Source organism: Populus trichocarpa, chromosome 1 (assembly GCF_000002775.5).
Source record: "Populus trichocarpa isolate Nisqually-1 chromosome 1, P.trichocarpa_v4.1, whole genome shotgun sequence".
NCBI lineage: Eukaryota > Viridiplantae > Streptophyta > Magnoliopsida > Malpighiales > Salicaceae > Populus > Populus trichocarpa.
The window spans coordinates 35,528,635-35,634,176 of NC_037285.2; the positions used below are offsets into that span (position 1 = coordinate 35,528,635).

A 105,542-nucleotide genomic window follows, 5' to 3' on the forward strand; every position below is an offset into this window, starting at 1 on the left:
TGCAAGAAGTCAAAAAAGATGAAGACAAAATTATGGTAGCTAGGCAACCACGTAGCATCGTGTGAAAGAAGGTTTTTTTTTTTTGTTTTTTTACAATAATGGAGTTTCTGCAATATCTATAGTGAGAGTATAATTAAGGAGCCACTTCTCTTAATTATTTGATTTTTTAATGGCTTAAGATTCTTAAGAAAATGGAAATCAAAATTGGAATCACGAGTCTCTCTATTTTTTGATGAAAAAATGGAATGGGATTTCTTCTTTACGAAAGAAATGCTTGAATGTAAGAAATCTTAATAAAAGAGAAATATTAATACTAGTTGAACTACAATTCATTAGCAATTACTAGTTATTAGTAATATGTAGGGTTTAAGGTATGTTTGTTTTTGTATTTCAAAAGCATTTTTTTAAAAAAATTAATTTTATTTTTATTTTTTTTTGTTTAAATTAATTTTTTGTTTTTTTATATCATTTTAATATGATGATATTAAAAATAAATTTTTTAAAAATAAAAAAAAAGATATTAATTTAATATATTTTCTAACAAAAAAATACTTTAAAAATTAATCACTATTACATTTTTAAATACCCTTTAAATGTAGTTGTCTGAAATTATTGAATCTCTTTATTTGCTACTATGAACATGTAGTGTTTGTTTGTTTTTGTGTTTTAAAAAAAATTAAATTTTTTTATTTTTTTCTTTATTTAAATTTATTTTTTTGTATTTTCAGATCGTGCTGATGTTAAAAATAATTTTTAAAAATAAAAAAAAAATATTATTTTGATATATTTCCTAATAAAAAACACTTTAAAAATTAATTACTACTACATTCTTAATTACCCTTTTAATATATAGTGGTCTGAAATTCGTTGAATCTCTAATTTTTTTTATTATTATTATTATTGATAACTTAAAATAGGAAGTGATCAAAGAGGATTCTTCCTCTAAAGTTGACGCATAAAGATGCAATAAAAGACTCCAACATCCATTTCATTTTATCAGAAACACTTTTAAACGACGGTTGTCGTTTAATGAAGTCTTAAATATACTCGTCACTAAAAAATGAACCCAAGATGAAATGCTTCTGAGCCATCCAATCTATTCCTTCTTTTATAAAGCTTCGGTGCCTTCTAGGAACTTTTATTTTTTTTAAGAAATTATTCATATACTTAAAGAAAATAATGTTTTTTATGTACAAATGATAAAATTATAAATTTTCTAATTATTTTTACTGTAGCAATATTATAAATGTGGCAAAATTATAATTTTCAGGTTATTTTTTTTAAAAAACAAGTTTTTCTTATATTGTTTTTTCTCTTTATAATTGATATTTTTATCATTTTACATTTGACCAATTTATCATCATTTTTTTTTCTTATCTTTATTTTATGTAATATTGTTTTTAGTTTTTTCTTATTTTTTCTTCACACTTTTTTTTGAAAAACAAATATTTTTTTTTACTTTTTACACTTTGAATATTATTACTCTACACTTGACCTATTTATACTATTCTTTTTGTTCTTATCTTTATTCTTTTGTAATTTTTTAATTTTTTTTCTTTACATAAAAAAATTTCCAATAAAAAAGGATGAAAAACAAAAAAAATAGCAATAAAAGAATAAAGATTAAATCTGACATAAAAAAGTTCCAATAAAAAAGAATTAAAAACAAAACGAGCAATCAAAAGAATAAGGACCAAATCTGACATAAAATAAAATAAGCTAAAATATTAAGGGATGCAATTGAAAAAATAATTTAATTAAGAGAATGATATAAAATATTGAGGGATGGAATTGAAAAACTAATTTAATTAAAAGAATGATTACAAAAAACTTAACAATTAAGAAAATAAGTATTGAATTTGAAAGGCCAAAAAATCAAATGATGGTTAAATTGAAAGAAAATTCCAATTCTATGGATTATTTAAAGTAAAAAATATCAATAAAAATAATAGGGACCAAATTTAAAAGAACAAAAAATCAAAGGAATGCTTTGGAAATATGTTTGAGAAGGCTTTAAAACCGAAGATGAGAGAGGAAAGAAGAAGGAAAAAAAATAGTCACCGAAGCAAAACATAACATTTTTTTGGTACACACACCGCTTATTAATGATGGCAACTTTGTAAAAGCATTTTCAATGGAAAATGCTATACTAAAGAGCCAAATGAAGAAAATGACTTTTTGAATAGTGTGAATATAGCTTTTTTGATTATATGCATTCCAATGGTAAAAAGTTATTTAGAAAAGCCAATTATATTTTAATATATTTCATGTTAAATTAATTTTAATATAATTATATAACTAATTTAGATATTTTATATATAGTATAACTATTTAGAAAAGTCATCAATTAATTGATTAGAATCACTTGGTTGAGAGAGAATATCTTCTGACTCACTCATAAGAAAGTTGGTAAAAGAGCTTGGAAAATTTGAATTCATCTACATTAAAAAATAAAACTCGAGTTAAAACCTTATAAGAGAGTGTAAAAGAAGCTCACATTCAATGTCTAGCAATTTTGTAGTTTCCATACATGTGAATTAATAATAAGCATTGACTCCTATTTGTTCTAACATAACAATTTGACCATTTTTTGGAACTAAAAGAGAATTGATATACTGGTTTAATTGCATTTTCAACAAGACAAAATATAATTGACTTCAAATTAAAACAGACAATCAAAAATAAATTTTAAATATATCACTCTATATTTTTATCAATATCAACTACCATTATTAATTCCTCTCAATTTTATCAAAGATAATAACATAAATAAAAATTGTCTTCCTTAACCCATATTGAAAACATAAAATAACAAAGAAATAAAAATCATCACAAATATTGAATTAACAACAAAAGCTCTAAAAAATCAAGAGATATAAAAGAGAAAATAGAAAAAGCTTTTAAACAAGCATACCTTTTAATTTCAGCTAATTAACACAACCGATGTTATTAATTAACCGGAGAATAATTGATTCTTGTTTTTCTAAATTTGAGAGAAGGGTGAGGCACAATACAAAATTTTAAAATCTACAAGTTCTTTCCTCTTACATTTAAAGAAAAAAAAAGAGCTGTTGGCCAACGGCTATAAAAATAACCGTTGGCCAACAGTCATTTGTTTTTGCCATTTCTATAGTAAAATGTAGAAATGGCTCTTTACATAACAAATAGCTAAAATAGCTATTTGTTTGGCTCATGCGTTGGAGTGAAGAAATGAAGAAACAAAAGCTAAAAGGATAATTTTTAACATTTGGCTCTTCATTTGGCTCTTTATTTGGCTCTCCCGTTGGTTTTGCTCTAAGAAATAAAACATAGTCATGGAAGCCATATTATGGCCACTGTACGACGCCATACTCATCGGACAACGATCGAGGAAGCATTAACATGCTTTCGCATAAACATCACGTCCAACCCACTTTTACAATTAATTAATATTTTATATATGTCTAAATACTAAACTACACTCTATCAAACTTGATAATCACAAAAAAAATAACAAATGAAAAAGACATTAAAACCTCTTCATCCAAGGCAAAGACAAATTTAATTCAAGGGTATTCAAAATTGAAACCACCCCTGCCCGCTAGTTGACTATTTATTGCAATTATATTATATTTACAAGGGTAAAATTATTATTTTACTATTCTCATCCGAGATCAAGTCTAGGTTTACAATAATTTAATATGTAGAAGCTAATATGATTTTAGCCTCAACGTTTTTTTTTTAAAAAAAAGTTAAACATATTCATGTAATTAGATGGAGATTTCTTCGTTTAATTTTGTTCTCTATCTTTTCTTGTAAAATAAAGGAGAGCATGAACACACACTCATGACAAAAATAGAGAATAAAATCTATTGATATGGGTGTTTAAATGCATGTGTAATTGTTTTTTAAAAAAAATTAAAAAGTTTTTGCTTAAAAAAATATTAAATTAATATTTTTATTAGTGTTTTTTAATTGTTTTGATGTGCTTATATAAAAAATAAAAAAAAATATATGACAAAAAATATTTTTATACATTTTTAAATAAAAAAATTATATTAAAAAGTCTCATGTACTGTAATTCCAGATACAAGTGAGTTTATTTGTTTGGAATTAAAAGCTAAAAGCATGAATTTTTTTTTAAAGGCCATCAGTACTTTTATTAAAATCAATTATTTGTTCGTAACATGAAATTATTAATTTCTGGTACAGGATAATATAATATTTTAATTGCCTATTGATTTCTTCTTTTTAATAACTAAATAACAAGTACATATGTCAATTAGTATTACTAGGTACGAGGTTGAATGTTAAAAAGTTTTTATTGAAGAATAATTTTAAATAAAAATTTAATTTTAAAAGACAAAAAATTCTAATCTTAAATATTTTTATTAACCATTTTAAACAAATTTTCCAATACAATTTGAATGACAAGTCAATAGTCAACGTAACAATTTTCCAATACTAATTCTTCTTTTTTTAATGATTATTTTTTCCGAGTTACTTGTTGTTTTGATAATTTGGTTTTGGCTACAGGAAATTACCTTTATAAATTCGACATGATGCACGGGAAAACAAAAGACAAGGAAAATACTTGTTTTTAACGTGGTTTATTAATTATTATAAAATATCTTTGGGACAACCCAGTCTTTCACTGTTTTTCATAAAGTGCAATTATTAAATTATTTTTAAAAAGTAAAAATTAATAAATTATCATCCATGATTATTTTTGTCTTTTCCTTGTGGTTAGCACAGTCCAATTATAAAAATACACTTAAAAGCAAAACATAATGAACTGTCTTCCACCGACTATTTTCTATTTTAATTCTAGTTTTATTTTTGTTATAATTATGTTGATTTAGAGGCAATTCAATATTTTAATAAATTTAAATATTATTAAAAAAAATTTATTGACAAGTGCATTACAAGCATCAGCATATGAAATGCTTTGCCATCTTCAGAGGGAGCGTTTGGTAGCCAACAATGAACTTTCTTGATGTGGTTGGAATCGTCTCGGCATGCCCTCCCTTTCATGGCGGCGCGTGTTGCGTTTTGACCTCCAGTTTAGCACTGGTGGACTTTTTTTTCTCTTATTTTCTCTATCCACCTTGATTTTCATGTGTGTCACTCTAGATTTTCAAAGCAGCCCTTCAATTTTTTATTTTTTTTAAATTTTATCTATGATCTTTTGATTACTGTTTTTTTATTTGAAATGATTTGTAAAATTGAGCTTTTTTTTATTTTATCCTTCAGTTTTTTTATCTGTCAGATTAAGTCTTCATTCTTTTCATTAATATTTATTTTGTTTCAGATCATTTTTAGAATTGATTATTTTTTTACAATTTCATTCTCCAATTTTTTTTTTACAATTTCATTCTTCAATTTTTTTTCCTATATGATTTGATCCTCATTCTTTTTATTGCAATTATTTTTCTTTGCCAACTTTTAAAATTAAAATTATTTTTATAATTTCATCCTCCAAAATTAAATTGATTGAAAATTGAGCTTCTTAATAAACTCAGGTCTAGGATTCCATGAGTTGTGAGTTTGGAAGATTAATCTAGGTTTAGGGAATTTGCTTGGGTTAGTTTTTTTTTTTCTTCTCTTTTTCTACGCTAATGTTTATTTTGTTTAATCCTTTAGTATTTATTTATTTTTTGATTTTGTCCTCCTTCAATTTTTTATTTGTCGGATTTTGTCCTTATTCTTTTTATTGTTGTTTGTTTTGTTTTAGATAATTTTTAGAATTGATTTTTTTTTTTGCAATTTCATCCTCTTTCAATTTTTTTCCTATATGATTTGATCCGCAATCTTTTTTATTGCAATTCTTTCTGCTTTGGCAACTTTTTTCATTTAAATTATTTTTGCAATTTCATACTCCAACATTAAATTGGTTGTGAATAAAATTCTTGATTGAACTAGGATTTAAGATTCCACGAATTATGAGTTTAGAAGATTAACCTAGGTTTAGAGGATTTTCCCGAGTTCGCTTTTTTTTTTTCTCTCTTTTTATGCTATTTTTTTAGTTTCATCATTCATCATTTATTTTTTTATTAGATTTCGTCTCCTTTCTTTAATCGAACCCGAGGTCAATTGATACCCAATCAAGGCCCAACCAGTAGGAGGATAAAGGAAGGAAAAAGAAAGAGGCAAGCTGTCCAACTGGGCTAGGTCATTGTGATCGTATTCATTACCTAAATTGTCAATTCAGCGGGTTAGCACAGGTTAATATAATGTGTCTCCGTCTTTGCATTTCACGGGTTAACATGAGTCATCATAGTTTTATTTTCCTAGATTTTTTTTGCAATTTAATTCTTTGACATCTCATTGTTTCGCATTTGAGTTAGGTTAAAACAACAACGATGTTAAATTCTTTTTAGATAGATCGCCAATTGAGCAGAGAGATCAGTTGGCTTTTGGCCCATAAATCAAACAAGGCACACCCACTTCTTTTCATTTATTAACATATACAGTGATTGTTAACTTAATCTAATATATTAGTTAAGTTTTTAATTTTTATTTTAAATATCTTATAACATACATGAAAAAAAAAATTGTGACCCTTTTAATTTTTCTTGACGCAGATATTGGGTTTTGATTCGGGCCACAAATCTGGATAAGAAAATCGTGGTGAACTCGGCGGCTCAAGTTCCATGAATTGAAGTAGAACAGGACTGACTGACTGACTTGTTTTGATGTGAAGGTTTAGGGACCAGCCAGCTGTTGCTATCGAATCTTTCATGAACTCATGACTTCATCGTTAAAATCCACTTGCAATTGGCTTGCGGTAGCATTTTGCTTTTCATACGATTTGATCGATGGAAATGACAGGATAAATTATTGCTCAAAATATCCTTACATAATATATTTTTTTATTTTTTAATATATTTTTTTTATTCCAATTGATATAATTTTATTTTTTGCTCTAAATTGATATTATGTTATAAGAATAAAGTTTGGATTTTTCAAAAAATTTAATTTCTTTATTTTAAAATTTAAAATTTTGTTTTTAAAATTATTTTGATTAATTTTTATAATTTTTCCTATTATAACATTATATAACTTAAAGGCAATTTTAAATGAAAAATATAATTTTGTTAATTTAGATGAAAAAACTTGATAGAAAGACATAATTTTCCTATGCTTAAATTAGTAGTAAATTTTTTTTTTTGATAACCCGGAGTGTCTGGGTCAGCTTACGCGTATAACGACTAATTCTCGGACCCACTGAACACCCTGCAAGCCCAGTAGGCAAGTAAGGTACCGCGGGAGTGATAGGCGTGCACATAAAAAGTCGAACCTGAGTGTTGAGGAAGGGAACAAGTCCCTGCTATGATCGCTAGGCCATGACCTCAAGTGTAATAGTAGTATTTTGTTTCTATTAGAAGATGACCAATATCTCCTCCTCCTTGTTGTTGTTATTATTATTATATCTATTACAATTTAATTAAATATTATTGGGCTTGAACTTAAGTAAATATTGTTTACAAATATGCAAGATTGCAAAACTTTATAAATTTTTATTTCTCTTGTCCAACAATTCATTTTCAAACTAGGGGTTAAAGTTTCCTATATTTCTCTACTCTTTCTTTTGTGCTTAAAAAGTTCTTTTTATTATTTCCAAATAAGAAAATTTACTTTTATTTTTTTTAACCTAAACAAAATTGAGATAAAAAATAAAAATAAGAATAAGAATTTTTCTTTTATAATAGATATATAATATTACAGGAATAGCTCAGTCCTTGAATACTTGATAATTTTTTTATTGGATTGGTATTATGGATGTAATTATTTTTATTATTGCCAACATATTATTTTTATTTTATTTAATTTTTGTTTTCTATAATTATCATTTATTTGTCTTGAGATACAAAGTTTAATGATTTGACATGTAAAAACATAATTGACAAAACATTATCAGAGACTAAATTTTATTTAATTTAAAGTATGATGACCACAAAATTTCAATTAAATACTTTTTGTCATAAATAAAATATAGGGACCAAAGTAAATACATATTAATAAAAACTTCATGTCGTAGTAACATGACACATGTCAATTTATAACGGGTGTTAACGATGCTACACGTGACTCCCAAGTAGATAAGAAATGACATTTTGTGCTTTGTTGCTATGGATACTCCTGGCATGCACTTGGAGTTGGAGGTATTCTCAAAGCTTTTTTTAATAAATATAATTACTTACTCTACAAAAATAATCGGTGTTTTACCTGCTTGCGAGCATTTATTTTTTTATTGTATCTAATTTTATAATTATTTATTTTTATTATCATATCATTAAATAAAAAATAGTTTTAAAAATAAAGTTGTTAAACCCAATAAAGTTCATGATGTGAATTATAAGTTTAGCAGATTAAGCCGAAAAACCTGGGTCGATTCAATACGTCACAATCTCAATATTAAAAAAAATTCATCTTCAAGTTCTTTCAAAGTCAAACCATGTGTTTTACATGTTGTTCGGGTTCTCTTTAGACCTGCCAAGTAGGTTGGGTTAGGTTGGGGCAACTCCTACACAAGTTAATTTTCAACTCAAGCTAGGCAAAGAATTTGATCGAGAGATTTCAAGCTTGACCCACTCGGTTAGGCCCTCCCCCCCTTTTTTTCCTTTTTCTTATTTTTTTTTTAAGATTACATCTTCTGTTTTTTTTTCTTTTGATTGAGTCAGGTTGTGCCTTTTTTTTTTTCAATTCCATTCTTTAACATCTTATTGATTTGTAATTTATCTTTATAATTTATTTCAATTTGCTTCTTATGAGGTTATCACAGCCTCAAACAAATATCCTGGCATTTGATTAGTGCTTGATTTTACGAGTGTCTATTTTTGTTATAATATTATTAAGCAAAAAATATTTTTAAAAAATCAAAGTTGTTAAACTTGGTAGAATCTATGATCCAGGTTATATGTTTGGCAGGTTAAGCCGCGAAGCTTGGATCGATCTAATATGTTTCTGTCACAATATATATATATATATATATATATATATATATATATATATTATCTTTAATTTCTTTTAAAGTCATACCACACTTTTTACTGATCATTTGTGAGTGATCCTGACTTTGACATCAAAGGATCCATTAGAAATGTCCATTGGGTCTATTATAAAGCCTAAAATAAAGTGGATCCAAGATTAGTTCAATGGGTTAAGTCAAAAGGCTTGTGTTAAAAAGGTTCAAATCTGTCAATATGGATCTTAGTCTACTTTTCGGGTCATATATGAAGCTACAAGATAAGGTTGAATGTGATTCAAATTGGGTTGGAAACTAGACATATTTACCTTTCTAACTATATATGGTAGGCTTGCTAATTTATCTGAAAGAGAGAGAACAATGTGTTTGAAGTTGGACCTAGAATCTGCCAGCAAAGTGCGGAAAACAAAACATGGTTTCTTGAAGAGTTATGGATTCCATTCACTACAAGGAGTTCTTAATGCTATTCAGAAATTATATGGCAGCCTTTGACTTACTTATTTTACAAGAATTCCATATCAAACAAAAGAAATTAATTGGTCAAAAATTAATTTTTATTTTACAAGGCATTAGGCTTTTGTTCAGTAAGGATTCTTCAACAATTATTTATCTTGGGTGTTTTTCACTATCATATGCTACAGGGGGTGAAAAATAATATTAGACTATTTATTTATTTATTTTTATTATTTTAAACCTAATTTTAATTTGTTCGGGCTTTATTTAAATTGGGTGCAAGTCTGACCCATTAGTTTTAGAGTTTATATATAAATATTATGTAAGGATTTTATTGAGTTTTGACAATAATAAAAAAGTTATCGTATATCGTGTGTGCTCTGTATGTAGTGAGTGATTCTCATACTTTAGTTCTTGAGTGAACTACTCAAACTTATTGAAGGATTTATCACTATCATATCTCCTATTACATACTGCTTGAAATTGAGTGAGGTAGCCTACAAGGCATTTGAAGAGATTAAGAAAAGGATGTTGTCAAAGCTAATGCAGGACAAATAAAGATTTAAAAGAAGTCAAGTACAAGAAGAAGCCAAGTATAAAAAAAAAAGTTGAAGAAGAGAAGAGAAAAGCTAAAAGAAATAAGAGAAAACTAAAGGAAGAAAACCAAAAGTCTGTCTCAATTCATCAAAACACTTGTCATAATGTAAAAAACTATATATTAATAATAAATTATTAAATAACCACTTATTAGGCTTTTAACCCACTACATAAAAATTTCCAAATACATAGCATAAATAAAGCCTAATTAATATACCCAAATAAAAGTACAATAATATAGGCTTGAACATGCTTAGTCTCTTAACCAAAGAGAAATGGTTGGTAATGCGAAATAGTTTGTGCAATTGGGCTATTCTTTATTGTTTTTGTCAATACATACATGTGATTTATTGCCTAAACTTGATGTCCTCATTACCTTGCACCTAAAATATTTATTTAATAAGTTTAAAACTTAAATACATATCCATAACTAATATTTATATTCAAGCATGAGCAACATAGATAGATGATATTGATATACCAAGCTCTAAAATCTCGATAAATCCTTTAAATTTACATGAAGAATAACACAATGTAAGACTAGATTCAATTAAATCTTGTCTTGATTAATACATGGAACAACATCCTAAGTACAAATAGTATATGGATGATACCAAGATTGACGGTGAAGATTGTTGTTGGAAACCCTAGAAGTAATGGTAGGGATACTTTTGCATGCACAAGTACTACATGATGTGAATAATCCATTTTCCCTAAAGGGATATATATGGCTTAATCATAAATACCATATATAGTTAATTTGCTAAGATTATTTATTTAAAGAGTAAATTGCATTACATTATTTGTTTTAGGGCTTCACTACAAATAACAAAAATTAGACCTCATGACATGCAAGCATCGGAAATAATAAAAAGTTAAAAAATCAACATTTCTAGCCAATTAGAGCTTGGGTATCATAAAAACCTAAACCCAATAAAATAAGTCGGTACAAAACATCATATATGTGATACAAGTATATTACTAGTTTAGTTATTTTATTTTTATATATTTTTTAATATATAAAAGATACAATTGTTTGTGATTTTAACATGATGCTTGAGTGAGATAGGTATTTATGAATATGCCATCCCAGTTATTTGGTTATAATATGTTGATGGTTAGTCATCTTTAAAATAGGCATGAGAATAGGTATAGCAAACAAGTTTGGGTTCGAAATATGTTAAATAGGTTAAACGGTTATATATCTAAACATTTTCGTCCTTAACAAGTGATTAGAGCACTAAAAAAATGCATTAAAAAATAATTAACATATAAATCTTTAAAATAGGCATGAGAATAGGTTTAGCAAACAAGTTTAGATTCGAAATATGTTAAATGGATTAAATAGATACATATTTAAACATTTTTGTCCTTAACAAGTGATAAGAGCACTAAAAAAATACATTAAAAAATAATTAACATATAAATTCTTTTTACATTATTAATCTCTCCCATTATTATATTATATTAAATTATGACATAAATTGGTGAGGTGATTGAAGTTAAATTGGTAATTGCATGGTGTCCCACGTGTTTTAAGTAAGAATGAAATGTGTTAGCATATTCTATTTAAAATTACATACTTTTTTCTGAAGGTTTTTTTTTTTTATTGGAATTGAATTTGAAGTATTATTTGTAATGAAAGATTCTTTTCTTGGTAAAGGAAAAAGATCATGAATGTTGCTAGTGTTCTTAGAATGTATATATTGTGGCTAATTTATGTATTCTTCCAACATTGATGAGTTGTAGTGGCAGGGGTGAGTAAAAAAACCGAAAAATTGAAAAACAAATAATCGAAAAAATCGAATCGTAAAAAAAACCCGATTAAACTGATTAAAATTTTAAAAAAACTGGCTGGTTCGGTTCGGTTTCCGTTTTATAAGTAAAAAACTGAAAAAACCGAATCGAACCCAAACCGAAAAAACCGAGCAAAACCGGAAAAAAACGAGCCAAACCGAAAAAACCGAGCCAAACCGGTTTGAACCGGTTTTTGTCCTAAAAAAAACCGAACTGAAACCGGTCGGTTTGAACCGGTTTCTGTTCGGTTTCGGTTTTTTTTTTAAAATTTTTTTTCGATTTGGTTACTTTTTTTTAATAAAAACTAAATCGAATCGAAAATAATTACCCCTATATAACGGCATCTAAAAATTTTGTTGTGGAATTATTTGATGCTCGTCGTGGTAGGTTCAATGAAGAAGTTTGCCTTCTTATGTGGATTTTCACAATAGTTTGTGAGGCCTAATAGTTTTTTTGGGTGATAAGTTTTTTTTAATTAGTAATTGTAATACACAATGAGTTTTCTTACGTGGTTAGAAGGACAAGTATGTGTTTTCTCTTGCATGAGAGATATGGTGTAAAAAGGAGTTGAGCTCCACCCTCCTTGCTCCTCCTCCTCCTCCTCTTCATTTTTCCAACAAAACAAAGCCTATTTTTTCTTGGGTCTCATGAATTGATTTTGGGCTATTATTCATTGATAATATTCTTAGTAGAATCATCCCCAACATCAGAGCTCTTTTTGATCTAAAAACACCAGAAAGTGGGGATCAGAACTGCATTTAGAAATTTAGGAGCATCAACGTTCTTGGTTGAGTAGTGATCAAAGCATATGGAAAGGCAATGCCGTGGGGCATTTTGACAAGTATTTTCCGTAAAGACAATGCCGCCGTATAGCTCCTCAAGAAAAGCAGACAAATTCCTTAAAAAATTATTGTCTCGTGACTGTGATTACTTTCAGTTCCAGTCCTAAATATTCTTACCTTGCTCTCTCTGCCACTTCCCGTAATTTGGAGAGAGAATTCTATATTATCCCATGAGTCATCTTTGGATCACGAGAAACACTCTAAAGTCATGATGTTCATGACAAGAGGCCTGCCTGCTTTCATCCAAGTCATCAGGGCTACTTTCATGACAGAATCCCTCTCGACTTTCCAACTTGTGCTGTATGAAATTAAGCTCTCTTGCTTTATTGTTATTACCGTTGTTCATTAATTTCTTCTTAAGGTAGAGCAGGTCCCACGATCACTGAAGACACATCACATATGTCCGTCTGTACATGTAGTTTGTAACGTAGTGGTCAATTTACTAATACTTTAATCATTATGCCAATAAATATAATAATATCATGTCCAATAATAATAAAAAGAATCCTGGGAAAAGAATATAGAGACCCAAAATCAATCTAAACAAGTCCCAATAGGATCCGTACACATGATATTTGGAAATAATTCTCCAGGAAATGGAGATGGAAAAACATAAAAACCGCAAGAAAAAGGCACTTGCTTCTGTAAAAGGAAAGTAGACTCTTAGGAATCGTTGTTGTATTTCCCAATTAGAGATTCGAGAAAAAAGCTGAATAAAGAGCAAGAAGTTGCTTCAACATGAAACAATGGATACCCACAAAAGACTAACATCACATTCTCAAGCAACCACCAATATATACCAATATCAATATTAACTTCACTACGCAACATTAATAAAATACTAGCTAGCACCTTAATTGTTGTTACACGAGAGAAACAGAGATACCATGGAGGGATTTGTAGCTCAAAATCTTTGCAATGGTAGCAGAGAAGTGAGGATTCAGGCTGCCACTCAACTTGGAAAACTTAATGCTAAGCAAAGGCACAAGTTGGCTGAACGAGGAGTCATTGATCCTTTGATTTCAATGCTTCAGTCTCAAGATTATGAAGCCATTGAAGCTGCTCTCTTTGCTTTGCTCAGCCTTGCCTTTGGCAATGAAAGGTTAGTCTATCGTTCCCTTTCAATTCGTTACAAATTTATTTATCCAATGTATATTGAGTGTGGTGCACAAACAAAACAGATATATCGCATATAACCTTTATCTGCGTACCAAATAGAATGTCGCCTGCTTGCTATAAAAAGCTCAACGCTTTTGTAGGCAAATTCTCTTTATTTGCTTGTAGGGAACAACAGTGTGAGTATGTGCTCTTTGTTGAATGCATTTTGGCCCAACCAGAATGACGAAACTGCACTAGTAGCAGAAATTTTAGACACAGTAGTCTTCTTGATGGGAACAACAAAATGTAGCGGAATCAGGAGAAAAGATTTTGATAGATGATTAAACTTGATAATTTTCCAGAAACAAGATCCGAATCGTGAAATTGGGGGTGATACCTGTGCTGCTAGAGCTCCTCCAAAGTCAAAACGAGTCACTGACGGAACTCATACTAGCAGCTTTCCTAGTCATCTCTTCTTGTGGGGCGAACAAGCTCGCAATCGCGGCTTCTGGGGCTATCTCTGTCCTTGTTAAGATCCTCGGAGGAGAATATGATGACACAGACAGCATTAGCATGCAGGCCAAACTTGACGCTGTAGCAACTCTTCACAATCTCTCAAGTTGCCATCAGATTATTCCATCAATAGTTTCCTCTGGTATAGTTTTTACCTTGCTTCAACTTATTCACAGCTACGAAAAGTCCTCGGAGTTGGTTGACAAGGCAATGGCACTTCTTGAAGATATCATTGCTTCATCAGAGAATGCACTGGCTCAAACTTCTGGTGCAGGAGATGCAATTCGGGCATTCGTAGAAACAATTGAAGAGGGTACTCCCCAATGCAAAGAGCATGCAGTGGGAATTCTCCTCCTCATCTGCCAGAGCTGCAGAGATAAGTACAGAGGGCTGATTTTAAGGGAAGGTGTGATTCCAGGGCTGCTTCAGTTGAGTGTGGATGGAACATGGAGGGCTAAGGAGAAAGCCAAACAGCTATTGCTGCTTTTGAGGGACTGTACAAGTTATCGGTCAAGAGCTAAACAATCAAAGCATGAGCTTGTAGAGCAGATTATGCAAGAAATTGATGCAGAGGGAGAGAAAGTAATGGGAACAAAAGCACTTAGGCTAGTAGAGGATATGATTGCAAAGCTCAGTACATGATATGTAAATGATTCTTTATACATTGTCAGAGTTTTGATTTAGGTGTGCTTAATTGTAGGGAGATTGGGAATTCTGTGTATATATTTGGGGCATATTGATTGGCTCATGAACTGAGTGCTTTACTATTACTTTCTATGTGGCAAAATATTTTATTGCAGCCTTCTTCCAATATTTGAACTTGCTGTTTATTGCCTTATTTAACGTTGGGAGTGAAGAAATTAGGAAAGGGATTCATGCTTGTGGATCTTAAAAACCCAAAACTTGACATTTTAACCGAGGGAAATCCACAATGAGCTTGAAAATATCCCAAGAACTCAACTACAGCATTTTACCCAAACCAAAAATGAGAAGTATATATATTCCTGACAATCCAAAGGTGAGCATCGATGCCAAAGAGAGAAATTGAATAAATAAAAGTTATTGCAGGCAAAAACTGGAACTTCAAGGGCAGGGTCGGTCGGATCAAATTGCATGCCTCATGCTCTGGAGGCTGCATCTGAAGCGGAAAGCTGGATCTCAGATGGCTTCACATCTTGACTACCGCGTTTAGGAGTAGATTTGTAGTAGAAGGCGTAAAGGACGAGCTGGAGAAAACCAAAGAAAGCTCCAAGACCATTGCTGACCTGCAAAGACCAAGTTGATGCGTGTAGTTAATTAGGTCAATTTCGTTTATGATTCAGACCAGCCTAGCTATCCATATCAAGAACATTTGTAGATATTAAATTTACCAGTATGAAGATATCAAATCTGATGAGAGCATAAGCTGTCCAGACACAGCCATTAAGGAAGTTGGCCAATGAAAGGGACAATGGCATGTATTCCACACTCTTTGTGGTCACAACCTTTTTCTGTGGATATGTATTAAAGCACAGAGTGTTAGAGAGGAAGTCACGCCATGGCATTAAAGCACAGAGTGTTAGAGAGGAAATCAGGCCATGCATGCCATGGCTGGTGGAATTGGATGTGAAGAGAGACTTACGACTATAGTAAGAGGTGAAGCGTACATCAAAATGTTGAAGATGTCACAGAAAACTCCCACAAAAAGAGTTCTTTTCTCATGAGTGTGGAAAGCTAGAAAAGTGGTTACAACAATAGCGGCCATAAAGATTACTTCGCCAAAAAGCACAAGAAAAACCTTCTTCTGGCAAAAGAGAAAGAGGAAGAAAGAAAAACGTCACCACCCGAAGGTTGGAAGCTAAGACTTGAAAAGGGAAAAATCTGTAACTTACCCGCCCCTTATTCTGCGTGTCAAAAATGCAAAATATGCTCAAGTAGATCAGCTCCAATACAAGACCAACACTGTTAATGGTCACAACAAGAGTGCTGTCTGGTTTAACTATCGGCAGCCCATAGAGAATCCAGAACAAGCAGTTCAACACCGTCGCAGCATAAGGATAAGGTTGAAACTCTTCCACATCTTTCTTCTTACAAATGCGATAAAATGTTGGACTGCATCCAATGTTTTGTCGAACAAATGTTAACCCATCGAGCAGATAGAGAAAATCACATGACCAAAGTAAGCAAACTAACTCAATCAAAACGCAGCTGACGACTAATATTGTCTACCATATATATACATATCACTGCTTGCGTTTGTCGTGATAATAAAACAGCAAAAAAAAAAAAAAAAAATTTCTTGTGTGTGTCTGTGTGGAAGTTGGTACTCTCGATGGTGCTGGGCTCAGAATGGTTTCTGTATATTGCTTTGAAAAATGATTTGCAAATCTCTCAATTTCCGAAACTGAATATTGAAAATACTTTGCATACATGCATGCAATATAAATGGACTTGAATGTATGATCGTAAACACTAATACATGCACGCATAAATACATTGAAAATGCATATAATAAATGGACATGTATGGTCTGAGACGTTACACTGGAGATAAAAATAGGCCAAAGGAGATGACATTCCCTGCCAAAAAAAAAAAACAAAAAACAAAACGTTACAAAAAGGAGAATATATCTTCATGGGAAATCGTGTTTTCCTTGAAGAAAATAAAATTTGCAATATAAATTCCTAATCTTTCCCAAAAAAAAAATCATGAATGCGTAGGGTAATTAATCAAGTACACAGAGTAATTAAGGGCCGTCCCCTTCCCCTTCCCCTTCCCCTTCCCTTCCCCTTCCCCAGACAATCTTTGCCAGATTCTCCATTAATTAATATCTTTATTTGAATGAAGGAAAAGAAATACCAATCAAAGTTGAAATTGTGTTTATGATTTTTGTACCTATTTTATATCTTTTTTCAAAATTAATCTCCAAACTATGCAATGAGTTTTATTTTTTAGTAAGTTAATCTCCACCGGGACGTATAAACAATGCCTGTTGAAGACCTTAAAGTAGATTCATAAAACGTTATAAGGGAAAAAGAAAGGTAAAGACAAGAACATATATATATAATGTGTATCAGAAAAACGGACGTCGACATAAAAGCTTTTATTCCTAAGAACAAAACATCAAAACTGTATGAGAAGCGTGACAAACAGAAGAGAAACCGTAAAACCCTAGCTAGTTTTCGAGAAATCAATCTGAGAAGGTTGTATATTCAGGTGGAGTGGCAGAAAGGGTGCAGAAGGTTGAAGAAAGAAAATATACCGATAATCCCAACAACGTTACGAGCAGCTTCAGCAGACACCATCTTAGCAGATCAACAATCTCAGGGAGGCTTTAATTATCAGAGATAGAGAAGAGGATGCACACATACATATATATAGAGAGAGAAAGAGATCAGAGGCAGGCCTAGTTGATGAGTTTTACGTGTAGTGAATAACTGACAGGATAAGATGCTCTCATGATTTTTGTTTTAGTTCAAAAAATTAAATATCCATTAAGGAAATTGTTAGATTAAATTCTATTCTATATATATCCATGGATTTATTAGAGAGATATGTAGGAGTGTCTATATACACTCCTTCCTTGCCAAGAATATCTCTCTAATAAATCCATTTATATTTAGGAGTGTCTATGTATATGTATATGTGTATGTGTATGTATATGTATATGTGTATGTATATGTGTATGTATATGTATATGTATATATTCCTTCGTTCCCAAGAATTTCTCAAATGGATTTATATTTTCCACCCTTCACGATAAAAGCGTTGTGATTAGAAGATAGGAAAGTTGACGAATTCTCTGGCACGGAATGGTCATGACTCATGAGTAGACGATTAAAACATACTTCATATGTGTTAAGAGGATTATCATAATTAATTAACCTTTTAAACCAATTAAGAAATTAATTAATAAATTTACTCTTGCGATTTGTTCAACAATTGAATGCAGTTATTGGGAATTTGGGATATTAAAATCTAATGAAAATCACCATCCAATGTTTGGGTACGTAATTGATTCCTTGTAAGAAGGAGCTATCCTCTCGTTTTCCACGTCTAAATGTAAATCATTGATTTGAATGGATATATTGCATGATAAAAAAAAAACAAAAATAAAACACTCAAGTCCTTATATTTTATGGTTAGGGATAAATAACTAGTCATTTTTTTATTTTCAATACTCAAATTACTTTTTTTAATATGTAAATTTGATAATAACACGTGCTTCGGAGTAAATTAAACTTTTCATATTTTATTTTATATTGTTCATTATCAACTAAAATACAGGACATAGAAATAATTACTTTATCTTATTCAACATTACCAGATATAATTTTATCTTTATTTTTAATTTAATTTTGTTTTTTTATCTCTATTATCTTTATTTTTTTATTATGAGACGGTAACCAAACACTACTATGATGTTAATTAGATTTCAACTTAAACTAAATCCTTCATCGACCCATTACAACAGTTTAAGCAGTGCAAATAACAATAATTTAACATTATTATTCATATTTTTTTATTTCTCTAATCTAATTTGAATTATCGAGTTGCAAACTAATGGCGAGATTTAGAACATGATGGACATGTTATGATATAAATGACTAAGAGCCAGTGCCTACTCAAGTAAATTCAAACTTTAATCTGATAGTTTTTTATTTTATTTTTATTCTTGATTTATATAGTTTTTTTTATAATAAGATTTGTCTAAAATATGCATAATGAAATTATAGGTTAAGAAATTCTCTAATTCTCTTAGAGATCTCGTACCAAATTCAGCGGATGAGAAGATCTAGTCGCAGATTCACCTGGCGTGGACCGAAGAAGAGTCGTGGATATGGTAACTCTTAATTATCAAAGTAACTTAGATTTTAAAGAAGTTATAATAGTACATTATTGTTTTTCAATTAAGTCCTTTACTAATAAAATTACAAAATCAAGTGATATAATTTGTAATATTTTAAAAAATCAATAAAAAATTTAAATTTAAATTTAAATTGAATGTGTATAAGAATGTAGAATACATTACATATACGTACTTTAAAGTTATTGTGTTTTTTAATTTCCTTGTTTTTAATTCATTTCAATTAATAAAATGTAGTAATTGTGAAAGAATTACTTTTTAATACACACACAATGTAGTAATTGTGAAAGAAAGAAACTCCATTAGTCATAATAGTAATAGAAGGAGTCAACTAAATCCCAATAATATATAGAAATGAATGAAACCTACACGTACTGTGGGTAGGATATTTTAAAGTTAATTTCTAATATAAAAGAATAAAATGTTGGTATTATAGATGTATTTTTTAGTTTCATAAAATTTTGTATTGAAAAATGAAAAGACGATGTTTGTATTTTATAAAATAAAATGAAAAATAAATTAACTAATAAATTCTAAAAATAATTGTGAACTCTAATTAAAGACTAAAATGAAAAGTTGACCAGATTGACCTATCAAGAAGCAAAACATAAATATTCATGCAAATATTTTATCTTGATTGTCTTTTTTGCTTTAAAGGTTTTCTTTTATATATATTGGAGGTTAATTAGGATCGTTGAGTGCATATAATTTTCGTTCTTGTAAATGAATCATGCAAATATAAATGGTCTATCTAAAATTTAATAGGAAAAAAATTTTAAAATAAAGTGCAATAATCTCTTTAAAGAATTATAAAATTATAGAAACAATTTAAAAGATTAATTACTATTTAAAAAAAACTAAACTAAACAATTTAAAAGAATGTGAGAGACGATAATAACCAAAAACTAAGTTGAAAAAAATATGATCATATATATATATATAAAACAACGGTCATACCCGTTAATTTTTTTCAACAAAAAAAACAACTAATACATCATCCCCTCAAGGGTTTTGTTTAAATAAAATAGATGACAATTCATTTGCTTGGAAAAACGACATGTCATTCACATGGATATTTTCCAATCACTGTATCTGCTCAAGGGTTTTTTAAATAGAACAGATGGCACAATGTTCACTTGTGCAAATGATATGTCATTTGCATGAACATTTTTTAGTTATTTCTTGTAACCAAAAAATCAACGTCCGAGTTTATGGATCCAAAAACTCAAATTTCAATTTTTTTTCTCCAATAAACATTCACAAAAACATCTTAAAACCTTAATAAACTCATTTCTAACCCTAAAATACCATCTAATGAGGTTAGAAACCAATCTCTAACAAAAAAAAAAAAACAAACAAACAAAAACTTAACAAGTCTACATCTACTTTTTTCGGGCAAGTATGAAAAAGAAAACCACCCTCATTAAACTTGACTATCTAAGATGAACCAATTGACACCAAGATCGGTCTTTTTGTGTTTGAAATATAGTTTGCCAAATCATTTCTCTTTCCTTTCTCTTTTCCAATGACTATATATCTCATCTCTCATCACCTGATGACTAAAACATGAGAAAATAAAGTTTAGGATTGGAACATAAAATCATAAAAAGAGGACTAAATATATATAAATCAAAACTTCAAAGATCAAATTAAATATTTCCATGCTTTTTGAATAGTGGAAATGAAAAATTGCTATGTTTTTTGAGTTAGTTTTTGTTCTTGTTCTTTTGAATTTTTTTAGTTATAATCTAAAATTATATTCTATAATATTGATTTTTAATTTAACATCATAATATTCTCTAACACCTCATATATATGAGATCATGGAAAGAAAAAAAAATCCAAACACATAACATATGGAGTAAAGAGAACATACTTTTACTACTAAAACAATATACAAACCATGTTCTCTTTTAGTATATTTGCAAATATGACTTGCTATATGAAAGTGATTATAAGTTATAGCAAAGAAGGTGTAGTAACTAACAATGTTATTAGACTATTCCTAGCCTGAAGGGTCGATCAAAGACTTGGCTTGGGCTGGGTTTTAAAAAAATCAAGTGGGAGTTGACCCGATTAAACCCATGTGACCTAGGAGTCTAACTTATGACTTAGTTAACTTAGTCAAAACCTGATTTGACTTTAAAAAAAATATATATTTTTCAAATGACATTGTTTTAACTTTTTAAAAAATAAAACATCATTTTTACTAATTCAAGTTAACCCACCCAACCTAGAACTCGGGCCTTAGACTGAGTTTAATAACTTTATTAAAGAGAACAGACAAAGGCTCATTTGTGGATGTCGACAAAATGATTTGATAGTGGTTTTTAAAAGGATTTGATGGTTCGTGGATATAGGTAGACATGGGTGGATGAGGACAAGTTATGTGCATAGAGTAAGGTGGAGATGAGCAGTGGAGAAGGGTGGTTATAAATTGAGTGAGATAAAGATGGATGATAGTAGAGAGGGGTGGTGGTTGTATAGTGAGGAGGATATGGATTAGATGGTAAATTAATGTTTGTTTCTTGATTTGAAGATTGATGTTATTAGAGGGTAAATGTGCATAAGGTGTACAATAATAGCAGGCTATGCAAGCAAGGCAAAAGAAAGATGGCAGCCATGTCAATAATGACAAAAATATATAGGTAGTTTGTATGACAGTTTATACAACAACAAATTCATATTGGCCTCAACATTGGCATGGGCAATGGGCTATCAAAGCTAGACATAAACATTTTAGTTTTTACAATATAAGATATTACAATAGAATATTGGGTGGTTATGGTGGTTATGAGCATGACTAGTTATATGAGAACATGGCCAGATCATAGGAGTATGGTTGGACAAACATGAGGCATGACTGGAAATGCTTTTGATGCCACTAAGTTCATGGAGAATTCAAGGCAAATTGCCCAATTATTGTTGGAATAAAGGGAAGGTTTTCTTTGTAACTTCTACATAGTAACTCTATAAATAAGTTGCGATATTCTATTTTGTATCATGCAAGCTTAATGCAAGTTTTGTGCATAGCATACTCATATAAATTTGTGTATATTTTTTTTGTTAAAAGTTAATAAAAGGTTGGGAAAGAGTTTTTATAAATATATTTATGCATTTTGTTTCCTTTCTTCTTGTGTGTTTCTATTATTTTATGACTTATAAGAGTGGGATAAATCTATTGGGTGTGGTAGACATTTAGTTGTTGGCAAACATAAATGAAAAAGTTATGGAAAAGTTGAGTCTAATGAGACTAGACTGCTATACAAGGGATGATATTTAAGAGAGAAATATATCCATGTGACAAGTGGCATTGGAGCGTACAACATTTTGGGCAAACTAATGAGCTATTCTGTACAAATTATTTTAGGAAAACTTGCAAAGCTTGGTGGTTTAACTTCATATACCAACAATTGTGGAGATAATTTATGAGAGATTAACACACCTTGCAGATTTAATAGGATCAATTAAAGAGGATGAAGATTACTCTATCAACGACAGGTTAAAAGAAGCCATTAAGAGCGTTAAAAGAGCTGAAAGTTTGTATATCGATTTGGCAGTATAATGGAGTCAAAAGTTACAATTTATAGAGGAAGCTAATGTTATCTTAAGAAAAGCAATGACAAATACTTATGTTAGGGCAAGCATTTTTAATCTTAAAGTTCATGAAACAAAATCATTTCTTAGACTTAGGAGTTCCAAGGAGGTAGGGAACTTTTTATGGGATATAAAACAATTCTTCAGCATGGCCAAGGCCGGTTTAGATGAGCAAGTAAACATCTCGGTGATGTATCTTATAGGTGACACAAAGTTATGGTGGCGAACAACTGTTTATTTTTGCATTTCGAAAGTTAGGGCAAGCATTTTTAATCTTAAAGTTCCTGAAACAAAATCATTTCTTAGACTTAGGAGTTCCAAGGAGGTAGGGAACTTTTTATGGGATATAAAACAATTCTTCAGCATGGCCAAGGCCGGTTTAGATGAGCAAGTAAACATCTCGGTGATGTATCTTATAGGTGACACAAAGTTATGGTGGCGAACAACTGTTTATTTTTGCATTTCAAAAGTACTTTTAAAAAAATTTAAAATTTTATTTATTTTTTTCTTAGCTTCAAATTAATATATTTTTGATATTTTTAAATCATTTTGATGCGTTAATATCAAAAATAATTTTTAAAAATAAAAAAAAATTATTTTAATACATTTATAAATAAAAAACACTTTAAAAAACAACATCAGTGCTGGATTTGAGCAAGTAAACATCTCGGTGATGTATCGTAATTTGAAAAAAAAAAAATTGTTTAATTTTAGATTGTTTTATATGCTGATATTATAAATCTATCGCAAGCCTCCGAGGAACCAGATCCCCTCGACCAAAAAATAAATGAAAAAAAATAAAGCCCCCTTGAAATATTTCCAGCATTCAGCTGACCATTCACTGAATCTTGTAACATTACATAACGTGTAGAGATCAAGAAAATGAAAAAAGGTGGGATCATGCTTCGCTCTTATCCTGCTAAAATTTGTGGATACTTCCCCACCCTGCTAAACAAGAATTATATAAATATGCCATCAGTCTGCTAAAGAAGTGCGTGGTCTGGAGGATTATTTTGCCAGTGATACTGCTCCTGTTGCCAAGAGGAAGGAAATTCACCCACAAGCATAGAATAGTGCATGGATTACAAGGCATATTTTAGCCTGACCTTTTATAAAAGCTATAAGCCACTGCAATAGTCGCTACCGCTCCAACTACAGCACCTGCTGCAAGAACATCACCTTGCTCCAGTGATCCTATCCACCTTGATAGTTTATCCAGCCCCCCCTTTCCATGCCCTTCAATGTTCTCCTCCAGTTTCTTTTCTTTAATTATCTCCGAACTCCCATCTCTGCAGCATGAAAAGCCATTAGCACCCTGGCAACAGCTGGCCACATTGTCCTTAGCGGCCTCAGCGCTGTTTTCTTCAGGCTTCTTGCTCTTGGTCTTATCTTTTCCATTTCGAAGCTTTTGTTCCCCAACTTTCTCGCCTTCTTCAGTTGATAACCCCATTTGGCCCCTGCATTTCAATTTAAAATTTTATGTTCTATTCTTGTATTAATCATGCTCAAGATGTCAGTGAACCAATCAAATTTGGATATAAATAACAGAAAAGAAATATGAATTTCCAGTGAATTGCATGTGACAAATCAAGATTTCATGCATAAAGACAAGAGGAACTAAATTCACTAGCTCCAAGGAAGTTTAGCCAGCACATTGTGCAGCGGAAAGTTAAGGAAGCAGCTAACCAATCAATGCAATATACACCTTTTCAATGAAAGCCACGTGCAAGGAACCACATTACATTTATCACTTTTAATGCCTTAGTCTATTTTCACAACATGACAGGGATAAAAAGCTTTAGCATACAGCTTAAAATTATAGGGAATGATTTCCAGACAATTGATATCAGGAAGGAAAAAAAGAGATAAAAGAAAATGGATTTTGATTTGATTCGGAGAGGTAAGAAAATGCTCTTAAAACCACTTCATCAACTAATGTCTGATAAGAAAGCTAAGGTGTCAACTAATTGTATATTAATGAACAATTAAGGTCAGGAAACAATGGCCAACAATTTAGATTAAGAGCTGCAAGCACTCACATTGTAAAGTAATCATTGACTTTAGAAACAAAAGACCTCTACTTAAAAAGGTTTATAATATGGAACCAGATTAGTTTTAGTAAATAATGGGGTTAATGACAAGTGTGATCCTCGTACTATATTAGTTTTGATTAATTGGATCCCTCTACTACTAAATTGATGCATTGAGTCCATCCACTAACTATTCCATTTACATTTGACACTCTCCGTTTGAGATGCTGTTACTAATGAATGGCTGATACATTGGATGGTTGGCATGTGTCCCGGTTGATTCATTTTGACCTAATCTACATTTTCTAATAAAATGAATAAAATAATAATAATAATAATTTTCAAAAACAATTTTACAGTTAAAAAAGGAAAAAAGGAAGAGTAATAAAAAAAAGATTAAAATTTAATAGTAAATCTCATTCTAAATAGAAAAAACAAACTTGAAACTTTACAAATAAAAATACAAAACGGTTACACGAGAATTAAAACCTGATCACAATTTAAGAACTCGTTGTTTATTTTTTTATCGTAAAAAGAAAAGGAACAAATCACGTTGAGAAGCTAGTAAAATGAGGAAGAGAAACTAAAAATCTAAACAACAAATAAGTTAAATGCTTAATAAAAAACTGATTTATTAGATTAAAATAGTTGAATTTAACACCTGGATTAAATGGAAAAAAGAAAAACATGGAGCAATGCAAACCAAGTTAAATAAACATGTAGGTTATTCATTTTCCTTCCTAATCAAACACAAAAACAAGAAAACATCAACATTCTAAAGATTTACAGGGGACAACCTTTCTCTACAAAATCTTGTTAGCATGCCAAAGAAGGATAAGATCATTGAGTTCTACACCTACACCAACAATAACAACAGCAGCAGCTACGTTTTTCAACCAAGAACAAGCATATTGAGTTTGTTCCCTCAACAATGCCATTTTCACCATGATCTCTCCTTCCATATAAAACCAAGTCTCATTTCTTCCCCAGTCTAGTTTCCCATTCCTAGAGTACACATAGCACTCCTGTCATCTAAATTCTTAACCCAAAACCAAAAACAAAAGTCACCATAAGCATTTAAAGTCAGTGTTCAAACATTATCTACACCTGTATGTCTCTTAGATTTCTAAGTTCAGCTATACAAAATCTTAAATTAAAACAACAAATTAACAATCAGGTACCTATCAAATGTATAAACATAAAAATTCATTTCATGTATCTTCACTTTTCCAAAATCAACTCATACACCAGAGATAGAGTTCGCTGAGGTGCAAAGGGCGGTCGAAATCGAATGAGACGAAGTCTTCAAGCCCATCAATGGTACAACTAAGGAAATTGATTCAGTAGCTTTTTTGAAAAAAATATATATTTTCCTTGGTTAATTTTACTATTTCCTATTTTTATTTTCCTATTCAGTATCATTATACTTTCTAGTTTTTTCTTTATAATGGGTAGTAATAGCTTTTTAACCTTTTAACAAGTGAGACATAGATAATAAAAATTGAATATTTTAGATGTCTCCCAAAGTTATAGTGTCTCTTGGTCTTTGAGGGATTTGACTTGTAACAAAGTCTGTTATCCTTCACTCCCTTCTATGTCAAAAATGGAAGCCATGGCAAATGTTGGTGGATAGTGATTGGTGCAACGATTTGGGTCAACTGAAAAAGGTAAAAATGTTCAGCTTTAGGTTTAGTGGTAGAGAAGTTGAGCAGGAACTTTATCTGTGATGGGGATTCTAATCTCAAATGGGTTTGGTTAACTAATATGGTAGGGCATTTAATCTCAATTACCTTTACTGTTTCTTAATTTTAAAATTGTTTTGAAAACTGGATTTTTATGTTCATGTCAAAATTTCTTTTTTGAAAACGAATGTTGAATAAAAAGGGGGTATTATAACACCTCTGCCATTCCTAGGTAATGGCATCTTAAATGGAGGGCTCCAATAGTAAATGGAAAAGATAGTAGAGGGACTTAATGCATCAAATTAGTAGTGCAGGGACTTGCTTAATCAAACTAACATAGTATAGGGACCACGCGTGTAATTAACTCATAAATAATGAACACATTGACAGCACCTAGAAAGAAAATAGAGATCAACAATACAAGTATAATGCCAGAAGACAAACCTCCAAATCCGTTCTATAACTATTCCCTTCTCAATATGCTGATCCAATATTTCAGGCACATCTTCAGGAGTAACATAGCCATACCTGTAAGATTCGAGCATTTTAGATTTCCTTCAAACTGCACCATGACAAGTCAAGAAGAAACAACGCAAAAAATTACCAATGACCCATGGTTTTTCCCTCTGAATTCGGACTATAGATTATCAGGTTCCCAGCATATTTATGCCCCCCAACATGAGAACAGGCACTAACAAAAACTTTGTCGTTCAACCCTCGAGACTCAATTCCCTCTTTGAGCTTTTCAATAAGAACCGGTCCACAAACACCACATCTCTTATCACGACTGCCATGAGCGCACACAAATACATGCGAACCTGTCAACACCTCCTGCACCCCGGAGGCCCATGGTTTGCCACTCACGAGTACATCATCAACAAAACCATCGACATCAGAGTCCTTCAAATCCCTTTGATATAAGAAATACAAAATCTTGGAATCAACAAATTAACATCTAAAGATATAGTAACTTATAATCTTTTCTTATATGATGTTACTTTTTAAGCAAGCATCAGAATCACACCAGGCTAAAAACAAAAACAAAATAAGGAAACATCATATCAAATACCATTGGTTGTTTGCTAAATTGAGAATATCAATAATAACTCACTTAAAGCAATAATTTCAGCAAACCAAAACTAGAGCATAACTCAGTAAAGCCTAATCAAATTCCCAGAATTCAAAATAAAAAATTAAGCCATCAAATCTTGTTGGTAAGCCAGCATGCACACAACACAGCTGGAACTCAAGTCTCCAACAAATAGACCAGCGAATCTTTGAAATGCACTGGCGATTCATCATTTCAGCTCATTCTCAGACTAAACACTGAAACATCATTGGATTTTCAAGACAAGTTCTTTCCCCACAATGGGAATATCAAGACATACCCTACTTCCTTAATTACCTATCATTTCTTTTGATCATTTAACAAGAAAACTAGTACCAATCATAGCTGTGATGGTCATAACTATCACATATCACATAAATCTGTCATAATCAGAATTAATCCTAAAAAAAGTCAACTCCAGAAGAAGCAGACTGCAAAGTCTTCTACAATAATAAACTTTAAAAAATCTTTAATAACATATCAATCTCAATCTCCATAAAAATTAAATTCTCAAGAGAAATAAAAAGAAAATTGACTTACTTGTATTTAATCATGTCAGGAAATATCAAAACATCTCCGTTCTCAAACTCGCTTCCTTCTCCTCCTTCGCAGATCGTCACCTTCGTCTATCAACCAAAATTATTAATAAATAATTTAAAAAAAAAACTCTTTAAAAGAAGATGAACTGACCTTGACAGTGATGTCGTTTTTGCGAGTTTTCAAAGCGGTGGCGACGAGTTTCGGTAGATCATCTTCCTCAACATGAGGTAGCCACGCATCAGGGTTCTTGAAGCAAAGGAACACGTGTCTGTCATAAGGACCAACAGTTCCAGCGAGGTTGGACTTGTACATCTCCGATCGAGTGAACCCGTAATTGGCGGCGTCCTCGGTCGCCGTTGTGGAAACATTCTCCGTCTTCTCCATCGAAAATTGAAAGACACGTAGTCGTGGTCTCTCTGTTGTTTTTGAAGTCAGAGAGTGAAAAGAGAGAGGTTTGGTTGGTGGAGGGGAAGAGAAATTGAGGGTGAAGGATATGAGAGAGCGGGCAGGGTGCGCAATGCGCATATAGGATGGGAGAGGGGGGTTAGTTTTGTTTTTAATTTTAATTTTAATTTGTTGTTGATGACTGGGTAGTGAAGACGAGATTTAGCCATTTAGGGCGTGGGAGGAGCATGGTGAGCACGCTCGAAGAGAGATAGAGGAAAGATTCAATGTGGAAAAATGTATGGGGTTCATTGTTACTTGGCTAATGATAATTGGCCAGTTACAAAAGCATAAGTGCTTACGTGCTCAAATGAGCTTATTATATTATAATTATAATTATACAATCGAAAGAAAACGGTGAAACAGTGCCGTGCACATATTCTCTTCTGTTATTTTTTTGTTTTCAATTTTATTTTTTTATATTATATTTACGTAATTTTAGGTTTGACTAGCATATTGATTTGTGATTCACATCTGGTTAATAATAAATTTTTTTAAATATAAAAATACTTAAGTTAAGTTAAAAGCAAGAAATGTATTTCAACCATCATCATTTTCAAATAAAATATTTTTTATGATAACACTATGAATACGCATAATAAAGCAATGCTTAATATACCGACAACTAATTTCTTTTCCTATAATTTTTTTTTCCTTTTAAGATATTTCTAATTTTTTTTGCCTTGTTTCTTATTGATTTTTTTTTTCATATTGTACAGAAATTGGGTGATGATAGTTTTTATTCATATCAGGTTGGTTGAATTTTCTTATTAACGCCTTTTGTTTTTATGTTTCAAAAATTCTTTTAAAAAAATTTAAAATTTTTTATTTTTTTATTTACTTCAAATTAATATTTTTTAATGTTTTTATACTATTTTAAAAAAATATTGAGACTAGGTTCAGCTGCGATTGGGTGTGGCTGCGTAGCCAGACTGAAAGAGCTAGACCTAAGGATTAGATGTGGCTCCGCAGTCAGACCCAAGAAGATTGTATAGAGGTTATTATGTCAGCAAGAGTGTCCCTACCCATGATAAACTAAAATTTTTGTTGCCTCATAATTTTGATATAACCAACATACTTTGTTTTTCTTTTTATGAATTAATTGTTTTATTTTATTATTTAATTATTCATTTTATTAAAGGTTTATGCGTGAAACACGATCTACTAATTAATTTTCTCAATGAAAAATTCGAGGAAGAATATATATTCTCATGATTTGTATTCATCTAGACCTAATCCCCTTAGATCTGAATGTTAGGTCCTGTTGGCCAGCAGGACCCAAGAACGCTGGGTAGTAGGACCCAAAAATTTTGGGTCTGTCATTGGATATGGCTGATTATGCCCTAATGGTCCTTCTCCAATCTCTCCAAACTCTAAAAGGAAACTCATTAGCTTTTACGAATCCAAATTTGCTCCCACGTTACTCAAATAACTCTTTCTCTGCGTATACTCTAAAACTGGTTGCTATGTTTGTGCAGCAGCAGCAGCAATTGGCCTAGAGGGTCTAGCACCGGACTGTGAAACCGGACCAGTAGACCTCAATCTCACCATAAGGCTTAAACGCATTAATCAAAGCCTCAGCATTTGTATCCCAACCATGCCCATGAACAAAAACCTTACGGCGAACCGAATCTTGGTCAGCCACCTGCCGGATTTTATCTGCAAAATCTCGGTGAACATCCGTTGCTTCATAAAGTAAATTAATCAACTGATCTTTTCCAAACAATTCAAGAAGTTTCTCAGTCGGTTTCTCATCTTTGTCATTATCGTCGTTTAGATTCTCAACAGCTGAGATCTGAGCATTTTGATTGGTTTCTTCATCTGGATCATCTTTATTGTCTTCCTCCTCCTCTTCCACTTCTTCATATGTTTTGATGATAATTTTTTCTTCATTTCAAGCTGGCTTGAATTTTCTTATTAAAGCATGTTTCTTTTTGCATTTCAAAAAAGGTTTTAAAAAAAATTGAATTTTTTTTAATTTTTTTTCCTTACTTCAAATTAATATTTTTTTATGTTTTTATATTATTTTGATGTGATGACAGACCCAAGAAGTCATGCCCAACAAAATTTGAATTTCCTACTGCCCAATAGGACCCAACGCTGATGGTCCTGCCCCAAGTAGGACCCAATGTTGATGGGTCCTGCTGGGGGCATGACTCAACACTGAAGGGTCCTAGTCGCAGCAGGACCCAAAACGGATGGGTCTGCTTCCAACAGCACCTAACTCAAATGGGTCCTGCTCTCAGTCAGACCCAAAGCTATGTTGGGTCCTGCTGGGGGCAGGACCTAACTTTAAGGGTCTGAACCCAAAACAATTGGGTCCTACATGGGGAAGAATCTAGCACTAACAGGTCTTATTGGGGGGGGGAATTAAATAAGAGAAAAGGCAATAAATCTAAAGAGGACAACAAATAAAATTGGCAATATATGGACCCAATGCTATTAGAAAAGAAGAAAGATGTATAAAGATATATAGGTTGCTTGATATGTAGGGGAACTCGATGAACTTTTATAAGTGTAAGTCATAGGAGGTAGTCCATCTGAACTATATACCCCCCTGCACTTAAGTTGTTGAAAGGCATTCTTCACGTCTCTCGGTGGTTATATAGGCCGAACTCCCTCCTTTATGCCCTACACATTTTACTAATTGGCCTGAGAGCTACGCCAAAATTAAATAAGAGAAAAGGGAAAAAAAATATAAAGAGAAAAACAAATAAAAGTGGACATATATGGACCCAAAGCTATTGGAACCTTTTGGAAGTGATTTGGGTCTTGCTCCAAACTACACCCAGCAGCTATTGGCAGAGAACACAGAAAAGGCAACGCCTCCAAATGCAATTCTTGATCGAAAACACAGCAAAGACAATGCCCCCCAGGGTGTTACAGTGTCATCCACAGTGCAAACAATCTATGACTACAGTGTCGTCCATAATGCAATGAGTTTGCATCCACAGTAAATCTATAGTGTTTTTCTCAAGCGTTTTAATATATAGCAACTGTGCAAGTCCACAGTTAATTGTCTCTTGGTCCACAGTTTATACATGTACAATAAGTCCATAGTGAACTGTTTCTTGGTCCACAATGCATTCATATACAGTAGAAATCCCACATGTTTTAGAGTTTTGTTAATGTTTGGCTTTGATTTATGAGTTTTATTGTATTTGTTGGGTACAAAACTGTCAAGGCATTACATTCATTTTTTATTTTGTAAAATAAAATTTGATTTTATTAATAAAAAAATTAAAACAATAAAGACCAAACTCAACACAAACAAAAACAAAAAAAAAATCAATTTCATCCTTCTGTACACATAGTTTTAAACCTGATGATTAGTTTCAATTCACATGCTAGATTGTATTCGCAATGTCTATAAATATTAGGCATTAAATTGATGTTTGATTTTACAAAATAAAATTTAATTTTATCAATTAAAAATATTAAAATTATAAGGGCCTAATTTAACACTTAAATAACATAGCCTTATTATTATTATTATTGTTGTTCTTGGTTATGGAAAACTACAATTTAATTCCTAAAGTTTTTGCTTTTTTTTTTTTGTTTTTTGATGCATGTGTCTTTAGGGTCTCACATTTCAGTCCTAAACTTTATTTATTTTACGTTTCAGTTCTTAATATTTGAGAGAAGAGAAAAAGTCATTGAAAAAAAAAAACATTCAATCGATCATAATTTGACCACCAAAAAGGTAAGTCTTGTTGTTAATGAATTGGTCTTTGAGAGAAAAGTTCAATAAGATGGTGTATGCCCTTGAATATATTGTGAAAATTAAATCAAGAACGTAATTATTTTTTATATGGTTAGAGTAATTATTGGCTTTTTAGGGTTTAAAATGGGGTTTTTGAGGTTTTTATTATATTTTTAGGTAAAAATAAATTAAAATGTTGGGTTATTGGGATTTCAAAGCTCGGACCTCGACCAACCAGAAGATGACACATCATTCGCCCAGCTACTCAATATGTTGTCTGCTTGATATAAAACATAAATTAGGTCATCTATCTATTTTTTTTAAAAAAAAATGAGTATGCCCTTGAAGGCCCCTTAGACCTTTTTTTTTATAGGATAAGTGTGCGTGACCACTTAGATATTCCTTAAATGTTTTTCTTTTGTTTTCTTTTTTTATACAAGATCTCTTTAAATTAATTTATTAAAATAATATTTAAACATTTGTCCAATTATATCATTGTTTTTAAGATGATTATAACCTTTTTTATGATGATACTATCATTTGTTTTATAGATAACCATGTATTAGCCTCATACAAAAATTTTAAAATAATTTGTTTATTAATACTAAATGAGAATAAAATATATATTTTTTTAATTTTGGTATTGTAAATGTTTTATATATATTTTTTAAAAATTTATTGTTCTTGTATTTTTTATATATATATAGATGCCTATAAATGATCAATTCATGATTTTTAAAATTTTCTAACTAAAACTTGTTTTACGATTATAATAAGTTCTTACTTAAGAAACAATGCTTATTATAAAAAAAATATTTTTGTCAAAATAAAAAATAAATACATGAATATAAAAATTAATTTTTTTATTAAAAATTTAAGTTTTTTTTCCTTTTTATTTCAAATCATTATAGTTTCTGTAAAAATTTATTTTCTTATTGTTGTTAGTTTTTATTTAATAAACTACATTGCTAATAAAAAAATTATTTTCAAAATAAAAAAAAAGATAATTTTAACAAAAAAAAATACATTATTCTGTTTGAATGATTTATAATATTGTATAATTTAATAAAAATAGATTTCAATGGGCAGAGTTATAAAATCTGATGAAGCTTATAATCAGACTCATTTATTAATTGAGGGTGACCTAAGATAATTTAAAATATAATCACTTAAATATTTTAAAAAAAATTATAATGATTTTTTTTTAAAAAAAATAGATTTTAATTAAATCACATGTCAACCCACGAGGAATTATTCAGTGCACTGAAAAGTCATAATCGGTCGTCTTGCATGTAGAGATAGGGTTTGTAAATAATTGTTATGATGGATTATATTTTTATGTGAAAGAAAGGAGAATAGTTCGTGATATACATAATAATTTCTCATAAATGAGAACATTCATTGGGAGTATATGAACAATATATTCATTAACAAAGATAAAGGGGGTTTATAATAAGTTAAAAAAATATTATAAATATGAGAAGATTATCAAAATACTTAATTTTATTTTTTTTTATAGTCAAAAAGCTATTATAACTCTTTATATAAAAAAAAACTAGAAACCCTAATAATATTGAATAGAAAAAATATTATATTTAAATAGAAAAAAACTAGAAAAGTATCATAATAATAAAGAATCAAAAAATAAAATTAAAAATAAATTAAATTAGTTAAGGAAAATATCTATTTTTTTTAAATAGCTCTTGCATCATATGTAAATGTATTTTTTTTTGTATTTTTTTATCAAATGTATTTATTTGATAATTAATTTTTTGCAACAAGTTCTTTTGTTTAATTCATCTTTATATTGTTTTTACTTTAGAATATATATCAAAATTACCATAAAATTCACTATGTATTTATATTTTTTTGTTTGTTTATTTTTTAAAATAAACCATAAAATTGATTTTTTTAAAAAAAACACATATATTTATTGTTGAATGTATTTATCTTGTATTACTTATTTCTACAGTGCATCAAAATCATAATAAAACTCACCATATATATGGAGTTAATATTTATTTTTGCATAATTGTGTATTAAACTCCAAAAAATAATTATGTAATTAGAAAGAAAAAAACATATATGCTTATTAACGGTTGATTTGGTGGCTTGGCTAGCAAAAGGATTAGTTCATCGATTGAAATTCCTTTTTAATTTTATTCTCAGATATGATTTTTATTTTTATTTTTTATTTTTTGGATTTGATTTGAACTTGCCCCTCTCATACAATTTTCTTCCATGTTTCCTTCAGCTAATTATAACTTTTTATAGTTTATTAAAATTAATTAATTAGTCCTTGCAGTATCATCAACTATATATTTAATCCCTATAAAAAAGAGAGGAGGAGGAGGAAGAAGAAACAGGTAAAAGCTGATAATGAGAGGGCATGGTATCCCTTACTTCTCCTATAATGATTAGCTAAAAATGATGCTTTATTTATAAACATGACATAACCGAACAGATCTTATGAGTCCCATATGAATATACATACCGCACAAACAAAAGGGTATATTGATATGAAAACATGCTGCCGAGTGATTTTCCAAAGTAAAACAGGAAAAAGGCCAATGGCTTCAAGAACACAGATAAAACAGTAACATCCTCCACAAAGTAGCTTTCTATACTGATTCACATTGATCATTCTCAAGAAAATGAAAAACGAAAGATTCACAATGGCCTGTTCTTTGGTTACAATTCCTTTCTTCTTCCATACAACAATCCCAGGTATCCTAAGTTCAGAATGAAACAATGGAGAGACAATGCTCTGTCCAATATTTCTGGATATTGAACCAACTTCATAGTGACCGAGTAAAAGAAGCATAGGTTTGACAGAAGGGAAAGATAAAGCATTTTCATTCCTCATTCAACTGCACTTGCATTTCCTCAAGAGTTATTTACCGTGCCAGGACTCAAAGGGCAGTTACATGTGTCATCAAGGGAACAGTGGATTTGTATCCCCTTACAATGGAAAAGGGAACAATGGATTTGTATACCCTTACAATGGAAAATGAACCATCGAGGAAAAATACTAAGATGTGGTGATGGAAACTGGTCCGTTGAGAGAAACCAATCACAAAACCTAAAAGAAATCTATCTCTAAATAATTACCAGAAGGCTTCACATCAACACCTGGCACGTTCACATCTGTGGGGGCTTTTGGAGAATCAGCTCTCATTAGAAATTCCATTATTGCTTGTTTTGGCACCTCCGGAGGATTTGTACAACGAATGAGCGCCCAATTGATGCTCTGAAAGAATGGATGCTGTTTTATTTCAGTGGCTCCCCGTCTATAAGCAAGACGATGCTGTGGCTCCTTCACGAGTAAACCTCTTATCAAGTCCCTAGCTGCAAAGCTCACAGTAGGTGATTCTGGAAATCTTAATGGCTGGCCAACCACATTAAATAGTGTAGCTCGATTTCCTGCTCCCTTGAAAGGAGTTTTACCAAACAAAAGCTCATAGAGAAATATCCCAAATGTCCACCAATCTACAGCACTTCCATGGCCCTCACCTTTAATTATTTCAGGGGCCAAGTACTCATGCGTACCCACAAAAGACATTGAACGAGCATTTGTGGGTTCGGCCATGAGCTCAGGCAGAGGGTTTACTTGATGATTCATCTCATTCTTAGACTTGCTCTTTTTACCTTTCTTGGCCTTGGTTGAGAAGAAGCGTGGTCCAAAACATGCTGGCTGAATGCAATCTGGTTGTATTACACAAGTTGGCTCAATGCAGGCAGGCTGCACACAATACGCTGAATTCTTCGACTCTGAGCTGGTGTTCGATGATTTTACCAGAGTAGGGCAGACAGCACATCTTAGAGAGAGATCAAAATCTGAAAGCATTATATGTCCATCTTCCCTCACCAAAACATTCTCTGGTTTGAGGTCTCTGTAAATGATCCCAAGCATGTGCAAGTATTCCAAAGCAAGGAGCACTTCTGCAACATAAAACCTGCATAAAGTAATGGCATTCAAAGAATGGCATCACAATAATCAACACCAAAGTTTGTCAGGACGAATAGAATTGTAACAAATGGTATTGTAACTCATCACTTATTTGGGTGATGCATCTGCAGAAACTTCACACATACAAAATATCTCACGAAATTTCCTGGAAAATCCTTGTTTTCTTTTTGTTTGAATATTGGTCCGGGACACCTTCAAACCAGTATGAACTACACAATTCAGGATACAAAAACTCAACTTTTTCTGGAAAATACGTGCGTATAACATCCTTACTAAATTTAGTCAATTAAGACACCAGAAAAAATTAAGCGACATTATACATGAGATTACAAATACAAAACTTGATGCAGAAGGCAAGAGTCAAAAGGGGAAAAAAAAGGAAATAAGAAAATTCATGCTTGATTGAAATCATCACAATGGAGGTCTGGGAAAGCAGATTCCAGATTGGTGCCAAAGATGTCCCCGGGAATCAAAGCATGCAATCACAAACTCATGCGAACAACCAAACGAGTTCATAAAAAATCATTGCTCAATTTCACAGCATGGCAAGCTTGCTCGATGCAGGTTTTGTCAAGTCCATGAAAAAGAGCCCTAACTAGAAATTTCACAGGGTTCTCGATGATCCCTCAAAGACACCAAAAACTTACAGTTATAAGCTATATAGATTTAATTTCAGTATTTATAAAGCATACAGATGGTTAAAGATTACCAATATATAAATACGAAAGCATGAAAAAATAAGACAAAATTCCAAACCTGGCAGCATGCTCTGGAAAGTACTTCCCAGGTTGGCGTTGCCTCAGTGCATGCAAGTCCCCACCAGGGCAGAACTCCATTAACAAGCAAGAGAACTTTTCTGTTTCAAAATGTGAATATAGCGTGGGTAGAAATGGATGATCCAGAGATTGAAGGATCTCTCGTTCAGTCTGAGCCCTTAAAAGCTTTTTCCGTGCAGCTAGAGCTGCTTTATCCATAACTTTCATTGCAAAACAAGTTCTAGTACCACTCAACTCTGATAGATAAACACTGCCTATATCTCCACATCCTAGTCTCTTCAACAATTTAAAGTGATTGAACCCCAATGCTCCCGCATGAGATCTGACAGCTTGAATTGCTTCCCATCTTATATCATTTGCCTTGTGGGGCTTGTATAATGCACTGCTTAAACTACTGGAACTGCTTTCATCACTAATATCACTATCAGTGCTGCCTCTATAGAGGCTCATTTTCCTGCTCTCGTTATCATAGGAGTTGCTTACCTCACCACTTTCAACAGACTTCTCAACAATGCTTGCTTCTTCACTTACTTCTGTGTTGGTGAAACTTTGTTTGGCCTCTGCATAGAGAGTGGCAGTATAGATGCTGTTTGAAGGACTTGGACAGAAGCTTAAAGCTGATTGAGATACTATGTGATTGTTAAGCTGCCCAGCATCTGCTTCGGATGGGCCTGAGACAATACTTCCAGATTCAAGTGAGCCACTGGAATTAGAGCTCTTTGGATCATCCATGGGAGGTTTGATGCAGGAATTGTTCTCCGCCATAGAAACCTTATTCTCAGGAGAAGATTCTGCTGATTGACTAACAACTTCAGTCGAGCTTGCAAACTCAGATTTGCCCTTATGAGGACTAAAGAAATATTTTGCCGTACTAAGAAATTCTTCATGCCGGATACCATCATGCGCTGTTTTGTAGGAATTCTTCGGATAGATTACAGAACCATTTGAATGGTGGACAGTCTTGATGCCATGATTGGATGAACTTGCATAGCATGCACCGGAAGAAGCCCCTTCATGTCTAGACTGTTTCAGAGTTGGAGGCCGAGAAGGGCGAGACATGACAGATGTGGAAAGCGGGTGGCTGCCTACTTTAGATGCTGAATTCTGAGTCTGTGATGAAGATTCAATCCCATTGACAAACGACTCCATGGAATATCTCGACAACAGCAATGTTCTGAGATGTAGCTATGAATGGTAAGCAAGCCATTAATCGACAGAATCTTGGAATTAAATTGCTTTTATATCTAAAATATGCTATGCTATGCTATTACAGGTGCTACAAAGACAAAAACAACATAGTATTGCAAATTCAAACAAGAAAATAACACAATTGATTCACACAATCTCCGCAGAAAATTACAATTAAAGAAACTCCAAATATAACGGGAAAAACAAGATACAATAAAGGTGGCCCGTGAATGAAGATATTTTACCGTTATCCACAGTCAAATGAATGTCAAAATCAACCCTTGTAAGCAGTAAGATACCTAAATCCCATTAAGAAAATAAAAGGAAAAGAAAAAAGACAAGAACTTTACATTGTTTTCTTCAATCAAAAACCGTCCTAAGCAATTTGCTCAAGAACCCAGATGGCAAAAATCAAGAAGCCAGATGTTTGACACCAACAGAAGCAAATTGGCTAGTTCAAGTAAAGTTAAGTTGTTTCTTTAAAAAGCAAAATAACATAACACAACATGAATTAAGGGACCAAAACAGTCAAGAAAAAGAAAGGGAAAGAGTATACACCTGATTAAAGAAGAGAGAAGGCAATGCAGAGACAGCAATCTTGCATGACTGTTACAACCAAAACACACACACACAAGGACCCCAAAAGGCCAAAAACAGGTCACAAGGAAAGAAAGTAAATTAACTTTGTTATTTGTGAGTGTATATGTGTGTGAGTGAGTGCCTTTCTGTTTCACTGAAGAATACTTCAGAATTGAGATCCGATCCAAGCAAGAGAGAGAGAGAGAGAGAGAGATTGAACAATGATAAATGATTGCTTCCTTTTTTTTATTTTTTTTTCTTTTTTGTTGTCGATAGCTGTTTCTGTTATTGTTTTCGTCGTTTAATGGAGGAGTGAAAGGGGGAGGGAATGGATTAAAGGTTTCAAAGAGCCAAGAAAACAAAGCCTAAAAGAAAGATGTGCTTTGCGTATTGGTTAGTGTCTTTCTTTCAAGAAAGACTCTCTCTCTTTTATCTACGTACTTTATTGTTCTTGTTTTTTTGTAAATTGGAGGCCTCCTTCCTCTTGTTGACTGGAAGTGCGGTTATGATAAAATAAAAAAAGTGTATTTTACTTAAAAAAAGAATTAAAGGTTTTTTTTTTAGTTTTTTTATGAGTTTAGTATTCTAATATCAAAAATAAAAAAAAATGTATAAGAAACTTATTTTAATATATTATTTTAAAAAAATACCACACACCATACACACACTAGCCTATTTATTTTTACGTTTCAAAAGCGTTTTTGAAAAAATTTAAAATTTTTTATTTACTTCAAATTAATATTTTTTTGGTGTTTTCAGATCATTTTGATATGCTGGCGTCAAAAATAATTTTTAAAAAATAAAAAAATATTATTTTAATGTATTTTCTAGTAAAAAACACTTTAAAAAACAAACCATTAAGCTTATTTGATATTACCGTGCACGGTGTTTTTTTATAAATATATTTTATATCAAGCATCAAAATAATTAAAAAATACTAAAAATATATTAATTTAATATTTTTTTAAAATAAATATATTTTTAAAATATACACAAATATAATTAAAAACTCACTCTCAAACATTACACCTAATGTGGATCCAAATTGGGACACATAACATCACTCATTATGCATGGGTGTCACTGTCACTTATTGATATTAACTATAATCTACCTTGTTGTTTTTCTTTTTTAATGATTAACATTATTGGTTTTTGTCCTTGGTTTTTATTTTTATTTATTTATTTATTTTTATATGTATTTTAAGATTAAGCGTTTGTTTGGGAGTATAGTTGTGGTTACTTTTTAAAATGTTTTTCGTGCCGAAATGCATTAAAATAATGTTTTTTTATTTTATAAAAAATTATTTTTGAGATCAGTATATCAAAACGATCCAAAACATATAAAAAAAATTAATTTTTAATACAAAAAAATTAAATTTTTTAAAACATGATATATCTGCGTTTCCAAACAATATATAAAAGGATACGAAGAAAGCTATGTTTACTTGTTTTTGTGTCTCTTAACTCATAACTCCATGTAATGATTATTAGGTGACATGACAAAGAGTAATTTCATTTTTTTAAGCATATAAGCTTTATTTTACTTTATTTTTTTCTCAATTTAATACAAATTTTTTTTCTCGTATAGCTATTAATTTCTCTCCATTATTAGGTGACTTTAACTTCTCCTTCTTCTTTTTTTATTTATTTATTTAATCATGCATTTGATATTAACTTATTAGCATCATAAAACGTCTTTCTTTTATAGGAAAAGTTAGCTCCTAAAAACTATTCCAATTAATTTAATATTTTTTTTTGATAAAGTTAAAATGTTCGACTCACTTATGATAAAAAAAAAAAAAAACTTTTACTCTCTCAAAAGAAAAATTTCTCAAAATATTTTTTTCATGGGGGATAATAATAATAATAATAAATATTTATTAATATTTTTTATAAAAAAAAAATATTTTGAGAACTTCCCCTTCTAACGAGTAGAGTATTTGATTGGCAATTTTCCACAATCGCGTAGAGTAGAGAAAATCTAAAGTTTATACACTTCCATGCTAAAAATTTAAAAATTACATTTCAAAAATGTTTTTGAAAAAATTTAAAAATTTTTTATTTTTTTATTTATTTTGAATTAATATTTTTTTAGTGTTTTCATATCTTTTTAATATGCTGATATCAAAAATAATTTTTTAAAAAATATACTATTTTGATACATTTTCAAGTGAAAAACACTTTGAAAAATAACCGTAACCACACTTATAAAAACATTCTTTGTGCTAGTTCACACTTTCTAAATTTCACCATTAAATGTAGGCATTGGTACATGCTATTATCATAAATTAATCAAATAATAATTTTTATATGTATTTTTTATCGTTTTAATATGTTAAAATAAAAAATAAATATTTTTAATACAACGCACCGTATTATGGAACAGTCACCACCGAGAGTATTTTTAGGTAAAAGGCTTCACTCCCTCCTATGTACTTTTTATTGGCAACATTAACATTTTGGTTTCGTATTTCTATGTGAAATGATTTATTGCTGACAGTAAAACAATTCCTTTTTTCTTTTAATTAACACTAATCACATGGGCTTGAGTAACCGCACCAATGTCATTAAAGAGGGAGGCCTCACATGCGCGCACGTGGACCCCCAACAAAAGCACGTGGCCGGCTGTCATGCCCCTGGCGCATGGCAATCCAATGCGCCCGCGGTTGAGGGCACAACCCCCTCCTAATCACTAATCTTCGGGGCCCATCTTTCTAACTACTAATCTCCTAAAGGATAAAACCGTCTTTCACCCGCGGTGCCCACCCCAACACCTACTAATTTTTAATCAGACAGGTGGGACCAGAACGCCACGCTGGCGGGTCCCACCACCAGCCATGAGGGTCTTTTTGGGGAATTGCGGGGCGGACGGAGGGCACCCGGTGGTTGAGTAGTCTTCTCTCGTACGAGTCCCTGCCGCGTGTTTAACACCAAAATATTATTTATTTATTATTTTGATATATTAATATTACAAATAAATTTTTAAAAATAAAAAATATTATTTAAATATATTTCTAAATAAAAAATATTTTAAAACAACTTAATTAAAGGTGAGATTGAGATTAAGAGGTTTTTGTGCTCGATGGTGTGATTGAGCAGTTTCCACCGTTGATGATAGGAGATCAATTTGAAAAAGGGTTTAGATTTAGACACGTATAAAAAATGATTAGATGGATACGGAGACAAGGTCTCAATAGTTGTGGGGGCCAATGTCATAAGCATGTTTGAAACAATGATTTTCAGAGTGCAATGCACCGCATCATTCTCCTTTTTAAGCCATCAATCAAGCTGTAGCACACTAACGAATCCTTTCCTCATTTCCACACAAAACTTTCTGCCCTAAACCTCTCCTTTCCCATGTTCTGTGACCCTCTAACATCAGTAGTCAGTACTTTTTTATTTCATCCAGCGAAACCTAATAATATTTTTTTGAGGAAAAAAAATTAATTTCAATTAGCATGAACTGTTTAGCATGTTCTTCACCCCGGGTCAAATCTTAAAAAAATCAACCCCACAAACCAATTCATAACCTAGTTAAAATCAAAATTGAAATGGAATCATTCTGACTTTTTTAAATAATATATTCAATTTACCCGTGTTAATCAGCTTCCTTAAAAAAAAAAAATGTTGATTAATTCGGGTTAATAAGCTTCCCTCTTGACTTGACTCGAGCCAACCGAGGTTGATTTTGATTTTGATGCAAGAAAGCAATATATATATATTGAGTTTGCTCAACAGCAAGTATGCAGATTGCATAGACTTCAAGATTTTAACAATGATGACCAGAGACAGGAGGACTCTATAAATCTGCTAGACGAGGACACTGAAGCGCTCAAGAATCTTCACGAGACAGATGATTGAGAAACAAGAACATGATGGAGGCATTACCGTGTTTAAGATTGAATTTAATTTGTTCAGAAAAAATTATCAAGATTGTTCTAGCAAGTTTTCTAAATACAAGTTCAAGATGTATCTCCCTGTCGACAAGACATCAAGTCTCTTCTCGCTAGGCTCGTACTTTCCCTTCCGAAGCTGGTATCGATGTGTCACAGCTGAAATGGTATATGCCTGTCCTTCAATAGTCACGCTTTCTCCGCATTGCAGGTTCTGCTACATCAGGAACAACGTAAATGAACACAAGAAAGAAAACTTTGACCCACAACACCAACATCAAATTCATCTGATTCTATCCCTGAGGTCGAATAATGACACTAACATGCGACAGGATGATTACAGACAGACAGAACACTAGAGTTAAGTTTCTGTTTTAGTGTACACAGACCAAAAGGAAGGGTCTGCATTTTGGTTTCTTCTATTAGAAATCATATAGGTACATTTGACATTTACGGCTCATTGTTTCGCAACTTGGCCCCATGCCGTAACCATCAGTCTTTTCCCAGTTCAGAGGACATACAGAACACGGGATTTATCCCAATACAAGAAGTTAAAATCAGCAAGGAGAGAACAACGAGTCTTTAGTGATTGAAAAACCAATACCCTTCAAACAATAATGTGATCTGCAAACAATAATGTCTCTGAACTTTTTCCCCAGCCTCATCCAACATGCTGTAATGTCTTCAGTTATAAAGACATGTCCTTATGGGGAGCCCCCATTTGTGGAACAGATGATTCCTGGACAGCGTATAAAAATCATAAAAGCTGATCTTTCTTCCTCTTCGTTTTCCTTTAAAAGTAGCTCTTGTATTGGCAAGCAGGTAAAACGAATCTCAGGGATTTGTACCTTTATCTATGTTGCGACCTCCAACTTTTCTTTGCTCTAGCTTTCCATATATATCCATTCAAACTTGATGTTGGGTTCTCTTTATCTTTTTTCTTCTATGAAAGACCTAACATGGCCTTTTCGTTTGTAGTGTCATTATAAGGTCATAATCTCGGAGATTTCTCACTATAATTTGATTGCGAGCAAGTAGTGTCAGGGAGCTGGACAGGAGTGAGGACCCGAGGATAAACATCAGAACCTCTTTCCCCCATATAATCAACACCAAAACTTCCACTATGGGAAGGATTAGGCAAGAAACCCAGATAGGAAATACCATAAAAACATCATATAATAATAATTCTCAACTGTATTGCATTTTCCTCTATTTTATCAAGTCACAAGAAACCCAGATAGGAAATACCACAAAAACATCATATAATAATAATTCATAATTGTATTGCATTTTCCTCTATTTTATCAAGTCACAAGAAACCCGGATAGGAAATGCCACAAAACATCATATAATAATAATTCTCAACTGTATTGCATTTTCCCCTATTTTATCATGTCACGAGAAACCCAGATAGGAAATACCATTAAAAAACTAGAAGATAACAGAAACAAAGGGAAAAAAAAACATACAGTGGGAAAGCAACGAATTCCGAGATTCTTTGGAGGAGGTGTGATTTCAATGACTTTATAAGGGGAGGAATGATCTCTGTCCCTTTCTTTCTTTCGGCATGTTACATGAACTGCTGGTGTCTGCAGCCAAAATTTAGTTAAAGAGCAATTGTTGAAAATGATGATACGTGAGAAAACGTGAATGGATCAAACAAAAATAAAATGAAAAAGAAAACCTCTGTGAATTGGTGATTAAGGTCACACCTTCTGATATGCACCTAGGTTCCATGACACCATTGCCATTCTTCTGCTCTCCCTCCCTCTCTCTCTCTCTCTCTCTCTCTCTCTCTCTCTCTCTGCGTTTAGTTTCTTTCTCTTGTGTGTCTGTGATTCAGACTCTCAGGAGTAGATAGAGTGGAAGAAGGTAAGCCAGTAAAATATAAAGATCATTTCATTTTAAAAGAAAAGAAAAGGTAAGCCATTAAAAATATAAAGATCTTTCTTCATTTTGGGAAGGAATTTTTAACTTGAATCCTACTATCCTAGCATATAATTTGTTTGGATTAAAGGGGTAAAAAAACATTAGAGAAAACACAAACATACTGATACAAGGGCATATAGCAGCGAGAATTCTTAGTTCTCTCAATCTATATTAACTTAAAGAGTTGATGAATACAATATCCCTTTTTTAAAGATAAATCACAAAAATTCTCTTAAGGTGTTTTTATTAAAACTATATTTAATTATTCATAACTAACAAAGCAATTAACTAAATTATGAACTATGTGGCAATATTTTATAATAAATTAAAATTATCTATTTAATAGTTCATAAACACTTACTTGTTACAAATAAATAATATTTATTTTCTCTTTGAAGATAACAATATACGTTTTTTTCCCGTTAAAAATAATGTTCAAGTAGCGCAAATATGTTTTTTTAAAAAAATATATATGACTCGAATCATAGACTAGACCGAGTCAAATAAGTTGGTTTTTTTTAATTAGTTGATAAACAATATATGTAATGACAGTAAGTGGACCAAATTAAAAAAAAATGATAACAATAACCTATGAAAAAAATATTTTTATAAGTGGGACAAACAATATAGCTTAATTTTCAGTCCATTCAATATAAAAGAACAAAATTGAATAAAAAAAAAGGATAAAGAAATTGCTAGAGTCAATTTGAGTTAGTATGACAAACTTGTGACCCGAGAAATAAGGAGCAAGCCAACCTATTGAAGGATGAAATTGAATAGAAAATTTAATTCAACTAAAGGCCAAAAAAATAAATAAAATGAGGACCAAACTGAAAGAAAACAATATATAGCAAATAGAGATGGAAGAATGAAATTGAAAACAAATAAAATTTCTATAAAAAACCAAGAACAAAAATTAGATATCAATAAAATAAATATTGAAGTTGAAATACTAGCAACAAAGAGGGCTAAGCGGTAGCTTTCAGGGGAGAGAAAATAAGAAAAAAAGAGCCTGCTAGTGACAAATTGGACCGCCACCATTGACACACGCCGCTCTACTAGAAAGAGAACACAAAGGAGTTTCCAATGACACGACGAAAGGATATTTTTAGACACAGGAGGCACTGCAGGCGTTGGTGAAGGGCATGTCCTCTCATCCACTACAAACTATGTCACACGCGCCTCACCTTTTTTATATATATATATATTTGATAAAATACAAAAATTTTCCTAAGCTAACTTGATAATAAGAAAAATAAATTATAAAAAGATAAAAAGCCCATTGCCTCTATTTTAAAATTTATTGCTTTTAAGCGTATTTTAGTCATTTCATCATGCTTTTTTAGTTTTTATTTTATTTTATTAAATATCAAATTGCTCTTCAGCTAACATTATAATAATGGAAAAACTTGTGAAAACATAAAAATACCCTTTGATGTTAGTTTCTTCTTCTTCTTCTTCTTCTTCTTTTGCTTTAAATGGTATTTTAGTAGTTTCACTGTGCAATTGAAAGAAGAAAAAACTTACTTGTCTCCTGTCAATTTAGTAAAAACAAATGGGCCCTATGTAAACACTTAAATGCCCTTGTAAGATAGTGTTAAATTTTTTTAGGTTGAGGAGTAAAATCATTATTACATTGTTTCAGTAAACAATACAAATGAATCTGGATGAATAATATTTTTCAAAAGGGGTTTAGCTCCTCGGCTAACATTATTAATTTATTTTTGTCTTTTGTCTTCTTTTTTTTTTAGTTGTGGTCCCTTGATTTTAATTTTTTTTATTTGTTCCTATAGCATTGTGTTTATTTGGGATTATGCTATGTGGTTTGTTTTGGCTATCAAGGCTAGGGGATCGTGCGGTATCAAGAAAAAATATCTTCACTTGGTTGATGCTTAATTTGTCGATTTTAAATAAAATTGTATTGATTTAATACAATTAAGTTTTTAGAGATAGAATTTGAAGATTGAAAAATGTTAAGCCCCCTCTTTCTTATTAGCATTGGGTTGAATTGGACGAGTGATGAAATATGTTTATCGCATTTTTTTTATGACTCAACTCTTTTTTTTCAATTTAATCCTTTTACATTGATTTTTTTTTTGTACTAGAGTCAAGGGTTCGTTTCGATTGCCTATATATGGAGATCTCGTGATGTCAAGGAAACAATTTGGCATGTAGTTAATACTTAGTTTTGCAAAATAAAACTCAATTGGATTGATCTAACACGGTTAAGGCCCAAGGGATCAAATTTGAAAGCAAAACAAGGTCAGGGATTAATAAATAGGGCACGGAAAGAATTGTTAGCATGTGCAATGCATGTGCCAACTAATGAGAAGGGACACCATGCCGTGGAGGTATATGGGCCCTTCTCTGACACTACCAAATGGGTTGTTTCGTGGTTGCTTTTGAATCATCTTAGAGAGGAAAATTGTAAATAAAAGTGTGTCGATGTTGGTGTTGTGTTTCTATTGACATTTTTTTTCTCCTCTCTCTTTTCTCTCTCATTCACTTGGTTTTCTACCTTGCTTTGTTAATTTTATTCTACATCAATTTTGGTTATTATTCTTTAAATAGTTATTTTCTTATTTTATGACCTTTCTAGAATTGGATTTTAAAAAAAAATCATCCTTCATAATGCTTATTTGTTTTTTATGGGTTAATTTCGATATCATGATCCAATTCATAGGTTTGGAAGGTTAGCCTCAGTTTGAAAGGTTATTTTATTTTTTAGTTTCATTTGTCAATAAATGGTTAGTTTAGAATTGAGCTTTGTTATTTTTTTTTATTTCTATGTAGTTATCCTGGTTTTATGCCTTGAATCACAGTTTTGTAAATTAACTCGGGTTGACTTTGATTTTTTTTTTTCTATTTTATCCTTCAACATGGGCTGGTTAAGAATTAGGCTTCAAAATTTTTTTCAGTTTGATTTCTACATGGTTATCTCATTCTCATTACCTAGGTCGCGGGTCTAATAGATTTACTCGGGTTGACACAAGTTGTCATTTTTTGTCCTTCTTTTTTAAAATTGAATATATATTTTTTTTCATTTTCATCATTCGATATTACGTTAATTTGAAATTGCGTTGTTTAAGAATTAGGCTTTATAATTTTTTTATTTGCTTTTTATTGTGAAATCTCTTTCTCGTGAATTGTGTTATGAGTTTAGAAGATTAACTCAGATTGACTTAGGTGGTTCCTTTTTTGGGTCTTTTTTTTATCTTTAATTTTTTTTTCGATTTCATCCTTCAACTTTGAGTTTTTCTTGATTTTTTTTTAATTTCATCATTTAATATTTTATTGATTTTGAATTAGGATTTGTATTTTGTTTTGGTTTAGTTTCTATAGGGTCGTGAGCTCAAACAAACCTTCTAGCATTTAATTGGTCCTTAATTTTGTGAGCGTCTATTTTTGTTATCGTATAATAAAATAAAAAATAGTTTCAAAAACAAAATAAGGTTTTGCAGGTTAACCCGGATCGACTTGAATTGTTTTTTCATCGTTTTTTTCAGGATGATTTTTTTTTTTCAATTTTATCTTTCAATATTGGATTGGCTAGGAATTGAGCTTTATAATATTTTTTTTTCAGTTTTTTTCTATGTGGTTATCTCGTTCTAATGCCCTGGGTCATGGGTCTTGTAGGTTTATCGGTTTGAGTTAAATTGTTTTTTTTAATTCCTCCTTTGATATTCTGTTCATCAAACAATGAGCTTTATAATTTGGTTCGATTTATATTTTAAAAGATTATTACGATTTGTTGAGAGCTTTATAAATTAGTCAAGATTAATTTGAATTAATTTATTATGTTGTTGTTTTGATATGTACAAAAACAAATATCTAAAATAAGTATTGTCCAATATGCCATGAGTTTTGCGTTCATGATTCTTTAGTTTTATTTCAAGAAAACATGTCTACGATGGCTTCATATTTTTTTTTATATTTTAAAATAATAATTTAATTTATGGTATAACATCGACCAAGTATCTAGTTACTCAAGCTTTTCTAAGTATAATTTCGAGAGACTTTATCCTATTTTTTGAAGGTTTTTTTTTTTTTTTTTAACACAGTGGAAAAAAAGAAGAAGAAGAAGAGTAAGGTATAAACCCATGCACCTTGCCCGCCATCATTAGAGAGTAGAGACCGCCATGGTTAGAAATCTCAAACGATGAGTTGGGTGGTTAAAGAAGTTTTTTGAGCTTAAATTTAATAATCAAAATTAAATAAATGTATTTTTAAGAATTTATTGTATTGATGGTGGATGCACCTTTAAAATTACCCAGAAAAAATATTTAATCTTAATTAACATATAAATTAACTTTAAAAAATACTTAATTAAAAAATATCAATTTAATATTTTTTTAGCATAAAAAGCATTTTAAAACGCATTAAAAAAAACCACGGCGTTAAATTTCAACTATTTAATATGCTGATTAACGGAAGGATGCAATAAATATTCTCCTGCATAAATTTCCAATAAAATGGATGTTAGATTTTTTTAGAAAATAAAAATGAAATAATAAAACAAAATGGGCTATGACCTTTCGAATTTCCTCAAAGAAATTAGAGGGCCAGGACCACACCAGAGATACAAACTAGCTTGAACTGGATAAGAGAACTGGATAAGCTATCTGTGAAACAGAAACAGAAAAATAGCCATGGCGAAAGCATTAGCAGTTTAGCCTCATCCAATGACTACTCTCGCTCTTGCCCATTCTCTCCCCTGCTCATCCTCCAAAAAACACCTCCCTTTCAGATTCATAGCCCATGCTTCCACACAACTCTCCCCAGCCTCTCTGAAACAGCAACTTTCCCACCAAAAAACCGGAGTCATTGTTATCGGAGCCGGCCTTGCAGGTCTAGCTACCGCAACCAGGCTAAACTCTCAAAACATCCCCTTCCTCCTGCTTGAGGCTTCTGATGCTGTTGGTGGCCGAGTTAGGACTGACGTTGTTGATGGTTTCCTCCTCGACCGAGGCTTCCAAATCTTCATCACTGCGTATCCCGAGGCCCAAAGACTTCTTGACTATCAAGCACTGGAGCTACAGAAATTCTACTCAGGTGCCCGCATCTACTTTGATGGCCGGTTCCATACTGTGGCTGATCCTTTATGCCACTTTTTCGATTCTGTCAAGTCCTTAACCAACCCCATAGGATCCGTTATCGACAAATTGCTTATCGCGTTGACAAGGATTCAGGTCCTGAGTAAATCGGATGATGAAATCATGCGTGCTGATGAGGTTCCTACTATTGATCTCCTAAAGAGAATTGGGTTTTCGGATTCGATAGTGGAACGCTTTTTCCAGCCTTTCTTTGGTGGCATATTTTTTGATAAAGAGCTCGGAACTACTTCAAGACTGTTCGACTTTATATTCAAGTGTCTCGCTCTCGGCAACAATACCCTTCCTGCCAAAGGAATCGGAGCCATTCCAAATCAATTAGCATCCAAGCTGCCAGCTGATTCCATCTTGTTGAATACAAGAGTTGTTTCTGTTGGTCTAGACGAGGATCAAAACACACCAATGCCCTTTGTTAGACTGGAAAATGGAGATATTCTACAAAGCGAGCTTGGAGTGATTGTGGCTGTTGAAGAACCACACGTTAACGAGCTCTTGGCAGAAATTAACAGTATTGGGCCAGTTCAAAGTAAAAAACCTGCTCGCAGTACGGTGTGTTTGTATTTCTCAGCAGACAGGGATGATATACCTGTTCGAGACCCAGTTCTGTTCCTTAATGGTTCAGGCGAAGGCATTGTAAATAACATGTTCTTTGCGACCAATGTAGCTCCATCCTATGGTCCACCTGGGAAGGCATTGGTATCAGTGACTCTGATTGGGTTGTTCGATGATACATCCGATCATGATCTAGTAGACGAGGTTATTTCGGAGCTATCAGGTTGGTTTGGAGGCTCGATGGTCGGGTCGTGGAAGCCCTTGAGAACGTATAGGGTCAGATACGCACAACCAAATCAATGCCCTCCTACTAATTTGATGAAAAACCCTCAAATTGGGTCAGGTCTATACTTGTGTGGCGATCACTTGACTTCTGCTACCTTCGATGGTGCATTGGCTTCCGGAAGAAAAGCTGCAGAAGCTTTGTTAAGAGATAGGGCATTCATCAAGGTTTAATTTGTTCATTTTAATTTTCATCTCTGGACAAGGTTGAGCCTTGATGGTACTGGAATTAATTTCTAATAAAATCGAAGGACATTTTCCTTTGATCATAGAGTTCAATCCGAAAAAAGTAACAGCACAAATTACTTTATTCAGTTGTGAACTGTTACAGCAGGAATAAGCATCTGATGAGAGCAGATGAGTGTTTCCAGAAATCATTGGAGCCAAGCCAAGCCAAGCCAAGCCATTGTATTCAATGAGCCATTAGGGCGAGATTTGGTAAAGAAAAAGTAGGGAAAAACAAGTCCTTCAATGAGATGATGAAGTGGCCTGTTAATGAAAAAGGGCAAAACTGATAAATATGGATAGGAAAGGAAAATTGCATCTTTAGGTTTTAGGTGTTCTTTCAAGTTTAAATATCAGAGAGAGGTGTACATGCTTCTTCACAATTTATAACTTATGGATGTCCATTATAACATAAATGAACAAAATATAAAGTCAGTCTCTTAGATTCCTAGTACAGGTAAACAAGATGCGAAAAATAGATGAATTGGACATCTGGTGGAAAAATACGAAGCCCCTCCCTAACAAAGTAAAACAATCTAGAGGTCAAGCTAATGCAATTGAAAATAACCTCATTGCCCACCAGTGTTCCGAAAAAATTTTCATTTTAGAAGCCTCCTATCTCCCATAAGGATGATACCTACCACTCCCAGCACCACCATATCCCACTCTGCTTCCATACATGGAACCTCCACCATTACCTCCATAGCCACCTCCAAGACCAGTGTCATAGCTACCTCCATAGCCGCTGGCAGAACCACCACCACCACTGCCACCACCATATCCGCCATAATTCTCACCAGGGCCACCATAACCCCCACCACCTAAATCATAACCTCTGCTGTACAGTCCTCCATAACGACCAGTATATCCCAAGGAAGGCTCTCCCCTGTAAGCACCAATACCCCCAACTCCGTATCCTCCATAGCCACCAAATTCACCTCCACCATATCCACTATAAGCACCAGCTCTACTTCCGTAGGCCCCTCCAGACCTATAACCACCACCAACGCTACCAAATCCACTGCCTCCAAATCCACCATAAGCATCATCAAACCCACCACGAAACGCAGGCCTTGAATCATTATAACGCTTTGATGGAGGTGGAGGCGGGTTTGCCTTCTTTGGCTCAGCCTTCTTGATCTCCACCTTCAAGAGAGCATGACAAGTTGGAGAAACAATAGATAAAACATAAAAATCATAAGATCCAATCACTGGAGGCTATGTAAATTAATTATTGCTACACAAAGGAAGAAAATGATTTCCTCAATTTTTACTTCCCTGTTCCCGTCCCCACTCCTACCACAAAACTGAACTAGTTATTCGTATACAATCCAATTACACCTACATAACAGCACATTGAGAAAAAAAGACATCTTTCAACAAGAAAAATAAAATTGCTGACAAAAATATCTTGTTTGGTAAGATAAGAAAACTTACGAGGCACAATTGATTAGAGGCACCGCTATTTTTATCTAGCATCTGCCAGTGTTTCCAGCTTTATGATAAAATGTTTGTGTACTGAAGAGTTCTAGATGATGTTATAAATGTTACATCCCATTTTCACATGGATGCAGAAGGCTTTCTAATTCTCTATTGAGTAAATTTGCATGCACACATGGAGGCATCAACTATAATGGTAAGAAATAATGATACCAGATATCCATGCTAGCAACGCTTATACTGGTTTTCACAACTGGAAATTTTAAAGAGATCAAGTAAAACCTAACCATAAATGCCCCTTTTAAATTTCTGTCAACTCTTAATGGTTGCATGCTTTTTTTAAGAATGATGTTAGAGATGCTGGCATTTTAGCTAAACTATTACTAAGCAGTTTGTCATTGTCAATGGTCAAATGTTAATTCATTAAAAGTGTCATTATCTCTAGCTTTACCCTTTCTTACATATATCTCAAATGGAATCTAGTTGGCCAATAACAATGTACAAGTGGAAGCTCATTGAAAGTAGACCCCCACCAATTCTCCTTCAAGTAGGGATTCTATATGGTTTTGGTTGATCAGAAAATGGTTTAAATTCTCGGTAGATACCACATACGATCCTTGTGCAAAATAACAAGCAATGATTATATTAACTATCATGTACACTAAGATTTGGACATTCTTCAAAGTTTTCTATTCATATTGCTGGGACAAACCCATGGATTCCCTAGTATACTGTGTCCTCTGAGTAAGTTTAAGGGGCAGTTCCAGCATTTATAGATATGGATATAGTCTTTAAAAACCCATGAAAAGGGGATGATAAATCAAAATTGATATCAGTTGGTATCTGCTAACCTGAGTTCCAGCCAGCTCGAGTTTATTTCCCCTGGCCAACAGATCATCAACTGCCTGCTCTGTATCAAATGTAATAAATCCAAACCCACGAGAACGATTGGTGGAGTGGTCCCGCATGATCTGATGTTCTGTAACCTCTCCGAATTGTGTAAAGAATTCATTGAACTCATCTGTCCATTACAATAGATAATCAAATGCCCAAACAGTCAAACAATGGCCATTGTAATGGCAGGTAACCATATACAACTGCTTAGATTACCTTCAGTCACAACCGCAGGTATTCCACCAACAAAAATCTTTCTGGTCCTAAAATCCTTAGACCCAACCACTCCCTTTGGTATTGTTCGCTTGATTTCAACCTAAAGAGTCCAAAAACCACAAGTATCAATAAACCAAACCATGTCATCAAGTTGCATTTATTGAATTTTCGAAAAATAAAAGGATAAAGATAGTTTTTCAGCAGTTAAATCCAACATCAGCACCACAGCAAAACCTACTTGTTTGCCATTGATAATATGAGTATCCTGAATGACTTGATCAACAACAGATGGATCTGCATAGGTCACAAAGCCAAATCCACGGGGCTGCCCTGTCTTCCGGTCCTTCATTATCACGGAATCCGTAATTTCACCGTATTTACCAAAATGTTTGATGAATTGTGCTGCATAACAAACAAAGCAATTAAAAAATAATCAGAATACTGAAGCAAAAAAGACTCCATTAGCAAATTGTCAAGTAACAAAGAAACTAACCAGTAGTAGTCTCTCTTGCTAAACCTCCAATGAAAATTTTTCTGCAACACATGTTGAGTAAAAATCAAACAAACTTCACAACTAAAGGTTTTCCAAAAGGATCATATATAATGGGCACCAAATTCCTAGGTCTAGCAATGGTAGAGAAAGGTTTTTTCTTCTTCTTTCGATTATTGTAACCAATTCATAAAAAAACACCAAGAAAATAAGAAAATCACTACACCAATAAGGCTTAATTATTCAGCCAAACCCTACTAGTTTGCCATTAATGATATGAGGTTATATATATATATATATATATATACAAGGGCCTCCTCAATGAAAAGGAAGCAATTAAATAAGAGAAAACCCACCAATACTTTAGAGCAATTGAACTAAGAAAGGAAACCAATTCCCTGTTTGGTTCCCGTGAAAGGCAGAGAGAGAATATAAAATGAAAACAACTTAACAAAGAATCCCAAATTTCCTATCTTTCAAATCCCATATAACCAAGAACTAAATAAAGTCCCGAATTACAGTGCTATCAAGCCAAAACTTGAGCATGAAGAGATTACTATAGAATTTTCTCGGGAAACAAACAGATTACCCGGGGCTAGCTCCATCTCCAGAGAGGGGTTGAGGCTTGTCATCTTTTGGGATGTGGGTGGATTTAACGTCGTTAGGTTCACCGTCGTGAATGGGTTCGTTGTGGTGTGGGTCCATTGCTGCTTCAAGCTTCAACAATGGCTTCTCTTCTTGTTTTATTTTTTTTTTCCCCAAAAAAAGGCAAAGAAGGAGAAGAAATGCAAGAAAGGGAGCCCTAGATGGATGGGTGGATTGGGTTTATTGTTTCAGACTTGAGAGTATTATTTTATTCTTATCTTTTACCGTTCAAAGCCCTTGATCATGATGACTTAGTTATTACCATTTTTTTTTCTGTGAAAGAGAACAAGATAGTGTTTCCACGCGATTTTTATATTTAAAAATATAAAAATTCATTATAAAAAATATATTTATTTTATGTTTATATTTTTATATATCTAAGATAAAAACAAAGGAGATATGTTTATTTAATATAGTGTTTAATTCATATCCTATAACAAAAGAGATGAAAATGGTAAAGAAAAAAACTTTTGTTGAAAAAACAAATATTTGAATAATTTTTTAGTAAACTTCTATACTTATAAAATAAAATGTAAAGAGAGGACATGTCTTTAAAGATAATATTTTTTATTTTTTATTTTTTAAATATTCTTGTAAAAAACTTTTAATTTTAAAATTATTCAACTAAAACTTATCATAATAAAATTGGTTATTATCATGATTTTAAAACTCGACCTGTAGTAAGGTTCGAATTGCAGGTCAAGAGAATCAACAAAAAAAAAATTCAATGGGTTTTTTACTAGGTTTTATCCCAGATCAATTGAGTCGCGTGTCGACCGGGTTTTTGACCTGATCAAGTTGGGTTAATTTTTCCTCTATTTTTTCTTAAATCCGAGTCGATTTAGATTATGAGCCGACTTGTCGGGCAAGTCTAGGTTTTATAATTAGGCTTATTATACTATTATTAATTTTAACACTCAATATAAACTAAATTAAATAAAAAATAATATATAATTATTTTTTAAATATATAAGTTTGACACCAATATATATTAAAGATAAAATAAATATTTTTATATTTTATTAGATCTTATTTATCATTAACCAAACAAGTTACATAAACCATGACTACAATGACAATAATCAAATATAGATCGATAAAGATTTTTTTTTCAGAAGTGACGTGGCTTCTGTTAAATCCTAAATAATCTTCTGTTAGACCTAACAAAAGATCACAATTCACCCCCCGGGCCACATGAATGTCCGAATAGTGAAATTGTCTTGATTATTACTCATGATGTTTAAGGTTGTTATTAGTAAAGATTTTTTTTAGAAATAATTTTTATTTAAAAATATATTAAAATAATTTTTAAAATCTTTTTATTTCAAACATCAACATATCAGAAAAACATCTAAAAACACTTAAGCCTTGTTATTTTGCTGAAAAGTAGTTTTGTTTCTGGAAAATGGTTTTTATGAAAAGTGAATTATTTTTTTATATTTGATAGAATCATGAAAAATGGATTGGAAAACACTTTCCAATGTTTAGCTATCTCATAAAAAATAAGCTGAAAAATAACTTATTAATATTTTTTAAGTTTATTAAAAGAATGAAGACCAAATTTTATAGATAAAAAAGATGGAGGATGAAATTGAAAAATATCTAATTTTATAAATTAATTAGAATAAAATAAATAACAATCAAAATAATGAAAACCAAATCTGATAGATAAAAAATTTGAAAGATGATAAAATTAAAAAAAAATACAATTTCATAAATTATTTCAAATAAAATAAATAACAATTGAAATAATTAAGATCAAATCTGATAGATAAAAAATTTTAATTAAGTGAAAGATAAGAGAAAAACAAATAATAATCAAAGAATACGAGGATCAAAGTTGATATAAAAATCAAATTAAATAAAATCCTAATGGATGAAATTGAAAAAAAAAATTCAAAACAAAATATATAAAATCTGATATAATCAATAAATAACAAGATATTTCTGATTTTTTCATAACTTCTAGTAAGTATTTTGTTTTTCATAAATAAAAAAAAACACTTTTCTAAAAATCAAACTAAATTTTGTTTAACTGAAAAATATTTTCTATTAACCAACTTTTCTAAAAGCAAATAAATACAAAAAAATCTAGAAAATAATTTTTTAAAAACTATTTTTTATGAAATAAACATGACCTTACAAATTATCGATTTGATATTTTCTTAAAATAAAATGTATTTTTAAGAAACATTCCCAGAAAAAAAAAAAAAAAAAAACGACTACACATCTCTAAGTTGTTCGCACCACTAGTAGCTAAATGACATGAACATGGATCGAAAAGGCAGCAACCACTCCATGAAAAGGATATGTAGAGGTAGAATTGAAGCTTCTTCTTGACAGAACAGAGATGATGGGTTGGTCAAGTTAGAGCGTGCGTACGCTAACAAACGTTTATCCTGTTTTTTCTCTATCACTGTTGCAGCCATGTTTAAGACTTCAAATTGTGCTCTTCTAGCTTGGTATTCTAGCTAGAATAGTCAAAGTTGTAACCCTTTCTTCCACACAAGAAGCATTCCTGATGAATAATGATCACATCATCTTAAGAAAGAATAATTTCTTCGATTCTATTTGTTTTTGTGTTTGAAAAGCGCTTTTAAAAATATTTAAATTTTTTTATTTTTTTACTTTAAATTAATATGTTTTTGGTGTTTTTTGATCATTTTAATGTGCTGGTATCAAAAATAATTTTTAAAAAATAAAAAAAATATTATTTTAATATATTTCAAAATAAAAAACACTTTAAAAAAATGAAAAAGATGAACTGGACTCGAAGCCCTAAGCCAGCAAAACTGATCCAACTTGTTAGTTCAAAGTTCGGATTGAGTGTTTTTTATTTTAAAATTTATTAAAATAATATATATTTTTTAAAGAATTATTTTGACATTAAAATAATTTTAAAATATAAAAAAATAATTTTAAATAAAATAAAATATTGAAATTCTTTGGGAACGAACGACAATTGGGAACCTAGATGATCCTGCTTCGTTCGATGCAGAGGTTTGTAACAAATAAGAGGAAATAAGAATAAAAAATAAAGGGTACGTTTAAGCCAAAATAATAAAGGCAAGACAGTCTATGTACTTTGAGTTATATGAGAATCAATCCCTCAACTTTCAATTTTAGGTGGGATCTCCCCCCAACTTTTTTCTATTTGAAATTGGGTCCTTCCTTTATTATTTATTTATTTATTTATTTAATCTGAATTAGGTGTGTGGGTGAGGGTAATAAAAAGGTTTCACTTTGTGTCATGGTTGATAGATGGGACGTTGCTGGTTTCCAATGCTTTCCTTTCATCGTTGCACATCCTTTTAGGTCACTTTTATCCTTTCTCTTGATTTGTTTGATTTAATTTTTATTTTTATTTTTAAAAATTTATTTTTTAGATATTAAAATAATTTAAAATTATAAAAAATTAATTTAAATTTAAAAATATTCAAAAATATTATGTGAACATAAGATTAAATAATTTAAAAGGTATTTGAGAGTGGGGTTGTTTTTTAAAGTTTTTTTTACTTGAAAATGCATCACAATAATGTTTTTTTATTTTTAAAATTTATTTTTGATATTAATATATTAAAATAATTTGAAAATATCAAAAAAAAAATTAATTTAAAATAAAAAAATTTCATAATTTTTAAAAACACCTTTGATATACAAAACAGGCTAATTAACCACCGGCTGTCAGTTGAAATTAGTTTAACACATAATAATAATAAAAATAATAATAAAAAGGGGCTTGATTGTCTTATTATTCTTTAAGGATACCTCTATTGTTATAATAATAATAATAATAATTCCATCCCACCTCACATAAACACGACAATTGTGAATATTGATGAGGTTTGGACCCACATCATCCATCTAACAGTGTACCCTGCAAGTCCCTTATCCACGAGCAGCCATGTACTCGGAAAATAAAGATTACGTTTGATTGTTACTTTAGTAGTTTTTATGGTTAAAAATATTTTTTTAAAAAATAATTTTTATTATGATATGTGAGATTCAAATATATGATTGGTTTCAAGTATGGTTAAATTTCGTAATCATGAAAAGCATGTCAAAAATATTTAATTAAAAATTATAATTCAATTTGATATTATGATATTATTACCTAAAAGAACTTGATTCATAATTTTAATTTTTAATTACATGAAAATTAATTTTACAATAACAAAATATTGTAAAAGAGATCTAAACATAGAAGAATAATATTTTATAATTGTGTCATTAAACTTGCTACAATCTCATCACGTGCATCCATACACGAAGGCCTGTGGTTTCTTTCGACTTGTGAATGTGGAGTCACATCAGTTAAAAAATCATCGAGAACAAAATTAAGATGACGATCAAACTCCATAAATGCCATATCTTGCAGTGAAGTTCTTCTAATGTAATTATGAATTGTCATGGATGCGACAACAATTTGAACTTGCGCCTTATAATTAAACTATGACATTCTGTAAAATTCACCATTTTTTTTTTCCAAAGTTCAAATGTACGTTCTATCACACAACATAATGAAGAGTGGATACAGTTGAAAATTTCTTCACGAGTTTGTGGTTGTCCTCGCCTCCGAAATTCTTGCAAATAATATCTCTAACCTCTATATGGACCTAAATATCCATATTCATTATGATATCCTGAAATAACCCGGTAGTATTTCCCTGTAAAAACATATAATGAGATAAAAATGAAAATTGCGAAAAGAAAATTAACATTAACACACACACGCGCACACACGGTACTACCTTCTGGTGGCTTCAGGAATTTTATACGTGAATTATAAATTGCCTCGAGAAAAATTCGTGTATTGTATGCACTACCTTCCCAGCCCGCTCAAACAAATATGAATTGCATGTCAAAGCTACATACAGCCATAACATTTTGGTTCGGCACACCTTTTGTTCCGATAAATGAAATTTGATTTTATGAAGAAACACACGCGCGCACATGTGTACCATCGATAACTCCTACACAATTCTAATATAAGAGAAACCAGCAACCAACATCAATGTTAGCTTACTACAAAATAAATTTTACAAATTTATTTAATTCAAAGCATCACCAGTAAATACCAATAATTTCATTACCTTGAAATGAGGCATATATCTTGGATTGTTCAGAATTTCACGCGGTGTGCTTACAAACTTAGGATTTGCAGGGTGTATTAAATTTGTAGTGAGCGAACAAACTGATTTAAGAACTTAATTAAAGTACCTACTAATAGTTTTCCCTGAATGTTGAAATCTCTCCTGAACTTTCCTGTTGGAAGCACCCAATGCTATTGTATAAAGAAACATTCCAACTTTTTCAAAAAAACACTTTCTTCTAAATGTTTTTAACTCATATTGGTTTTCAAGTTGAAAGCAAAGACTTTGAAATGTCGCCGCATCCATCCTAAACATGTTTACGCAACGTGTCCAATGTCCATGTAATATTTCAGTCAACCATCGCATTCCAGTGTTATACGAATCCATTCAGAGTTCCTTGTATATATAAGTATTATAGTATAATGTGAGGGCATTTGCCATGCATAGAACCAATTTCTGACGATCATACTCCATTTTCCAAAACAACTCACCTTCTTCATTTGAATCATTATCATCATTGTCATCATTATCAGAATTGTGATCGCCACTGAAATTTCTATCGTTATCAGCAGAATGACCAAAATTAATGTAATCGTCTACGTTATTCATTACATCATCATAACCCCCTTCAAAAAGTGCTTTAAACCATTGTGAATCCATAACTATTATGACATACGATTTTTTATGTTTAATGGGAATATACATTCAAAGTAATTGTTACATAAATTAAAGATATTCTATGAAACATGCATTTGTATTATCTTAAAGATATTCAAATTGAAATAACTTTTATATACTAATATGAAATTTCAGTTTTATAAACTTGTTATTAACTTGTTCCTTATAAATAGAAAACATTGTACTCGCAATTATGAGAATGAAAAGATGTTTACGAAGCTAAGAATGCATTTTGTTTATAATAAAGTTCATCATATTGAAAGTAATATGCTACAATCATACTAAATAAAATGAAACATACATATTATAAATACCATCAATGACAAATACCAGCAATGACAAATATCAGCAATGAGAAACCAGCACACATGTTTTATCAATGCAATAATTTCGGTTTCTTCTTTAACAGGATGTAATATGACATGAAGTTTGCTTTCTGAAATTTTGGTTATTTATAAACCAATAACAAGAATGTAACTAACATTCAAAATAATAGGCAACTAACATTTCAAAACAGTCTCACACAAACTGAAATTTTGGTTTTCATGTATGAAACCTGTCATTCAAAAGCAAGTAACCAAACATTCAAAGTCTCACACCAACTGAAAATTTTGATTTTAATAACCTAAACCTAACATTAAAAGTTAAGTATCTAAACATTCAAATTCCAATAATACTAACTGAAATTTTGATTTCCATGTATGAAACCAAAATTTTCTAATAAGTAACTAAACATTTAAAGTCCCAAGTTCAGTACTCATGAAATTCCAACCCAAAAATATTCAGTGATACATGATGTGAAAACATCATGGTAATGGTGTTTCAACTACTTGGTAACAGAAAGACACAAATTAGTAGCCAACTTCACATATTTCCAGCAAAAATTACAGCACAAGTCGTTGTAAAAAAACAATGGAAAAGATTTCAGACAATTGAAAATGTTACTGGATTATAGTATTCAACATAAATCAAATAAAATGAATAGGTTAATAAGTTAACACCTGACCTTGTCCATCTAAGGTTTTCTTCCTTTTTCAAATATTATTTTCAACCATGATATTTTTCTATCAATAGAACCCATTGCAGCCCACATCTCCCTCTTGCTTCTCGCACTAAAAAATTCAATGGCAAATATATGCAATGCACTACCAAAGTTAACTCCATCAATTGAATGCAGTTCTTCTATTACCTCTTCAATGCTACATTCTTTTTTATCTCTAGAAGTTGTTATGCTTTCTTTGGCCATGAAGACAGACTCAACAAGTTGATCCAGCCGTGCGAATAATTGTGCTCCCATTCCAGTTCCCTTCTTCTTTTTCTAGCATTGAGGTGGTGCACCCTTTCTCTTTACACTATTGTGGTTGCTGCTACTTTTACGATATTGTTTCCACCAACCATATTACTAACATCATGTATGAAATCAGGAATTGCATCCTCTTCAGAGTCGCCACTTCCTTCTTCTATATTAGTTTTCTCATTAGTTGTATTTCTCATTTCAGCAGCCCCATTATCTTCATCTGATAACAATCCTTGTGAGGGAGTTCAAACATATTGTCTCGTGGCCACTATGTTACTAAACATGATGTCGTACTTGGCACACAACGAGGGCTCTTTGCAAACATGCATAAACTTCTTTGCTCCTCTTATTTCCTGTGTAATGAAAGTTGGATGTAGTTAACAATGCTAGCAGATTAATAAATAATGCAACAACACAAATAATTTTGTGAGGCTATTGATAAAGAAAACTAATCTGATTATTTTCTTTCCACCATTCATTAGTTGCCAAGATGGTCCCAAGTTCAGTACTCCATCCAACTCCAGTTTCATTTATTAATTTTTTCCACACCCTCTAGTCCTTTTTAATCCCATCTCATTTGTTTTTAAGCTGAGCTTTCATTAATGAAAGTCTTATTTGCTCTTTGAATGACTGTATGATAAATTTCCAGCCAGTTTTATCGAAATGGGTGTTTGGTCTCATGCATCTCTCAATAGCTTTAATGCAAATGTCACAAAACATGTGCAACATTGCCTTGGTCCAGCAAGCTTTATCATGTGTGTTAGACTCATCAATTGCTTAATGGTTGACAATGCAATAAAAATAAAACAAATAACTATATAAATAACAGATTGAATGCTGATAAGGGCTAAAATAAAAAACTAAAATAACATGCAATTACATTTGCAGCAATCATTAAATAGCATAACTATAGACAACAATATAATGAAATTCTTCGAGATTGTGCAGTTGAAGTTGGTGTATTCCATTAAACAAATAGCATGCAATTACATTTATCAAATAATGTACTCTATGATTGCTCTACTATTTCTTCACAAAGGAAATAACATCTAAAACTACACATAGAAACCTCAAATCTAGAAAGTGTTTTGTCCTCAAGAAACCCAAAACAAAGATAAGTGAAATGTCATTCATGAGAGTGCACACTAATTTCCACCGTTATCTAATTGAATGCCATTTTAAAGTAATATAAATTTCACATTAACCTAATAATCTGAAGTGTTAAGATCATACATATCTAGTATCATCCATAGTAATTGTAATTAGTTCTGTTTCATCAATTATCATGGGATTTTATAATTAGCATAGGAAAATATTAGTTTAATCAATGTTCGTTTATTTGTTAGAATTCATCAGCAAAAAACTACAAGACATTCTTTCTAGTTGCTTGAAAACTATTATTGGTTGATAGTGCAACGAGTACTATTCATTTGGCCTCAATTAGTTTAACATCTCATTAGTCAAAACATCAATAACTCAAGATACATGCAGGCATAAGATATATGGATTTGAAAACAATGAGCAATAATCTCAGACCAGGACAAAAAAATAGTGATTTACAAAAAGAAATAAATAGATCTAGGGTTAGAAGCAAATAATAAAAATTAACTTGACAAAACTATACGAGCGGACCGGTTAGCAAACTAACCCGTTGGAAATTGTAGCTTTGGTATCTGAATGAAGCAGGATTTCGATTCCTGTTTTGGGGTTGTTGATTGCAGTAACGAGGGTTGTTCTTGTTCTTCTTTTTCTGTTGTTAAGGAGGAATCAATAACAAGTAAATTAGAAGAAAGAGACATTACGATGGTCATTATTTTGTGGGATGGTCATTACTTTGTGGGTTGTGAAACAGTAATGGTGATTATATTGTTAGAATTGTTGTAATTAGAATGAATTGAATGAGAAATGAATGTGAATTGAAAATAAACAAGAAGAGAAAGAGAGAGAGGTGCTTTAGTAATTTTCATAGCTTTTTTGCAGATCCAAAAAGTTCAACCTGTGGCTTAAATTGCAAAAGCCAGAAAAAATTGCTTTCCATAACCAAGGTCCAGCCTCGGACAAGTGGTAGGGCCTAACATTTGAATATTCTTTTGATTTTGGTTACCAAACTCTAAATATATTGCATTTACAGAAAACACAGACGCTACCACATACAAACACATTTTAGTGTTTATTTGATATTGCTATGGTTTTTAGGCATAGCTGTTTTAGCTGCTCTTGATCTAAAAGTAGTATTTGGTTATATATATGTATGTATGTATGTATGTATGTATTTGGTTAAAACTTGGAAAATTATTTGGAAAAATACCATGTCTGAAGATGACCACATCGTGGATATGAGACAACAATACAGGAACAGAAGACAACGCAATGCACAAATACAACAATGTCACCGAAGCTGTGGATCTAGGCAAAAACATATTCATCATCTAGCTTGATCCCATTACCAAAATTGCGATACAATTTCCCAACAGGTAAACAATACCTACCAAGATTTTGATTAACAAATTCCCTGATCCGAATCACCAGAAAACACAGGGAGAGAGAGGAGTCTAGTAAGTATTCTGTGGATTAGACCTCCTCCTAACTTCTCGCTTGTAGTAGGGAGTTTCATCTATTGTCTTCCTTACATAATCTACAAATGGCTGAGGTGTTCGAGGCGACTGTTCAGTCAAGACAGGACTGCCACGAGCAGGTGTCTGTGGTGCTGCGCTAGGTGGAGTGGCAGGGGTGGTAGAGGGCACATGTATGCTGGATATCTCAGAGATAAGCAAGGAACAGCCTAGATAAATTACACAAAGGATCACACATCCAGCTACTAGTAGCCCAATGAAGGTTGCAAAGCTAGTTTTTGCCCCCGTTTTTGCATCAGGTTCATAAGTAACTTGTATTTCCATTCTCTGACCTGTATACAGAAAAACAAGATTACATCATCTTAGCAGCTAAAGACACCCTCCTCTTTTGTGAGTATTCAAAGGCTATGTAGGCTCACCATTGGCTGGGAGAGTGATGGTGATTCTATCTTTCAATCTTTTGGCTCTCAACACTTCGACCTGGAGATGTTGAAAGCAGCTAGAATCAACCATTATAATGAACAGTTAAAAAAAATTATACACGCTTATGTGCTCCCCGTGTCATTTGAAATCAGTTCATTCTATTCTTCATGGCTTTGAAACACATCCGAAACTATTCCACAGTTTGGGCACAATCCCTTGGAATCTTGGATGATGCAAAGCCTATTTCATTTGCAACTTTTAAATTCTCACATACTGAACCAAAAAAAAAAAAAAACAGCTCACCTCATATTGTGCATGGCTACCTATCCCGAAATCTTCCTTGTGGACAAGAGCGATCTTCATTGAATCCCGATCAAGCCAGTGGATTTCAACATCTACAATGAGAGAACCAATTTCATCTTTGCAATAAATTTTATTGTGTCAGGTGGACAGTTGAGATGTAATTTAGTTATTCACAAAATCTTAACACATCTACCGCAGCACCACTCCTTTTAACGCTCCAAAATCCTATGTAAGCCAGAAAGAAGCAAACCAGATGGCAGTAATCATATAGCTAATAGCTCAGAAAAGATGGTGTGACCATTTAGACTTGGGAAAGTGAGGTTAGAGGTGATGACATCTTTGAATGGTGTACTGTAACTTGGATTGCTGCCAAACATGTGGCAAGTTTGGTGTAAATATTTTATAATCAAACCACTTATACAGCAAGGCAATTATCAGCATGTGCTTGCATGAACACCTACTATAAAGGAATACCATTGGATTACAAGGTATAGAAAGAGACTACCGCCCAACTGAAAGAAGGTTTGATTTTTAGTTCCAAATGAAAGTGATAAGTTGGGTTTGTGAGTAGTGAGATGGCACTCTATCATCAACTTGGACCATAATAAAAGAAAATCCTAATACAGACGAGGCAGAGAGAGAAACAGAGGAAGTAGGCTTTTATTTACCTGTATTTCCCAAGATGGTTATAGTAGTCTTGTTGGAATCTGGTGTCAGGTTCAGTTGCATTGGACTCTGTAATGAAAACATTGACAGCATGTACACATTTTATGTATTGTTTTGAAATCATATATATGACCTGATTTTGAGGTTGATTATATTTTATGGAAGAAAAGCTTAGTGAAATCTAGAGAAAGAAAGTCTTGCTATAATAGAAATACAAGTAAATGGAACTTAACAAGTGCTGATGGCCAGACCTAGCACTATTGCAAACACACTCGGTGAAGAGGAAAAAATACACCCATTGTTTCCCAAATAAACAAATTGCAGATTGCTGTCATTCCCTTCAAGTAGCAAAAAATGTTCAACTAAGACATCAGATCAATTACCTTGTCCATTTCTAATATTGAAAACCCTCCAATAAAAATTGCTGATGCAGATCCAGAGACATGGCTGGCTTCTCTGAGTGATACGTTTATAGAAATAGATACATATGGTCTCATGTCCTTCAACCTGGGTACAGAATGCACCAAGTGCTCTGGTGAATATGGGAAGAACAGGCAATAGGAATTCCCAGATTCAAGATCCATCCATGGCTTTGCATACCTTCAGTAAATAGAGTGAGCAAATCAAAAGTTGCAAATATCTGTTTATAAGATGAACATAACAAGAAGAGTCAGACACATACCCCACAAAAGGAGGATCAACCTTGCAGTCATATGATACTCCCTTACTGTTTCCAAGAGTTTCAAGCTTGTTGTAAGTATCACTGTTCCAATACAGCACAAATATTAATGCCAATGTCCAGTGGGCTTAAGCAACCCGATATTTATGTGCAAACCAATTATGGAGGCTAAAAAGCAAAAACAAATGTTATTGTAGCTGCAGATGCAAATTAAATTGATTGGTTTTAATGACCAGAGTATTCTGTTAGGATCCCATTTTCTTTATTCCTAAAAAGAAGCTAGAGCAACAGAATATTAACAATAGTTTGATTTAAAGAACTTTCTAATAGATTTTATGTGATTGCTAACAGTAAAGGTTTACTAATATCACCCGATCTAAAAAGCATGTTCCAGAATCTAAATTTTGTCATGAACTATGTTCGAACAACAAAATATAATCCAGAAAAAAGTCAAATCAATTACTTACAATCTGTCAGATTTGTAGAGGGATCTGTGATGGTTCTATTTGGAGTACGTATTAAAGATGTGACCATCAACTGTGGTTTAAATGCATTAAATTTCACAAAACAACATGCATAGCAAATGCATTATCAAAGATTCAAGATGAAAACTAATTCAAAATATTAAAATATCAATTTAAATTCTACAGCAGTCACTTAAAAAAAAAGAGCAATAATATATCAACTTCAATATAAGATACTCTCGATTACAAACCTTAAGCTCAAAGGGAAGCTATATCCTTTTGCTGGGTAAGGAATGTTTGTTAGGATCTCTTTTGGGGCATGAATAGAAACAATATTTCCTGATAGCACTGTGATTTCTGTTTGCAATTTCATGCTTGGGCATTTGAAAAATACTGTTCATAAACAAGAAGTTCCAATTATGAAAAATCATAGCTGTCACATTAGGCAAAACTACAGAATTAACATTATGAAGAGCTATTTCTTCCATACCATGGGTTGAACCTATTCCACATGCTTCAATTTTTCCAGATCGCATGTCTACAGAAACAACTCTTTCATCAGCGCTATGCCAGCAGCCAGAAACTTGATCATTAATGCCTACCACAGAAAGAAATCGTTAATTTATCACCAAGAGGAGTAAATGATGAAAAGAAGTTTTGCCCTCAAACACAACCATAGATACTTGGAAATGCATTTTCAGAAGGAAAAAAAAACAGAAGGAAAATCCAGAGAATGGACTGTAGGCTCACCTATTACACTGAGGTTAAGAGAACTCCCATGTTGAAGGACAGGGTTTTGGGGATATATGTGAGCACCAACTGAAACCTGACAAATGAAAGATTCAGGTGACTCTACTGCAACAGTAAATATTGAATAGAGTGGTCACCAGAAATGATAACGGTCCAAGCTGAGCTAGCTGCTCCAAGTATTGTACTCACAAAACATTAATTTTTCATCTCCAAATTTGTGGCTGATGACCATTCAGTAGGTCCCATAAGGTCATAAGACACAAAACTAATTATCACCTTTAAGAAAATGCTCCTTTTCACATTAAAAAAAGGGGGGAAAGAGGGGAAAGTTTTTTCATTAACATATCGTGCTTCACAGAAGAAAGAAGGAAAATAGACTGCAATTTTCAATATTTGATGAATGAAAATAGAACAGCCACAGCTAGATGGCAACCAATTACTTATAGAGTGGAGATGGTTCTGGAGTTGAGAAGGAGGCAAATAGTTACCAGTATATAGTCAAATTTTCGTGGATTACTGTTCATTGATACTCGCACCAGAGCTCTACCAGTTTGCATTGCCTTCAACCAGAAATTAATACAAGAATTGTCATACATAAGGCACTGGCAGGCAGAAATTTAACAGATGCCAAAAGAACGCACATGAAGAGAAAGAATGGTAATCCTACAAGCTTATGGAGTTTGTATGATGAAGAGCATGAATTAACAATTGAAAGCAATAAAAGTCCAAGCCATATTTAGCCCTTGCAGATTGTTGATAGCATAGGAGCAATTAACAATTAACATATATGTTAACTTCGTCAACAGACCTTCAGATGGATAGTCCCATTGCCATTTCTTGTATGCACAACGGAGACAATTTCATGATAGTTGGTTTCAGCATGATAGGAAATGACATCATATGCTTCATAAAAGGGATTCCCTGGTGAAGAAAAATTACAAGATAAGAAGTTTATATGTAAAATATAAGTTGTCAGTAAAATGTGAGATGTATAATTTGGTCATCAATACCTGAAGCATCAAAATAGCTTATTGGAAGATCAAGGTTGGCACCAACAGCGAGATAAATTACATGGAAAGGGGGGTCCCTATTCATTATTCTTATTTGAGCCACCTAATGAAAATGCCCAGTATCAACCAGTGTCAGAAACATAGATGCCAAGGTCTTCATATATAAAATGAAAAGTAACTGCAATGCTGAAACAAAGCAATAAACATGGAAGGATTCACCATTCACATTCCATATTTTGCCAACACAACGGAGTCCCAGCATTTGACAAAAATTGCTAGCAGCATGTTAAAATTCTCAAAGTCACATTGATCACTGTTAGCAGTGCACAAGGATGCATTATAAGAGGTGTTTATTTGTAGACTGGGTTTCTGTCAAGTACTAAGGAAATATTCAAGACAACTTGATTCTCTCAGCCGCATTGCTGTATTGTGCAAAGTTGTTAGACAAATCTATGACTGTTTAGTCTACAAAAAGCTATTACTGTTAGAAAATGGTAAGACGATGTTCTCAACCAAGCACCAAAATCATGTTATATGACCTGTTACTTCATAGAGTTGAGCTTAATGGTGAAAATTTAGAATACTAGGTGTGGATAATCAAAATCATATAACATTTAAATAAATAGATGTTCAAATAGACCAGATTAAAAAAAGTAATGCTGGAGAAGAAAGACTAATACCTCAGCGACCTTGACACAAGATGCAATCTCAGTTCTTCCAGTGGTTCGATCTTTGGCTTGTATGCATGCAAGATTGTTACTCTCAGTTGTTTTTATTCTATCTCCATCTATAGAAATTGCATTTTTTTTCCAAACTTCATTCTTTTCACAACTTAATAACGAATAGATAATTGTTCCTCTACGACTCTGAGCATCTTGTTGACCATGCGATTCCAAAGATGAAGGCAAAAGGCTAGATGTAACATAATGAGGAGGAAGAAGCCATGTCATTGGAACTCCAAGAGCAAGAGGGAGAGGAGGCACAACCAATAGTGATAAAGAAGCATCATATAGCCTCGACTGTGAGAACGAAGCGGAAACGAAATCACAAGAGAATGTAACTGTGATATTTGCCTTGCCTGCAGATCTGGAATGCAGCCATAATTGCTCATGAGACAAATTAGATTACTTGGAAGATGAAAATGCAGACTTATGGCACTTAATGTAGGAAAGATTCAAAGTACTTACAAGAAAACTAGTTTCACAATTAAAATCAAAATTTTACTATAATTATGCTTTCTAAGGAAGTTTACATTAAATCTTACAGCAAATAAGCACTAGACACTTGTGCCTAGGAATCATAAATCATGCCATGATCCCATGAATGACCAACTCTCTGTGATAACAGAATAATTTGCAGACTCCTAGAACCTGTACTTAATATCCAGATGCAGCGACAAAAAGTAACTTTGCTTAGGGTCAAATTTCATAAAAGATACAATCAAACAGTGAAGAACTACTTGGTTTTCTCTAATCCAAAGCAGTGACGTAAAATCAAGTTAATTTGTTATAGCCTGACCTCCAAGAACAATCCTTTGCTGAAGAAGGAAGAAAGATGACCAGAAGCAATGAGAAGGACCTGGTCCATCAATTATACTGCTAAAGCTGCTTATCACAAGGAACCAAGGGCAAAATATTCCAAAACTTACATCTAGGTCCATCAAGAAATTCAACATGAGGACTAGAGAGAAAAAGAGGCACAATACTTCCTTGAACAAGGGGACACCTAAAATAGTTTACCTCATCTACTAATTATACTTCGAATTTCCCAGTTATCTTTAGGAAGAGATGAATAAAAGAGTCTCAAGAACTGTTTCAAGCCTGGTAATGAAAAGTATAAATCCAAAAGAAAAGGGCCATATACAGTCAGAGGACATTGGCTATACAACATTAGAATGGAAATTTTGGATCCATCCATCGTTGGGCCTGAAACACTTTCATCAGATAACAAATCATCAAGAATTAGGTAGATACTTTAAACATCTGATGAAATTTATAAATCTCAGTTTTTTTTTTCTTTTGTCCGAAGTAGTAAATTTAATAATCAGGTCAGAGGGAGAGGCCAAGTTCATGGGGAGTATCAAAGATAGACCACAGGGGCAGAAAAGGGGAAAAAATAAGAAGAAAGTTCGGTTTAAACTTAAGACATCTGAGAAAAAAATGAAAAGTTGTAAATGCATAACAGAAGAAGCCTTGCTTTATTAGTTCATGTCAAAATATTTAAGAAAACAAACCTTCCATGCAAGACTTTAATAAAATCAAGTTCCTGCTCATCATCCAATGGGAACCAGTGCTTTTCAACATTTGAGCTTTCTGCCATGTTGAAACTCAACACCTAAATTTAACCAGTAGACAACTAATTACTATCACCAGGCATATGAGAAGAAAAGAAATCTGAAACAGTAATTATGAGAAATATATTCCTCCTAACCTTTTCATCCTCTATGGTCCACTTGTAACTTCTGCAGAGCTCATAAAATGAAAATAAATCACCCTGACAATACAAGTGAGCCAGTCATATTCCAAGAACTGATACATAAATTAATAAAGAATACTTTTGACTTTAAAATTTCACCTCAGGAAATGATGGATATATCGGCATCTCACGGCCGACATCAAGCTTATCGCTTTGTGCACTCAACATTGACAAAGAAGGAACTCCAACATAAATGCTACCATGTGCTTGACATACCACAACACCTCCATTCCCAAACACCGAGGAAAGGATTGTCTGTTCACAAAAACAAATGCAAATACGTGAAAGCATATTACATAAAGAATAAGGAGACATCATCTTCCTGACTTGGACTGACATTGGACATGAATCATGTGGCTCAATAAGGACCAGGGGAATTAGAACTATCCAACCTGATCTTAGTCCATATGAAATTCAAAATGATAAAAATGCATGTAAAAACTATTAATTTCCAAAAGCTCCAACTGAAGTTATGATAGGAAACAAAAATAGGTAACCATACAGGAGCACACTCTAAACTCAACTTCTCAAAGAATACAAGCAGAGTTCATTGTGTTACTCATTGATATCCTCTGGTAGAAAAATAGTTCTTATGAATTCATTTATTTCAGAATGATTACGGGTCCATGCAAAATAGTGAACCGCTTGTCAACTATCAACTGTCCACACATGCACACATGACTACATAGCATGACGGGGAAATGACAAGAATTCATTCAGGAGAAATCCAGTCAATCAGGATTCATTTTCATGCAGACATTGAAGATCATATATATGACAAATGATATAAATTCTACAACACCGAGGACATAAAATAATAGCCTTGCAAGATACTCAACTCATCCAAGTCTTAATTTACTCTATGTTACATTTCAGAGTCAATACATGAAAATTGCTACAAGAGGTTAACAGCTGGGTCTTACAGTGTTTCCAGGAGAAATTGCACAAAGTCGTCCTGAAGATTTGTCCACTGTTGCTATTCCATCATCCATTGAAGCATACTGAATATATACGCCAACTGTTGGGCCCCCTTTCATAGCAAGCTAAGCAATAAAAAGTGTTGTAGAATACATGAGAAACATAAACAAGAACAATAAATCAAAACTCAGATAGGACATATTTCAATGCATTTTAGGATAGGCACAAGATTGTGGGTCATACCATGTAACAAGCACCTGGTACCAGGAAAATATCATCTGGATGAATTCTCAGGGGCGCATATACTTCTATCTTTATTGATTGACTCAATATTTCATGTCCAGATTGCTGTCTAACACTAACCTGATTCCAAGATCTACCCGTAAACTTACATAGTCTGAAACTTTGAATCGATAAACATGACAAAATAACAAAGGGAAAAAAGAGAGTGTGTCTGTGTGTCTCTGACAACGAAACACAAAGAAAAATGAATAAACATGCATTTGAATATAAAAGGCACGACATCAAACCGGGAACTCACATAAAGTGTTGTGAATCCAAGATCTTTAGCATTGATCGTAAAGTTTGGAGCATTAACATATCCACCGGCATCACTAGGCATACCATTCTTGTCAACAAGTTCAACTATAGGATCCTCGATGTGTACATGAATTTTCATGTACGCATACTGCACCAAATGCTCAGAAACATCAAGATTTTGAGGATTAAAACAATTACCACACAAGTGTAACTTGGCATATGCTAGTGTTTGCAGGGCCACACAAACACAGACTGTCCTTTTCTACACAGAATTTTACGATTGAGTAAATAACATAATACAAAATGGAGGATAAGAGAGCATGAGATGTCCCGCTAAGAAACAAAAAGATCAAACAGGAGAGATGAACTAGGTTACAAAAATTTGTAAAGCAGTCTATCTTTCCAAATGCATGGCCACACAAATATCAAATACATTTACAACTAGGTCCAGTTAAAGCAGGGGCCAGAACAGGAATACTACTAGCTCCCCAAATAGCATTAATCAGATCGATCCAAACCTGATTAGAGTCAAAAGCATTCCCATCCTTAATCCCAGCCATTAAATGTATGGGCTGTGACTGTCCTTCCTGAAATTATTAAGATAAGAAATGAATACTAGAACAATACTTGTGTGTGTGTGTTTGTGTGTCAACCAGACACCATAAAACGCACCATGAGACTTATTTGTTCTCCTGATACTATTTTAATCCAGTCCACATCAGCAACTTGAACCTGCAATACTTCCATGAAACACTCCATGAGTGAAATAGAAAATAAAATACAAGAATAAAGGCAATATTATTATCACATGAGCTGAAGGAAAAAAGAAGTGAAAGCAACTGAGAGTTTATAAAGTCCAAGGGATAATTGAACAGTGCAAACAAGATATTAGTTAAATTGATGTGCTGATATGGAGCATGTATGACTAAGGGGCACAAAAAAATCCTTCGGGAACAACAATTAATGTTTTCTGAATGATGTAGAAATTAGACTCATATATGCATTACTATCCTTGCATATGAAAAATAGATCCGCTGTTCAAAAAACCTATTTTGGAAATAGGGAAGTTAGTCTTATAAAACTGATTATATGCATCTGTGCATCACCATCCTTGCATTTATGTTAGTATTTAACAACTAACATGTATTGGCAGACATATTGCAATAGCAACACTTCGTAAGGTAAACAGTTACCATTGAAAAAGACTGTTGCATTACATCAAAATTACATCTAGATCTAGGCATTTAATCTTATTTAATTGGTGAAAAATAAAAATCGAAGAGAATAACAATGCCATGATAGAGCATGAAGTATGCTTTGAAGAAAAGAATGCACATTCCAGGGGAGAGGATGGATTGATTGATTTTGCTTTGTAGCATAAGAAAATCTCAATTTTTTTTGTAAGGAAAGGTGGAATTTCTAAACACTTTGCTTAATTTGATGACAGTAGCAATTTCTCAAGTTTCACCAGTATGCTTGACGAAAAATTCTCTTTCCACCAGAGCCTCTTTTTCTCTAAGAACTTCTGTGATTTGTCTATTGTATGTTTGGCAATGCATTTCCAAAGTGATCTTGGGTTGAAATATCATCAAATTGATGCTTTTTGTTGGTTTGATATGGATAATTCAAAAACATTTTAAAGCACCTGTCTTGGCAAAAACACTACAAATGCACCCCAAACACACCATTTACATAGTCTACTAGCTTTCTGTATCTTTAGAAAATAAAAATTTAATCAATGTCAGTGGCAATTTTGTAAAACTGAGAAATTTCACTTGAATAACTGTATAGTAAGATAATAGATGAAACAAATTACCACAGCAGAAGCTGAAGTAGGAGGAATAAGCCCAATATCAGATATTGACACAAGTGCAGTCCCCAACATTTTAGGAAGGAGCCTCAACTGAAAGCATTGTAAGCCTGGTGGGGGCTGAGCAACTTCTACCACTTGAGAATCATTCACAACAGCTTCCCATAAACAGCTCCCTCCAGCAATTGAAAGATTTACCTAAATAGAAAAAATGCTTGTGTAAGATGTGGAAGCCTGAAATTCATGATTAAGAGATCATATAGCAGCAGCAGCAGCTAAGACTCAAATCCAAACTAGTTGGAGCATGCAATTTTTGTGCCATCTGGCTCGATCATAAACTAAATCCACCTCAATATGGAACTAATACTCAAGTAACATTCTATACCTTAAGCATTTGGAACCAAATCAATGAGATTGAAGTATGAACATGCCTATTAAAAGCAATAGTTGATGGTACAAATCTAAAATTCCACAAGTAGTATGGACCAAATCAATGAGATTGAAGTTTGAACATACCTATTAAATGCAATAGTTGATGGTACAAATCAAAAATTGCACAAGTAGTATGGACTCACAAAAGGACATTAAACATCATTTATCCCATCCAAAACAACAGTTATCATAAATAGCAAAAAAGAATTTTCAAAGAAAATGACTGGAGCAGCACATCAAAGGAGTTTTTTGGACAAGAAGCCCTTCGCATTTAGCAAGCTCATATTTAATCACGAATGTGCTTTCAATACGACAAACACAATCCACATAAAAGAAAACGATACAGATAACATTGCTGAGAGAGAAATATTATCTCCCATAATCTGATGAAAAACCAACTCGGCATGCAGAAATTGGGTTTTTAATCAGGGGTGACTCTCTCTTGAAGCTATTCCAACCATTGTTGCAGATATATGTTAATCAATATGTCAACTTTCATTATGAGAGTTCGCTTTTGAATTGTCCTTGATACACAAAATTTGATGTCAAAATGCACAGGTGCAGCTTGACACATACAACATGAGGCAAGGAAAAAATTGAAAATGTTTAGTTGGAAAGGAGCATTAAGCATCTATATTGCACAGGAAATTGAGATGTAGCTTTGAGCACTTCATATTGCGTAGGCATTGAGCACGTCATATTGCATAGGAAGATAACTCTTCCTTTCTCCTTTGTTGACTCAGAAAAGTTACAAAAACATCAATCAGCGAGGTTGTGAACTTCTTCATTTCACAAGAAACAAAATACCAAGTGTTCTTTGTATGTGATTCAATTTCTCAAGCCATCATTCTCTCTCAGTTTGCAATTAACTAAACACCAATCCTGTCATATAAAAGTATCAATAATTCGTTTATTTGAGTGACAGTTTTTTATTAGCATGACAAGAATGTAACCTGCAAACAAACAATAAAGTTGTCTGTTTTCTGCTGATGTAAAACTAGCAAAACAGGCAATAAAATGATAAAGATGGTCTGCATGTGCAAAACATGATGACTCACTCCCTTGGAAGAAGTAGAAATTTCATGAAGTCACACACAAGTCATTAAATGTCATTAAATAAGCTCAAAAGAAACTGGTAGTGCATATTTATTAAAAAAAGCAGGTGACACAAGCAATTATTAGTCTGGCACTGGAATCTACCTTAGCATCGGGATTGAAATACAACAAGTTGAACTCTGGATTCACTCTCAAAGAAGAAACAAGCTGCATATTTGTACAAATTTAGACGAGTCAAACTTAAGACGGCAATAATTGATCAATATGAACAGAAGGTATAGAAAAAACACATGGCAGCATAACATGAACCCAACTTAATAAACTATCATCTGAGATTTGATGTAAAATAACACGAGCATACCTGCAACTTTACAGCATCTGTAAGAACATTCTCTAGACTTCGCAACTGAGCCAAATAATGACTACCGAGGGCATCATCAAGACCAATAACAGTGGCACGAACAATACACTGAAAACGAATATTCAACACCTCAGATTAAAATTTTCATAAATAAAAAGGGAACATTGATATTGATTTTTCATTATTTTAGGAGGATGTGTAATTCACATATTTACAGAACGGGCAAATATTGGGAATACTTGCTCCTTATGAAACTTACCAGACTATTTGCCTTTCATGCATGTATGAGCATGTGAATATTGAGTGTATGTGGGGTGTTGGGGGTGTGCGTGTGCATATTTGTTCATGAAGATACCTTTGAAATATTCTTATTCAGCAATAGAGTTTCTTTCTTAAATAAAAAAATTCCTTAAATAAATCTCAGAACAATTTAAGAAAAGCAAGGAGGCATATAGAATGTGAAACGAATACATGAAATACAAAAAAAAAAAAAAAAGCAAGTTCTGGCAGTACTTCTCCTGATTCATTTTGCAAGACTAAGAACCTCTCCCAGCTGGATTTCAATCTCTGCGACTCATAAGCATCAGCCCACCAATATGCCAGTCCTTCACAGCTGCTCAACTCCCACCTCAGAGAAAGAGAAGATGAGTTTGCAAAAGCTTCTCCAGAAACACCTATGCCAACTGCAGCCACCCTAATAGTTTGCCCATTTGCCACAGTAACAGGGGTGGTGCGGATTTGCCCTGTGCTACGATCAGCAAGAGATGCGAACCTTATGGCATCATGTCTGTTAACTGAACAACAACAACCAAGCCTCAATACCAAACTAGTTGGGGATGTCTGTTAACTGAAGAGTGCCACAAATTCAGCCAATTGCATGCAAGGTAAGTCAAAATAAAATTATAATTTATTGTCATTCATGTCTGGGATGAAAAATTTAAATATTCACCGGGTTCATCAACGATAAGTGCAATTGAAGATGGAAAGCTGCATGTAAGAGACAAAGCAACTTCTGCTATTGCAGGCAGAGAGTGGTCATCTCCAACCAAATTCCCGCGTTTGAAAACCAAATCCTGAGTCATATCAAACAGACAGAAATGTTACGACTTTTGTAGTAAATAGAGCACAATACAAATGCTTTCGACAAAAAGAACTACAATAGTCTATAGCTCCAGAACACAATATATAACTTACAAATATCCCCAGAGTTTGGCATGAAACTCTGTACATACTCTGATAGCTGCCAGAAATCCGACGTGCATGAATTCCATCTTTACTGGAAGCATGCTTGTCACCTGATATTTCCACAGTTTCAAGATAGTCAACATCTTTGTCCCATGGTGCTGGTCCACCAAGAAGCATGATATCTAAACTTGTTCCAGGGACAAGATACAAGCTCTCCAAAGGCTCCAGGTGATTGCTTGCTTCAACATGACCCAAATCAAGCCAATACCCACCAAATTGGCTTCCATCTACTACCTGATGCACTGTAAGTGGTGGGTATGCTGCAATACGTGATGATGCCTTCAAAATAATGGACCCATGAAACGATTGATCCAAGTGATGTTCTTTCGACAATGTTGCCTGCAGCATGGTCTGCCCAGGACCGGAAGCATATATATAGGCCCATGAACATGGTGGACCATAAACTGATTCATAGAGGTGAAAAGCCCCCAGTTTTTCTGCAATACGTGCCTCCTCTGTTGCATTGACAATGACGAAAGACTCACTTCCAACTTTCCATTTTACGAATAGATGAAAAGCATCACATGTATAATAATAGGAACCTGCAAACATGAAATTGAATTGAACAAAAGAACATGAAAGTGAAAACATTTATAACCAAAAGCACATTCCTGATGATTTTGAGAAAGGGCTTCACCATCTGATGCTTTCATTGTTACGGCAGCTGGAAGATGTGATCTTACAACAGTCTCTACAGGGAAGTTTTGAAGCATAATCATAGATGATGGTACAGAAACTTCAATGACCACCTTTTACAAGAAAAGGATACATTAGTTCATATAGATGAAATTAATCAAGGGAGCACAAGGAAGCAATCCAGATAACAAGATTTCCCGCGTGAACATTGTTCAACAAAATCCTGCATATCCAGATATTGCTGCATTATTACTGACTTGAAGAGATTGACTAGAGTTTCCATATTGACATGGTCATGACAAGAAAGAGACAGATTTCAAACAAACACGCAGGTTTTGAGGCTTTGGGAAAGAAATATATAATCTTTAATCCATGTGCCTTTGCGCCTCTTAAACAGGACAAGATCAATAAATAAAACAAATAAATTAAATTCAAAAGCCCAAGAAAGAAAGAAAAAATGTTGGGAATTCGCTAAGAGTACACCTCCAGCCGCAATAATGATAATATGCAGGTGCCGATGGCCCATGCCAAAGCACTCAAAATAAAATACAAACAAGTGAGAGGAGAGCAGAGGACAGACACTGTATACTGCATCACATATTGAAAAAAGAGTTCAAGGCACAGCATTGTACTGATAATAGGAGCAATTCAATGTATATTAAAAAAAAAAACCTATTTAGATATTGCAAGGCTTCAACTTCACACTATGCTTTGAGCAACTAGGAATAAATTGTTGGATGTGCATGTTAGCTAAGGTAATCCTTGTACATGTACTTCCACGATTAAAGTAGTTCACCACCACAGTTAGCAGATGCACACATGACAAGCTCCTCCATTGGAGTTTGTTGAACCATCCTATCTGTTTGCCAGTGAAATGACAAGTTGACTTGTTTTGCCATCCAAGCAGCACAAAGCAAGCATGATGGGACTCACTTAAAAGATTTGCAAGAAAAAAAAATAGAACTCTGACATGACCTGCTTCTATACAAAAATTATAAGAGAAAGCACTTCCTCATATTTTTATTTAGCTTTTGATTTGGGGTAATCTTTCAAATAGGTCTCATTTTATTTGATAATAAAATAAGAACCAAATTGATTCCTTTATGTTGCAACTGGAAACACTAGACTTCCATCAGACTTAATACCATCACGGTTCAGCTCCAATTCTACCCTAATCCACTTTTTATAAGTTTGATGCCAGTGGTGTCATAGTGTATTTGTGCAGAAGTGCTGAAGCAAGGAAAGCCCATCTTTTGTTGAGCAGCTTGAGCTGTTCGCCTAGTCAAAACCTACCTTCTTTCTTAGAGATTCTAGTATGTGGGGCAAAACTGCTAGATTTCCACAAAGCTAAGATGACAAAGAAAGGGCTAAAATTTGAAGGTGGTGACTAACAGCTTGACTTGCCAAAACTTCTCATTGGAATTTCTATAAAGTGCAAGTGGTAACAAACATGGTCTTGAATACAACGTTAGATGCCAGTTACAAAGCAAAAAATGTGACAACTCCTAGCTAAGAGGCCTTCAATGTTGTGCCAAGTGATAGGTGTGCAGCTCAGGGATAGGATGCAAATGAAGGGTGGTGCATTTTCTATCATTCTCTCCTCTGAGGCAATGAGAGAAAGTCAAGTTAAGGGTATGTTACTTCTTTTCTATTTCTCTTTACATTGTTGCTATTGTGGCTCAGATTTGCTTCTTCCCTCGTCACTGGGATTCCATTTTTCATCTCTTTCTTAGCTGTTCACTTTCCCTTTACCATGAGAATTTCATTTCTTTTTATTTCTTGCCTATTGATATTTTTCCCAATGGTTCAAATTTTACTTGGATAAGAAATTGAGAGTATTTTTTGTGATAGTCTTTTAAAAAGGTTCCATTTTATTAAGCCAGTAGATGAAGGAGAAGGGTCTGAAATATGACACAAGTTAGCCACATTAATATGCTATTTTTTTGCTGGGTCTTACCATTATTGCCTAGTATTGTTGGTAGAGTAAAATGGGTAATTTGTCATGTCAATCGGCAAATATAAATATTAAGGTATCAGCCTTTGGTGGAGGAGTTTACTATGTGTGCCTTTGTTCTGGACATTGTTGGATGGAAGGACTACATAAATCATCAACATGTACACACAAATATAACACTAACAAAAAGAGAAATGCTGGAGCTACACTAGGATTGGAAAAGAACAAGGGCAAAACATATCATGTACCCTGTGGAAGTGCAAGGAAACTCTAAATCCGCTATCTTTAAAAGCAAAACTCATAATGAAGATTATAAAAATTAAAAACACTGCTTAAGATTTGTGCCCCTCAAGTATATGCCTTAATAAATGAGAGCTATGATATTATTACCTCGTCATGATTAGAAGAATCAAAAATGGACACTACTCTGACAGTCGCTTTACCAGGCTTTTTTGCCTGAAGTACCCCAAATGGAGATATTGACACAGTAGACGTGTCTGAAGAAAACCATTTATAATCACTGGATGTTTTTGCACAGCCTACATAAAATAACAGCTTTCATTTACCCTCAAGATATTTGGAAGCAAAGTAAACACCTTGATAACTGAGACTGAAAGATAGAAAGTGATTAACCTCCTGTTGCCTTTAGCTCCACCTCCTGGTAAATAGTAGGAGTCCAGGGAAGAAGAATAGTCTGATGTGTACCGCTTGCTCCATCCAAACTGAACTTCACTTGATCACATACCATAATTTCTTGCGCGGCGCTAAGAACCTATACAAGAGAGCAGAGCTAGATATAAACAGCAGCTCAGTAAAGGCTACAGAACCACACAAAAGAGTACTATAAAGTCTCACCTTTTTTCTCTCCCGGTGCCCACTAAAATAAGTTAAAGAAGCTGTTAGTTTTCCTTGACCAAGGGAAATTGCTCTCAGAATTCTGGAATTTCGCCAGCCATGTTTGACCACAATATCCTCTGATAACATGAAAATTGTCCAGTATTCAGACTGCTCATGGTGCAACTTAAGGTCATCACTCTGTAAAAGCAGCAAACTTCTCAGGGATGACAATCAAGAAAACAAGGAGAAAGTGCCAGCAGAACATTTGGCCCGCAAAAAAGATATGCCCAAGAACAAAGAAGTCTGAAGAGACAACCACCAGCAAAATTTCAAGCACAACTAGAAAACTCAAGAATTAACAGGAAAGTGGAAATACAAGAGAATAAGATAAATTCACATAAATTCAAAATCTGGTGAGCATAGAGAGTGAGTAAAAAAAGAACATGAGTTTCAAAAAACATTGACATTCTTTTTAGAAGAGTTACTCTAGCATTATGACACTTCTTGTAATTCCAGAAAATACAAGATAAAAGATTTAAAGGAAGTTATTCTTCTATCACATTAAAAGCAGTTATTTAGGCAGACTTTTAAGGGAGAAATAATCAGCTAAAATACACAGCATGCACTTATATAATTGATGATACTCACCACCTTAACATTTCAGTATCACATTGCGCTTGCAACAATAACGAAGAGGTAACAGCTGTGAACAATCCTACGAAATTGCTTTTCCATATGAACAATGAATTATTCAACTTCTTCCAAGATACTATCAAAACTTAAAATTGGAAAGAAATGGCGTGAAGAATTCACATAAGTTACTGCATATTCTGAGGCCAAAACAAACCAAAATCCATGCTTTGTGGATGCCACCTAGCCTCTAGATAAAGGTCCATCCAAGTAGTGCCAAGGTCCTGGGTTCAAAACATCATCTTTTTTTTTTCTTTTAAGTACTTTATGAATACAGTTTCAGCCTGAGATCTATCTTTAGCAGCGACTCGGGCTGTTCATTCATACAACTATAAGTTCATATCCAGAATAAGTCCAAAAACCAACCATGATACACAGCCACAATATGGTTCATTTTCTTTTGGGGCAGAGCTGAGGGGAATCGGGTAAGGGAGGTGAGAGGACTCCACCAGTCACGTACCACAGCCAGCCATATTGACCAAAGAGAAAACAACCATGAAAAGAATTCCAACAAGTTACAAGTATGAACTACATACACCATAACTGATTTAATTTTAAGATCCCAGACGAATGCAGGATTTACCTCTGTAATATAGATTTCTTGCGCATCAGGTCCCCCCAAGAAAACCTTCATTTGAATAATATATTGACGACCAGAAACAACAAACCAACGTGCCAAGGATGGAATGGCTTTCAATCCATCAACAGGATCACCAGAAACAGGCAAGGGCATTATAAATAAGCACAAAGTGTCAGGTAGAACCACATTAAGTGATGAAACTTGCATATGGCCAGCAACTCTAGTATCTTTGACAATGACAGATGTTACCCCTAAGCTCAGTGCCTGAGCAAAGCCTGACAAGTGGTCCACTTCAGCAACCGAAGAGTTCAAAACAGACCACCTATGATGTGGAGATGGAAGAGCAACCACTGCAAAATGCCAACAGATATTGAAGTTAGATAATTAAGAGCAAAGCTGATAGGGCAACCAGATGCACATAGCCCATGCAACTCTTAAGAGGCCAACACAGTTCATGGAAGACAACCAACATACCGCATGCCAATTTGCCATTTCTATGCACATAAAACTCAAGAATTGAACAACAGATATCTTGCTCTGACTTGAAACCCAGGAAAAGATTTCCAACTGAAACTAGCCTTCAACAAAACTAGTTTCCACCATTCATCCTCAATATTATTCACCCACATGCAACTTTCAAGCACAATACAAACAATCATCTAATAAAAAACTTAGGTAAAAAATTGTTTAAGATTATCTCTTAAATCAGTTATGGAAATCAAGGCAAGAACATCATCCAGTTTACAACCTAAGTGGCAAGAGCTGGTAATCTGAACCGAATAAATTTGATCCATTACTCAAAAGAAGATGCCAAATCCTTACTTGTCTTGTTTCTGATGCAATCTTATATTCAGTTTTAAGCTATAGCAATCATAGAATCAGAAGTGAATACTGGCAAAGAAATTAAGAATTACATATTATATGGCCATAATTCTCTCAGGCAGAGTCATCAAACTTGACAATGAACCAAACAAAAATTTTGCTGCCAAGTGCAAAAGGAAGGATTCAAGAAAGAAACCTTGCAGAATATTCCCACGAATGACTTTGAGCGTATATCGAAAGGCAGCACCAATGAGGACCAAAACAGGTGAGGGAGGTTCAAGTGACATGGCTTCTGCCACAGTTAGAACAATCTTATCAGCCAAGTGCTTAAATTGTGGCTCAAGCAAATGCACCGAAACATTCTCATGGCCAATTTCGACTCCTTTCACAACATACAAATCCGAGAATACACCCTGCACAATGAATCATCGAATACAACACTGAGTAACAAAGATTAGACCATGCATTATAATACTCAATCATATATCTCATTTTACTATGGTACGCAGCAAACAGTAGACATACACTATCTTCAAGTTCTATTTGGATGTTCAAATCACCACATAAACCACCACAATCACTGAGCGGAGAATCCCTGAGAGGAACATGGACAAGGTGGTGCGGCAATCCATCCGTTTCAGGCATCAGCTGCCACATGAATTGTAATCCAGCTAATGACGAAAACACATTATCTGCAACCAACAGAAAACCGAGAACCAACAAACATGGGAGAATAAAGATGAATCACTACCAACTATCATCATCACAATAATAATATACCGGGGCGAAGGTACCTTCACGATCGAAGGCGCGAGCTCGGAGAGTAGCAAGACCATCTAAATCAAGTTTAATAGAATTGTGAAATATCTGGATTCTGGAAATATTGTCAATAAAGACCTTGCAGCGAATCACAATGCCAGTGTGTACATCAGCAGCATAAATAGCTGTCTCCTTCCGACCGGTAAAGGGAGCAATTGATCTCAACCGTGCACTGGTTGAACAGTGGCTGTAGCTTAAATTATACTCAGGTATAACTGATAGAATATCGTGATGATCCCATGACCTGTCAAGATTTACTCAATCAAAACAACTTAGAATAAAATCACTAAAAATAATATATATATATATATATATATATGAATTATTCATTACCATTTAAAGCAGCCATCACTTCCTTGGAGGCGATACTCGACGGGACGCGTCATTTTAGGAGGCAACAGAATATTGACATCGGTGACGTGAGGTCCGGGGCTCAAATGTGACGTCGTTTTGCCGACGACAATGAGAGTAGTGAAAGCTACCAAAAACGCAGCAAAACGCAGCACCTTCATCCTTCGATTACTGGTCGAGTCAAAGCATGGTGGAGGTGGTTTTTTCTTGGAAAGTAATTGCTGAGCAGAAAAGAAAAGGGAAATGAGTTCAGTTCGAGCTAAAGCTGAGAATGGAAGGAAAAACCCTAGAAAGCAGGGTTTTAGCAAACTTTTCAGGAGAGAGAGAGAGAGGGAGAGTAGTGATGCTGCCGTTATGTTGGAGTGAGGTTAGTGCTGCCCCGAAAACATTTGCCATGTACCCATGAGTTTTAATTAATTAACTATCCCTTTTTTAAAAAAAAATGTTGGGTATTTGTGGTAATTAAAACAAATATTGAAAAGAAATTATTCAAGGATTTAAATTTTTAATAAAAAAAATATTTGGAGGGAAGATATTTCTTTTTGTCAGCGGCATGGCATGGGTTTTTTAATTAAAACCTAAAGCAATTAAGATAAAGATTTTAATAATTTAAATTAAGGAGAAAAAATGTATTCCTCTAGTCAAATCTTTCATTCCTTATTCATTAATTCTTTTTGACGAAATGTATTTTTTTATTAGAAATATAATTTCTTAAATGAAAAATTATCTTTTTGATTTGAAGTTCAAGAAAAATGCGAGATTGTGATTAAAACAGGGTTTGAATTTTGAGGCATGAAAGTTATGTTCTGTTTTTTCATTCTCCCGCTTTCATTTTCTCTGTGTTGATATAATTATTTGTGAGCAACAGGGAACAAGAGATTTCATGTGTGGGATTTTGGTTGGATAATTATGCTGTGAAATACTTCGGTGGAACTGTATGGTAGTGTTTTTCACTGTGATTAGAAAGTGTTTTTAAAAAAATTTAAAAAAGTTTATTTTTTTATTTAAATTAATATGTTTTTTATGTTTTCTGATTATTTTGATGTGTTGATGTCAAAAATAATTTTTAAAAAATAAAAAAATATTATTTTAAAGTGTTTCGGAATAAAAAACACGTTGGAAAACAACCGTTACCACACTTCCAAATACCCTTAAAAGTTCAAAAATAACTCCAGATTCTAGAACCATATGGGAAAAACATTGCCGATGCACACAAAATTTCTTTTATATTTTGTCCCTCTCTATACAAAAATAATGGCCAGCTATGGGGTATTATAGTTTTTTTTATAGGTATACATCCATCTTTTTCTTTTAAAAACTGAACTTTTGTGAAGGGGCTTCCTGATTATTTCCTTTTTAAATGAACAATAAAAAGATTTGAATTTGTATTTGTGTCAAGGATTTTTTATTATTTATGAATAAGCTTAGGGGCATTTTAGTCTTTTAGTAACATAAGATATCAAGGGAAAAAGAAAAACTTGTTGGCGACATCACTCGTGCTTTTTGAGTGGGTTATGCGGTGATGAATGACCGTCAAATGCCACCTTTCACAATGACTATGGAAGTTGGATGATTTGTCGTTGGTAATTGTTTTTTATTTTATTTTCTCTCTTCTTTGTCAAAAAATACAGGACGACCCTCTTTATTTTTAGTATTTCAGTTTTAGTCCTTATTCTTTTTATTTCTAACTTTTGTTATTGGTCTTTTTTATAAAAGTTTTGTATATTTTCAATTTAGTCCTTGAATTATAATTTGTCACATATTATTATTTTCAATCTGGTTCTCATTCCTTTTATTTATAGTTTTTTCCCCTGATCCTTTTGTAAAAGTTTTATTGATAGTCTTTATGTTTTTTATTTTTTCTTCTTATTAAAGTTATTTTTCTTTTCAGTTTAACCTTTCAATCAAAAAAAATTGTTGCCCTCTAATTTATTTTTTATTTCAATTTTCACCCATATTCTTTTAATTACTATTTTTTATTTTATTTCCTTTCCTGTAATTAATTTTTTTTCTTGACATCTTTCAACATTTTTATTTAGTAGGGATTGAGCTTCATATTTTTTTTTCATATATGGTATTTTTAGTCTAGTGAACAGAAATATGAATTTGAAAAGTTAACGCAAATTAACATCCGTTTTTTTGCTTATTTTCTTTTTTGATTTCATCATCTGACTTTGATTTGTTTTTTAAGAATAGCTTTGTGATTTTTTTTAATTCTTTTTTATCAGGTCATTACAATCTTATGACCTGAGCCACGAGTTTTGCAAGTTAACCTGGAGGTTAGCTCACCCTTTATTACCCATGTTACACGTCCATCGCACCAGTGTTTGTAAACCCGGCCCAAGGCCTGGGTCGCCTGGGTCAACCTCAACTTTTTTTATAAATCAAAATAACATTGTTTTGGTAAAAACAAAATAGTCAACGGGTTGCAACCGGGTTTTTGACCGGGTCTTGTCGGGTCAATCCGCCGGCCCAAGCAAGTTTTTAATTATCCTTATTTTTTCATAAACCCGCCCCGGTTCCAGACCTGGGTCGACCTGCCGAGTCGGGTTTTAAAACTATGCATCACACAACCTCGAACTGGGTTTTCTTTTCCTGTTTTATCCAATTTCATATTCCCAAAGGTTTATTTTTTTTTAAGTTATCGGGATCTTTTTTTAAAAATAATTGTATGTTCACTATCGTTACCTATTAATTTACTATCTAATTAAAATAAAATCAATTTATTAAACTCAATTGGGGTTATAACCTGAGTCATTTGTTTGTTTTTATTTATTTAAAACATGTTTGCGACACCTAGACTATCATTGTCTTTTTCTTAATTTTTTATTCTAGTATTGGTTTTTATTTTTATTGATATATGTCTTTTTTAAAAATAATTTTTTGATTTATGTTTCAATTAATATCCCTTCTCTATTATTTTTTATTTTGCATGTATAGAATTTTTTAATAGATGTTTTTTTAATTATTTTATATGTATTAAATTTTTGAAGATATTATTCTTATTTATCTATGCGTTTTCTATGTTTTATATAGATGAACTTTATTTTTTAAAATAAAAAATATTTATTTTTAAATAATATTTAGCAGCTTTGCATAATATTTTTTATTTTATTAAATCAATTTCATATGTATGTTTGTTTCTATTATTATTTGATTGAATAAAAAATTTATTTTAATAAATAAATTGACTAAACAACCAAGTAAATGGTCTGTGTTGCGGGATCAAATATCTTGATCCAAACATGTTTCTTTATTTTTTCAGTTTTATTTTTAGTTATCGACAATGATTTTTTTTCCATTTATTTACACACATGATTATTAATTTATTTAATTAGATGTATGTATAAACTTTTCAATTTATTTTTAGAATTTTTTATGCAGTAAAACACGTTAGAAAAGCTTGCGTATTTAATTTTCATATTGAAAAAAAAATATATAATAAAGAGTTAGTCAAATAACTAGTAAGAACTAAGCAGCATGACATAAAAATGAAAAAATTACATTAATATATTAAATAGAGGTAGTGAATGTTACAATTACAAAAAGACTAAAACTGCTTGGAGTTTCACTGTAAACACCATCATAGAATTACTATGAATTGTAATAATGCTATTATTTTTTTTTCTCTATAATTTTATCATTTTTAAGTTGGATTGGTTTAGGATTGCACTTGATGATTTGCTACAATTGTCTTCATATGAGATTCTTGTGGTCTCAAGGAATAAATTTGGTGATCGGTTGATGCTTGGTTTGGCAAAATTAAATTAAATTAAATTAATTTAGAACAATTTAAGCTTGAAGGAGTGAATTTGAAACTAAAATAAGTGTTAAAGGACTGGGTTGAATAAAAATAACAAATGCACCAACACGTGTTTTTCCAACTCATAACCCAATACTTTGTTTAGCATGTATGAAAGGATAACATGCATCATTGATTTCTTAAAACTCGTATTAGCAGCTGCTGACCAGCAATAAGTTGAGAATTAGAAATAAAAAACAAGCTTCAATAGTGTTAGACAAAGTAAAGGTTATAGAAGTATTTTTACATTATCAGAGCTGGTGAAAGCATCATGGAGTAATTGTTTTTACAGTGATGGAACGTTTATTTACTTGTTCTGTTTTCCAAGTTAAAGGCCTTGTTCTTGAGCATGGTTCCAGGTATCCTGATATGAAACGACAGGTGGAGAAATGTTTTATCTTGGCATGCAATGCATCTTTGGAATGTGAAAAAAGAAGAAGTATTCTTCTAGTTAATTTGAATTTAATTGGAATTGATACTAGATATAAGATATCAAAAACTATGTAGATGGATCGTGGTTAGTTTTAGAAAGTATTTGTTTTACGTTTTAAAAATATTTTAAAAAAATTAATTTTTTTATTTTAAATTAATTTTTTTTAATGTTTTTATATCATTTTAATGGGTTGGTATCAAAAATAATTTTTTAAAAATAAAAAAAATATTATTTTAATATATTTTTTAAATAAAAAATATTTTAAAAAACAATTAGAGTACTATTCCCTATCCATCTTTCAACCCAAATACATAATTTTTATAAGAAGGCTATCATCCATGTGCTGAATACTCCAATCAATCTATTTATTTGCTTTATAGAAATATGGATTAACACTAGTATGAATCCAATTTCGTAATTTTATTATTTTATCTGATTTAAAAATTAAGTTGATTTAAAATGTAAAGTGTAAATAAAACCTACATTATATGATGTAAAATGTAATTTGTTGTTTTTTAAAAATCTATTTTTTTTATCTTTAATAAATTTAATTTTACCTAAATCTATTATTATTTTGGATTGGCATGAAAAAATAAAAACGAACGTGAAGGATTTCTTTCCTTGATTTTAATATTATTATTGTATAAGTGAGAAGTGAACGCTTATTTATAATTAAATTTTAAAATATTTAATTTAGTTTTTACTATCAGATAAGATTGATTTTCTCTAAATTGACACTTCTATTATAGAAAAAAAATAACTTAAGTTATTATTAATTTTAAAATTTATAGGATTATTCCAGATTAGAAGCTCACCCGAACATTCATATTTAATTAAAAAAAATTAACTTAAGTTTTGGACCACCAAAAAAGGAAAGAAAACCCACTTGAACTCTCTCCACTACAATACCGAGAGCAGCCTCCTCCCCCCCGACATCACCCCCAGAGCTCCGACACCACGAGAGAGAGAGTAGGGAGTATAAGAGAAGTCCTTCACTTTTGTTGCTGTAGTGAGATCGGAGACATTCACCTCAGCAGAAGAGGTCGGATGGCGGGTATGATACTAGGAGACGGAGTCCTACTGTCCTATGGGTGGATTTGGAGTTGGTGATCTAAAGTAAATGACCTAGGGTTTTATTTATTTTGACTTCGATTGGGTTTGTTTCTCAAAATCAAATCTACTGAATTGAATTGGTTCAATATGCCAAAGACAGAGACGGATACACCTAAAATGAAGCCGAGACCAATCGTGCGTCTAGGCATCTTCCTCATCTCTCACAGCCTCCTGGTTAGGTACTACTTGCTAGCTATACCCTCTTTGTTTTTCCTTTCTTTCTTATACAAATTTAATTAATTAATTTTAATTTATGATTTCTAATGTATCAGTGTTGTCTGTTGTACGGCTGGGGTTTTAGCTCTCTTGCTGCTTCCACTTCTCGCCAAGAGCACTTACATTTCTGAAAATGCTCTCATGCCAGGTCACTTCACAATTTTTTTTTTATTATTTAAATTTTCTGTGACTGAAAATGTATGCTGCGATGATGCCAGGTTCTGCAAGCAGTATGATCTCTAATCGTGACATTTCAGAGGCAAATAGGTTGGCAAGTGATTTGAGTGGTTTGAATTTTGAACCTCAAGATGCTGCCGCCTTGTATGTGTTGTTTACTTCTTCTCTCTTTTCCTTTTTTTTTTTTTTTGTTTTTTCAAATGTTTATTATATTTAGTTTTGTGCAATTAGTTGTTAAAAACATAATTTTGGCTGGTGGATGAGTCAATCCTAGATTAGTACAAAACTATATTTTGAGTTATTCATCAACACGAAACTGCTACTGTTCTTTTTTTTTTTTTGTTTAATGTCTTCTGAAATGAAGTGGCTTGGTACAGGTCTGATGCATTTTTTCACATTGTTTTCTCTTCACACTGACCTTGCCAAGTATTGAATAAATAGAGGAAAACAACTTTGAAATTATTCTATCTTTATGTTATTTGTACTTAATAATTGTAGGGAAAGTCGAGGGATCCTTACGAAATACATGTCTGACTTGGGTGCTGAAGTTAGTTATCACAAGTTCCACCATAAGCCAAATCAGTTTCATCCGCTGCATTTCTTCTCCAGTCCTGATTCTACAAGTTCAGTAAAGAATTTTAGTTGTTCGGCACACGGTGTCAATACTGTTGGAATAATTAGAGCTCCTCGCGGTGATGGTAAGGAAGCTATTGTCTTGGTGACACCTTACAAGTTTGGAAAGAGTGGTGCGGCAGAAACTTTATCCTTGAGCATTGCATATACAGTATTTTCCTTGCTCTCTCGAGTTACATGGCTGGCCAAGGACATTATATGGTTCGTTGCTGACTCACAGTATGGAGAATATGCCCCCGTTGAAGCTTGGCTAAGAGATTATCACACGCCTGTATTTACTGGTTTGGGCACCCTAAATGCTGATACATGCGTCAAAATTGATGATCTCTATGTATTTGAACAGAAATCTATTGCGCAAAGAAAGATATCTGATGGTTTTAGACGTGCCGGGACTATGGCTGCTGCACTGATATTAAAGGTTGCAGATAGAAACGAACTGTTGGAGGACACTCTTAATATCTATGCTGAGGCGTCCAATGGGCAGATGCCAAACCTGGATCTCATCAATATTGTGAATTATTTAGCTGTACATAGGCAAGGATTGCGTGTAAAGGTTGAGAAAGTTTTGACTCTACTTGATTTGAGATGGCTTGAGATTTTGGGAGAAATGTTTGAGTTACTAGGAAAAGTCGCCAGAAGCTTAAATCCTGGATGGAAATTTGGTATTTCAGCTGCAGATTATATTGAAGGCAGTGCTACACTTGCAAGTTCATTGTATTACCAGGTGCTCTACTCTTTCACTTGACCATGTGAGATTTGGTTTATCTGTTTTGTGTGACAACAACAATTAGAACTAAGTACATGGGATTGCATTTTCTGACTTCCTCTGATCAGTGAGTAAATATTACTTCTTGACATAATCATTTGCTGCTATCAGGCTTTGGGCATTCCCACAGGTCCTCATGGTGCTTTCCGTGATTTCCAAGTTGATGCAATTACTTTGGAGATTTCACCTAAGGTTTTTCCTCATAACAAAGCCAGGCACAATGAGTTTCTTCTAAGAGGAGGCCGGTCAGTGCTTATCTTACATCTCTTTCATTGTCATCGTAACTTGCATTTATATCATAGAAGTACAATGTATCGACATAGTATTTTTAAATGAGTGGTTCCCCTATAGCATGCTATTGTTTAAAAGAGAACTTTTTATTGGCAAGGTCGTGTTGACTTGAGTGGAAGCATTTTTAGTCTGAAGAACTTAATGATCAGTTTTTTTTTTTTACATAGTTGATTTCATTTCAACACATTTTAATCGGCTTTCTGTTAATAAATGTACACCCCTACATGTTTGTGTGTGTCTGTCTATATGCGTCATTAATTTGCTGAATCCCAGTGAAGGATCTCAATTCTTATCTAATTCAAGCAGCGGCTTTTATATATTTATTTATTTGATGTGCAATGATATTACTTGTCTATCTCTAAACCCATTAATCACAACTATGACCACCCTTTGTGGGGTTTGAACCTGCTTGCATTCACAATGCGAGAGCTGCACCACTGCACTAAACAGTAGGTGCTCTGATTTGATTTTTTTTCCCAATGGATTGTTAGTGGTTCAAAATTCCCACTAACACAAAGATAATACTTTGTTAGAATGTATTTGATGTAATGGAGGTATAGAACGATGTTCCATTGTGTCACTCTTCGTTACATTTTATTGTGTCCTACCAAACTCAACATGAGATATTTAGAATGCTGAAGAGATGGTTTTTGCAAAAATTAAGTCTTGACTTTCATAGAATATTGTCTGCTTTAGATTTAGTTTTATCTGGACAATGCTTTTCCTTGATCTTTTTCTTTCTTTTCTTGTTGCATTTTGATTGTGTGGATCAGGACTCATTTAGTGATACAGAGGCCCTGCCATTGCCCGATTCAAAGCAAGTAAATTCATAGTTTTTGTTTTGTTTTTTGGCTGAAGATGCTCCTGTTTCTTGATGCAGGTTGGTTGAAGGAGTTATAAGATCAATAAATAATCTCCTCGAGAAGTTTCACCAGTCATTTTTCCTATACATGTTAACATCTCCCAGCAAGTTTGTGTCAGTCGGAGTGTACATGATTGCTTTTGCACTCCTTGTAGCACCACTTCCCCTGGTAGCAGCTTCACTTTATGCTGATGCTAATCAACTGGATCTTGGTGTCAAAAATACCAAATCTACTCCTACAGCCACTGCTTCTGACGAGCTTGACATCACTTTCAGATCATGGAAATGGCTGTATGCTGCAAAAGAAGTTTTTCTCATTCATGTATGGGGTGCAGCTGTTTCATTGCTTCCATATTTCATTTGTCAGATACCAAACTGCAGCCCAACGTCCAGCTCTGTTATCTGGGTTTTCCTTTCAATGCTTAGCCTCCTAATCTTGTACTTGATAGTGGGTTCTCCATCTACTCACGTCTCTATATCTCAACCTGAGGAGAAGGGCGAATGGGCTATTTTGAAATCAGCGACCATCTCAGCAGTCTTCATTGGTTTGCTTGTCATGTCAGTTGTTAATTTTGCAGCAGCAGAAATTGGTGCGTTACTTTTGGTCCCAATGTGTTTGATGGCTCAACCTTTGAAGCTTGACATGAAAGCTGGGAAGTTAAGGAGTTTCTTGAGGATTATTTGTAATGTGGTTTTGGGTTTTGTTGCATTTCCGCCAGCTGCTTTTTTTGTGGTGAAGACTATATTCGAAGGTTTTGACAGCATTAATATGGGTGACTTCTGGAATTGGATGGAGTCCCTTTGGGCATGGAACAGTGCTACTTACATTTATATAGGTATGGTCCATCTGCCATGTTGGGTGTTGTGCTTACACATTTTACTTCATTCTTGTTGACACCTTTTGTCTGTTTTGACTCTCACTGCACCGTTGAACTAAATTTGCAGATCATTAGGTTAATGAAATTTTTGTTTTGATAGTCTTCTTACTCTAAACTGGTTAGTTATAATGATTCTGACTAAACCACGCTCTTCCATTTATTTTAACAACCATGAAAGACAGACTTGGCCTCTCAGGAACATCTGCACTAAGCATATTACAAAACCCCTTGGAGGTGAAGCCAACCAATCTGGTGGATAATCTAGGAACATTTGCAGCATTATTTGTCTACCTAACATTACATCTAGGAATATGCTGTAGGTCTTTTACATCAGCTATAACAGCTTCAATCTCTCAAGCCATGGATGTTTCTTGGCCAATCCTAGCTCTAAACACCACCTGGGAATCTCTTTCGATAGACAAGCCATAGCCTTTCCCTTTTGACGCCAATCGACCTCCTCTTCACGCCAAAGCTTCTGCTACCAGTGGGGAGGAGCTCTTCCATCTCTACACCTTTTCATCCCTAGAATCTCGACAAACCCGAACCCTAGGGAACCAAACCTCTTCTAAAAGAGGCATCGCAGTTAATTTTTAGAGAACCTTGGTGAGGTTTGAGAACCCGCATGTTGAGGAATTCCAGGTCTCGTGACTGCTGGCAACGTGCAACTCAGGAGCTCTGCTTAGACTCTGCCTTGGCATTCTGCACTGTGCCCATAGGATTTCAAAGACTGCTCCATTTCTAGCTTTCCAAATCATCCAAAACACACAGGCAACCTTACCAATCATACCCCCAAAAGTACTTCATCGAGCCTGCTCAGATTATTCCACCAGGAGAGCAAGCCCACATCACTGCCAAACCAAGCTGCCCTGGCTAGCATGTGGGCAGAAAAACGTGAGATACTCTATGGATTCTTCCTCCGCCCTACAAACAGGACACATCTTATACATTGGGACATATTCCTCTATCATAGACGCAGCTTTGTTGGAAGCAGTAGTTCTCCCCAAAAAGAGGAATTGAAATTGTTCTTCTTTTATTTGGGGGGGAGGATTGGTTGACAACACGACGTGGCTGATTTATACAATTAGAGAGATATTCCAAGTAAGCATATGTACATTTCACGCGTTGACAAGGTCATGTTTCTACAACATGAAATTTTTATTGATGTGCATTTCGATCCTTTAAATGTTTTAAAAAGCTTACTTTGATCTTTATATTTTATTTTTCTTACAAAATGGTCCTTAGATTTATTTATTTTTTCATTGTATTTTACAATACGTATAATTTAATCCCTGATAATTTTTTAGAATTAAGTTCTTATATGCCAAATCATGAACTTTGCCAAAATTCTCAAAATAGATGTATGATATTATAGAAAATAAAAATTTAATTGAATCACAATAATATCAACTGTAATTATAAAAATAATAATGACATTCATGATTGATTAATCCATTCAAATAAAAACTATAAAGAATCTCGTGGATTGAGCTATTACTTTGAAATAGAATTCACACCCACACACACACGTATATATTGTGAATTTCTTCCTTCTTGTTTTTATCTTGACTTTTAGATTACAGTCAAGGAGTCTTTTTTAAAAGAAAGAAAATAAAAGAAAAATTCTCATAATAGATATCGATGTTATATGAAAATATATTTTTTATTTTTTAAATGTGTATAGCTATTTAAATTCACTTAACTCTTTCATTCAATCAACCCATTTAAATTATTTGACTAATTTTGATCAAGAATATGATTTGACATATAAAGACTTAATTGAAAAATAAAACTAAGTTAGGGATTGAATTATATTTAATGTAAATTATGATGACAAAGCTTTTTTCAATTAAGGACTTTTTGTAAGAAAAAATAAAATATAGGGACAAAAGTAAAATATTTTTAAAAAATTAAGGATCAAAATACATATCAATAAAAATTCATGTTGTGAGAATACGATACGTGTCAATTTTAAACAACATTAATGACATTAATTTATGGAAGGATTATCGATAATAATTTAATTCAAACTTGATAGATATTGACTTAAACCGAACAAAATGAATGATATTTTTTTTCATAGTTATTTTACTTTATGAGTAATATATAAAGTATGAATATTGTCAAACATGACCTGAATCTAGTCCACGTTATATATATATAGACACATATGTTACTATTTTATTTTATACTATATAATAAAAAATAATCAATAATAGATATCTAGCCCCAATTATTAGGGTTGTATCAATTTACTCTCGGTATAATTTTTTATATCAATTTTATATCCTTTAAGAATTTCTTGATTATGCAAGTAAAACAACATGTTTTTTCATTGGAGGACGTGCTTCTTAACCAAAGCTTTTTTTATTTTATAACTTATTATTTATTTCAAACATTGGGTTTGTGCTAAGACTAAATCTGTACAGCCCCTTGTTTTTTTATATTTTTTTAATTATTGTTTTTCAATTTTATTTTGGATAAAATATAAATTTTTTTTCTATTTCTTATGTGAACTTGGATTTTGTTGTTGAAATATATATATATATATATATATATATATATATATATATATATATATATATATATATTCTCATACAATGGTAATTTGCATCTCTAAAAACAATATTATAAAGTATTTTTTGCATACTATGGGAACAAAAATTCAAAATTGTTTACTGTAAATTCAAATCAACATTTTCTCTGTACGTAATTCTTTATTTTTTTATTAATTCTTTTCACATTTACAAGGCATTTATCATTAAATATATAATTCTCATCATCTTGTTGATTTATTATATATTTTGTCATTAAATTGATTACTTTAGTATACGTTTAAAGGGCACTAGTCGTGTCTGGTTTACAATGCCTCGACCTCCACATATTTCTGAGGCTGGAAGGATGGAATGTGACATATTTTACATTATTTGAGACAGACATAATGATTGGCCTCGATGTGATTTTATTGTATTGTGCTGTGCTTTGCTTTGCTTGGCTTGGCTTGCATGTTGTTGGTAGCCTGTAAAATCGATTGATAGCTAAAATGCTAGCAGCATGCTTCTGCTTGATCCGAATCTATCAACATGCTAATTATTGCATCAATCTCGATTTTTACGTAGAAATCATTTTTTCTTTTACTCCAAATTTCAAATTATGACTGTTCTGGTGTCGTTTTACACTCCTCACATGCTTGTGTTTTGTTTACTTGGTAGAGAGTGTTTGTGAATATGGTATAGATTATTTTTTAAATTGTTTTTATTTAAAAATATATTAAAAACCTAAGTAGAAAGAAAAAAGCTATAATTTCTGAATAGTAGCCCTATAAGCCTATTCTATGAGTATGGATCATAAAAAGGACTTAAAAGTAGGGGTGAACAAAAAAACTGAAAAATCAAGAAAATTAAAAAACAAATAACTGAAAAAACCGAACCGTGAAAAAAAACCTATTAAACCGATTAAAATTTTAAAAAAACCGACCGGTTCAGTTCGGTTTCGATTTTATAAGCCTGAAATCGAAAAAACCGAACCCAAACCGGAAAAAAACCGAGCCAAACTAGAAAAACCCGAGTCAAACCGAGTCAAAACAGGTTGAACCGTTTTTTATCCTAAAAAACCGAGCCGAACCGAAACCGGTCGGTTTGAACCGGTTTCGGTTTTTTTTTTTAATTTCAGTTTGGTTACTTTTTTTTTTATAAAAACCGAACCGAACCGAAAATGATCACCCCTACTTTAAAGTAAGCATTCAAACCGGTAAGATTTGTATCAATTGAGCACTTAGATTATAAGTTATGACATGTTGAAGAAGCAATGTATGTTATCCCTTCCAAGCTATCTTAGACATTCTAAATTAGTCAATGAATTACTTATCAAGTTTTATTTTCTTTAAGTATTTTTTTGGATAATTACAAAAAGTATCTTATAGTTTGTTTTTTTTTTTCTTCACTTTGTCTCTGTCATAACTCAATCTTTACTCCCTCTAGATTTTCCCAAAATTTTCAAAAAAACATATCTTCGAAATCATTTCAAAAAAATCATCAAAGAAAATATTTTTAGAGAAAAAATCATTTTTAGAAATAAAATCATCAAAGAACAAGGATTTCAAAAATAAAATACAGTTTCAGTTGCAATCGGACAAGAATTTAATTTGCATCTAGTCAAAAAGTCATGTAGGCATGCCATTTAGGGTTTAATTGAAGAAAGTTGGAAGAAAGGGTTGAAATTGGTTATAATTGCACAAATTAAAAGACCAAGGATCCAAATGAAAAAGTTGGCAAAGTTTAGAAGTCCAATTCATTTATTTGGGAGCCTAATTATGGAGAAAAAATAGAATTAAGGGCAAAATTGACTAGATTTTTGCAAGGTAATGATCAAAATAAAAGAGATGAAAAGGTTTGGAATTCCAATTAATTCAATTAGGGGTGTAATTGAATAAAAAAAACTATAATTTAGAGTTAATTTGATCAAATTGAAAGAATTGGAAGATCAATTACCAAAATAAAAGAGCCCTGAAAATTTAGGGATCTAATTAATTCAATCAGAGGTTAAATTAAAGAGAAAAACCGAGTTAATTTAACCAAAATTGAAAGACCAATGATCAAAATAAAAGAAGCGCTGGAATTTAGGGATTTTATTAATTCAATTTAGGGCTTAATTGAAGAACAAATTGAGATTTGAGGTTAATTTGACCAAAATTACACAAATTGGAAATACAAGTACTAAAGTGTAAAAGATGCCAATATTAAAGGGTAGTTTTAAATGTTATCAGGGGCTTAATTGAAAGAAATGTTAGAAAAGTAAACCAAAATTAGTTGAATATGATACAATTAAAAGATGGAGGATTAAATTGAAAACAATATGTATTTTGTGGATGTGGCTATAGTGATTTAGCCACATTCTTTAGTGTTTTGTTAATAAAGAAATCAAAATGACACCTAAACAACATCATTTAATTAAAGATTAAATTGTTATCTTGAATTTTTATGCATGTTGTCATCCTTGTCTTCATAATCATGTTAAGATAAAAATATTTCAATTCAAACTCCATGCGATTTGGCCAAACCTCTAAAAAAATTGCATTTAGTTAGTGTTCATACAAGGTTTTGTAATTAATATGTTGTGTCCATGTTCTCATTTTAAAAAAAATAAAAATTTTCATTACATTGCATGTTTTCATATTGGATTCTTATAAATTATTTATAAAACCCATTAAGATTTGACTTATATTAAAATTCTTATTGGGTCGACATTCCAAATCTTTCAAAACATTTCTTTTAAATAGAAAAACATCATGTCCAAAATATTTTGCTATTCACTCTTGGTATCAAGGGTAAATAGACTCAACATAGGCCATTACTTTGGATATTAGAAGGAGTAGTCTATTCTTTTGATTTGAAATAATAAAATAAGTTTTAGAAATCTCAAAGTTCAATATTCATAAAACAATTGGGGGTCTTAACCTCTGTAATAAGTTTTCACATATGGATGTTGACAATTAGGAACAACAAGAATGATAAATTTTAATGAGTTGTCTATTTGTTGTGCATGTATATGCACAAATCATAACACCAATGTGTACTAACATTGATGAGGAGCAATAAGATAATAAAAAATGAAATCTAAAAAGATGATTGTTAAATAGGACACCACATGACGAATGAACCCTAAAAAGATCATCGCTAAAATTAAGTCCAAAGCATCCATGCCATTAAATCCCACCACTAAGTAGATTAACTCCTAATGCTTACTACTTGGATATTTTTGGACTAAGGTATAAAAATCATCATCAACAAAAATTACCACTAAACCCTATTACTATATAATAAATAAACCAGAACATGTTGTTATCCATGGATCACTGTTGTATAAATAAAATGTTTAACAACAGCTCCTCAAAGGATCTGGGTTAATTTTAATAAGCCCATCATAAATGCATTTGTAATTTATTGGCATGACTTGACAACTAATTGGTCAGAGGTCATGATCAAGAGTCACTAACAATAGACATGTCAATTTATTAAGTATTATCTAAAGATAATAACTTAGAGTGGCAAAGATGAACCAAATCTTAGAACAATTAGGCTTAAATCAAGCACCCGAGATTTAACTCATTATAGTATAATCATTATCACCTATGCAGATAGACCACCAATATTAGGCATACCAAACAATTAGAAATAAAAGACAAGTGACAATGCAACTTGCCTCAAGTAAGATATTTTAGGGTGATAATATTTTTCTTCTAGCATAATCAGTCTTTTACCTTAGAATTCTAAAGACCAATTAGGGTTTCTAGTGACAGTAATACCAGGTGACAACTCTTTTTAACATAAAACCTTTTCATGTTAAAAAAAAAAAAACCTTTCCCTTTTTTTCATGAAAAAAGGCCTTTAGTGGTCGCGATGTCGAATGCAACAACCTTCATACTTTTAAAAATTACACTTTACATTCTAGGCCAAAACAAAAATCTCAAAAAGAATAAAATGACTAAATTACCTTTATATATAATATATAAAAGAACTAATGGAAACGACAGATCACACACTCTTTTTTATCTTGTTTTTTCTCTAAAAAAATAACATAATCTCTCTCCTCTTTCCTTGCTGATAAAAAATTAAAATCAAAATTAAATTTTATAATAAAGTTGTGTACTCGTCTCTTATGAAATCCCCTCTCTTCATGCCTGAAACTCAGCAAAGTTGGAATCCCTCTCCTATGAAACTCAACAACACTTATAAGGTATTGTACAATTGTTTTCTTTAATCGAGATTTCAAAAACTGGTTTTAGTGCATCTTGTTGATAAATAATAAGGTTATTTCATTACAATATAGCTTTTTTTTACTCAATCAAATAAAAATTTCTCTAATTATTTATTGTTGAAAATTGAGTTTCAATATTGAAAACCCTAAAAAAATCCTATGTTGGTTGTTCAATCGATAAAAATCAATTTCCATACATATTTTAACCATTGTTTAACCTGAATAGGCATGTTTAATTGAAAATATTGAAAAAAAAACACAATTTGAATATCAGGGTTGCTGTTCACATAGCCTTAATTTTTAATTCTTTACTCTTAACATTGTTAATTGGTTGATTAAAGCCTTCCATTAACTTTCTTTAATCATTATATATCATAATTAGCTAATTAAACATGTTTAGATTTTGTGTAATTATTAGAGTATGCATTTGTGTTAGTGTGCATAAGAAAATTTGTTGTGATAATGGTCTTGATAGATTTCATATCGCTAGGTTAGACTTTCTTTTTCTTTTTTTTTTCTCTTGAATCTTATTGGTAATTTTTTCTTCTTCTTTTTTGGTAGAAATGAATTATCTTCTATAGAAACATAATTACTTATTACTATTATTATTATTATTATTATTATTATTATTATAGTACATGGATGGAAAGAGTATAGAAGACATTAGAAGGTATGTTGCTAGAGAAAGAATCAAAATCATCGACGACCTCGTAAAGGCTGCTAATAAAAAGTTTATGTGTTTCTTTTATTTTCTTTTTTGTTACTACGAATCAATACAAGTAAATTACAGAGTTTTAAAATTTAACCTCTTGAATTTTTTCATAAATTTGCTTTCGAGAAATTTTTTCATTATATTTGTTTTAACAAGATTTAAGAAATAGAATTATGTGGTAATATAAATTGTTTGAAGATAAAATTACTTGGGTTTGGTTTTGTTGTTATTAGTAAAGATTTCAATTAAGATAAAAACTTTTTAATGGGGAAGAGGTTGAAAGAATAGATTTTTGTAAGGTTTGACATTGGTGGCAATATTTTGATTTGCTTTTTGCTATATTTGTTAGTTTTCTTTATGTGTCTGCATTTAGAATTGTTTTATGGATGTGCATGCTTATTCATTATCCTTGCTTCTTGGATTGAATAAGACAATGTGGAGGCGCTAGTTTCTTCATTTGATGGACAAGAATGGCTAACAGATGTGTGTTGGTTATAGTTGTATTCATCTCTATTTGTGAGTAGTAATTCTATTTGTGATCTAAGTGAACAACATGTAATAGGGGAATTCAAATATTACTTAGTAAATTAATTTGATAATGTAATGTATCGAATTTGTTGATCAAACTGTTGTTTTTAAGCTTCATTTAAAGACACTTGATTTAATCTCGACTTTAACGCGTCTAATGGAGGGAATGCTTGACATGATGGAAACCTATAATCTAAATCCATTTGAATTATATGCTCTTGTATTTATGTATACTCAATTTGATTCAGTTTCTTTCTTTGATCTATTTTCATGATTTGATTAGTGGTATCCAGCAACAAAACTATGAGAATTTCAAACCTTACAAATTACAGCAAGAAATAGATGTGATTGTTCTACTTCAATATTTAAAAGGAGCATGGGTAGACCAATAAATAATAGATGAATGGAATAAGAAAAACGTTAACATGGTACTATAAAAAGAAGAACTTCCACACTTAGATGTAATATATGCAAGCAATATAACCACAATTTTAGGACATGCCAAAGAGATAGTGTTACACATATTTTGGGTAATGTGTGCATCAATTTTGTTTGTTTGTTTGCTTGAATAAAAGAGAATGTGTTTGCTTGAATTTTGGGTGTATGCTTGCTTGAATAAAAGAATAATAGATGAATGGAACAAGAAAAATGTTAACCTGGTACTATAAAAAAAAGAACTTCCACACTTAGATGTAACATATGCAAGCAATATAACTACAATTTTAGGACATGCCAAAGAGATAGTGTTACACATATTTTGGGTAATGTGTGCATCAATTTTGGTTGTTTGTTTGCTTGAATAAAAGAGAATGTGTTTGCTTGAATTTTGGGTGTATGCTTGCTTGAATAAAAGAATAATAGATGAATGGAATAAGAAAAACGTTAACCTGATACTATACGAAAAAGAACTTCCACACTTAGATGTAACACATGCAAGCAATATAACCACAATTTTAGGACATGTCAAAGAGATAGTGTTACACATATTTTGGGTAATGTGTGCATCAATTTTGGGTGTGTGTTTGCTTGAATTTTGAGTGTGTGTTTGCTTGAATAAAATAAAGTGTGTTTAATGGTAGTTAGGGTTTGTTTAATGGAAATTTGGATGAGAAGTTTGTCGGAAACTATGGGTTGATTGTGGCTGGAAATGGTGATTATAGAGGAAGATTTCTTATTAAAAACATGTAATTGGTGACATTATTGTAATTATGAAGAACTTCGTCAACAACTTGTTTTTTAAAAATGCAAACAACGGTCAATTTGTGGTATTTTTATAATTTTGAGGTACTAAAGACTCTTTAGTTATTAAATTTAATATAATTGAAATCCTTTATATAATCAAATATTTTTTTAATTTTTTTTACGTGCTAACTTGAGGATGTAAACTATTATTGACATATAAATCTAAGGATGTAAAGTGTGATTTATAAGAGTATGGAGGCAAAATGAAAAAAAAATGATCAAACAACAGGAGTTTTATGTAATTATCTCTAAGGTTTTTCAAGAGTTTTTAACTGTAGATATTTACTAAACATTAATAATAAACAAATTTTTTTTTCATTTTATAATTAAAGTGTATTTAATTTTAAAATTAAAATTGAAAATATTTATTTTATTTCTTGTAAATGTTGCATATTCACATCCAATTAGCTTCACTTATAGAGGTACCCTAAGCTTTGTTCCCAACACACGGTGAGGATTCCTCTTTATTAATATATGGGGTGTGAAAGGGAGAAATTTTTTTTATTGAAGGTAAATATTAAGAAAAAGATAAAGTTGATCCTAAAATTTCTAGTAATGGTAATTGCTTACACAACCAAAGAAGGCCAGTATCATTTTATCATAGTACCCTCGTAGTAAGGTAGTCACATTCACTTCTAACCTATGAGAAATTTTTATGCAAATCTAATTTTTAAGTTTGATTTTCTATCGTGACTTGGTAGTTGATTATTATGCATTTTCTAACCAATTTTACTTTTAAATTAGATAATTTTAAAATTTTAAAAAAGTGATTAACCATGATCAAAATATAAACTAAAAACCATAAAAAAATGGTTATGGATATTGCATAACCATAATCACTAAAAAAATGATCAACATCATGTTTTCTACCAATAAAGTGTTGGTCTAGCGGTTAAAACACTGTTATATCTTTGTAAGGGTGAGAACACAAGTTTGATCTCTATGAAGCGTACTTATTGGGAGGAGTATTCATGAACTTTGAACGAAACTAGTTTTATTTTTTAATTAAAGGGTGTGTACTCGGGGAAAAAACAAAAAAAAACCTGAAAAGTAAGATAATAAAATCCCATAAGATTTTCTTGATAGATACAAAAATAATAAATTATTCATTTTTGTTGGCAATTGTGATAAAGCAACGGTTTTCGTTTGTTAGTGGTTATCCTTTTGCATTGAAAAGCACCAAGAATTCCATCGATCCAACACTCCCAGTCCGATACAAGGAGGTAGCCATTAGGAAGGAGGAGATCGCCATTGTCGTCATCAGTAAAAACAAAAGGAAAAGTGGACAGATAACTCAAACTGTTACTCCCTTCTCTCAAGGAAACCAGCAATGAATCCTTTGATCAACAAGTATGCCTAGCCATTGTTCTTCCGCAGCTCAGTCCAAATATGTGTTTGACTTTGGAGACTTTGACTGAGAAAAAGGCCTCCATAGGCTGAGGATTAATACGAGGTTGTCCGAAAGAAGCTTGTCCAGTCATCAGCGGCTGCTTCTTTTTTTGAGACAATAGTTAAGCTTCTACACACGGCTAAGAAGTCACCGGAGTGGGCATAATTCGGAGAAGATGAAGAAATGTTTGACAGCCATCAATCTGTGCTGTAATAACTCGTGGAATCTGATATTTTTTTCAAGTATTTTTTTTATTTTAACGTATCAAAATTATTCAAAAGAGATGGGTTTAAAAAATAGTTTCGAGCACTGCGTAAAAAAATACAGGAGCAGCCATTTGCCGGTCCTTGGTGAGGTGTGGTGCGATGGGCGGCTACCAGCTCCTACCTGGCAAGCCAATCGAAAGCCCATAGCTGATCTGGCTCCACCAAGCCTGTAGAGGCTTCACATGCATGGGACCTACAGCTGATCAATATTTTCGTTGACTGGCAGCTTCCTCTTTTGGACGGTGGAAATCCAACAGACGTCCTACCTCACGCTTGATCCCAGCCGGGTGATGAATCAACGTGGGACCCATTTGTGGTGTTATTGTCCTTTGTCCGATCCCATCGAAAAGGAATGCGACGGTACGTGAGTTGTCATGACAGGGACACTAATGGGAGATTTCCTTTTGTTTTTATTTTTATTTGTAAAAAAAATTAAAAGCCAGGAAGTCTACCAAAAAAATAAAAAACCTAAGAGTCATCGTTGTTTTATTGTACACGGATTTAGAATAATTGCTGCATTTGTAATGATATTTTTTTTGCTATTTACACATACAATCATTGAACCTGACAGCGAGGGTATTATGTTTTTTTTTATTCAATATATATTAGTTATTATTTAATTAATGGAGGATAAATAAGTTTTTTTTTAATTTTTTTAAGCATATTATAGTGACTAAATTACTCTTCAAATAAAAAATAAAAATTTTAAATATTATATTTTAATTATAATCAAGTTAATTGAGGGATGATTTGGCATTTTAAAAAAATATAAATTATTATTAAAAACAAAAAATATATGGCGCGTGAAACAAACGTACCAACATGTGGGGGAGCCTTTGTCGTCTTTGGACGATGAGTGAGGCTACAATGGCTAAACGCTACCTTTTGCAATAGTGTTAGAATCGTCTCGGCAATCCCTCCCTCTCTAGACATTGTGTGTGGCTTACTGATCTTCGATTTAGCGTCAGCGGTCTTTATTTTTTTTCTCTTTTTTTTTTCTCTCCTCCTTGATTTTAGTGTCTAATCCTCCAACTTTTCAAAACAATCTTTCAATTTGTTTTTCTTTCATATTTGATCCATGTTCTTTTGATTACTATTTTTTTAATTGAAATTATTTATATTTTTTTTATCAATTTTACCCTCCATTTTTTTTATCTATTATATTTAGTTCCCATTCTTTTTGTTACTATTTTCTTATTTGAGAGAATTTTTAAAATTATTTTTTCTTAGGATTTCATCCTCCTTTAGTTTTATTTTTCTAATTAGACTTGATCTTTATTTTATTTTTTTTACTTTGGTAATTTTTTTAAATTGATATTTTTTTTCGATTTCAATCTTTAGTATAAATTGATTGAGAATTGAGCTTCTTAATTGAGCATAAGTCTAGGATTTTACGGTTTGTGAATTTGAGAGATTAACCCAGGTTTAGAAGATTTACCAGAGTTTGCTTGATTTTTTTTATTTTTTTAAACTCATGTTTTTTTAGTTTCATCCTTCAAATTTTATTTAATTGGAGATTGAACTTTGTTATTTTTTTATTTGTTTTCTATAGGATTTTTCACTTATTTAAAAAATGACATGGGTTATCTCGGATCTTTTTATTTTTTG

At 32.4% G+C, this 105,542-nt stretch overlaps 9 protein-coding genes, 1 long non-coding RNA gene and 1 pseudogene across 21 annotated transcripts in view; 3 read left to right on the forward strand and 8 right to left on the reverse strand.

Moving 5' to 3' along the window:
- Window positions 1-62, reverse strand: part of LOC112325736 (uncharacterized) — a 3,250-nt gene extending 3,188 nt beyond the window's left edge. The window contains exon 1 of the long non-coding RNA XR_002979645.2: window positions 1-62. This exon is cut by the window's left edge and continues 306 nt beyond it. This is a non-coding gene — a long non-coding RNA (uncharacterized LOC112325736).
- A 13,231-nt stretch (window positions 63-13,293) lies between these two features.
- On the forward strand, window positions 13,294-15,087 carry LOC7467642 (U-box domain-containing protein 3). Its single transcript, XM_002300022.4, has 2 exons — window positions 13,294-13,759; window positions 14,118-15,087. Exons 1-2 carry the CDS (start codon window positions 13,545-13,547, stop codon window positions 14,908-14,910), a joined length of 1,008 nt encoding a protein of 335 aa, XP_002300058.1. The 5' UTR covers window positions 13,294-13,544; the 3' UTR covers window positions 14,911-15,087.
- Window positions 15,088-15,156: 69 nt separating this feature from the next.
- Window positions 15,157-17,727, reverse strand: LOC7467641 (bidirectional sugar transporter SWEET6a). The gene is made up of 6 exons (XM_002298510.3): window positions 17,510-17,727; window positions 16,790-16,826; window positions 16,140-16,359; window positions 15,890-16,051; window positions 15,639-15,758; window positions 15,157-15,533 (listed from the first exon to the last, which is right to left on the reverse strand). The coding sequence occupies exons 1-6, from the start codon at window positions 17,550-17,552 to the stop codon at window positions 15,387-15,389; spliced, it is 729 nt and encodes a 242-aa protein (XP_002298546.1). The 5' UTR covers window positions 17,553-17,727; the 3' UTR covers window positions 15,157-15,386.
- Window positions 17,728-23,499: 5,772 nt separating this feature from the next.
- LOC7466951 (uncharacterized) lies at window positions 23,500-28,642 on the reverse strand. The gene is made up of 5 exons (XM_002298509.4): window positions 28,222-28,642; window positions 28,072-28,157; window positions 27,028-27,333; window positions 26,868-26,951; window positions 23,500-24,168 (listed from the first exon to the last, which is right to left on the reverse strand). Exons 1-5 carry the CDS (start codon window positions 28,594-28,596, stop codon window positions 23,808-23,810), a joined length of 1,212 nt encoding a protein of 403 aa, XP_002298545.3. The 5' UTR covers window positions 28,597-28,642; the 3' UTR covers window positions 23,500-23,807.
- A 6,067-nt stretch (window positions 28,643-34,709) lies between these two features.
- On the reverse strand, window positions 34,710-39,133 carry LOC7496845 (protein kinase PVPK-1). 3 transcript variants are annotated; one of them, XM_024586873.2, is made up of 3 exons: window positions 38,711-39,133; window positions 36,945-38,138; window positions 34,710-36,174 (listed from the first exon to the last, which is right to left on the reverse strand). In XM_024586873.2, exons 2-3 carry the CDS (start codon window positions 38,111-38,113, stop codon window positions 35,301-35,303), a joined length of 2,043 nt encoding a protein of 680 aa, XP_024442641.1. In that variant the 5' UTR covers window positions 38,114-38,138; window positions 38,711-39,133; the 3' UTR covers window positions 34,710-35,300. The 3 variants fall into 3 exon arrangements, with proteins under 3 accessions (XP_024442641.1, XP_024442649.1, XP_024442656.1); XM_024586881.2 differs by having other exon boundaries at window positions 36,945-38,149; XM_024586888.2 differs by lacking the exon at window positions 38,711-39,133 and adding an exon at window positions 38,503-38,661.
- A 3,457-nt stretch (window positions 39,134-42,590) lies between these two features.
- Window positions 42,591-44,720, reverse strand: LOC18095323 (uncharacterized). 9 transcript variants are annotated; one of them, XM_052451667.1, is made up of 4 exons: window positions 44,421-44,714; window positions 44,339-44,384; window positions 44,096-44,215; window positions 42,591-42,843 (listed from the first exon to the last, which is right to left on the reverse strand). In XM_052451667.1, the coding sequence occupies exons 2-4, from the start codon at window positions 44,375-44,377 to the stop codon at window positions 42,661-42,663; spliced, it is 342 nt and encodes a 113-aa protein (XP_052307627.1). In that variant the 5' UTR covers window positions 44,378-44,384; window positions 44,421-44,714; the 3' UTR covers window positions 42,591-42,660. The 9 variants fall into 9 exon arrangements, 3 of the variants coding, with proteins under 3 accessions (XP_052307627.1, XP_052307625.1, XP_006369934.2); XR_008058847.1 differs by having other exon boundaries at window positions 42,591-43,365; window positions 43,475-44,215; window positions 44,311-44,720; XR_002983948.2 differs by having other exon boundaries at window positions 42,591-43,674; window positions 44,311-44,716.
- A 4,301-nt stretch (window positions 44,721-49,021) lies between these two features.
- On the forward strand, window positions 49,022-50,764 carry LOC7496844 (15-cis-phytoene desaturase, chloroplastic/chromoplastic). The gene has a single exon (XM_024593841.2). It carries the CDS (start codon window positions 49,238-49,240, stop codon window positions 50,672-50,674), a length of 1,437 nt encoding a protein of 478 aa, XP_024449609.1. The 5' UTR covers window positions 49,022-49,237; the 3' UTR covers window positions 50,675-50,764.
- Window positions 50,765-51,098: 334 nt separating this feature from the next.
- Window positions 51,099-54,629, reverse strand: LOC7496843 (heterogeneous nuclear ribonucleoprotein 1). Its single transcript, XM_002298505.4, has 6 exons — window positions 54,355-54,629; window positions 53,769-53,809; window positions 53,514-53,677; window positions 53,276-53,375; window positions 53,017-53,186; window positions 51,099-51,871 (listed from the first exon to the last, which is right to left on the reverse strand). Exons 1-6 carry the CDS (start codon window positions 54,468-54,470, stop codon window positions 51,341-51,343), a joined length of 1,122 nt encoding a protein of 373 aa, XP_002298541.2. The 5' UTR covers window positions 54,471-54,629; the 3' UTR covers window positions 51,099-51,340.
- A 6,419-nt stretch (window positions 54,630-61,048) lies between these two features.
- On the reverse strand, window positions 61,049-63,277 carry LOC127904197 (L10-interacting MYB domain-containing protein-like; annotated as a pseudogene).
- A 473-nt stretch (window positions 63,278-63,750) lies between these two features.
- On the reverse strand, window positions 63,751-84,259 carry LOC18095321 (nuclear pore complex protein GP210). The gene is made up of 36 exons (XM_006369870.3): window positions 83,855-84,259; window positions 83,497-83,765; window positions 83,228-83,394; window positions 82,899-83,115; window positions 81,884-82,230; window positions 80,629-80,808; window positions 80,407-80,545; window positions 80,164-80,312; window positions 77,821-77,932; window positions 77,133-77,725; window positions 76,888-77,011; window positions 76,452-76,732; window positions 75,939-76,046; window positions 75,722-75,784; window positions 74,096-74,287; window positions 72,952-73,011; window positions 72,798-72,866; window positions 72,281-72,427; window positions 71,983-72,102; window positions 71,745-71,864; window positions 70,921-71,076; window positions 70,777-70,839; window positions 70,580-70,680; window positions 69,027-69,432; window positions 68,347-68,449; window positions 68,145-68,257; window positions 67,825-67,896; window positions 67,337-67,412; window positions 67,077-67,184; window positions 66,838-66,979; window positions 66,126-66,206; window positions 65,827-66,043; window positions 65,446-65,512; window positions 64,778-64,869; window positions 64,471-64,531; window positions 63,751-64,383 (listed from the first exon to the last, which is right to left on the reverse strand). Exons 1-36 carry the CDS (start codon window positions 84,031-84,033, stop codon window positions 64,031-64,033), a joined length of 5,847 nt encoding a protein of 1,948 aa, XP_006369932.3. The 5' UTR covers window positions 84,034-84,259; the 3' UTR covers window positions 63,751-64,030.
- Window positions 84,260-88,963: 4,704 nt separating this feature from the next.
- On the forward strand, window positions 88,964-93,142 carry LOC7487876 (uncharacterized). Of its 2 annotated transcripts, XM_024593840.2 has the most exons (6): window positions 88,964-89,399; window positions 89,493-89,584; window positions 89,655-89,757; window positions 90,112-90,970; window positions 91,124-91,257; window positions 92,184-93,142. In XM_024593840.2, the coding sequence occupies exons 1-6, from the start codon at window positions 89,308-89,310 to the stop codon at window positions 93,058-93,060; spliced, it is 2,157 nt and encodes a 718-aa protein (XP_024449608.2). In that variant the 5' UTR covers window positions 88,964-89,307; the 3' UTR covers window positions 93,061-93,142. The 2 variants fall into 2 exon arrangements, with proteins under 2 accessions (XP_024449608.2, XP_052312557.1); XM_052456597.1 differs by lacking the exons at window positions 88,964-89,399; window positions 89,655-89,757 and having other exon boundaries at window positions 89,515-89,584.
- The last annotated feature ends 12,400 nt before the right edge of the window (window positions 93,143-105,542 follow it).

Coding starts and splice junctions, on each gene's coding strand:
- LOC7467642 (XM_002300022.4), top strand. CDS start 13,545: ATGGAGGGATTTGTAGCTCAAAATCTTTGCAATGGTAGCAGAGAAGTG. Junction 13,760..14,117: donor CTTGCCTTTGGCAATGAAAG/GTTAGTCTATCG, acceptor ATAATTTTCCAG/AAACAAGATCCGAATCGTGA.
- LOC7467641 (XM_002298510.3), bottom strand. CDS start 17,552: ATGGTGTCTGCTGAAGCTGCTCGTAACGTTGTTGGGATTATCG. Junction 16,827..17,509: donor TAACGTTGTTGGGATTATCG/GTATATTTTCTT, acceptor TTTTTTTGGCAG/GGAATGTCATCTCCTTTGGC. Junction 15,759..15,889: donor CTTCACCTCTTACTATAGTC/GTAAGTCTCTCT, acceptor ACATATCCACAG/AAAAAGGTTGTGACCACAAA.
- LOC7466951 (XM_002298509.4), bottom strand. CDS start 28,596: ATGCGCATTGCGCACCCTGCCCGCTCTCTCATATCCTTCACCCTCAAT. Junction 27,334..28,071: donor CCTGACATGATTAAATACAA/GTAAGTCAATTT, acceptor CTTATATCAAAG/GGATTTGAAGGACTCTGATG. Junction 24,169..26,867: donor GTTATAGAACGGATTTGGAG/GTTTGTCTTCTG, acceptor ATTGAAATGCAG/GGGCCAAATGGGGTTATCAA.
- LOC7496845 (XM_024586873.2), bottom strand. CDS start 38,113: ATGGAGTCGTTTGTCAATGGGATTGAATCTTCATCACAGACTCAGAAT. Junction 36,175..36,944: donor TTTCCAGAGCATGCTGCCAG/GTTTGGAATTTT, acceptor TACTTTATGCAG/GTTTTATGTTGCAGAAGTGC.
- LOC18095323 (XM_052451667.1), bottom strand. CDS start 44,377: ATGGCAATGGTGTCATGGAACCTAGGTGCATATCAGAAG. Junction 44,216..44,338: donor ACCTAGGTGCATATCAGAAG/GTGTGACCTTAA, acceptor TTTTGGCTGCAG/ACACCAGCAGTTCATGTAAC. Junction 42,844..44,095: donor GAATTCGTTGCTTTCCCACT/GTATGTTTTTTT, acceptor TTCCTGATGTAG/CAGAACCTGCAATGCGGAGA.
- LOC7496844 (XM_024593841.2), top strand. CDS start 49,238: ATGACTACTCTCGCTCTTGCCCATTCTCTCCCCTGCTCATCCTCCAAA.
- LOC7496843 (XM_002298505.4), bottom strand. CDS start 54,470: ATGGACCCACACCACAACGAACCCATTCACGACGGTGAACCTAACGAC. Junction 53,678..53,768: donor AGCAAGAGAGACTACTACTG/GTTAGTTTCTTT, acceptor TTTGTTATGCAG/CACAATTCATCAAACATTTT. Junction 53,187..53,275: donor ACCTGCGGTTGTGACTGAAG/GTAATCTAAGCA, acceptor TGTAATGGACAG/ATGAGTTCAATGAATTCTTT.
- LOC18095321 (XM_006369870.3), bottom strand. CDS start 84,033: ATGAAGGTGCTGCGTTTTGCTGCGTTTTTGGTAGCTTTCACTACTCTC. Junction 83,766..83,854: donor AGTGATGGCTGCTTTAAATG/GTAATGAATAAT, acceptor AAATCTTGACAG/GTCATGGGATCATCACGATA. Junction 73,012..74,095: donor CTACTTCAGCTTCTGCTGTG/GTAATTTGTTTC, acceptor GAAGTATTGCAG/GTTCAAGTTGCTGATGTGGA.
- LOC7487876 (XM_024593840.2), top strand. CDS start 89,308: ATGCCAAAGACAGAGACGGATACACCTAAAATGAAGCCGAGACCAATC. Junction 89,758..90,111: donor CCTCAAGATGCTGCCGCCTT/GTATGTGTTGTT, acceptor TAATAATTGTAG/GGAAAGTCGAGGGATCCTTA. Junction 90,971..91,123: donor CAAGTTCATTGTATTACCAG/GTGCTCTACTCT, acceptor TGCTGCTATCAG/GCTTTGGGCATTCCCACAGG.